The sequence below is a fragment of the Dryas octopetala genome, chromosome 2 (assembly GCF_963921425.1).
Source record: "Dryas octopetala chromosome 2, drDryOcto1.1, whole genome shotgun sequence".
Lineage (NCBI taxonomy): Eukaryota > Viridiplantae > Streptophyta > Magnoliopsida > Rosales > Rosaceae > Dryas > Dryas octopetala.
In genome coordinates this window covers 32,053,525-32,195,487 of record NC_141367.1, presented here as the reverse complement: position 1 = coordinate 32,195,487, position 141,963 = coordinate 32,053,525, and the positions used below count along the sequence as shown (strand labels likewise).

At 35.0% G+C, this 141,963-nt stretch overlaps 12 protein-coding genes and 3 pseudogenes across 28 annotated transcripts; 9 read left to right on the top strand and 6 right to left on the bottom strand.

Annotated features, from left to right (window-relative positions):
- The first annotated feature begins 3,267 nt into the window (after window positions 1-3,267).
- On the top strand, window positions 3,268-11,813 carry HMA4 (heavy metal atpase 4). Of its 2 annotated transcripts, none has more exons than XM_086231333.1 (10): window positions 3,268-3,389; window positions 3,780-4,014; window positions 5,618-5,878; window positions 7,635-7,732; window positions 8,079-8,334; window positions 8,435-8,572; window positions 8,739-9,066; window positions 9,329-9,531; window positions 9,670-9,869; window positions 10,216-11,813. In XM_086231333.1, exons 2-10 carry the CDS (start codon window positions 3,807-3,809, stop codon window positions 11,734-11,736), a joined length of 3,213 nt encoding a protein of 1,070 aa, XP_086087459.1. In that variant the 5' UTR covers window positions 3,268-3,389; window positions 3,780-3,806; the 3' UTR covers window positions 11,737-11,813. The 2 variants fall into 2 exon arrangements, with proteins under 2 accessions (XP_086087459.1, XP_086087460.1); XM_086231334.1 differs by having other exon boundaries at window positions 3,287-3,393.
- A 637-nt stretch (window positions 11,814-12,450) lies between these two features.
- LOC147295810 (uncharacterized) lies at window positions 12,451-19,875 on the bottom strand (annotated as a pseudogene). The gene is made up of 10 exons (XR_015120251.1): window positions 19,162-19,875; window positions 18,455-18,665; window positions 18,078-18,130; window positions 16,687-16,830; window positions 15,980-16,106; window positions 15,699-15,795; window positions 15,232-15,424; window positions 14,367-14,531; window positions 13,279-13,370; window positions 12,451-13,147 (listed from the first exon to the last, which is right to left on the bottom strand). The product of XR_015120251.1 is annotated as an uncharacterized LOC147295810 (transcript).
- A 15,550-nt stretch (window positions 19,876-35,425) lies between these two features.
- Window positions 35,426-44,191, top strand: LOC147295809 (uncharacterized). 6 transcript variants are annotated; one of them, XR_015120625.1, is made up of 16 exons: window positions 35,426-35,646; window positions 36,471-36,598; window positions 37,008-37,079; window positions 37,150-37,263; window positions 38,061-38,129; window positions 38,204-38,260; window positions 39,951-40,004; window positions 40,073-40,135; window positions 40,296-40,358; window positions 41,031-41,195; window positions 41,283-41,438; window positions 42,408-42,476; window positions 42,693-42,754; window positions 42,886-42,977; window positions 43,846-43,920; window positions 44,027-44,191. XR_015120625.1 is itself a non-coding variant. In XM_086233724.1 (15 exons), the coding sequence occupies exons 1-14, from the start codon at window positions 35,502-35,504 to the stop codon at window positions 42,965-42,967; spliced, it is 1,299 nt and encodes a 432-aa protein (XP_086089850.1). In that variant the 5' UTR covers window positions 35,426-35,501; the 3' UTR covers window positions 42,968-42,977; window positions 43,846-44,191. The 6 variants fall into 6 exon arrangements, 4 of the variants coding, with proteins under 4 accessions (XP_086089850.1, XP_086089848.1, XP_086089851.1 ...); XR_015120624.1 differs by having other exon boundaries at window positions 43,741-43,920; XM_086233724.1 differs by having other exon boundaries at window positions 43,846-44,191.
- Window positions 44,192-51,878: 7,687 nt separating this feature from the next.
- On the top strand, window positions 51,879-54,421 carry LOC147295808 (large ribosomal subunit protein uL4). The gene is made up of 2 exons (XM_086234183.1): window positions 51,879-53,100; window positions 53,993-54,421. Exons 1-2 carry the CDS (start codon window positions 51,991-51,993, stop codon window positions 54,104-54,106), a joined length of 1,224 nt encoding a protein of 407 aa, XP_086090309.1. The 5' UTR covers window positions 51,879-51,990; the 3' UTR covers window positions 54,107-54,421.
- Window positions 54,422-64,206: 9,785 nt separating this feature from the next.
- On the top strand, window positions 64,207-70,243 carry LOC147295807 (glycosyltransferase BC10-like). Its single transcript, XM_086232967.1, has 11 exons — window positions 64,207-64,613; window positions 65,434-65,961; window positions 66,363-66,461; window positions 67,084-67,184; window positions 67,281-67,352; window positions 67,601-67,691; window positions 68,074-68,154; window positions 68,736-68,795; window positions 68,888-69,010; window positions 69,577-69,615; window positions 69,705-70,243. Exons 2-11 carry the CDS (start codon window positions 65,578-65,580, stop codon window positions 69,831-69,833), a joined length of 1,179 nt encoding a protein of 392 aa, XP_086089093.1. The 5' UTR covers window positions 64,207-64,613; window positions 65,434-65,577; the 3' UTR covers window positions 69,834-70,243.
- Window positions 70,244-71,594: 1,351 nt separating this feature from the next.
- LOC147295806 (aspartic proteinase CDR1-like) lies at window positions 71,595-72,896 on the top strand (annotated as a pseudogene).
- A 1,400-nt stretch (window positions 72,897-74,296) lies between these two features.
- LOC147295805 (putative splicing factor 3A subunit 1) lies at window positions 74,297-78,889 on the bottom strand. Of its 2 annotated transcripts, XR_015120434.1 has the most exons (5): window positions 78,734-78,889; window positions 76,054-78,250; window positions 75,632-75,928; window positions 74,926-75,010; window positions 74,297-74,828 (listed from the first exon to the last, which is right to left on the bottom strand). XR_015120434.1 is itself a non-coding variant. In XM_086232687.1 (4 exons), exons 2-3 carry the CDS (start codon window positions 78,166-78,168, stop codon window positions 75,659-75,661), a joined length of 2,385 nt encoding a protein of 794 aa, XP_086088813.1. In that variant the 5' UTR covers window positions 78,169-78,250; window positions 78,734-78,889; the 3' UTR covers window positions 75,342-75,454; window positions 75,632-75,658. The 2 variants fall into 2 exon arrangements, 1 of the variants encoding a protein (XP_086088813.1); XM_086232687.1 differs by lacking the exons at window positions 74,297-74,828; window positions 74,926-75,010 and adding an exon at window positions 75,342-75,454.
- A 2,618-nt stretch (window positions 78,890-81,507) lies between these two features.
- LOC147295804 (E3 ubiquitin-protein ligase, putative (DUF177)) lies at window positions 81,508-83,990 on the top strand. 2 transcript variants are annotated; one of them, XM_086232215.1, is made up of 7 exons: window positions 81,508-81,735; window positions 82,333-82,521; window positions 83,034-83,123; window positions 83,255-83,344; window positions 83,425-83,505; window positions 83,583-83,628; window positions 83,706-83,990. In XM_086232215.1, exons 1-7 carry the CDS (start codon window positions 81,595-81,597, stop codon window positions 83,786-83,788), a joined length of 720 nt encoding a protein of 239 aa, XP_086088341.1. In that variant the 5' UTR covers window positions 81,508-81,594; the 3' UTR covers window positions 83,789-83,990. The 2 variants fall into 2 exon arrangements, with proteins under 2 accessions (XP_086088341.1, XP_086088342.1); XM_086232216.1 differs by having other exon boundaries at window positions 81,597-81,735; window positions 81,845-82,521.
- A 432-nt stretch (window positions 83,991-84,422) lies between these two features.
- Window positions 84,423-88,873, top strand: LOC147295803 (oligomeric golgi complex subunit). The gene is made up of 8 exons (XM_086232060.1): window positions 84,423-85,186; window positions 85,284-85,351; window positions 85,807-85,934; window positions 86,015-86,157; window positions 86,245-86,508; window positions 86,616-86,900; window positions 87,388-87,534; window positions 88,158-88,873. Exons 1-8 carry the CDS (start codon window positions 84,665-84,667, stop codon window positions 88,662-88,664), a joined length of 2,064 nt encoding a protein of 687 aa, XP_086088186.1. The 5' UTR covers window positions 84,423-84,664; the 3' UTR covers window positions 88,665-88,873.
- Window positions 88,874-91,014: 2,141 nt separating this feature from the next.
- Window positions 91,015-97,346, top strand: LOC147295802 (Pentatricopeptide repeat (PPR) superfamily protein). 3 transcript variants are annotated; one of them, XM_086232922.1, is made up of 7 exons: window positions 91,015-94,475; window positions 95,354-95,476; window positions 95,552-95,623; window positions 96,573-96,662; window positions 96,793-96,852; window positions 96,960-97,033; window positions 97,132-97,346. In XM_086232922.1, the coding sequence occupies exon 1, from the start codon at window positions 91,103-91,105 to the stop codon at window positions 94,388-94,390; it is 3,288 nt and encodes a 1,095-aa protein (XP_086089048.1). In that variant the 5' UTR covers window positions 91,015-91,102; the 3' UTR covers window positions 94,391-94,475; window positions 95,354-95,476; window positions 95,552-95,623; window positions 96,573-96,662; window positions 96,793-96,852; window positions 96,960-97,033; window positions 97,132-97,346. The 3 variants fall into 3 exon arrangements, with proteins under 3 accessions (XP_086089048.1, XP_086089047.1, XP_086089049.1); XM_086232921.1 differs by having other exon boundaries at window positions 96,960-97,346; XM_086232923.1 differs by lacking the exons at window positions 96,573-96,662; window positions 96,793-96,852; window positions 96,960-97,033; window positions 97,132-97,346 and adding an exon at window positions 96,296-96,311.
- A 5,933-nt stretch (window positions 97,347-103,279) lies between these two features.
- Window positions 103,280-104,164, top strand: LOC147295801 (uncharacterized). The gene has a single exon (XM_086234086.1). The coding sequence runs from the start codon at window positions 103,401-103,403 to the stop codon at window positions 103,992-103,994; it is 594 nt and encodes a 197-aa protein (XP_086090212.1). The 5' UTR covers window positions 103,280-103,400; the 3' UTR covers window positions 103,995-104,164.
- A 907-nt stretch (window positions 104,165-105,071) lies between these two features.
- ORP4C (OSBP(oxysterol binding protein)-related protein 4C) lies at window positions 105,072-110,463 on the bottom strand. The gene is made up of 7 exons (XM_086232455.1): window positions 110,237-110,463; window positions 108,439-108,594; window positions 107,698-107,943; window positions 107,458-107,554; window positions 106,030-106,321; window positions 105,504-105,606; window positions 105,072-105,397 (listed from the first exon to the last, which is right to left on the bottom strand). The coding sequence occupies exons 1-7, from the start codon at window positions 110,237-110,239 to the stop codon at window positions 105,140-105,142; spliced, it is 1,155 nt and encodes a 384-aa protein (XP_086088581.1). The 5' UTR covers window positions 110,240-110,463; the 3' UTR covers window positions 105,072-105,139.
- Window positions 110,464-117,261: 6,798 nt separating this feature from the next.
- LOC147295799 (Thioredoxin superfamily protein) lies at window positions 117,262-122,291 on the bottom strand. The gene is made up of 7 exons (XM_086232562.1): window positions 122,149-122,291; window positions 120,498-120,579; window positions 119,853-119,972; window positions 119,682-119,760; window positions 119,215-119,301; window positions 117,813-117,875; window positions 117,262-117,565 (listed from the first exon to the last, which is right to left on the bottom strand). Exons 2-7 carry the CDS (start codon window positions 120,551-120,553, stop codon window positions 117,488-117,490), a joined length of 483 nt encoding a protein of 160 aa, XP_086088688.1. The 5' UTR covers window positions 120,554-120,579; window positions 122,149-122,291; the 3' UTR covers window positions 117,262-117,487.
- Window positions 122,292-122,698: 407 nt separating this feature from the next.
- Window positions 122,699-131,288, bottom strand: LOC147295798 (PA-domain containing subtilase family protein). 5 transcript variants are annotated; one of them, XM_086233068.1, is made up of 11 exons: window positions 131,069-131,288; window positions 130,112-130,327; window positions 128,595-128,739; window positions 128,094-128,488; window positions 127,373-127,468; window positions 127,207-127,279; window positions 126,410-126,695; window positions 125,252-125,577; window positions 124,328-124,595; window positions 123,683-123,964; window positions 122,699-123,312 (listed from the first exon to the last, which is right to left on the bottom strand). In XM_086233068.1, the coding sequence occupies exons 2-11, from the start codon at window positions 130,294-130,296 to the stop codon at window positions 122,906-122,908; spliced, it is 2,463 nt and encodes an 820-aa protein (XP_086089194.1). In that variant the 5' UTR covers window positions 130,297-130,327; window positions 131,069-131,288; the 3' UTR covers window positions 122,699-122,905. The 5 variants fall into 5 exon arrangements, with proteins under 5 accessions (XP_086089194.1, XP_086089195.1, XP_086089196.1 ...); XM_086233069.1 differs by having other exon boundaries at window positions 131,073-131,288; XM_086233070.1 differs by having other exon boundaries at window positions 131,117-131,288.
- Window positions 131,289-136,840: 5,552 nt separating this feature from the next.
- On the bottom strand, window positions 136,841-138,905 carry LOC147295797 (cinnamoyl-CoA reductase 1-like; annotated as a pseudogene). Its single transcript, XR_015120485.1, has 4 exons — window positions 138,615-138,905; window positions 138,174-138,343; window positions 137,231-137,671; window positions 136,841-137,118 (listed from the first exon to the last, which is right to left on the bottom strand). The product of XR_015120485.1 is annotated as a cinnamoyl-CoA reductase 1-like (transcript).
- Between the last annotated feature and the right edge of the window lie 3,058 nt (window positions 138,906-141,963).

Here is a 141,963-nt window from a genome sequence, read left to right as displayed (position 1 = left end):
TCCACTAAAGGCCAATGATTGGCCTCCTTTAAAGAAAAACCAATATAGCTCTGGTTATTCGCTGTTGAAGAATTCTCATGGCAACAATGGCTCAACTTATGTGCCAATCGCCATGACTGTCGCCGTCATAATAGCAGCATTGTAAAAAGAAGGTGTTCGTGGTTCGATAAGCAAAAAGAAAAAAAGAAAAAAGAAGGTGTTCATGGGCCACCTGATGCATAACTCCATTTATGCATTCGTGTATAGCAGTATAGCACCTCAGTCCTCATGGGCTTTAAATTTTGGCCTCTAGCTAAAAATGGCTCAATAATTATAAAATCTTTGCCCACCGACCCCACCCAAAATAGTTGGGCGTAGAAGGTGGGCCCAACCCAAAAAATGATATGAAGAGCCGAAGACATTGCTTGACACAACAAAACTTTAAAATGTGTATAGAAGGAAAACTACACACACGCACTTTATAGAAAACTATATATAGAAAAACTAATTATTTGTTGAAAAATAAATCATCTTCTTGTTTATCGCTAGGGACACATTCTTTAAGATAGATTGTTGAAAGTTGCACAAACATGAGCGGTCTATGTATGCCAAAACAATCTGTTGATACTCCTTTTCTTCAGATTGGTCGTCCCATGTGAAAGCCAGAGTGTATAAATTTCCAAACTAAGATGTCTTTTCTGTTTACTTGAAGTGGTACTTTCCATTTCTTTTCTATAGGATTCATTTCCACAGGAGTTCTCTTAAGAATTTACTATTTTTACAACCTCATATGACTAACTTTTATCTATGAATTTTTTTTTTATGTAACATTGTGAATGGTGTAAGCCCGCCGATCATACTCAAGTTTGAGATTGACTTTGGCTTGTTTATTATATGAACTAAGCTCGAATAAGTCAAAAAATAAATTGAATTTGATACGAACTCGAGTTGTATCAGACCAATTTATATAGTCTTATCTAATTGTGTACTCATGTTACAAACTTACAATTACAAGCCGGCAAGAAGCATTTTTTGTTGTTATGAATTTGTTGGCGAGTCGTCCATAAAAAAGTGTGTTATGCAAGGGTTGCTTTCACGTCAACAAGCAGTAGAACAAATATGTAAAATATGTAAACAACCAGGTTTGCATCAACTCCTTTTATTTTTCATTTTATTCATTTATTTTAATTTTTTTTTTTGTTTTGTTCTGGGCGCGCAGCTGATCGAGTGATTAACATCGTTTAATTAATTTCTTATGTACACTAATTAATTTACGTAGACTCACAAATTTCAAGGAGATATGGCCATTCCCAATCATGTGATACCTAGAATTTTGAAAGCCCAGCAAAGCTTATGCAGGATAAAAGCTAAATGCTTTCCCTTTTGTGTTTTTTCTCTTCTCATTGCCATTTTGCATAGTAATCTAATGATCGGGCCATTTATTTTTTAGATTACTCCTTAAAAATCATCTATGTAAAATTTAACCAAATCAAAATTCGTTTAGTTTTTTAACGGTTAGACTTAATGATCATACATACTTTCACGTCATCGAAAATGAATTGTTCATGTAATTGTTTGGCTTATATGATGCCACAAGTGAGAGGTATGTTGAGAGTAATATCCCACATGGATCGGGAAGTAAAACCTTGTCTTACACGTACTTTATAAGGTTTGGATAGCTCTAATCATTGCCAATTAATTTTGAATTGGTAACTCTAATTTCTTTATGACATAGAAGCACATGCTATTTACGGGCCAGGCTAAATGGCCATAACTGTGCTCCCACATCACCCAAAAGTTGCCACATGTGTTGAGGTGTGTGAGAGAGTAGTATCTCACATCGAGGAAATACAATGAAGTCATAATTGATTATAAGGTTTTGAGTCTCTCTATCCATTACTAATTGTAGATGCTTCAATTTCTTCATGATATTAGAGCGGACAATACATGATATCCCACATCGGAAAAGTAAAGCCTTATTTTACACTTTATAGGTTTTTAACTTCTCTATTGATGGCTAATTAGTTTTGATAAGGTTTTCCGCTTTCTTCACCCCCAGCAAAGAGTGAATATAACTTTCTATTTTAAATAAATTTGAAGTGGAAAATGAACATAAGAACTAAGGTGAAAAAGTATTGATGTTATTCAAGAAAATCCAACATGGGATTGTGGAGAGAGAGAGAATTAGAGAAGAGATTGGAGGTCGAGAGTAAGCGAGGGAGGGAAAAGCCTGAAAAGGTGGTGAGAAGACGAGGGAGAGAAACCGTGAATTGATCAGCTATTGACAATGATTAAATTGTTACTTCAAGATTTCAAGTAGTGAAAAAACTCAGGCAAAAAAGAAAAAAAGAAATGAAAAATTATTATGAGAGAGGATGAAAATATGTTAGTATTAGGATATGCCATTGTTTTTTCATAGGATGCGTGCATGAGTGATTAAATATAAATCTTTTTCTTAGGCCAAAAAAAAATATAAAGTTTTTTTCACTTTTGGTCCCTAAAATTTGTCTAATTCTTAATTCTGTACATGAACTTTAATTTGTCCTCATTTAATACTTATATTAAATTTTTGTTAGAAATTTCACGCGAGTGTCTTAATTTATATATTTATCATTTACAAATCTGGATTAGTGATTTGTCAACTTTCTATGAATCTATGAGATGAAAATCATGAAATGCATATAACTCAATTGACAACTTCAAAGAGGTGTTTGATTTTTTCCTTATTAGACACAAAAATTAATTTAGATACCAAATTGGAATAGATTAGAATTTAGATATTAGATTGAAACATGAGTCAAAGTCCAAAATAAAAAGAGGAAAAAATTCTTTAAACATACAAGATGGTAAACAAAATCATATATTTACAGTGCCAGAAGAGTTATATAATTCTGTTTGAGCTTAATGAATAATCGTTTCATTTAGAAGAAAAAACAGAGGAAAAAAGGCAAAGTAAGAGTTGGATAGGGCAATGCCAAAAGATGGAGGGGAAATGGAGATAAAAGTAGTAAATGGTAAAATCTCAAGAAACATATAAAATCTCCATCAGCTTGAGCACATATACCCCTGAGGGCAGTGATGCTATAAAACAAGCATTTATTTATGTGGATTCACATGTGGATTCCATTCTTTTCCCTCCAACTGATTCTCCACTATTTGTGTCTCATCCACAAGAGAAAGGTAAACCCAATTATTCCCACAAAGAAAGTTGTTTTGGTTGGAGAAATTCTTCATTAATTTTCTGATATTCTTGCAGATGTCCTCATGATCCTTCCCTACTTATACCCCCCCAATTTCATCTACTTAAACTTCCAACTTCCTCTGCTTAGCTACTACTCACTCTAAAATTAAGCTTCAAGAAAGAAACTCCAGTGCTCCTTCCACTAGCTAGAAGGTGGTTTTTGATCTGTGTAAGTAAGCCTCTTCAAGCCTTCATTTTGATCCTAATTCATTCAAAGATACCAACTTTAGTGGGCAGCTTTCTTGTATAACCTGCTTTTGGGTTTCTTCAACTACCTTCTTAATTCACCACCTGCCTTTCTCAAACTTCTCTCTCTGTTTCTGGTTTGAAATGCCTCTCTCTCTCTCTCTCTCTCTCTCTCTCTCTCTCTCTCTCTCTCTCTCACACACACACACACACAAATTTGAATCTCTGACCCCATCCAATTACTTATCACTACTTCTATTAAATTTAGTGACCAGGTTATCAAACAATTGAATACAACAACAATTTTATTAATTCCATGATCTGCTAGCTGGCCTATGTATATTGACAAAATCTTCTCTCTTCGTATTTGCAGAAGTCTGAGAGATAATTATTAAGGACTATGGCTACCCAGCAAGACAAAAACAAGGCAGTCAAAAAGTTGCAGAAAAGCTACTTTGATGTGTTGGGCTTGTGCTGTTCTTCAGAAGTTCCTCTGATTGAGAATATCCTGAAGCCTCTAGATGGTGTGAAAGAGGTCTCTGTGATTGTCCCTACTAGGACTGTCATTGTCCTTCATGATAGCCTCCTCATTTCCCAGATTCAAATTGGTAAGTACCCAATAATCCATTTGCTCTCAAATTTTAGCTACACCATGTTAATTGTTAATACTGTTTTATTGTTACAAAGACCTAGCTATAGTAACATTACTTTTTTGTTATTTTCATGTGGGCTTTGTCCTAATATATAATAAAGAGGTCACATAACATATGAAATATAGGAAAAAAAAAAATTACTTTTTCATTATTTCATAATCGTATATTGGTTTTTAAGTGGTCGAAGATTGATACATATTCCCAATAATGGTTCATGGATTCTCCATTAGTATTCATTAACAATCATTTTTTAAAAAGAAAAAGTGGTCAATTTCTGATATTGCTTGCACAACCAAAAAGCAAACAATTTCACAAAAAAAAGGTGGATCAAGCTGATGTGAGGTGGTCGTTGGACATGTACTTTTTGGTGCTAGTGATTGATGAATTGGAATAACATAAAAATCAAAAAGACAATGATGTTGTTTTTACCAAACTTTCATATACCCCTGCTTTCATTTGAGTTATTATTTGTATCACCCACTAAACAATATTTCATATAAAATTGATAAAAGAATTCAAACAAATTTTACATTTTTTTAATACTTATTTTCGATGTTTTGATGATGGGTTTGTGGCGAAAACACATGTTTCATTGTTAACCCCCATAAACTTTTGTCCCATGTAACTGTTCCAATGCCTTTCTTGTTTTTACTTTTTTTTTTTGTACGTTACTTGCCTAAAAATGAGCTTTAGTTGGTGCTAATTCTTTGTACGTTTTACCTTGAATTTCTTGTGATCCCTATTTAATATTAATTGTTAACTGGTTCACGTTTAGTGTGAGTCTTGATTCGTAGTTAAAGGGCATTAGGTGACGAGAAAAAAAATCAAATTTAAACTTATTATTTGGGTCTTCTTAAAAAAATAATTTATTAATTTGGAAAAAACAGAGTTGGATTCTCAAAATCAATTAATAATAGAGGGGGCCGTGCGGGATTTATTATCAATTTATGGGTCTCTTTTGTTTTGTTGTGGGATGAGAATTGGACGCAATAAGTCCAGTGTATACAAATTTTCTGTTATTTTTGGATATCATTTGAATAAGTTAAAAGAGAATAGTAGTAGGAGGTCATAAGCCAACAAACCTTTGTCACATTAATGACGTTTGAAACCAGCTGGAGGTTGGAGAATTAATACGACAGCGAGGGCACATATTGTGACATTAATGGATATGGCACATCGAATATTTGATAGAGCAACACTAGCAATTTTATATTTCCTTCACCCAAATGCCCTTTTGTTAAATAAAAAATTCCATTTTTCTCAATGTCTTCTTTCTTAATTGTTTTAGTGCAGATTGAGAATATTCTCTTGTCAGAAATAAAATATGTTTTTAATTATTAAATTTGACCATAAGTTTAAATAAAAATCTATCACTAATCAACATTGACAGTTTATAATGTAATAGTTATATAATAAATGAAATCTTCATAACATAACAAATTTTATAATACAAACATGTATTATAAAATAATTTTCGATTTGACTAATTTTTTCTTAAAAAATTTCTAATCATATAAATTATCATTGTGATTAATTTTTGGGTTGTTATTAAATGCAGTTAAGGCACTAAATCAAGCAAGGTTAGAAGCAAATGTTAGGGTGTATGGGGCAGAGGACAATTACAAGAAAAAGTGGCCAAGTCCATATGCAATTGCTAGTGGTGTATTGCTGTTGCTATCGTTTTTGAAGTATGTTTACAGACCATTGGGGTGGCTGGCCCTTGGAGCAGTTGCAGTTGGCATCTTTCCAATTGCTATGAAGGGTGTAGCGGCAATTCGGAATCTAAGGCTTGATATCAACATTCTTGTCATTGTTGCTGGTATGTCAATTTATACTTAACATTAATTTAATCTTACAAAGGGTACGTTTCGTTTGTGAATGGACTTGGCTTATTAAATTAGTTATAGAAACTTTTAGAAAATTGATGACCGGCCTGTTGTTCCTAGAATGGGACAAGGTGTGTGGCTGTGACCAAACTCTAAGCTAGCTATGTGCAAAGGGTCTATGAGAGGCCATAGTTTTCGAATTAGGGAAACTCTTTAATGGGTAAGAATAGGACACATGGTTACAATCTTGTTGGTGTAACCATGCATTTTCTGTCATTTTGGGTACCGAGCTCTTGTTTTATAAAAGACATTAAAAAATGGTTGCCCACCGCCCACCGCCGAAGAAATCAAACCTTTATCTCGTTTTTTGTCGAAAAAAATTGAAACATGACCTCCCCTTCAGAAAAAAGAAATCTTTATTGTCTTGGGTTCATAATGGCAATCCAAACGTCACGCATACAACCAACCGGTTGCAGTTTGAATGGATATGTATGATTTTGACAAAAGTTTAGAAAATAATATATTATTTTTTAGATGACATGCTAATGTTATATTATTAAATTATTAATTTAAATCATTTAAATGATTAAGAGTTTAAATTAATAATTTACAAACATAACATGTTAGGATCACATATTCAAATAAATTGCTCATAAAATTACTTAGTGTGATAATATATGTGTCAAACTGTCTAGCAGGATGACGTTTCTCTTTAAATCGATATGGGTTTGTTAAAGGTCACACTTTTCTGTCTTTTTTTGAATAGATTTGGGTTTCATTGGCCTACTTTTGGCTCTCCATATTTCTGAATGGCAAAGCTTTTGACACTTGTTTTCGTGGCCCAGATGTCTTGACTAGCTAATTAGTATAGTCCTCTAAACATTTGCTACTCCTAGTTTGATAGGCTTCCATTTCGCGCACCACCTGTTTGATTCTATTCCCAGTTTCGTTTTTGTTTAGTTTTCCTCTCTTTCTCTCTCTAGTCACGTTTTATTGATGTCATGCTGTGGCTAATATTATATAGGAAAAACCAACCAAAATAGCTGCTAATCCACATTGAACGTCATTGTTACAATGTTGCTGAAATTTGGCTCAAAAAGGCAAATAAGAATGATAGATAATTGGAATAGTTATCTTCAGAATTTAGTTTCCAAGATGGAACTTATAGAAAGTTGGAAAGATCATAATACCTTCATTAGGCTAATGACTAAGGCGAGCAATTGTTATGATATCCTATCAAATATAGAAGAACCAATAGAAGATAAAACAAAAATATAATCTTTGGCCAACCTTTATGCTACAATGTCAAGTGTACGCAAACAAAATAAATAAGACGTTCAACCCAAATAAACTATGCCTTGATTGAATTGCTTGAATGGTTCTGGTGTGAAATTAGATTGGCTGCTGAATTGTATCATTATAACATATGTACTAATTATGAGTGAAGTTCTAGTACGCTAAGCAACTGCAAACCATGGGACTGTATGCCAGGAGTGATTTCATGTGTTAATGAAATGGCTTAAATGAGCTTAATTAAATTCAGATCTTTAAGTAAACAATGCATATGTACCTAGAATTTATAGGAAAGACATTCGATTCCTGGATTAATGTACACATGGTAATATTGTTTATGTATTTTTGTAGGATTGTACATCTATATAGACCTTTTTCTTTTTAGTTGTGGTCTATAGGTGCTAGTTCATTATGTACTGTTGTTGGTTGCTCATACATGCTGTTTACTTTTGGCAGTGATTGGGACAATTGCTATGAATGATTATTTGGAAGCTGGCACTATAGTCTTTCTGTTCACCATTGCAGAGTGGCTTGAGTCAAGGGCAGGTTACAAGGTTAGCAGAAAAAACTCATCCTAACCTTATAATCTTGCATTGTGCTTTATGATTTTTCAACATTCTTCATTATCCTTCTTGGCTAGTGTATTACTCCATCTTTTATGAAAATCTTGAACAACTTATCTCATTGCATATTCATCTTAGTTTCATTTTGATGAACCCAGTTTTGTGCATTATGTGATAAACCAAGTTATAATAAATGAAAATGTTATTAAAGGCCTGAATGTTCTAATTATGTATCATAGACAGTCAAACATCTAGAATGACATGCCCTACGATCAACATGTTAGAAAGGCCAATAATTAAAACTTGTAAATTTTGATCATGTTATATATGTACTCAGGCAAAGGCAGTGATGTCATCGTTGATGAGCATGGCCCCTCAAAAAGCAGTCTTAGCAGAAACTGGAGACGTTGTGGATGTTGATGAGGTCAAGTTGAACACAATTCTTGCTGTCAAGGCTGGTGAACTTGTACCGATCGATGGAATAGTTGTTGAAGGCAAAGGTGAAGTGGATGAGAAAACACTAACTGGAGAGTCATATCCAGTTGCCAAAGAAAAGGACTCCACCGTTTGGGCTGGCACTATCAATTTGAATGGTAACATAAATTTTCACTCCGTTTATTTGTAGATGAATAGAAAATTTATTTTTATGTTATTTTTCCTTTTTTTTTTTCTGACAAATTATGGTTCATTTAGGTTATATTAGTGTGAAAACTACAGCCTTAGCTGAAGATTGTGTGGTTGCTAAAATGGCTAAACTTGTGGAAGAGGCTCAAAACAGTAAATCCAGAACTCAGAGATTCATTGACAAATGTGCAAAGTTCTATACACCAGGTCAGTCTACTTTCCATAGTTCATACATCTCCTGGTATTAACAGTTATGTTATTACTAACTTCCATATGCTCTTTAATTTCTACTAATTAACAACTTTTCCCCTATCTTTTTAGTACTGAAGAGAGTGCAAATGGTTCAATTCATTCATTTGGTATTGTTTTGCAGCGGTTCTAGTCATATCCGTTTCTGTTGCGGTGATTCCTGCTTCATTACATGTTCATAACTGGAACAAATGGTTTCACTTAGCCTTGGTTGTTTTGGTAAGCGCATGTCCATGTGCTCTCATCCTCTCTACACCAGTTGTGACTTTCTGCACACTTACAAAGGCAGCAACATCTGGTCTTCTAATCAAAGGGGGTGACTACATTGAGACTCTTGCTAAAGTGAAGATCATGGCTTTTGACAAAACTGGTACAATAACAAGCGGTGAATTTGTGGTGATGGATTTTCAATCTCTTCGTGATGACATTAGCTTGAACACATTGCTTTACTGGTAAAGAATAGAACTCACACACAACTCTGTTTCACCTTCTTGAAACTTTTGATAGAATGAAAGAAGTTACTTTATGAAATTCCAAATGAAAAATTATTAGTTCAAAGATGAAAGCCTTTTCAAATGCTGCTTAAAAAAGGGATGGTTTTATGGATTTCAGTGGACCTCTGTATTCTTCATTGGAAGAATTTTTCTTTTGTTTTGCAAATTTCACCGTCCATTGGTTATTTTATAAATATTAGTCTCAAAATTTCTTTTGAAGGGTTGCAAGCATTGAGAGGAAGTCTAGTCATCCAATGGCAGCTGCACTGGTTGACTACGGAAGGTCGCTTTCAATTGAGCCAAAGCCTGAAAATGTGGAGGAGTTTCAAAATTTTCCAGGGGAAGGCATTCATGGAAAAATTGATGGGCAAGATGTCTACATTGGGAACAGAAAAATAGCTTTAAGAGCTGCTTGTGAAACAGGTAAGAACCAATTTCGCACTAGTGTAAGTGGCAACTCCTAGGATTTTGATTCTTTTCTTTTTCTTCAACCAAGTTGGATAAGCTATGTGTTTTCACCATTCTCAGAATGTCTGATTATTAATGGTGTTGAAATTTCAGTTCCAACCATTGGAGGCTCTAAGGGTGGGAAGACCATTGGATACATATACTCTGGAGGAGCCCCTGCCGGAATCTTTACAATATCTGATGCTTGTCGAACTGGGGCTGCAGAGGCTGTCAGGGAGCTAAAGAAATTAGGCATTAAAACAGTTATGCTCACAGGGGATAGTCATGCTGCAGCTATGCATGCAAATGAGCAGGTGCATATTTTATAGTTTTCTATTCTTCAAGTACACACAAAGAAACACAGTCTGTTCATTATAGAAACTTGGGCTCAAATATTTTAGGGTGGTGGCTCTATCTTTATTGATCGTTTAGATTCAGATGATTCAGGAATTGATTCCATAATCGAGATACAGGAAACAATGACTGAACCCAACTGGACTTGTTTTCTGTTTCCTCTATTCGCATATTTTGTCCTCTTTGGTTTAATACCTTTCTAGCAATTCAGAAAGTCTGTTGTGTTTGCCTAATCTGGTATAACATCTTGTTAATAGAATCATGGAATTTTTAGTAATAAGATAAGAAAATTTATCTGATGTGCAGCTTCAGCAAGCTATAGAGGTAGTCCATGCAGAACTTCTCCCTGAAAACAAGGCAAGAATCATTAAAGAATTCAAAGTGGAAGGAAATACAGCCATGGTTGGAGATGGTGTCAATGATGCCCCTGCTTTAGCTACAGCAGATATCGGTATCTCAATGGGCATTTCAGGGTCAGCCCTTGCAAATGAAACTGGGAATGTGATCTTAGTATCAAATGACATTAGGAAACTACCAAAAGCAATCAAGCTTGCTAGAAGAGCTAAAAGAAAAGTGGTTGAGAATGTGACTTTGTCAATCACTACTAAGGTTGCAATCCTTGCACTGGGCTTTGCAGGTCATCCACTTGTTTGGGCTGCAGTTCTTGCTGATGTCGGGACATGCTTACTTGTGATCTTCAACAGCATGCTACTTTTGCAAGGAACACACAAGCATGGAGGGAAATGTGGAAAAACTTCTTCTGCACCACATGCCCATAAACATGGAAGCAGTAAGCATAGCCACTCTCACAAAAACCAGCATTGTTGCTCAGAAAGCAAAGATGTAAAAGTGTGCAAACCTCAAAAGTGTTCTTCTCAGAGTTGTGGATCAGAATGCCAGCCTAGTCCTTTGAATTCAAACTTGCCTGATAATTTTAAGTGCAAGGACTCAGATGAAATTCATCGTTGCCTAGGCAACGATGACTTACACAAGGCAAAGCACTGTGATCACGGGAGCAGCAAGAAGGCCCATAAACATGGAAGCAATAGGCATAACCACTTGTCTCACAGCAACCAGCATTTTTGCTTAGACAGCAAAGCTGTAACAGTGTGTAAGCCTCAAAAGTGTTCTTCTAAGAGGTGTGGATCAGAATGCCAGCCTAGTCCTTTGAATTCAAACTTTCCTGGTAATCATAATTGCATAGACTCAGATGAAATTCATCATTGTCCAAGCAGTGATGACTTACATAAGGCAAATCATTGTGATCACGGAAGCTGCACGAATGCCAGTCATGATCTGGAGTCACACATTGTACACAACCATGGTTGTTTGGGCCCTCACAGTTTGAGCTCAAGTACAAAAGATTGTTGCACAGACTTAATGGGAAGGCATGGTAATTGTGTAGAAGGTGATGGACACCATGATGCAAAACATTTGGAGGAAAGCCAAAGTTTGACAAATATTGGTCATTGCCACTCAACCCATTATGGCAAAGAGCATAGTAGCAATGAAGAATTTGGAAAAATGGTCGGCAAAAGCTCTGATCAACAGCATCACAATCTAGATCAGAAAACACCTCCTCATACCACTATTGATATTCGTGTACCGGGTGGTGACAATGCAGACTCCCCGTCTTCACATTCTTGCATCAGTTCACGGACAAGAGAAGAGCAGGAGTGCTGTTTATCGGATGCAATTCATGCTTGTGTGTTAGAGAACAGAGAAATTGGTGGGTGCTGCAAAAGCTACATGAAGGAATGTTGTGGTGGTCATGGACATATTGGGTCTGGCTTTAAAGGTTGTTTATCAGAAATCACTATTGAATAGATGTAACTGACTGCAAATAAGGATAAGATGTTGGTATGCTTTTTTTTATTGATGAAATTAAGCATTAGGAAATTTTTGATTAAGTGGCAATGGCATGAAAAGAAAACATAAACATTCAATGAGTTTTATAGACAAGCAACCTAGACAATCACTTAAACTACCCATGAAGCACAATTTCCAATAAATACTTGATGAAATAAGAAACCATATGTGCAATCAATTTGATCTGGTTTACCAAAGAAGTGCAAGCCCGGAAGATTTTTCTTTCTTAAAACCAGGTTTTTTTAAAAAAATCAGTGACATGATTTTAGTGAATACATCAATGGAGGACCAAGTACCTTTAACACAAAAGTGTGAGAAGAAAAATGGGGTAGCAGTAGCACTCAGTAAACAGTTCAATTTAACCTATCAAATACCTTTTAAAATTATCAAAAGGGCCATGAATCAAGCAGCTAATAATCACAATATGTTGTAGAAATCTGGAGACCATGAGAGAGAGAGAGAGAGAGAGAGAGAGAGAGAGAGAGAGAGAGAGAGAGAGAGAGAGAGAGAGATGTATATGACTAAACTGGGGTTACAGAAGCATTGCAACATTAAAAAAAGGAGAATAATTAAAACAAATACAGGAACACAAGATTTGTAAATTACTGAATTATAGATTAAACGTAGAACACAAGTGAAAGGATGGATCTTATATAGCTAGGACAGCACATATTACTTACCAGGACCCATAATGTTTTGGTTATCTATCTCCACAATATCTGCAGAGAGAAAGTTGACATACAATGTAGGTCCTTCGAACTTCCAAGGGATGCTTGTAGTTGACTTGTGTCGTGAAAAAATGAACCCGGAACAAACTCATGAAACAGATGTTGGATGAGCCGTAGATCATGTAGATTACAGTATATCCAAGGAAATAAACTGAATTTTAATATATTCGTATTACTCCCTCTGAACGTAACAGGTCTATCATCAAAAGTGCTTCCATTCTTACAGGTTCCACTAACAAAGTTCACATGTCTTTTATTAGCATGACTCCTTGTAGTAAGATTGAACTGAAATCCAACAGCAGCAGCAGGACTGTCAGGAAGATCAATAAACTGCCAGGAAATGTATAAATTGTCTTGAATTGGTTGACAATTGTTGCACCTAAGAGTTATAGTTGGTCCTCTACTCGTATTTTGACACGAGTAGTTCCCAAATTTTTGACAGAGGAGCCACTCTGTAGTCAATGAAGCCAGGATTTCCAGTAACTAAAGTACCAAGATCACGTAAGTTTGAACAGCTCATACTAGAAATAGCGGTTATGTTAAATTCCATGTCATTGTTGAAGGAGGCCAAGTCATGTGCATTTATTGCTCTGACATTATGTACCTCAATAGTTCTCTTTGTTATGATTTGGTAGAGCAACCTGTAAAAAAACTGAAAAGCCAAGTAAATATAAACTAATATGACAAATAGTAACCAACAAAAGACCCATACAGCTAAATAAAATAACATGAAAGAAGTGACGGTTCGAAAAGAATTTTATCAAATACTCACGCAGCAAACAAACCAATGAAGAGAATCCAACTTGCTATTGAGAAAGTTCCACCAAGTTCTGTTTTCCGTTTCCTAACTACCTTTTGATCATCCTGTGCCACAAACAAAGCTAGTTAAACCTTTGTCATAATTTGTTATCAGGATGGATAAGAAAGCTATAAAGGTGTCAAAAGGAAAATCTAATAAAATTGAATGTTGAAAAGTGGCTTCAATAAGTAGCCATAGACAAAATTCACAACAGATCAATTCTCTACAACAAAAATGTACAAGAGTGGTACGCCTGACAGAAAATACAAACTGTAGCAATACTTAAACAGAAACTAGGGAGCATAATCAGTCTATCTCAGGATTTAAATCTTCAGGGTTTATCACACAGAAGTAAGTAAACTGATGAAATACTCCATATGAGGAACATCTTATCATTTCAACAAATGATAATTCCATTCACATGGTAACCTTACTATTCATACCCTGATCACAACAAAGCTCATATATGATGCACCAATCTTTTTGGCTATCAAGGAAGTTGGACATATACACAGTATAACAAAGATAGCACCACTACAACTGGTAAGTTAAGAGTCACAGAGTGGAAGCAAAACCCAAGTAGGGAAAAGCCTAAAATCTCATACTGCCTTTTAAGTTCCAAGCAACAACATTTTGAGTACATGTTAACTGACTAATGAATTTAATCACAATCTTTTTTCTTTTTCATGATTATTGGTTTCTAGGGTTTAGGGTATGAGATTTCAAAGGAATATATTGCCCCAACCCCACAATTATTAGAATAATTAGTGACAAGTGGCCCCTTGTGATGGTAGTGATTCAATTACACCAATTACTAAATATGAAGATAGTACAAATAAGCTCACAAATTATTCATCAAAGTCATTAATTAGCACAAGAAAAAAAGTGGGTAAGTGAGTAATTAAAGCTAACTAACCAGCCAATGCCTAGTGGCACCAGATGAATAAGAATGAGATGCTATATCCAGAACTGATAGTAGCACCAGATGAATCAACTTTATACATCCTATCCTCCGAACCAAAAGAATGGGCAAACAAAAATCATGTGCTTTAGAAAAGCACCTGTTCACCAAAAATGCATGCATGTTCAGACGTAGGCATCCACGCACGACCTCGTGATTGTATAAAGCTAGAAACAGTTTCTGGAAGATCAAATCGTATCACAAGGCAGCAAGTCTGAACATCTAGTCCTTCTTCACCTACTTTAGTTGCAACCAATAGATTCAGCTGCCAAAGCAACAAACCAAAGGAATTAGCATCCTGCCTCAGTCTGCAGAGGATCGTATTATGTTTATACATATATCATCATTATCACACTATGAAGAAGATTCTTGGGACCCTTTCCCAATACCATTTATACCAAGTACATAGACAAAAGCATATGCGAGTGAGGTGCTATGCTATTCTATGTTAGAAGCGTATGTCCTCCATGGTGCCTCTCCCATAACAAAACCAAATTGGGCAGCATAAGACACCATGTAATAAACTTAACTAAACTCAACTAAACCTTTATGCAAACCAAAAATGGATGTATGCTTTAGTTATCTTTATTACAAGCGCAGCTTATCTCACTTGTGATAATAATGGATCCTTGCACCTAGATAAAGATCACATTAGAGTATGATAACAAAAGAAAAACAAAATTATTGTTTCTCCTTAGAAAAAATTTTCAGCTTATATAAGTTTCTTACATCCAACATGGGTGCCTCACAAAATCTACTACTCTCCATGTACTATAGCCAAAATTTCCACTTCTTATGGAAGATATACTTTTACCACATAGTTCTTAGTAGTAATTCCTTATCCTTTCTGGCCCATATTATTGGATATCAAGCTGACAGAAGAAAGATGAACTAAAATTTGATAGCATTTAACGTCTTGCCACAAAACAATCCACTTTTAAAAACTGAAAAAGATTAATCATTACCTTTCCAGACAGGAACTTATCAAGAATGATGTTCATCTTCTTCCTTGACATACTCTTCAGTCCAGAGTGGACTCCTACCAGAAAATCGCACTTCCAAGATGCTAGAAATTTAAGGTTTTGTAGTATGTATGACAAGGAACTCGCAGTAACAATCCTATTTACAAAAATTATGCATTTCATATTTTCCTGCAACCTGAAAATGGAAAATAAATACTTCTAAGCATAACCACTATACATATAGGGTCACATGAAGAACAGAGTACAAGAATAAAATTAAATGTCTAAGTGAACATTAAACCAATGACAAATAGGATGAAATGTAGGGTCACATGAAGAGTGATGAATGTCTTCAGACTTTCCACAATGCCCATGCTTAAGTTTTTTGTGTTTTCAAAACCTTGGTATCAACAGATGGTCAAAACGACATAATGATCATAGAAGACAGAAATGAACCCATAAATACCAACCTGAAGGATGAAAGAATTTCAACAAGACGTAAGACCATTCTTGAGAAAGATGGCTCCTTTAAACTTTCTACACAAGATTCATCAGAAGCACTGGCATCTATAGGAACAGAGAATAAAACTCGATCATTAGTAGTACTAGAAATGATGTTGCTTCACAAAGCAAACTTTGTTTCATTAATGATTATAGTTCAAAATACTAAAATGCTGTAAAAGTGAAAGTAGTGATCCACAGATAATTAGAACCACATAGCATGGTTGGATACAGTAACACGCTAGAATACCTTTAGCAAGGATGTCATCAACCTGGGCCAGATATCTAACACACAGAGTATCATCACCATTATTTCCTTCTGCCTCTATTAACTCATTCCGCTCAAAGTGATCCCCACTCAAAAGAACAAGACTAGCCTTCGAAAAGGGAAACAAAACAAAAGTAAAGAAAAAAAGAAGTAACCTAGGGACCCCGTATGTATCTTAAAAAGTCATTTAAGTAATCTTTTAAGTGCAGAAGAGAGAGAGAGAGAGAGAGAGAGAGAGAGAGAGAGAGAGAGAGAGAGAGAGAGATTAAGACTTACACAAATGGGATGCAGAAGATATTGAATATAGTATAGATAACAAATACTCTCTCTCTCTCTCTCTCTCTCTCTCTCTCTCTCTCTCTCTCTCTCTCTCTCTCTTGTGAATAAAACTGACTACTTATCAAGGGGATAAAAAAGATAACAAATAATTAGAGAAACCAATAAAAGTGATTAGAGTTAAAGTTGCTTACTTTTAATGCTCCCCAAAGGCCAAGATTTTCCAAATGATATATTATACTCTCATGCATTCTATTTAACATTTCTACTCCTTAAACTTTGGGGGTCACTCTCCCGCCTACTAAGTTCTGCTATACACTGTCAATGATATAGCAAGAATCGGAATAATTACAAAAGATTTGTGAACAAGTCAAAGCCTGTCTAGAACCAAAATAAATGTCAAAACAATATACCTGGCGTTTCATCTGCTCAAGTTTACTAGAATAAGTCATATAGGGGCTGGATGTGCCACTTATAACAGGATCATAATGATACACTCTAATAACAGGAGATGCGACAAAACGATCCAATTCTTCCTTGTCTTCAACTGAATAAACCTACAAAATAAGGGCAAAATTATAACTGAGACATGGAAACTACGAGCACCTAGATCAGTACAACAACATGAGTGCATGTCCAGCCCCTGAAGAAAGCCAACCCAATGAGAATTTGGCTTCAAACTAACAAGCCAGTCCTAGCCTCCTAGGGCATGGATAATCTTAAAATGCCGATCACTCATTTATGTTATCCAACACACTCAATTATGAAATCATTAGAATATGGTTCTGACAAAATATAACACAAAATTAATGCCAAAAGGATTCACAAACCACATTTTTGGATATTTTATACCCAAAATAACACTTTATCTTAACCCCAGAACTACTAGCTTGAAATGCATTGTTGACCTACTCTCTAATAACTTAAAACTTTTGAGGTACAATGATAATCTAAGATGGTATCAGAGCTGTGGTTCTAGAGGTCTTGGATTCAAAAACCTTTCGTTCCCATTGCCCAATTTTTTGTTAACATCCTGTAATGCAAGATGAGGCTTCACATATATTTGTTGGCTCATTTCTTATGGTTTAAGTTTTCGGAGTGCTAACAAGGACAAACATGAGAGGTGGGGAAGATAATTTTTTACTTTAACAAGCAGGAAACATAATTAAACAAAGTTTAGTATACTAGAAAAACTGTAAGTTATAATTTAGCTAATTAAAGGAAGACTCATATCCTAAATGCAATTTCCTATATAACACTCTATCGTAGCATATTACCTTATACAAATATGAAAATAGCATACTGCTGACAAAATACATAGACATGGTGCGCGTGTAGAAAAATAAATATAATCTTACAATATATTATTGTAAGCTTATCATATAATACATACATATATGTCATATCTATGCATAATGGGGAACAATATAATTATGCACATATGAGGTCAACTACATCCTTCCCCTAGTTCTACATATACATTTACAGTTCAGAAAGGCTTGGCTATATTCTAAATTTTACCGTTGGGCACCATCACTAAAAGCTATCAAGCTAATCATTGTTAACAAACTACAGCCCAAATCCTGAATAGAAAGCCTTTGCATGTCAAGGATCATGTGGAAGACCTTGTAAATATGTTAAACAAGGATACTTCCATATGTCCGACAGGACTTCGTAAACTAGATGGGTATTCATGAGGCCCAATCTTTAGTGAAAGCTAGAATGGATGATCGATTACTCTAAAGAAATAAAAACAAGGATTTGTAACCCATATATATCTCAAATTTAAAAATCCAGAACCCACCTTAGCATCAAGTAATTTTTCAAGACTATTGATGCTTTTCGATAAATTTGCACCTGAAAGAGTAAAACATACATGTAAAACTAGGAAATGAAAAAGGAGCAAGTCATTAACCTTCTAGACATGAACAGCAATGACTAGAAAGCAAGCAGTTACACAAACAATATAAGGGATAACCATTAACCAGCAAGACAGGGATCCAAGAAATATGCCCTAGAACAAGAAAATGATTATTATAAAATACTTTCTCACTATAGCTGTCTGGATGAAGCTTTTATTAGATCTTTCAACAAACTTTACTTCATGTATGTGGGTCTCTACGTGTGTGTGTCTGTGTGCGTATCTATATATAGTGGAACCCAAAAACCAAATGCTCCTACCATCATTGCCAAGCTTCATAAACCTTAGAAAGAAGCAGAAGGCAAGCCAAGAAAGCAGCAAGACAAGCGTGGCTTGCAAGAAGACGGCTTGGGATTGCGTGAACTTCTTGATGGAGTCAAAGGAGAAGATGGTCTCCGGGAAGCTAGCATAGGTGTCGATGCTAGAGTCAATGGATATGGTGGAATTGGCTGCAAAGAGAAATTTAGTGACCTTCAGTAGAAACAAGAAAGTAAGATAAATGGAAATCATGTTATATCAATAGAACGAAAATGACATTGGTTCAGTGGTTCGGCATCCTCTCTCAATCCAACAGTCCAAGGTTCGACAGAAGGCAAAGATGTTTTGCAAAATTTAAATGGCCAAAAAGACACTTGTGCCACGTGGCCCGTGGGCTTCCAACCGTGGGCTGCCACGTGGCCCAAGCGGGCCTGCGGGCTTATATCCGTGGGCTGACACGTGACTCATGGGCCCGCGAGATGCCACGTGGCGTAAGCGGGCCCGCGGGCTTTCATCCGTTGACTGACACGTGGCACAAGCGGGCCCGCGGGCTTCCAACCGTGGGCTGCCACATGGCCCAAGCGGGCTTCCAACCGTGGGTTGCCACGTGGCCCAAGCGGGCCCGTGGGCTGCCACGTGGCCCAAGCGGGCCCGCGGGCTTCCATCCGTTGACTGACACGTGGCACAAGCGGGCCCGCGGGCTTCCAACCGTGGGCTGCCACGTGGCGTAAGCAGGCCCGCAGGCTTCCAACTGTGGGCTGCCACGTGGCCCAAGCGGGCCCGCGGGCTGACACGTGGCCCAAGCGGGCCTGCGGGCTTCCAACCGTGGGCTGCCACGTGGCGTAAGCCCACGGGCTTCCATCCGTTGGCTGACACGTGGCACAAGCGGGCCCGTGGGCTTCCATCCGTGGTTGACACGTGGCGTAAGGGTTCCGCGGGCTGACACGTGGCCCATGGGCCCGCGGGCTTCCAACCTTGGCTGCCACGTGGTGTAAGCAGCCATCCGTGGGCTGCCACGTGGCACAAGCGGGCCCGCGGGCTTCCATCCGTGGGCTTCCATCGTTGGCTGACACGTGGCGCAAGCAGGCCCGCGGGCTTCCAACCATGGGCTGCCACGTTGCCCAAGCGGGCCCGCGGGCTGACACGTAGCGTAAGGGTCCCGCGGGCTTCCAACCGGAAACTGTGGGCTGCCACTTGGCGTAAGCGGGCCCGCAGGTTTGCAACCGTGGGCTGCCACGTGGCACAAGCAGGCCCGCGGGCTTCCATCCATGGCTGACACGTGGCATAAGGGTCCCGCGGGCTTCCAATCGTGGGCTACCACGTGGCGTAAGCAGGCCCGCGGGCTTCCATCCATGGCTGCCACGTGGCCCAAGCGGGCTTCCATCTGTGGGCTGCCACGTGGCCCAAGTTTCTTTTTGGCCATTTAAATTTTGCAAAATGTGTTTGCCTTGTGTCGAACCCTGCACCTGTTGGTTTAGGAGAGGATGCCGAACCACTGAAGCAATGTCATTTTTGTTCAAGTGATATAACATGTTTTCTATTTATCTTACTTCCTTGTTTCTACCGAAGGTCACTAAATTTCTCTTAGCAGCAAATTCCACCATATCAGACTCTAGCATCGAGACCTACGCCGACTTTTTGGGTTCGGTTCGGGTCAGTGGGTTGAGCAATGAACATTATGAACTTAACTCCTTTGGGGTGACACACACAAATGGAGGTTGCAGGGGTATTTGGTTGACTTACAGGTCAGTCAGCCGATGTTTAATTAATTTGCAAGGAATATTAACTGCATTAATCCTTGCTTCCAACCAATGCCAGCATTTGTCCATAAAAAATTAGTATAAATTAATAATTTTTCGACAGAAATACACACATGAAAGCTAGCAGTAAAATCTCCTTAGTAAAGATGAAAACACTCTGATCAGCAACCGACTCTCTTCTGCTTCATGAAAACACTCTGAGACCACAATAATTTACATATATAATGCTCCAAATTTTGATATCTCTGTTTTAATGCCTTTTTGCTGTCCCTTTTATAGGCAGAGATGGGTGATGATAGGCTTGATAGCAGGGGGAGCTAAGGAATTAACAACCGGGTCAATCATAAATCAGGTTGCAATGCTGACAAATTAAGCCTAGCTCATCTGAATAAACTACATGTTGCCTTGAAGCCGTACACGTATACATGTTTACAGAAACTCAAAGAAGAGAAAATATTGGAACATATTAATTGATTGAGAGTGATGGATTTTTAATAGGAAAATGTTGAAGTTACAAAGAGTTACGTACAAGCTTTGTTGAAGAACGTTGGCCCTAGCTACTCTGTTTCATTTTGATCTTTAGCTTTGTATCTATATTTAAATGTTTTTGATGTATCACCTTTAGGATAGCAAATATGGTGTGTCATCATCCTCACCCTCAAACCTCTGCGCGCTGTCTTTAATTAAGGTCCATGGCCACCATATAAAAGTTCATCTTTTACTGCCAATCTAAAGTTAACAATTAGGAATTAAGTTAACGTCTAATTAGTATCGGATTTTTGAAATTTAGTAATTATCTAATATGATATTCAAGTTATATTTTAATAGGTCCAAGTTCAAAATTAAAGTCTAAATCTCCATTTCTAGCTAGTTGTTTGCTACGGAGCTACACCTATTAATTCTATCTAGGTGAGGAAGGATGTTAATTAGCTTAATATAAATTGTTGAGTTAATGGCAAAAAAAAAAATGAATATATATATATATATATAAATTGTTGAGTTCATCTAAATGTGTGAAGAAACAGAGTTTGTATATTCTATTGAATTGAATTACAATTAATGACACCAATACAAGAAAGCTAAATACAGAGAGATAGAGGAAGACAACACTTCTAGATCCTATAGTTTAGCTATTAACTAAAACTAGCATCCTAACTAGCTTCTAGTAGTCAACTATACAGATTAAGAAGGAAATATTTACAATAACTTCATATCTTAACAAAATGGGCTTAATTTTTTGGAGTTTAATAATTGTATGGCAATGATTTATATATATATCCGCATTCTAATCTATACTTTCTGCAATTAAACCTTCCAAATCTGATGATTACTCATTAGGAGAAAAAACTCAGGTCCATAACAAGATCTTTGGGCCCACTTCACATCCACTGCATGCATGCATGGAATAAAGAGAATTCTAATTAATGGGGACCGGATGGATGAGTTGAATTGTTCTGATAGATGATTGCTGTACGTTCTGATAAGAATAGATTCTTAATTTCAAGGGAATGGATGCATGGATGCGTTCCACTATGCGAGTTTGGGCTGTGATTTGGTGATAACAGCAGTTGGGGATTGATTTGTCTTCAAAATTAATAAAGATCTTTATATTCTAGCTAGCTTGTTTAATTAACAAATAACAATTGTTATAAATAAAAAATTTGTTAAGGTTGTTTCAAGCGTATACTAAATGAAAAATTCATGACAGCCAAGTTTTAACATGAAGAGAAATAGTAAAGAGGAGTCCAAAAACCAGAATTAGTAAAAAAGGGGAAAATTATTATAAAAGAAAAAAGAGATATATGAAGATAACAATTAAGATCGAGAAGATAGATAAATTAAAAATTTTAGAGCTAGCTAGAGATATATAGATTCTCCTTCCTTTCTGATCAAATTTGAAGATTTTATCCATACAATTTACATCTACTTGATGAAGCTTTATATTATTAATTAATTTCATCGATCATATGGGTCCACTGTAGTCACAAGTTTGAATGGAATCATGGTACGTGAAAGCACCTAGCTAGCTTGCTTGCAACCAACCTTTAATAATTTGTAGATGGAGTTTGTGACCAATCTCTGCCTATAAATAGGATAACAAGGCTGGTTGATTGTAGACAAACTGAAAATATTATTTATGTCCAAGAGTCTTGCATGAAGAGATAGAAGAGTATGTGTGAGCCGGGGATGACTTGCCAGAGTTAATGTGCTGCCATGGGAAGCTATATGCATGCATGCATGCCCTAATGGGCTAATTCCCACTTGGTATTTACATATCTTCTGGGAAGCCATCCTCGGTTCACCTTTGCTCTCTTTTCTCTCATGTTAGATTCTCAAGGACCAAACTCAAGGACCATATATGCATGCTAGGAGCTCATGGGTTCAACATATATGGGTTTTAATTGAGAGAAGAAATCAGAGGAATAGGTTAATCTTTTGGTTAGCGCAAATCTTTTGTCTTAGTACCATATATTGTCTGCCTATATTTTCATAAGTATAATGGTTGCATGCAGTTGCAGGTTTGGGACTTTTCCCTTTATACCATGTATATATACAGTTAAACTTTATTATTCTGGTTTTAGCTAGGATCTGTATATTTTTTGCAATAGATAACTGTTGCAGACCAATTCGATCCTTACCTTAATTTCAAGCTTAAATTAATTGCAGAAAAAACTAATAAAAAAGGACTACAGGTTTAATATCTGCAAAAGTATATTATATGTGTTAATTTGTTTAATTTGATATATGAGGAGTTGCGTTTATCAATAATATTCAGAAATAGGCTCAAAATTTTTTATGGACCAAATTGGCCGGGTCATGAGAGGCCCATCATCACACATGATTGCAAAGTTTTTTCTTTATTTTCTTTTGATTACTGCAAAGTTGGTTAGACTGATCGAGAATATATATAATACGAATTAACTAGCTAGGCATCTCATACTATCAATCCATCATCACCAATCTCTGCCCATAAAAGGGGCCAACGCATTGCAAACCGAAATATCGAATCTTAGACCGATATCCATGTATATATATATATATATATGAATGTCAAGAAGAAAAATAAATATATTCCAAGCAATAATTAACTAATACAGCTCCGCGCATCGATATATAGGTTCCAACTTAATTATTTAGGTCCATTATTGTCTTTTTTTTTTTTTTTTTGTAGGATCGATATATCATACTGAAGCACTATATATGTTGAGGAAGGATCTATTGCAGTTTTCTTGTCAGCGGTAGGCTAGAACTGAGAGAGAGCCTAGGACAGTTTTTCAGACCAAAAAAAAGATATAGGCCGGACAGTTTTTTTTTTTTACTTTTATATATTGGGTGCAAGTATGAAGAGGTCACGAGTGGTGAGGACGCAAGTATTGTTCATAAAAAGCAACACTACAAAGAAATGTGAGCAAAGTCCACTATTTAATTTCTTTAATTTTTCTCAAGGCTATTGATATCCAACTATTGTAAGTTATATACACAGATATAGACCAGTAATAAAAACAGTAACTGCTCTGTAACCCAAAATATACAGCGATCGATGTACTAATTACCTGACAGAAGTCTGGTATAGATGAAGCACCCACACCAAATTAACTAGTAAACTACCACTATATATAGAGACTTGTTTGTTCCAAAAACTTATATTTCATAAAATAATGCCATTATACATTTAATTGAGCATCTGATGACAAAACTGCAAATGCATGCAACCATTAATATATATACTTTTGACAATTGATACAAGCACTACTTGTAAGATAATAGAGCTGATTTATTAATGCTAACTTAACGAATTAACAAACTAAAATAGCATAGAAAAAAGTACACAACTGCCTTGGGCTCAAAATGTGAAGGTCCTCTAAATTTTATATATCCCTTAATTATATACTATGCTTGGCTCAAATAATGTATATATGAATGTTCAAGGGCTCCATCTATATGATTAATTGGTCTCGAATGCCCAAAATCTCAAGACCGACCCTATACTCTTTCCCTTAAAACCCATGTTCAAGCCATGAGCCCTGCACGCATAGCTGTTGTGTTGGTCCTTGAGAATCTGGCATGAGAGAAAAGAGAACAAAGGAGAGACAAGCATGACTTGCCTGAAGATCACCAAGTGGTTTCAGTACTGCATGCACTAATTAAGTGCTGCAGATCGATTAAGGCAAGTCATCCTTGGCTCGTATCTACTCTCTCTATCTCTTCATGCAAGACCACTCTTAGGTAAACAGATGATCAATTACGATCACCATATAGTCCACCTCATATTGCAATGTATCAAATGCTGCCTTGCTATCCTATTTATAGGCATTGAGCGATTGCTCTCACACCTCATCATATAATATCGAATCGATCGAACAAGATATATAGAAGGGCGTTGACTTGTTCAGATAGTTGATCGATCAGATCTTATAGTGGGAATTAATGATCAACCATATATGCATGCTTTTTGATCACAATGGGAATTTGTGATAAGTCAATGGGAATTTGTTCGATCTCCATGAAAATTAGAAAACGGATGATCAGAGACATAATTTTTTGACACATATATATGCTGGTTAAGGAATCTGCCATGTTTCAGCAGAGTACTGGGTCGACTTTTTCCATCTACTTCTTTGTGTGGTTTTTTCTACAAGGACTACACTTATGCTACACTAGTACTCCGCCCGAATCATATTCTATTTAGATCTCTATAAAAAGTGTACGTTCGAAAATTAAAGATTATATTTTTCTTTTTTTATTTCTTTTGTAAGGTCCTGATCGGGACTTTGACCACTATGATCATTTTTCTTTTTTTGGTCTGATCGAACACGTACTATATATGACCATATCACATTTTCAATTTTGCATGACCATCCTCTCTTCCTAGTCATCATGAGCTGCGCCTAGACGACATTAATTCATGAATCATGATCTCATCGAAGAACTTGAACTGAATACATCACATAGCTGCTAACAAAATTTGCAATTCTAAAAAATTATTATGTACTACTATAATAATTAAATGTTTAATGTACTTTTTCTTTGTTGGACTACATATAAAATTGATATTGAATATATTCGAGGAGTGCTCTAAAACTAACCAGTTAGCAAGTTAATACGAAACTAACCATGCTTTTGGGCCCATCACATAACTAATTTCATAATCCGAATCATCAATAATTTAGGCCCTACTTCAAAGATCATCATTGCAAAAAATTAACTAAATCGAAATTCATGTAGTTATTTAATTAAGATCAAATAAATAGACGACCAGTATTTTCGATAAAAGCATATAAATAGTTGTTATTATAATCAAATGACTAAATGTCTTCTGATTTTAGAGATTTTTTATAGGGATAATCTTTGAAGTAGGGCTTAAAAAATAGACGGTTCAGATTTTGATATTACATTATGCAGTAGGCCCAACATGATGGTTAGCTTTATATTAATTTACTAACTAGTTAATTTTAGAGCATTCTTGTATATACTAATATGCCGAGGTAGTGACAACGATTCTCAAAATATCGCAAAACGGAAAGTGATACGATGAGATAGAATGCAATAAAAACAACGACACAAGTAAGGAACGGAGTACATTGAAATTTGAACCCAAGATCGACCTCCTCCCCCACCAAGGAGAAATTGGGTAGCACTAAATCAAATGGTCATTGACAAGAATAACCAAATTTAGAAAAGCTCACCTATACAGCTATACATTAAACACACAGCCCGGCCAACTACTTAAATACCCAATTAATTTAACTAAATACAAAAATCACGTGAATATATATACTCGATTCTTCATTTATAATTCACCTGGAGGCTCGGGATCTCAGGGACAGTCTTGATTAAGGGATATATCACTAATTTATGCCACCGGTGGCAAGTAGTCATCCTATGTTTAGAAGACTACCATTCTAAGAATCTTAACATCTTCAACCTAAATGGAGAATTCACATACAAGGTATGCACAATTAAGTCATGTAAGTAATTAAGTTATGAAATAAACGAACTACTTAAAGAAAATTTTGCAGTTGTAAAATTTTTTGGATATTAATGCATAACGTACAAAATGCAAAACAATCGTCCTCATCTTATTAGGACCAAAATTTGGATATAAATTTGAATAAAATTAAGTAGAAATGCATGCGCACATATATATTCTCTATTTCGAACCTACAATGGGACAATGGGACATGAGCATGCATGTGCATACTGACTGCCATGGAGCCCATGCTATCCAAATTGCACTTTAAACATTGAATGCCTTTATAACAATAAAGACTGTGATATGTATGATCCAGATCGAACTTTATCTCACTTTGGTCAGCGCACTTTCTGAAAATGTGATATGAAAATCAGATTTGGGAATGGTTGACATGCTGCAGGCTCATAATTGTAGAATATAGCATCTGATATCATCGATGATGAGATCAAGAGAGTCAAAAAGAAATTAGAACATTTAACTAAAAATTAATCGGTTATGTGTGAATAATCTCAACTCTTTATAAGCTATTATATATAGTTATAACACTTGCAAGCATTTTTGGTGTGTATGGAAAAATTTTTGTTTATATATACTAGTTTTTTTTTATGGGAAGTGGATCACTGTCCTAGTTTGGAAAAGCGTAAAAAAGAGAGTAATATAGACAGGCACTAGATTGCTAGGGTTACATAGCAGGACCATACTCTCTCTCAGTACCCTCTAATTAATCGGATTCTATACTCTGCAACTATCTTTCTCGATCTTACCCCCATATGCAGCATGTCAACTATATATATTCCAAATCTGATTTTGGAAACAAAAAGATTTGGAGATCGATGATATATGTATCTGACTAGACTAGCTGATCAGATAAACGAGAGGCATTCACACTCGATCTTTAACTTTTAGGGAAAACTCTCTAAACGTTTAAAAGGTTCTAATGTACTCCGGTCCTACTATTAATTTTGTCAAAATTGATCTGTTATTTTCAGCATATTTTCCACACTAATTAAAATTTACTTGTTAAGGGCTTTTTAATTTATTTATATATCCGCGCACATGATTCACTTTTTAGAGATATTTTGATGGTGGTATGTACATATATTGCGTGTTTTTTTAACTAAATAATTTAACGGATTTAATAATATGATGGGGGTACATTAATTATAACTTTTTCAAAACTTAGGAACGTGAAAGTCAAATTATTTTCTTAAAAAGTAAAGTGAAATACAATGAATAAAATTTCGGGTTTCGAGAAAATTTCGATGGAAATTTCGATGGAAATTTCGACCAAAGATTTTTAAATTTCGACAGAAATTAGACGGAAACGATAGAAATTATTATCAAAATACGGAAATTTTGAATGAAACTTTAGTATATGTTTATTTAACATATTATCTACTACATTGATAAAAAAACATTGAATAAACCAAATTATATAGTAAGTTTCATGTGATATAAGATAAATATAATGTGCGCTGAAGGTAAATATTGTGAAATAAAATTAGTATAATGAATAAATAAAATTAATATATTCTTTATACTCTATAATATATACACTAAATCCTATATACTTTATAATCTATACTCTATATTGTTTAAGATATCGTATAAGATAATAGAGTTTAGGCCCTTTACGATATTTTTAATTATTTTTTATATAAAGTGTATTAGAGTTTAAAAACAATTAAACGAAACCCCAAAACGGCCAAACGAAACCCCAAATCATTTTTTTTTTTTCAATTGCCCAAAAACCTTAAACTAGGATATGGTATATGATATTAGGGTTTAGGCCCTTTAGAGTATTTTAAATTATTTTTTATATAGAAATATATTAGAGTTTACTAATTTAGGGTTTAAAGACAATTAAGCGAAACTCCAAAACGGCCAAACGAAAATCCAAACCATTTTTTTTCTTTACTGCCCAAAGGTCCCAAACCCCAATCAACCCTAAACCTTTTAATTTTTTTCTTTTTTTCTTCTTCTTTTTCTTTCCTTCTTTTTTTTTTTTTTTCTTCTTTTTCTTTCCTTCCTTCCCTTTCCTTTCTTTTCCCCCGAGTCTCCAATCTCCACTGTTTTTCTTCTTCATCCTCTCTCTCTCTCTCTCTCTCTCTCTCTCTCTCCAATCCATCACCAACCCACCCTCACCCTCACCACTTTCTCTCTCATCTCCCCCCGCCGTCGCCACCCCTATCACCCCCCTGCCGGCCTCTTTCTCCCCCCTGCCACCGCTCTATTTTTCTCCCAAAACCCAGCCTCCTCTCCAAAAATCCAAAAGTCCAAAACCAGATCACTAGCGAAAATTTCGCTGAAATTATCTAAAAAATTTAACAAATATAGGTTTCAATTTCGACAACCCCACAAAATCGAAATTTAACACCTTGGTGAAATATAGTACTATAATTAGTCTTTTACAATAGCATGCAATGCATGGCAGTAGTCACATGTTGATGTCTGAAAGTGGGGCCGGCCAACATGCATAATGTACAGAATATGTGCCATTTCTATCGAGCTCCTCAACTCAATCTTCTTAAATCTACTTTCACTGGCTATATATATGTTTACATCCCCATTCAATTGGAATGCAAGAAAGAAACAATGGAAACTACTAAGAATATATATTGATATGCAATGATATATTTGTCTAACGCATTGCATGGAAAAGAAGAGAGTATAGTGAAGCCAAGGATGAATTGCCGGCATATTATAGTAAATGAGTTTGATCGAAAATACATATTTGTTGGCCGGCAATCCGTTCTTGGCTACATTGGGCTCTCTTCGTTTCATGTCATGCCATGATATACAAGGATTTCAAATTCACATAAGAATTCATGGGCTATCTATCTGATCAGTGTTGCTTACGCTTGATGATGTATCCAGAGCTAGCTAACATTAACAGGTATGCACATGGCCGGTAAGCGTAAGACTAATATTATGAAATGACCAGCAATATATATATATATATATATATATATAACATCTAAAAATTGAATTAATTGAAATTCTTTCACTGAATCTTTCATACTTTTAATTGGTGAAATCAAAACCATGCAGTCTGTCTGTCTGTGTCCCGATCCCAAGTAAAATATTGTATCTTAATCCGAACCCACAATGGCCCACTGGTTGTGGCAAGATGTCATCCTCAAGCGCCTCCTGGAAAATGAAAAGGGGAATTACTATTTTGATTCATGTAGTTTGTTAGTTGTTTCAATTTTGTCTTTATTGTTTTTTGTTAGAACGAAATTGAAACATCAAATTAACTACAGGGAGCAAAATAATCATTTCCCTTTTTTTCTTTTTCTTTTTTTTTTAAAAAACAAGTTTGGTGGTTGTTTCAATTTTGTTTTTATTTTTTTAATTTTTTCAATCAAGTGTTTATAGTTTACATTTTATTATAATTGAGTCCAAAATTATGATTTCGTCCAAGTTAGATTGTGAAATCCTTTGCCATAAGTATACAAATTTTATGACTATTTTGTTCTTAAACTCACAAAGGCTAAATTTTGCATATGGTTTTTACCTAAAATTTAAATTTTGGACATAATTAAAACAAAATTTAAACTACAAGAACTTGATTGAAAAATTGAAACAACCACCAAACTACGGGACTAAAATGGTCATTTGCCCAAAAGAAAATATTGCTAACAGAAAAAATAACAAATTAATGAAGGGAGAGAATTGACGAGGGATAAAAGAGTAATTCCCATTACAAATAAAGAAAATTAGAAAATTTTGATTTATATATATAGATTCACTTGTTCATTAATATGAATATATATCCTAGCTAGTACATATACTTTGAATATCTCAAAAGATGAAAATTGAATAGCTTTCCTTATATATTGTAATTCTCCACTCTATAAATAACTGCAAAACTAGCTAGCTACTGCAATATATATAGATCATCTAGCTAGAGATTTAAAAGCACTGCAATACTATCAAAGAATCGAAGATGGGGATGTTCAAGAAGTTTTGTTTTCTCCTTGTCCTCCTTATATGTGTGACAGGTACGTACATGAATTTTTCCACATTTTGTTATGAAATATTTAAAAGCTAGAATATAAAACAAAATGTTTCTGTTATATATTGATGCGCGCAGTTGAAACAAAGGGTGTGATTGTGGAGGACCAAATATGCTCGGAAGGATTGGGTGCATGTGGCAGTGATTGTAACGCACGGTGTGGTTCAAAGCATGGTGCAAAAGCCAGCGGAACGTGTAATTATACTATAAAGCCTCCATTATGCACGTGTTCCTTCAATTGCGGTCCACCGGCACCGGCGCCGTCACCTCGGCCGCCACAAAGAAAATGCTCTGCAGGACTAGGCCCTTGCTCCGCCTTGTGCGACGACAAGTGTTGCAATGCAAAATGTGGTGCCAAATATAATCAGGGTATAGGTTTTTGTACAAGTCTAGGAAGCACCCGATTGTGCACATGTCAATACGTTTGCCCATTATACTAGTCACCCATATATGCAGATCATATCATGCATTTTCGAATGGCTGCATGGTAATCAATAAAAATGGCGCCAAACTGCAATTTGTAATCATACATTTATGCCTCATTAATAACAAAAGTGTCGTCTTTCGATCATTTTTATCCCAAAATCTAATGGGAAATTCTATTTATACGTACTCTACAAATTGCTCTTTATATATATATATATACTACATTTAAATATTTGAACTTATATCATATTATATTCGGATTCTACTCCTCTGCCTTTAGAAATCTTGCTGTTTTGTTGTGCCTTTACAAAAATCTTAGCCACCCAATTAATCTAAGGGCTTTAAATGTTCCATTTCAGCTTGTAAGCCAAAAAATAAAAAAATATCTATCATCGTTATCCCTTCCAAGCATCTCCTCTCCTCCCATCTCCCCAGCTTCCTTTTCAAGAATAGAACTAGATCAATATATATTCTCATGTCCAATATTTATGAATCTTCATAGCAACCAAAAATATGGTGATAATATTAGAGAATTAAGGGGATTAGAGTGTCGAACAAATTATTGGCGCGCTACAACAGTAAAGAGATTGAAAATAAATTTTTCAAATTTGTGGCTGGATACTATTCATATATTTAACCATGATTTAGTAATCAGAATTGATAATTAACCATGATTCGATAACAAGGGTAAAACCGTACAATCCCATCAGTGATTATTCTTTTCTTTCGTTAAACCCATCTATGAAATTATAAAACAAAATGAAAAATAGGGTAATAGTCTGGTAGATTAGGCTATAGGAACAGTTTTGTCATGAAGAAGTTTGGTTTGGGAGGTGGGATGAAATGACAAAGGAGAGAAATTCATATCTTGTTCGTGATTTTGGCCGGGAAGGGATGAGATGAGATCAAGGGTTTAAATAATTTCGCCGAAAATTTCGATTTTTAAGGGTTCCGAAATTTTAACACTAATTCGACCAAATTTCGGAAAATTTCGCCGAAATATTCGAAATTTCGCTAAATACCCAGCTGAAGCCAATGAGGGATTGAGGAAGGAAGAGGAGACCAGAGGAAGAGAGGGGAGAAAGAGGCGAGCTGGCCTCGTCGCCGACCGTCGCCGAAGGCAGTAGATCGAAGAGAGAGAAGAGATCGGCGTGGGTCTGGTGGCTGGGCAGTGGGAAAAAAGGAGAAAAGAGGAAGAGAAGGAGGGAGGAGAAAAGAGGAAGAGAAGGAGGGAGGAGAAAGAGGGAGAAGAGAAAAGGCGTGGGTCTAGTGGCTGGGCATGCAGTGGGAAAGAAGAAAGATAATGGGTTTGGTGGCTGGGTAGTGGCAAAGAAGAAAGAGAAGGAAAAAAGGTAAGTCACGGGAAAAAAGAAGAAAAGAAGGAAAGGAAGTAAAGAAAAGAAAAAGAAAATAAAAGAAAGAAAAGAAAAGAAAGAAAAAGGAAAAGAAAAAAAAAGAAAAAAAAAAGAAAAGAAAAGAAAAGAAAAAAAGAAAAGAGAAAGGAAAAAAAAAGTTTAGAATTGGTTGAGGACTTGAGGTTTGGGGTCTTTGTGTAATTAGAAAGAAAAAAAAATTTGGGATTTCGTTTAATTGTTTTTAAATTTTAAATCCTATTACATTTTTATATAAAAATAATTAAAAATATCTTAAAGAGCCTAAACTTTAATATTTTATACCATATCTTAAAGAATATAGAATACACATTAAAAAATGAATAATGCTATACTTATCACATTCTTATACCACATATTTATACCATCTGATGTGTCATTACTTTATTGGACAATGTTTTTCTTTTTCTTTTTGGGTTTTTCTTTTTATTTTTTAGTATCCAATGTATGAATGCCATGTAAGTTGCCACATAAGGTGGTATGAAATTATGGTATAAAAATGTGGTATATGTCGCACTACTGTTATAAAATATATAAAATTTAGTGTATATATTATAGAGTATATAAGATTTAGTATATAGAGTATATATGACTTAGTGTATAAATTATAGAGTATAAAGAATATAATAATTTTATTTATTCATTATATTAATTTTATTTAATAGTACTTGACTCCAGCGCGCATTATATTCATTACATATCACATGAAACCTACCATATAATTTGGTTTTTTCAATGTTTTTTATCAATGTAGTAGATAATATGTTAAATAAACATATAGTAAAGTTTCATTCAAAATTTCCGTATTTTGATAACAATTTCCGTCGTTTCCGTCGAATTTTTGTCGAAATTTAAAAATCTTCGAAATTTCCGTCGAAATTTCCATCGAAATTTCCGTCAAAATTTCCATCGAAATTTCCTCGAAACCCGAAATTTTATTCCTTGGATGAGATGAAGTTTTTTTATTCTTAGTTTTGTTACAAGCTGAAATGTAACATTTAGAGCCGTTACATTAATTGGATGACCAAGATTTTTGCAAAGGCACTAAGCAACAGGATTTCTAAAGGCAGAGGAGTAAAATCCCACATAATCTTGTGACAGATTAAGCTCACTTATGGATAATCAAATTTTAAACCAAAAAAAAATTCATTTTGCCACTTACAATTTTACACCATATAGTTTTATTTTTTTGGCCATATGCCAGGACACCATATAGTAACTATATGGCTAAATCTTAAATATCAATTTCAAAAACATATTACAGAAATTATGTTTTGCAAATCGTAACACCAAATGAACCCAAGGACTCGGCGACCTTTTTGCTCTCTCTTTAGGTCCGAACGAGTAGGAAAGAGAGAGAGAGGAGGGGGAAACCATCAATATGGGTGGGTGGGTTGCTTTGGAGTTTTAAGTTTTAACTTTTAACATACTTTTTTTTTACTAATTCTTTATTTTTGTGTTTTTTAAATTTTTTTTAAAAAGGTAAAGTGGACATTTTATGGTGTCGGGGTCTAGTGGGTAAACAAAGGTGGTTCATTTAAACTTATAATTGAAAGGATGAAACAATCATAACTCATGTTGCCTCCATAAATAATCCAGCAATCATGCACCTTGTAATACATAAAACGAGATTTATCAAACTATTGCGTCCAATATTGAATATACTATTTTAATAAAAAAAATTCAAACTTTCCAAAACCAACAATATATATGCAGATATATCTAGCTAGTACATAAATTTTCCATATCTCAAAAGATGAAAATTGAATAACTTTCCTTATAAATTGTACATCTATTCTATAAATATATATCACAAAACGAGCCAGTAGCTACTACATCAATCATTTAAACAATTTAGAAGCCAAGGAATTAAGATGACCAATCTCGGAAACTCTTCCATTCTTCTTGCCCTCTTTATATGTATAGCAGGTACATACATTTTCACACGCACATTAATTTTGTGAATTATGAACAAATTTAAAATAATGTTTCCCTTATTAATATTGCAAATATTAATTGTTGCAGTTGGAAGAAATATGGTGATTGTGGAGGGCCAAACATGCTCTGAAGGATTGGGTGCATGCGGCGGCGGCGATTGTAACGGGAGGTGTCGTTCTAAGCATGGCGGGGGAGCAAACGGAGAGTGTAATTACAGTATAAGTCCCCCGTTATGTACGTGTTTCTACAGTTGCGGTCCACCGGAACCTCGACCTCCTCCGGTGAGAAAATGCACGGCGGGACTAGGTCTTTGCTCTAGTAAGTACTGCGGCGATCAGTGTTGCAATGCCAACTGTGCTGCCAAATATAATCAGGGTGTAGGTTTTTGTGATATCCTTGGAACCACCTCAACGTGCACATGCAAATACGTTTGCTAGCTAGTATATATCTCATCTACATTTTGTAATGGCTGATTAATTAATAAAAGTGTGGTGGTGCATTTTGATAATTATATTGCTAGCTAATCTTAAATATTCTTTCATCTAAAATCTAGAACTGAGTGAAATTAAAATCAACAATTTGTTATTGGTCTAATGGTATTTATATGTTTATGTTTTTTCAATACAACATATATATACAAAGTAGCGTTCGAATGCTAACCGGCCGATTAGTAAGATAATAAGAAACTAACTACTCTTTTAAGTCCATTTCATTATGTAATATATATATATATAATAATTTGAACCATATCTATCCATTTTGTAGATCCTACTTCAAATATCATTTTTGCAAAAAAAATCAATCAAATTATAAATTGTTTAACCGATTATCATTTGATTGTTCATCTATTTAATTATTAGATTACAATTAGATAATTAAATAGTTTCCAATTTGGTTTATTAAATTATGAGAAAAATTTACATATCCCCTCATGTGATACTACATGGTATTCCTACCATCTCTCATTGACTCTCTCTCTCTCTCTCTCTCTCTCTCATTTCTTGTTTCTATCTCTTTCTTTAAAAAATGCTACATCACTATAACATGAAGATAAATAAGTTTTTTTCTTGAATTATATTATGTGGTCGGGCAAAAAACGTAATTAACTTGCACACCAAAATGAAAAGGTTCTTTTATATTATACTTACAAAAAAAAGTTCTTGTAGTAATTAATAATTATTGTAATATCACAAAATCATTGTCTTCCATAAAAAGCCAAGAAATTCCTAAATTAGTTATGAACCCGAAGGCCTCAAATAATTGCTGAGATATCAATATATCATTACATAAATAGCTACGTCTACATATTAGTTACCTTTTTTCCCCCGATATTATACGATAATTGTGATTTGTGAATAATATAAAATAATATTACTTTTCTCTTAAAATAGTAGTAAAATGGTTGACTACTTGACTCCTTGGTATAAGATTTTCAGCGTCTCTCAGACTCTCACTTTGAAGTTTGAATAGCGTCTGCTCTGTTTCTTTCATCAGAGATCACTCAACGTACTCTTGGGTTGGGTCGTCCCCATTCCCTAATCAATGGCAGCCTCTAAGCTTTCAGTCTTCTCCATATTCTTAGCCCTATTGTTCACCAGCATTACAGCAGCCCCACCTGCTCCAGAGGTTGCAGATTCGTCTCCAAGACTCCAACTTGAGCAACTTAAGTCCAAGGTTTCACTTCTAGGTGATCATTTTCACACCCCCATTCACTCATTCTTGAGCAACCCATTATATTGTTTTCTTTTATTTTTTGGGATACTGAATGGGAATCACAGTCTCTCAACTTTCAAGTCTTGAACTTGAAGAACTGAATGTTAGAAAGTGAATAAATATACAATCCCATATATCAGAACTTTAAGTGGCTTTTCAGAGGTTTTCCTTTTCTTTCTTTTTCTTCTTTAAAAAAAGATAAAATAAAACATTCATATGTGCTGTACTGTACATTTGGTTACTTGGAGGTTTTAGGAAAATAAAATTTGACTAATGAGCCTTTCTTTTTGCATTAGGATCTTAAAATGTGAAAATCCAATCAATTGAGCATATGGGATCGAAGTATATTCAAGTTTTATAGTATGGTGGAGCTAAGTTTTTCGTTTTCTGGACCCCAATTATAACACACAAAATGAACAGTTAGTTTCGTTCGGTTTCTCAGAGTCCAAAAGAAGGTTGAGGGGGAAAATGCTATTGAAACACAAGTGTTTCAGTTTGTAGGATGAATTAGTCCTACAATGCCTCTTCTGCAATAGAACTTAGTCCTGTATGTCGCATTACATTTCTAGTGTCAACATCCTGATAAATAGGCTAGTCCACTGGGACACTCCCAGAATTCAATGATTTCTAGTGTCACCTGATAGTATGTATTATAAAAAATAAGAATGATTAGGGAACTAGACTGATTTGGAATGTAGTTACTGCAGTAATTTGATACTTAGTTATATGTGATTTACTGCTATACCAGTTCACTATGTTTTCTATTTGATTGACATTCTTATTCTTGTGTTGTTGAAGAATCAAGCATTGATGAGAAAAACCTTGAATTGAGAAAAAAGGATGAAACTATTAGACAGATGGAGAAGATTATTCAAGAGAAATCAAACAGCATTGCATTATTACAAAGTGACATACAGTCTGTCCAGGTGAGGCTTCAGTATTTTTAAAATGTTTTTCAGTTTCAATGCTAAAACAATTAGCTGACTCTGATACGCTATAGTTCACTTCACAAAGCTGTCAAATCATAAAGCCACTAGTTGGTTACAATAAATTATTTGAAAGTGGTTAACAAGCGTTTCTTATTAGAAGCAAAGTGGTTAAGAAGTGTTTCCTTGTTAACAATATTGAGTCTTTATTGGATGAAGGATCCATTTCTGTTTTTACACATCCGTTCTAGTCAACAACTGGAGGGTAGATAATGTCTTAGGCTTAATGAAGTTCAGTTATGTCTCTATGTAAACAATCTCAATGCCTCTCTTGCTGAAAAAAATGGGCTTGCTACATCCCATTTGACAAGATTCCACTTTATCCTTTTTCTTTTTTTCTTTTGGTTAGGGACGAGAATCTTTAGATGCTACGCAACCCACAGATGAGTCACATTTGCAGGCTGGTGAGCTTGAGAAGCAGGTTAGTTTTTCATAAACTCGCTCTAACATTGTGTCTTCTTGCATGCCTTATGTTTTAGCCTTTGTGGTAGGTTAAAAGACTTAGAGAGGACATCAAAATGCAAAATAAGAAAAAAGATGAACTGGAAGCCCGAGCAAGTGTTGCTGAGCAGAAAATCCGGGAACTGAATTTAAAACTAGAAAATGTAAGAACTGTGCTTATTTCTTGTTTCTTGGAAGGTCTGCATTACTGTTTCTGTTTTAGTATTTATATCATTGGTAATCTGTAAATGTGTTTTTCCTTTTCTCTTTCCACATTAATGACTTTCAACTAGGGGTTTCAAACAATAATTTGTTATTCGCAGAAAACGTAGCTTTGTCCGACATATACCATAGAGTTTAAGAAAATTTTATCTCAAAAAGAGATGGTATGGTGCTTAGATATCCACCCTTCTAATAGCTTCAAATTACTGAGATATTGAACAGTTAATTCATGAAATTATATGTCATGTTAATGTGCTACATTAACTTGCTGACCATTTTATGTTGAAACTATTAGTCCATATTAGTCCTTTGCTTTATAACTAAAAAGTTGGCGCTCCGCTATGGGCCAAAGAAAAACTGTTTAACAGACAGAGTTTCTCATCCCCATAATCTACTAAACTAAGGAAAAAGTCACAGCTATCATATTTGAAATTATGCTAGTTTGTGATCAAGGCCCTACATACAACTAGGCATAATCTTTATCCCCAACAAATATGGGATTGACACTGCAAGTCTGCAATCCTCCTATTTCAGCTTAGACCGACTCCATTAGTCCATTCAAATTAAGGCAAACACATATGAAACTATCATAATATATTGTGAGAATACTATCACATATGGTTCCAACTCCAGCTGCATTCAAGTTCAGATTTCTATGGATACAACAGTTTTAATGGAAGGGGAGTTTGGTGTAAGAAATTTGGCTGTTCTAATCTCTCTGCCTTTTCTTCTTTCTAAGCTTCGAAAAGTTAATGGCGAACAGAAGATCAGAATTCGCAAAACTGAACATGCTCTTCAAGTGGAAGAGGTTTGCTATCAGTTTATTTGCTACCTGAAATTTTGCTATTTCTAGATGATGGTATTAATTTCGTAATATCTTAGGAAGAAATGATGAAGGAAAAATTTGGGGCTTCTTCAATATCTAAAGATTTGACTGAGGTAAGAAAGTGGCAATAATTTTCCGATGCCCAGCGTTCTTGGCAACACTGTTATTGTTATCACTCTACATCTTTTTGGTTAAGAACTTGTGGTCTTTCGCCCCTATCAATTAGACTAGTTAAATAATAAAATTATATGTTTACCTAAAACATGGATGTTGTGCTTTTTGGAACGGAGACAGGAACGTAGTATTCCACCTTGCTCGAAACATTGAAGGATTGGGATAGACTCAAATCAGCTTTCATGGAATCTTTAATGAGAAGTTTGAATATGATAAGACAATCTTAGGTCACCTAATTTCTTGAAAGTAATCAGATGAAAAAGATCTTTAAGGTCACTTAATTGCTGCAGATTACTGCATTGAATTAATTTTTGTTAGAGCCTTTTGTCTTATGGAGACAGAATAACTTCTTGCTTTATTTATATGGCAGACTAATTATCCACTGCTGGACTTTATCTTGTACTTATTTTCTTTTTAAATCAAGTCTCTGTTTCTTATTGAAAAAAAGATTTTGGTCTTATGGGATGCTTTATCATCACGGTTGAGGTCTGTTTAAAATCTGGAGCACAATGAAGTTAGTTTTCATTAAGTAATACCAGAAGGTCTTAGGAAAAGGCAGAGTTCAGAATCTTTAAAGAATTTAAAAAGTTGATAAAGCAGTCTGGACTTTTTGAAATATGTTTTCTTGGCGTAGAGAAGTTATCCTGCAATTAGCTATTCCTGTAATTTTGGCATGTAGTGTGTTGTTATATTGTTTTACTGGATTTTTGATTGGTGGTTTCGAATTAGAATCTGAAATAGTCTTTCATTGTTCTCTTGAGTTTCACTTCCAAAATAAACTGTCCACGTATTACTCGTTTTGCCTGAAGAATGTCATCTCTTATTTTTTAATTTTTTGTCAAAACTATTTCTATCAGTCCAGTTGCATGATAATCGTTAGTTGAGCAAAAATGAGCATGGAGACGTAAGATTGAGTTGCAAACTTGGATTAAAGTTTCACTTGTATAAATTTCTCTATCATTATGCATTAGTATTCCAGGATAAGAAAAGAAGTGTAGTTTGAGCTCTTCCTTTAAAATATGTTTATTCTGTTTTCTGTTACTTGCAAACTATAGGCTTTATCTTATTTAGGCCCTCCTAACCTGGAGTTTTGGGTTTTGTAAGTGACACTCTTTACCTGCATGACAGATTTGAAAATGATGCTCCTAGGACTGATGCTTCTGTTCTGAAAGGGATAGCATAACTGCCTCTACTTGAATTATTTAGTTTCTTGTATTTCCCTGTGTGATCCTAGTTCCTACAGTTCCATTAGTGGTGTAGATTTATGTATTTCTAGGTAATATTGGTAGGGGGAAGACTATGAGAATCTGTTCACTGTTGATGTCTTGCACTTTCAAAAGTAGCATTACTATAATGATTTATCTTGCAAATATAGTGCACAGGAAGAAAACAGCACCACTTGCTTACATACCACCGGTCGTCAGTGTGGAAATTTTTGATGGTTTCATATATATGATGGATTGATATTTAGTTTGACATCTATCTCTCTTATTATTGACATGCAAAATTTTGAACTTCAATAAAATTGAAGCAAGCCATACTTATTTTTTTTATTCATCAAAATCGTTTTCTTAATCAAGTTTACCATATGATCAATAAAGTTACATATTTGTTGTGAACCATAATCAGGTTCATGGAGGATGGCTTCCAAGTTCACTTGCAGTTCATAAAGACTATTTTCAGGTAAACTTATGCAGTTTAGTGGAATAATAATTTCTGGCCTAATTTATGACTTTGAATTTTATGTGCAGTCATACATAGTGACTTACTGGAATGAGCATGGGAGACCAACCTTGGATGTGGCAATTGAAAAGGTGTGTTTCTGGTTCCATAAACTTTATTTGTTGAACTTCTGTCAATAGAGATGTTGGGTTGCGGCGGTTGCCAGATAAATCCTTTATTAAAGAAAGCTAGTGTCTTGTAAACTGGAATAGCTAATTAGTTATTTATTATTTATTTATTTGCTCTTCTCAGGCATTAGAAATGAAAGCTCAAGTTGGGGGTTGGCTTGAATACAACACTGAAACAATCAAATCAGTAAGTTATCCCCCAGCATTTCTTATAAATTCTCAACAAATGATTTGACATTGTCTTCGCTTCATAAATCCATATTTACAGTTTGATGCTCATTCTCAAGCTTTTTTTTTTTTTTGGGGGGGGGAACTAATGCATTACATCTGTCTTGATTCTAATAAAATTGTAATTTAAAGTCAACTGTTGTTGTAGCTGGTAGAGGAACATTTTAAAAATATCATGTGGAGCTTTGTGTTCTAGTTTTAAGGATGTTTCTAAATGTAACTGTCATGAATTATGAATCAAAACTTTGCAGATACCATATTCTAGGACATCAACTATGGTATTAGATAATGGATTTGATGTTTTTGCACAAGTTCTCTAAACCTATAATGATGTCCCCTGGTGCATATTATTTGCAGATCAAGATTAACTTGGTGCACCTGTGAGGGTGGTTAAAAGATGAGATTCTTTGTTATTGATATTGGATTGTAAGTCTTGTAATTGGAAACATGGGAAAACCTTTGTATTGGGTACTATATCAAAGACACCTTAAAATCTAAAACGGAACTTAAAGAGGCCAATGCTTTAACAGATGTTTGGTATCTTCCTCTTTTCTGCATAATGGGTGTACTGTTTACTTTCTATTTGAACCAAGTAGGTATCCTTTCTGATTCTCTCTGTGTTTATTTGAAGAAATGGATTCCAAGTTTGAAGAAACACTCTTTGGCATTTATAGCCTATCTTGAACCAAAAATTCAATCACTCACTGCAAAAACTGTTGATGTCTACCATTCATCAAAGAGTTCTATAGCACCACTTGTTTTCAGGGCACAACAAATGGCAGATCCTTACTTTCAGGTGAGCCCATGTTGAAGTTTTAACCTATTAAATTTATAAGATTAGCTGGTTGGAATCCCTTCTTATGGCATTTCTATGTTTTGACAGGAAGCTAAGAAATTTACCGAGCCATACATAGAGCAGGTTACAATGGTGACAAGACCCCATATAGATAAAGCACATGTTGCCTTGAAGCCCTATACCAAACAAGTACTCCATGCATATAGAAAATTCATCAAATCTGCAACTTTTTACCATCTTGAGGTACCACTTTCATACTTTTGGTTTTTTTTTTTTTTCTTTCTTTATAACATCATTATCTACAATTACACTAATTAAAGTTTGACACACTTGTTGGGACATGCTGCATGATTCATGGTGCCTCTTGGATTTTTGAAACATGATGCAGTTGGACAATAATTGGGTCTTTATTTACAGAAACGAAAAGAAAAAAATGTTTGGGAGGCGAGAACTTTAGTGAACACAATTTTTGAAAGGAATGAAAAGGAACTGGTTTTTCTTTTGCGGATCTTGATCATTGTTTATCTGTTCATGTCAGATAAAGGATAGGGATTGAAGATGGATGCATAATGTACAATATTCTTTCCTTAGTCAATTACATGTTTTTAGTTCGAACTTGTTGATCTGGTTTATATCATGTCAACTCTATTAACAAAGTAATTGGGTGTGCCTGGGGAAATGAGCAAGGAAGTCTCTCAACCGGCACTTCTTTCTATGTTTGCTTTCTTTGTCCTTGTTGCGTGCTAAAACCCACTGAGCCTGCTGATCGCCAAATATGTGGTATAAACTTATCATGGCCTTTCCATTTGTTTGAACATATGGTTAAGCAGGGTTAAGTGAGACATCATAATTTATAGGAAAAATTAAAGGGCAATCATAATTTTGTCTGAAAAAGGTATCAGCACTTACAAGTATCCCATATGAGCTTTTTCTATTTTTTATTTTTTTGCTATTTTGATTTCACATTTATCAGAAAATATCTTTTGAAGAAGCTACAATCAATGATTTTGTTTCAAGGAATTTCAAAATATTTGAATTAGTAATGTGTAGTAAAAATCCTTTTTTAAAAAAAGATATGCTATTGCTGACTAAACATCTCAAGCAAAGATCATAACTTAAAAAGCTAACAATCTGGCTTACTCTCCATACGAGTGTGTAGCTAGATGTATGGTTATCTCGTACTAGTTTCTAAAATTCATTCCATGATGACAGGTGCAAGAAATGCTCAAGAATAATGAGTTGACAAAACCGTTTGCAACTATAGAACTGGCATGGTTTGCGGTATGTATTTAACTATTGTGGTGTAAGTGCTAGGTCAACTATATTATATGTTCTCTTCTAGAGTTAGGTCATCAAGCAATTTGTTTTCGTAACTTTTCTCTATTGTCGTGGAGGGTTGGGGGGTGGGGGGGTTATGAAGCCTGCTATTTTCTATCTAAAATTTATCTAATAGTTTCTCTTGTTTTCTTCTTTTCTTCCCCCTCCCAATTGATATAGGCCACTGCTTTACTAGCCCTTCCTGCAGTTTTTCTGTTTAAGTTGTATTCGGCTATTTTCAGGTTAGTTTTATTCAGTGCATTAATCTTGTTTTTAGTAATACTAAAATTTATACATTCTTTAGAAAGATGATTAAAGTTTTGGTGAAGAAATTTATCCTTTTTAACTCTAAAACCAAGCTTGAATCATGCAGAAAAAAGTCAAAGAAGCGTATTCGTAGTTCTGATACAAACCACGCACGTCGCAGGCTCAAGCGTGCTCATGCTGAAAAATGAAGTACATGAGGTAATTGGGTGCTTTTTAAATATTGTTTTAGGAATGTTGCTTAGGAATATTTATCTGAGATTAACTTTGAATTCTTTTTGGAAATTCTTTGATGTCATATGTACCTTGCTTGCATAGCTATTTTTGCATGCATGTGTCAATGTGTGCTGGCTTTTCAATCTTTTTACCTTCTCACTTTATGGTCTAAAGCTTCGAGCCATGGACATCCAATCAAAGAGTATTTCTTTTGTTCTTTTGGCAAAGCCATGTTTATGCCTGTCCTTTTAAATGTCAAAATTTGACATGTTTATTGTGATTTTTACAATTCAATAAAATGCCTGAATATAATTAGCTAATGTTTATGTAAAATTTGCAACTGTCTGATACTTTGGGGTGAAATCAGGATTAAGGTCAAGGGAGGCTACCTGTGATGGATGGTTTAGGTTTCATTTTGACAACAGTACATCTAAAATAACATAATTATTTACAATAATAATATGCCAAAAGATTTGGTCAAGATTTTTACTGTTGCATACTTTAGGGAAACTGTATTCTGTTTCTTTTTGTCCCTCGTTATGAATAACAAAATATAAATATAGAAATTCAGTTTCAGTCAAAGATGATGTTGATTATATTAGTAGCTTATATCATCAGGTTGCTGCTAAATGTGAAATTCTGCCATTGTAGTGATCATTTTGCATAATGTTACTTCTTTGATGCCTAGGTTTAGGCTTGGGGTACATGATCACAACATATTCTTACAACCACTTTCCATTTTTTGCAGATGCAAAATTTTCCATTTATCTCAAAATTAGTGCTTTATTGGAGTGGACACTCTTTCATCATTAGAATCAGATGCTACATTGAAATCATACACTATATTTTGCAGATAATGAAAAAGGCTTTAAATTCCTCGCTTAGGAATCAGTACACCGAAGAGGTTTAGAAGTCCGGAAGTATACATGTAGGTGGTTTTTTCTTTTCTTATTTTGCCCCCTTTTGAATTTACTGATGAAATGGCATTGGCCCACCTCCTATGTTTGAACCAATATTTACCAAAAATTTTGCAGATTTAGAAGCATTTTCTTGAGAGTTTGGGGAGTCTAGGATATGATTCTTGATATTCTGTTCTTGACACTCTAATTTTGATTAGTCTATATGTAGCTACAGTTTTTCATAATATTGACATACAAATACAAAAAGCAAATTATAATTGCATCACGCAGTTATGGCAACTATCATATCCTATTACAATGTTAAATTACATGGTTTTCAAACCGCAACTTATTCACGATTTTATTCTGAGCATGGTGATTTGTGTTTTGGCTATTGACTCTAGAGAAATAGAGTGAATTCAATTTGACACTCTCAACTCCAAAGAAAGAGAATGCAAGTTGAAAACCATAACACATTAACACTAGTATGATAGTATGATTAGTATCCACTATTTATAATGACTCGACACAACATTCTTAGAATCTAAGAACATTCTGTTCACCTTGAAAGAAATTTGAGAATAACTGACCTATCCCCGTGTTAGGAGATAGGTGGTATCAGAGAGAGAGAGAGAGAGAGAGAGAAGGGGGGGAGGGGATAACACTTGGTAAAACCAGATTGCAGGTAAGTTCTTCTCAAGAAATTTAGTTGGTATATGTGGGATCAGATCACTTCACTTAGTTTTCTGATCGACTACCCAAATTAATCTCTTCATAAAGAATAATATTATTTAGACCACAATAAAGGCCTTAACCAAACTACTAATAGAGGTAGAATCCGCTCCTATAAATCGATCACATTTTTACTAGTGTGTGATTTATAAATATGATTCATGTAGCATTACTCGTTCACATATTCATTATGTACAACCTTTACTTTTGACATTTAATTTTAGGCATGTATTTATTATCCAAAGATAGAGAGTAAAAGATGAAATGAATTCGTAACATTTTTTATACTTAAGTAGAATTACATAAACCCTTAAATTTGTATTACACGATTAGTATTAAAATAAGCAAAAACAAAGAAAGTAGAAAATCCAAATCCATTTAAACTAGGAGAAAATGCAATATCTATTAATTATATTTAATATTGGACCTATCCTAATCCATTTTTCCACCAACTAATCCTCACAACGTGGGCTAACTGCAAAGACTTCTTTTTCTTTTAAATTGACATATGTGCTTAAAATGGAGTTTTCATAAATGAGAATCATATCCTCTAAAATCTAGATATCTCAAAATTCTTAACTAAAGCACTTACCTTTTCCTATATAATAATTATTGAGTCTATAAATACTCCATAACCCATATAGTAAAATTTGCAACAACCCACAAGTCTCTCCTACAAGACAATGGCCAAGCTTCTGTCTGCCTCTAAAGTCTGCACCTATTTCCTTCCCCTTGTTGTCGTTTTGGTAGCGATAACAGTGGGGACGATGGTGTCGACTGTAGAGGCAAATGCATGCTCTGAAAGTTTGGGTGCATGCGGGCATGACTGTGACGAACGGTGTCGTTTTCGGCATGGTGCAGATGAAGAGCCTCAAGGGTCTTGTAGTACCGAAATACTGCCTCCATTGTGTACATGTTACTACAAGTGTGGTCCTTTGCCGAGCCCAGTAGGACCCAAAAGGGAGTGCACTGCAGGATTGGGTCGGTGCACCCTTGAGTGCAACGATGACTGTTGTAATTCAAATTGTGCTACCCAATACAACCAGGGTGTTGGTTTTTGTACCACATTTGGGGGCACCTCGTTGTGTAATTGTCATTATGTTTGTAATTGACATGGCTGCTCAATGCTAGCTCATCATCAACTTTTAAGAATACAAATAAAATTCTAAGAGGGATTTCAAAGATTACTTATAACATTATGTTATATTTGCTAGATATCATTGTGTTTTTCAAATTGATAATTTTTATATAAAAATGTTGTGCACATAAGCTTTTAAGATAGGTCAATGAGGCCGCCATCTCGAGCCTCCAAATTTTTACCCTTGGAAACAGCCTTATCTCTAATTCAACTATGTATGGTCTGACAATATCCAAGAGATTACCATCTCCTCCTCCCTAGCCATTTTGGTTTATTATCTCCCAAAATTCTACTCTAACAACTAGCTATTAGGTTAGTGTTGAATAAAAATGTGATAAATAAATATCTAATTAGTTTACTATCCATTCAAGATGAAGTGAATCTCTTAATTACAATCTCTTTGTACAAGGGAAGACCCTTTGATTCCAAGATGAGATGTGTTAGTATGTTTGAATTTTTGGTTGCACTTAGGATGATTCCCAAGTTGTCTATGTACCCTTTTGAGGGGATCAACTATCAAGCCAACTTGTAGTTCAAGATTTGGGATTTCCAATGAATAAATGACCCATTGGAAAAGTGGGATTTTATTTGGGTAAGGTGTTTGAATGAATTTGGTTGAACTGAATCAAGAATTCAATTTGCGATGCGGTTGTATCTCGACTTGATTCTAAATTGCTTGATTCATATCTCTAGAGATTTTAAATGTTTATACCCTTGATGCATTACAAATTATATCTAGTGACATTCCAAGTCATGTTTTGACTTTTCCCAAATCACACCCTAGAGTTTCTCAAGTCCTTCCTTAGGGCATCTCAAGTCCTTCCTTAGGGCAGCTCAAGTCGTTTCTTAGGGCATTCCAAGTCGTTCTTTCAGCATTTGAGTTCGTAACTCGATAAATTTTAAATATTTATACCCTTCGTGCATTTCAAATTGTACATAATGATATTCCAAGTCCTGTTTTGGCGCTTCCCAAGTCATACCCTAGAGTTTTTCAAGTCGTTCCTTAAAAATTTTCGTTCGTAACTCGAGGGATTTTAAATGTTTATACCCTTGGTGCATTTCAAATTTTACATAGTGACATTGTAAGTGATCTTTTGATGCTTCTTAAGTCATACCCTAGAGTTTCTCAAGTCGTTCCTTACAGCATTTAAAGTCAGTCCTTAGGGCATCCCAAGTCGTTCCTTAAGAATTTCAGTTAGTAACTCGAGGGATTTTAAATATTTATACCCTTGGTTTATTTGAAATTGTACCTAGTGACAATCCAAGTCATACCCTAGAGTTTCTCAAGTCGTTCCTTTGAGCATCTCAAGTCATTCCTTAGGGCATCCTAAATCGTTCCTTAAGAATTTCAGTTTCTAATTCGAGTGATTTTAAATGTTTATACCTTTGGTGCATTTCAAATTGTACCTAATGACATTCAAAGTCATGTTTTAATGTTTCCCAAGTTATACCCTAGAGTTTCTTAAGTTGTTCCTTAAGACATCTTAAGTCGTTCCATAGGGCATCTTAAATCGTTCCTTGAGAATTTTAGTTCGTATCTCCAGAGATTTTAAATGTTTATATCTTTGGTGCATTTCAAATTGTACCTAATGACATTCCAAGTCATGTTTTGACGCTTCCCAAGTCACACCCTATAGTTTCTCAAGTCGTTCATTAGGGCATTTCAAGTCGTTCCTTAAAAACTTCAGTTCATAACTCGAGAGATTTTAAATGTTTATACCCTGTGTGCATTTCAAATTGTACATACTAACATTCCAAGTTATGTTTTGACGTTTCTCAAGTCATACCCTAGAGTTTCTAAAGTCGTTCATTCGGACATCTTAAGTCGTTACTTAGGGTATCTTAAGTCGTTCCCTAAGAATTTCAGTTTGTAACTAGAGAGATTTTAAATTTTTATACCCTTGGTGCATTTCAAATTGTACCTAATGACATTCAAAGTCATGGTTTGACGCTTTCCAAGTCATACCCTAGAGTTTCTCAAGTCGTGCCTTAGGGCATCTTAAGTTGTTCCTTAAGGCATTTCAAGTTGTTCCTTAATAATTTCAGCTCGTAACTCGATAAATTTTAAATGTTTATACTCTTGATGCATTTCAAATTGTTTCTAGTGATATTTCAAGTCATGTTTTGACGCTTTCTAAGTCATATCATAAAGTTTCTCAAGTTGTTCCTTAGGGCATCTCAAGTCGTTCCTTAAGAATTTCAATTCGTAACTTGAGGGATTTTAAATGTTTATACCTTTGGTGCATTTCAAATTGTACCTAGTGACATTGTAAGTCATGTTTTGATGCTTCCCAAGTCATACCCTAGAGTTTCTAAAGTCGTTCCTTACGACATCTAAAGTCAGTCCTTAGGGCATCTCAAGTCGTTCCTTAAGAATTTCAGTTCGTAACTCGAGGGATTTTAAATATTTATACCCTTGGTGCATTTGAAATTGTACCTAGTGACATTTCAAGTCATGTTTTGACGTTTCCCAAGTCATACCCTAGAGTTTTTCAAGTCGTTACTTAGGGCATCTCAAGTCGTTCCTTAAAGGCATCCTAATTCGTTCCTTAAAGGCATCCTAATTCGTTCCTTAAGAATTTGAGTTTCTAACTTGAGGGATTTTAAATGTTTATACCCTTGGTGCATTTCAAATTGTATCTAGTGACATTCGAAGTCATGTTTTGATGCTTCCTAAATCATATCCTAGAGTTTCTCAAGTCGTTCCTTAGGGCATCTCAAGTCGTTCCTTAGAGAATCTCTAGTCGATCCTTAAGAATTTCAATTCGTAACTCGAGTGATTTTAAATATTTATACCATTAGTGCATTTCAAATTATACCTAATGACATTCAAAGTCATATTTTGACGCTTCTCAAGTTATACCCTAGAATTTCTCAAGTCGTTCCTTAAGGCATCTTAAGTCGTTCTTTAGGGCATTCCAAATCGTTCATTGAGAATTTTAGTTTATATCTCCAGAGATTTTAAATGTTTATACCCTTGGTACATTACAAATTGTATCTAGTGACATTCAAAGTCATGTTTTGACACTTCCCAAATCACAGCCTAGAGTTTTTCAAGTCGTTCCTTAGGGCATCTCAAGTCGTTTCTTAGGGCATTCCAAGTCGTTCCTTCAACATTTCAGTTCGTAACTCGATAAATTTTAAATGTTTATATCCATCATGCATTTCAAATTGTACCTAGTGATATTCCAAATCATGTTTTGACGCTTCTCAAGTCATAGTCTAAAGTTTCTCAAGTTGTTCATTAGGGCATCTCAAGTCGTTCTTTAAGAATTTTCGTTCGTAACTCGAGGGATTTAAAATGTTTATACCCTTTGTGCATTTCAAATTTTACATAGTGACATTGTAAGTGATGTTGTGATGTTTTCCGAGCTATACTCTAGAGTTTCTCAAGTCGTTCCTTACAACATCTAAAGTCAGTCCTTAGGGTATCTCAATTCGTTCCTTAAGAATTTCAGTTGATAACTCGAGGGATTTTAAATATTTATACCTTTGGTTTATTTGAAATTGTACCTAGTGACATTCCAAGTCATATCTTAAAGTTTCTCAAGTCGTTTCTTAGAGCATCTCAAATCGTTCTTTAAGAATTTCAGTTTTTAATTCGAGTGATTTTAAATGTTTATACCTTTAGTGCATTTCAAATTTTACCTAATGACATTCAACGTCATGTTTTGATGTTTCCCAAGTTATACCCTAGAGTTTCTTAAGTTGTTCCTTAAGACATTTTAAGTCGTTACATAGGACATCCCAAATCGTTCTTTGAAAATTTTAGTTCGTATCTCCAGGGATTTTAAATGTTTATATCCTTGGTGCATTTCAAATTGTACCTAATGACATTCCAAGTCATGTTTTGACGCTTCCCAAGTCACACCCTATAGTTTCTTAAGTTGTTCCTTAGGGCATCTCAAGTCGTTCCTTAATAACTTCAGTTCATAACTCGAGAGATTTTAAATCTTTATACTCTATGTGCATTTCAAATTGTACATACTAACATTATAAGTTATGTTTTGACGTTTCTCAAGTCATACCCTAGAGTTTCTAAAGTCGTTCATTCAGACATCTCAAGTCGTTCATTAGGGTATCTCAAGTCGTTCCCTAAGAATTTCAGTTTGTAACTAGAGAGATTTTAAATTTTTATACCCTTGGTGCATTTCAAATTGTACCTAGTGACATTCAAAGTCATGGTTTGACGCTTCCCAAGTCATACCCTAGAGTTTCTCAAGTCGTGCTTTAGGGCACTCAAGTCGTTCCTTAGGGTATTTCAAGTTGTTCCTTCAGAATTTCAGCTCGTAACTCGATAAATTTTAAATGTTTATAACCTTGATGCATTTCAAATTGTTCCTAGTGATATTTCAAGTCATGTTTTGACGCTTCCTAAATCATATCCTAGAGTTTCTCAAGTCGTTCCTTAGGGCATCTCAAGTCGTTCCTTAAGAATTTCAGTTCGTAACTTGAGGGATTTTAAATGTTTATACCTTTGGTGCATTTCAAATTGTACCTAGTGACATTGTAAGTCATGTTTTGATGCTTCCCAAGTCATACCTTAGAGTTTCTAAAGTCGTTCCTTAGGGCATTTAAAGTCAGTACTTAGGGCATCCCAAGTCGTTCTTTAAGAATTTCAGTTTGTAACTCGAGGGATTTTAAATATTTATACCCTTGGTGCATTTGAAATTGTACCTAGTGACATTTCAAGTCATGTTTTGACGTTTCCTAAGTCATACCCTAAAGTTTTTTAAGTCGTTCCTTAGGGCATCTCAAGTCGTTCCTTAAGGCATCCTAAGTCGTTCCTTAAGAATTTGAGTTCCTAATTCGAGGAATTTTAAATGTTTATACCCTTGGTGCATTTCAAATTGTATCTAGTGACATTCGAAGTCATGTTTTGACGCTTCCCAAGTCATACTCTAGAGTTTCTCAAGTCGTTCCTTAAGGCATCTCAAGTCGTTCCTTAGAGAATCTCTAGTCGATCCTTAAGAATTTCAATTCGTAACTCGAATGATTTTAAATATTTATACCATTAGTGCATTTCAAATTGTACCTAATGACATTTAAAGTCATGTTTTGACGCTTCCCAAGTTATACCCTAGAATTTCTCAAGTCGTTCCTTAAGGCATCTTAAGTCGTTCCTTAGGGCATCCCAAATCGTTCATTGAGAATTTTAGTTTATATCTCCAGGGATTTTGAATGTTTATACCCTTGAGGCATTACAAATTGTATCTAGTGACATTCAAAGTCATGTTTTGACGCTTCCCAAATCACAGCCTAGAGTTTCTCAAGTCGTTCCTTATGGCATCTAAAGTCGTTTCTTAGGGCATTCCAAGTTGTTTCTTCAACATTTCAATTCGTAACTCGATAAATTTTAAATGTTTATACCCTTCTTGCATTTCAAATTGTACCTAGTGATATTCCAAGTTCTGTTTTGACGCTTCCCAAGTCATACCCTAGAATTTCTCAAGTCGTTCCTTAAGACATCCCAAATCGTTTCTTAAGAATTTTCATTCGTAACTCGAGAAATTTTAAATGTTTATACCCTTGGTGCATTTTAAATTTTACATAGTGACATTGTAATTCATGTTTTGATGCTTCCCAAGTTATATCCTAGAGTTTCTCAAGTCGTTTCTTACAGCATCTAAAGTTAGTCCTTAGGGCATCTCAAGTCGTTCCTTAATAATTTCAGTTAGTAACTTGAGAGATTTTAAATATTTATACATTATATTCTTAAGTTATGAAATGAAAGGTCCATTCATAAAAAAAGAAAAAAAGTGAAATAGCAATGAACAAGTCGGTTATTACTACAACTTTGAATTTTTACCGGTGTTTTTTTTTCTTTTTAAAATTAGATCTTGCTAAACCAAATAACACTATTTCTAGATTTTATCTTTTTTATTTTATTTTTTGGTCTACTTGATGTTTTCTAGATTTTTTCTTTTTGATCTGCACTCTTGCTCGATACTTGTAGGTTTGGGCCGTACACATTATTCTTAAAAGTCCAAATCCCATATCATAAGCCCAATACCTGGTTAGCTCATGTTGGGTTGGGCACCGCAGCCCAATATAGGCATCAACTCTCCCTCTTGCATTTAAAAAAAAAAAAAAAATACACTGAAACCCTAACATTACACGTTTACACTATAAAACGAATACAAAACCCTAACTCCTACTCTCAGCACCAAAACCGCACCCTCTCTCTCTGTCTCCCTTACAGTCTCTCTACCACTCCCCACTCCCTGAAATGGCCGCCGCCGCCGCCGCGCGTCCTCTGGTCACGGTCCAATCCCTGGACGGCGACATGGCCACCGACCAGTCCCACACCCTCCCTCTGCCTGACGTTATGAAAGCCTCGATCCGACCCGACATCGTGACCTTCGTCCACTCCAACATCTCCAAGAACAGCCGACAGCCCTACGCCGTCTCGAAGAAAGCCGGTCATCAAACCTCCGCCGAATCCTGGGGTACCGGACGCGCCGTGTCCCGTATTCCACGTGTCCCCGGCGGCGGGACCCACCGTGCCGGCCAGGGAGCGTTTGGAAACATGTGTCGTGGCGGCCGCATGTTTGCACCCACCAAGATCTGGCGCCGCTGGCACCGCAAGATCAACGTCAACCAGAAGCGTTACGCCGTCGTTTCGGCCATTGCGGCTTCGGCGGTTCCGTCTCTGGTTCTTGCTCGTGGGCACAAAATCGAGACTGTTCCCGAATTGCCCCTGGTTATCTCTGACTCGGCTGAGAGTGTTGAGAAGACCTCGGCGGCTATCAAGGTGCTGAAGCAGATCGGGGCTTATGCGGACGCCGAGAAGGCCAAGGACAGCCACGCGATTCGACCCGGAAAGGGGAAGATGAGGAACCGGCGATATATCAATCGCAAGGGTCCGCTGATTGTGTACGGAAGTGAGGGAGCGAAGCTCGTGAAGGCGTTCCGCAACATTCCCGGAGTTGATATTGTCAATGTGGAGAGGCTTAACCTGCTGAAGCTTGCTCCTGGTGGGCATTTGGGTCGGTTCGTGATCTGGACCAAATCGGCATTTGAGAAGCTGGACTCGATTTACGGGTCGTTCGAGAAAGCCTCGGAGAAGAAGAAGGGGTACGTGCTGCCGAGGTCCAAGATGGTCAATGCTGACCTGGCGAGGATCATCAACTCGGATGAGGTTCAGTCGGTTGTGAGGCCGATCAAGAAGGACGTGAAGAGGGCGCCACTGAAGAAGAACCCGCTCAAGAACCTCAACACCTTGCTCAAGTTGAACCCGTATGCTAAGACTGCGAGGAGAATGGCCCTGTTGGCTGAGGCAGAGCGTGTCAAGGCTAAGAAGGAGAAGCTCGACAAAAAGAGGAAGCCCATTTCTAAGGTAGTCAATCAGTCCCAACTTGTTCATTTCTATGTTATTGTTTGTGTTTAATTGGTTTTGATGCTAAATTAGATGATGGGTATGATTGTTTAATTGGAATTAGATGATGGGTATGATTGTTTAGCTGGAATTTGATGATGCTTATGATTGTTCAATTGGTAGTCTGTCTTTAGTTTTAGGAAATCTTGGTTCTTTTTTCATTTTTGATGGATGCTGGATTTTTGTGAAGTGAAGCTTCATTGCATTTCTAGTATTGTGTGGTGCAATTATGTGTCATTTCTTGATTTAGATTACTTTATATTATGTTTGGGAAGTTTATAATTTTATATTATATGATTTTCTTGATGATGCCTTTGTTTATATGTTTAATTGTTTTGATTCCTTCATACTAAGGTTAGGCAATGTGTTTTATTTTAAAACCTGTCCAAACTTGTTTTTATGTTTTTTTATTCTTATGTTTAATTGGTTTTGATTGTATGGTAGATGTTGGGCATGATTGTATAGTTGGTAGGCTGTTTTTGGATTTAGAACATTTTGGTCTTTTCATTTTTAATTGGTGCTTACTTTCTGTGAAGCTTTTTTTCTTTTGGCCAGGTACTTTCTGTGAAGCTTGATTGTATTTCTAGTGCTCATCTTTATTACAATTTGTTTTACTTCTTGATTTAGATTCATCCGTAATATAGTTGGAAAATGATTTAATCAAAAATTTTGTGATTTCTGGTTTCATATGTCAATCCCATTTCATAATTGTTGTGGTTCCTTCTTTTGGTTCTGCTTTTCATCATTTATGCATCCATGCTCAGTTTCTGTTGATTTTCTTTAAATTGTTGTGTACTCCCTGTTATATGGGCATGTGTGATAATGTACTTAATGTTAATTTGTTCTGATTCAGGAGGAAGCTTGTAAAATCAAGGCAGCTGGTAAGGCATGGTACCAAACGATGATCTCAGACAGCGATTACACTGAGTTCGAGAACTTCACAAAGTGGCTCGGTGTGTCACAGTGATCTACTGCTTTAAAATCCTAAGACTTTTTGTTAGTCCATTTTATTTTGGTGTTTACCTGTTGTCTTTTGTTAGACTCATGGATGAGACTAGGGAGGAAAATGAGTGCAATAAGAGAGAAGATTCTGATGTGTTTCCTTCTATGTTTTGTCTGGTGGAAGATTTTTGTTGATCGGCGTTGGAATTATATTGGTAGTTTTATCAGTTTTGTTTTGTGACATTGTTAGCAACCTTTTGTTTGCAATATAGGCGTATTCATGTTTGAACTTCTTAAATTTTATATGTTCATCTATGGTGCATTGGTTATTTTTTGATGATGTTTTGAGGATGATGATGTGTGCTTCTGTACTTGAAAAAAATCAGGATTGTTCTTTTATGCTTTATACAACTGATTGTTACATTTCCTTGTTGGTCTTTTGGTTACTTGTTATTCGAATACCCGGATTTGAAAAGAATTTTGTCACAATATTTTTTTCTTATGTAATTTCATATTCATTAGGGTTGGTTTTGTTTTAAGGTGTTGTAGAATGATTTCTAGAAGTCTATTAGAAAAACAATTTACAAAAACAATTAAAATGATTGAAACTTTTTTGGATTTGTGAGAAATTATTGTGTGTAACGTTACACTACGTGGCATAATAATATAATGTTATTAATTTACTTAAATTGCAACACGAGTGTTATCATTAATTTTTAAAACCCTAATCTCTAAAAACTACGGTTAAAATCGTACACGTGTTATAATCTAATTGAATTGGTATCCTGTCATTATGTGATATAGTGTTACGATTATATATATTAATTTTTTTGCTATTAGGATTTAAGTGTAATTAATATATGTGTTATAATATGGATTAATATTATTAATATTATACCTTATAATGATAAATATGACGTCCAATAATATTTTTACATGTTGGATTGGTTATACCATATATACATTGGATTGATTATACCACATAACGGTATATCGGTTACATAGAAAAAATTTTAGGTTCTAGGTGTATTTGGTTTTAGAATTTTATTAGTAATCTCAAATAGTGATCATGAGCTAGCAGCAGCCATGTCAATCACAAACATACTGGCAAGTACACAAGGGGGTGCCACTGCCACTAAGGGTGTTACAAGAACCAACAGCCTGGTCATGTTGGCTAGCACATTTTGAATTACAACAGTCATCGTTGCACTTGAGGGTGCACTGACCTAATACCCCTGTGCACTCTCTTTTGGGACACAAGGGGGTGCCACTGCCACGAAGGGTGTTACAAGAACCAACAGCCTGGTCCCATTGGCTAGCACATTTTGAATTACAACAGTCATCGTTGCACTCGAGGGTGCACTGACCTAATACCCCTGTGCACTCTCTTTTGGGCCCTTCTGGGCTCGGCGGAGGACCACACTTGTAGTAACATGTACACAATGGAGGCAGTATTTCGGTACTACAAGACCCTTGAGCTTCTTCTTCCGCACCATGCTGAGAACGACACCGTGCGTCACAGTCATTCCCGCAAGCACCCAAACCTTCGGAGCATGAGCCGTCTCCCTCTACCGGTGACACAAATGTTCCAACTGCAATCATCACTAATATGAGGACGAGGGGAAGGAAATAAAGCTTGGTCATTATCTTGTAGGCTTGTAGGTAGCTTGTTCAAAACTTAGTAAGTGCATGTCACTATGGACATATGAAGTATTTATAGTCTCAATAATTTACAATATAGCAAAGGCTAAGTGCTTTAGTTTAAGATTTCTAAGATATCTAGATTCTAGAAGATCTCCACATAAGAAAAAAAAAAAAAAAAAGCAAAAAAAAGACTAGAGGATGAGATTCTCAATTAGGGAAACTAGACTTTAAACACAAGTATCACATATGTAAAATTTATAAATAAAAAGGAGTTTAAAGAAATGTGTTAAGATTATGGTATGTCAAAGGCAATCTCTTTTAAGATAATAATCACCTTTTTAAGATATCAAATAAAGAAAACATGCAATTTGTTACTTGAGACAGACGGTGATTATCCATTTGATGTGCATGTTCAATTTTTCTGTGAAATGGGGCCCAAATCCAAAACAAACTAGCAACCGACCAACTTGGGCCAAATTGTTAAAAAAGGTTCATTTGACAAACCACAAATCTAGAGAAAATTATTGAGGCCCAATTGGTCTCTCTATGCCTTGTCTAACACAAGTACAAGCATGTACAGAGACTAGAGACTGAGGGTAAGCCACCGCAAGAGCCCTGCCCACCAGGATGTTTGGCTCTGCACTGCAATTTTCATCACACACACCCAAACCGATATCATTGCATATCCTGATTGGTGGCTAAGGCTGACCACAATTGTAGTAGCAGTAACACAGCTTGAGACTAGACTCCACAAGCTTGCAAGATCCTTCACCACCAGGATGCTTCATGGTGCAAGCTGAGTTGCAACCATCATCATTCTCACATGCACCCAAACCATCAAACCATCAGTGCATAGCTTGCACATTGTGAGCTGCATCAATATTCCTGCCAAATTGTTAAGAAAAAAAGAAAAAAGGTACTTGGATTAGTTATGCCCAAAAGTTTACGAATACACAAACAAAACTAAAAAATGCTAGAGTGTTACAGCGTTCAGAGTTAGCTCATATAATGTTTTAGATCGTTCAGAGTTAGATCATATAATGTTTTCTAAAAGCCTATTAGAAAAACAATTTACAAAAAAAAAAAATTAAAATGTTTAAACTTTTTGGATTTGTGAGAAATTATTGTGTATTTACACCACGTTACATAATGACGTGGTGTTAACAATTCACTTAAATTATAACACGTATATTATCATTAATTTTTGAAACCCTAAATTCTAAAAAATATCTTTAAAATCATACGAGAAAATTATCATATGTGAAGGATATCTTTAAAATATATCCTTCACATACGATAATTTTCTCGTTATTAGGACCAAGTTGGGGGTCTAGAGTATATTTGGTTTTTTTATTATGTAAAAATATTTGATTTATGTGAAGGATATATTTGGAAATAGAAATGATAAAAAACATTAGAAAATAAGTGCAAAAATGGCCTCCCTCTATATAACATGATATTATTAGTGCTCTCTGAAATCCCTTTAGAAGTTTTATTAGTAATCTCAAATAGTGATCATGAGCTAGCAGCAGCCATGTCAATTACAAACATACTGGCAACTACACAAGGAGGTGGCACCAAGGGTGTTACAAGAACCAACACCCTGGTTATATTGGCTAGCACATTTTGAATTACAACAGTCATCGTTGCACTCAAGGGTGCACAGACCTAATCCCCCTGTGCACTCTCTTTTGGGCCCTACTGGGCTCGGCGGAGGACCACACTTGTAGTAACATGTACACAATGGAGGCTCTATTTCGTAACTACAAGATCCTTGAGCTTCTTCTTCCGCACCATGCTTAGAACGACACCGTGCGTCACAGTCATTCCCGCAAGCACCCAAACCTTCGGTGCATGAGCCGTCTCCCTCTACCAGCGACACAAATGTTCCGACTGCGATCACCACTAATATGACGACGAGGGGAAGGAAATAAAGCTTGCTCATTATCTTCTAGGATGGCTTGTAGGTAGCTTGTTCAAAATTTTGTAAGTGCATGTCACTATGGACATATGGAGTATTTATAGTCTCAATAATTTAGAATATAGCAAAGGCTAAGTGCTTTAGTTTAAGATTTCTAAGATATCTAGATTCTAGAAGATCTCCACATAAGGAAAAAAAACAAAAAAATACTTTAGAGGATGAGATTCTCAATTAAGAAAACTAGACTTTAAACACAAGTGTCACATGTGTAAAAAGTTAAAAATAAAAAGGAGGTTAAAGAAATGTGTTAAGATTTCGGAGAGGATCTGAATCCAAGATTATGATAGCCTGATAGGTCAAGGGCGATTTCTTTTAAGATAATAATTGCCCTTTTAAGATAATAAATAAAGAAACATACAATTTGTTATTTGAGACAGACACAATAATTGTTTATTTGATGTGTATATTCAATTTTTCTGCAAAATATAGCCCAAATCCAAAATAAACTAGCTACAGACCAACTTGGGCCATATTCTTAAAAGAGGATCATTTGACAAAACCCAAATCTAGAGAAAATTATTGAGGCCCAATTGATCTCTCCCTGCCTTGTCTAACACAAGTACAAGCATGTACAGGGACTGAAGGGTAAGCCACCGCAAGAGCCCTGCCCACCAGGATGTTTGGCTCTGCACTTTGCACTGCAATTTTCATCACACACACCCAAACCGATATCATTGCATATCTTGATTGGTGGCTGAGGCTGACCACAATTATAGTAGCAGTAACACAACTTCAGAGTAGACTCCACAAGCTGGCAAGATCCTTCACCACCAGGATGCTTCAGGGTGCAAGCTGAGTTGCAACCATCATCATTCTCACATGCACCCAAACCATCAGTGCATAGCTTGCACATTGTGAGCTGCATCAATATTCCTGCCAAATTGTTAAGAAAGAAAAGAAAAAAAGTACTTGGATTAGTTATACCCAAAAGTTTATGAATACACAAACTTAAAAATGCTAGCTAGAGTTTTAGAGCATTCAAAGTTAGATCATATAATGTTTTAGAGTGTTTAGAGTGAAATCATGACATAAATAAGGCATGATGGGAGGAGTTTGGAATTTTAATGAGTGTAACATTACTTCACAAAAAAATTAATACTAATCTTATGAACATACATAAATATGGTACTGGTTATGCATATACACTACATATTTGGTTTCAATGGATCAAATGGAATACATTAGAAATGTACATGCCATGATATATAAGCTTGTTACAGACCAAAGTAATGAAGCAAGACATTCACCAGAGTCCAAGATGAGAACAACAAGGAGGAAACGCAGGGCTGCAGACAGATTAGCCATATTCATTTAGAATTATATATATGTAATACAAGGAGAACAACAAGATGATATATATATATATATATATGTATTGCAAGGTCCAATGTGTTGGGTTCATTTAGAGTTTAATAACAAGGCTTAAATCTTGGTTCATTAATCTTTAGATAAATGTATGGATCAGTACATTGATAAAAGAAAATGTATGGGTTAAATGAAAGTGTTTTCAATAGGTACATATGAATGCATTAAAACTGAACAGTCACAAAGCCTGCGTTTTTACAATTTCTTTGTATTTATAGAAATTTAACATCGATCTTTGGTCATACATCTACGAAACTCTCATGTACCTCCGAACATACATGTATTATTGAGTTTATATGATGGTTGACTGTTCAAGTTGCAACATCTAATGTAAGGGTATGGCTGTGGAGACTTATAACTAGAATTTAACTAGATTTATTCCACATTTCTAACAAGAATTTAACTCTCACTCTTCTCGTCCCGTAAATTAGAAAAAACTAAAAAATAAGATAATGATATGATCGTGTTGTTTGTCTTAAGCAATTTGATAACAAATTTTAGAATTTTATAAAGGTATTTGAGAATTCTGAATTTTAGAATCAGAATTGGAATGTCTTTTAAAATTTTGAAAATATGCAAATCCTTTTGAAGACTTCTATTTCGTTAACCATCCTAGAAAGAACTCTACGATCATTAGAGCAAACAACCATCAAAATTTCAAGCTTATATTTGAATGAATCCCAAGTCAAGGTCTAGACGTAAGACCCGATTATTGATGATTAAGCAATTAATTGACGAAATTATGTTAACATTTAAGCTTGTAGGGTTAGCGCAAATGATAAGGAAGGGTTGAAAAATAAGTAAAACTTATGATAAGAGTTTGATCCCTTTTGATTTAACACAAACTTGAATGGGTCATGTCATCAGTCTATCTGCATTTTTCAAAATTAATGTTTGCAAGCATGATGGTCCTTCCCTTGACCTTGAGTGAACCCATTTGACCTGTTAATTAATCGCCAACATTGAACGTCTAGATATAAGAATTTCTCCAATTTAATTTCCATATTCAAGTGTCCAATGTGAGGTAGACCAATGGCCTATTGTTTATTATAATTGGGCTGAGTTAGCACATGGGTTGGCATGTAAACCCACGTTGTGTTGAATTAATAATTCCATTTTGATGGCATGAGAAACCCAGCCAACTCCTTAGTTATCTCAAACCACATGGTACGATATATAATTGTATGTTTGACATGTTCTTCGTTGACATTATCACTTTGTCAATGGTTGTTCTTATAATTGTGGTGCAATCTTAGCCACCGAACCTCCATTATAGATCATGTAAATCGCTACGACGTGGTTTGAGGTAGGAAGTTATGGATGTGGACTCTGGCTACAGCTCAAAAAAATTGAACAAAAAGAACCAAAACAAATTTAATATAGGGGGCTCCATATAGTTTTTGTCATTTTTCATTTTGATTCCATAATTTCAGTTTTTGCAACCAGATCCTTATAATTAATTAACATTGCAAATGAGGAAAAAACAAATGATCTGGTCTGTGTATTTTGGATTTTTTATGGGTATACTACACTTTTGGTTCCTGTGTTTTATGTTGTTTAAAATTTTATGACAATTTTAACCAAACTCAAATCTTCAATTTGAGGATAAATTATCTACTTGTTTTTAAGAAAAAATTTGTTGGGGAATTGAAGAAAGACCTCTAAAATTAATTTCAATTTTTTTTTTTTGTGTTTATTTGCTAAAGAAATTGAGGCTCCCAACATTTTTAGAGTTGAACTTTAAATTTGTGATTTATTTAAATTTTTGTTTAAAAATAAAAAATTTAAGATTATATATATGATTTTCAGTCATTCTTAAGTAAACAAAATGACTAATACTATCTCTTTGGCATTGTCTTTTCAAAACACAAATACGAGTGTCCTCTCATAAGTTATCATTAATAAGAGCAACAAAAAACTTCTCCATCACCTATTAAAGTTGTATACATTTTATGTGCACGTCCAATGTTGATCCAACATCTTAACTTTTTGGGTCCAATTAACACATAGAACATTAACCCTAATACACAGCCACATATATGGTATTCATTGTCTATCTCTTTAATAACGAGATGTAACTGTAAATGATGAATTTGGTTACATAATAAGATAAATAAACACACATATAGCTTAAAATTTTTTATCTCTATTAACATGATAATACGTAATAAGTTAAATCGCGTGATAAAAGAAATAGACACAATAATTATTGTTCGTGGTTGATGCCCGAGTGGTTAATAGGGACGGACTGTAAATTCCTCTAGTAAGCAACAATTGGGCTGCCTATGCTTCAAGGAAGAGAGAGAGACCATTACATGAATAGCACATCAGCCGGCAGCCATGCCCCTAGCTCATAAGTCATAAATCCCAAAATGATATTATGTTGTGGGTAGGTTCACCTGGTCAACAGCTCACCCTTCACGTGAAGCAACGTGGCTTATAATTATAGGATCCAATCAAAACCCAATTATCCACACATTTCCAAATAACAATTACTAATATTCAATTACCCCATTTTAATTGCAACCCTTGACTTTTCGAAAAATGAAATTTCTTCCTGCCTTGTATGAAACTGAAAACACCTTTTAAAATCATCCAAGGGTCTTTCTCTACCCACATTAATTATTACCATAAAATAAAATGATTAAACAAGTTATATAAAATAAGAGGAATATTATTTACATTCTTTAATTTATTTAATTTATTATTATTTTTATTATGTAATATAAATTTATAATCCAAATCGTTTATTTTTTAGATTTAATTATAAAAATTATTTATATAAAAAATTAATCAAATTAAAAATTATTTAATTATATAACTATAATAAAATAAATAAATAACTTTAATAATAATTTGATTGATCGTTAATTTATTTAATAACAATTAAGTAACAAAAAAAAAAATTCTACCATTTAACATAAGAAATAAATTATAGAATCTTTTTCTTATTGACATTTGTAATTCGTGAGCTGATGGGACAAGAGAAAAACTAAATGGGCGTTTTCGTAATTTCAACGACCTGCCAATTGTCTTTTGCAATTTGGCATTTCATCCTCTCTGTCTCTCTCTCCCTTTGATTTTTCTTCTTCCTACTCTCCGTTTCTTCGTTTCCTGCCCGCACACCTAATGACAAGTTGACCACTGCTTGACCTGTGCCTCCACTCAGCCCGCAAAAGGGTATTATGGTAAATGCGGTTATATTGAACAGCCAATGATACGCAACGACCGTATTATACAGCACAAGCAGGCCTGACACTCATAGCGCTTGTACCACGCGCCTACCCCTCACGTGTGGCTCGCGCATTTCCTTTGGTTAATTTAATTTTCAGGGCCACAACGAAAATTACCAAATCCTGCTGGCCCCTCGGTGATGACTGATGATTTAGATGATCTGCCCTTTCATAGGCTTTGAATGATGTTTTGACCCCCATCTTATTCTTTTTGTTTTTTCTTTAATTTTCTTACGTGCTGAGTTTTAGTAGTAGAACTTTTTCATGTAGAGGTTAATTTTACCAATTTTTAATTACATATTTATAATATTCAATATCGTCTTCACTTTATCCTCAAGGAGGTTGATGTTTCTAATTGCTTTTGCAAGATGAATTTTGTTATTGATGTCGTGACTAATGTTGGTTATACCTTAGTCAATGGTCATAAAGGGACCCATTCTTGTTGTTCAGAAAGGCATGAGAAAAAACTTCTATTACACAAAATTAAAATGACAATGAACTGATCATAAAGAGGAAAATTAATTTTTACAGATATTTTACTTTTATCTTACTCTAAGGTTAGCACTATTAACACTCCTCTATTAGCACTATTTTGGTTAATTTATATGTCACACTTAGTTTGTACTGTTCAAGTCTAAATGATAACTGGTAATTGTATTATTCTAACTTGAAAAAATATAGAAAATAACTACCGGAAGAAGGATCAATTCAACTTTTAGATTACTTTATTGCATATTTGGTTCGCATAATATATAAAGTTCATAAGAAAAATAAGTTTTTATGCATTTTTTCAAGGATAAAAGAATGCAAGATTCTCATTTTCATGTTAGGCAATACTAAGAAAGTAAACATAAAATATCTTTTTTTTTATTTTCATTCCCATGTTTGATTTGTACATAAATAGAAAACAAAAATTGTTTAGATTTCTACTTATACTATTATTTATTAAATATAATTTATTCATATTTCTAGACATAATTGGTATTTTCAATTGTAATAGTAAAAATTTGGTTTTCAAAATTCAAAATTAATGTTTCCCATTGGAAAGGAAAAACAAACCCAAGTTGGTTTGAGGGTTTCAATTTTATCTTTAAAAAAATGGTCGTTTTGGTCTTTGTAATTTGATTGTTGTTTAATTCTATTATTGTTATTTCAATTTTTCAATCAAATTCTTGTAATTTACACTTTTTTACAAGGAAGTCCAAAGTTTAGTTTTTTTTTTTCCAAATTTAGGTAGTAAAATCCTTATTTTTTCAACACGTAAGTGTAACTATATGAATTATATGACCGTTTTACTTCTAAACTCATAAAGGCTAACATAACATGTGATTTTCACATAAAAATTATGTCAAAAATTTGGACGAAATTTTTAATTTTAGACTCGATTACAACAAAATATAAACTACGAGATTTTGTTTTAAAAAATTACAATAACATGGAGGAAATTGAAATAAGAGTCAAATTACATAGACCAAGACGATCATTTTCCCTTATCTTTGTGGGTATTATTTTTTCACAAGAACATGGATTAACTCTCCAAAATTGCGCTTACCAAACATAAAAATGAAATTATTTTCTCATTCTTAAATCTTAAATCTTAAATTTGCAAACTGAACTGGACCTAAGTGGGCATATTGTATTAGAGGGTTGATGCATATTGTAGTAGGCACATGTTTATAATAATTAAGAGGATAAGTCACATAATATTAGTGGAAGAAAATAGTGACATGGTAAGAGTGATATAATATTAGTGGAAGAAAAGTTGATCTTCTAACACAATTTGGTCTGAAAGGAATGATGAGACACGCGCCAAGAGTGCGCAGAGTGGTGGCAGCACTCGAAATAAGAAAATATATAAAAAGGAAAATAAAAAAGGAGAATAAATCGCCGGCTGCGTTTGTGTTTGGAAAGAAGGCAAACGACTGCTTCGACTGCGTCTGCGACTGGGAGGAGGAAAGGAGGGAATTTTGGAACGAGAGAGACACACACAAAAGAATCGTCTTCTTAAGCAATCAAAAAAAAATAATAATAATAATAAGAATAATAAATCAAACACATCCCAATCAATATTCATTGTCAATTTTCAATATTGAAATCCAACTCTCTCTCTCTCTCTCTCTCTCTAGCTGTGAGGAGAGACCCTCATTCGTCTTCTTGGTTCTTGCTGTGCCCTAGATCTTAAACAGTCAAAGAGAATTCACTACGCAACGAGCTTCAGATTCCAGATCTTTGGCTCTTCTCGATTTGAAGCTTAATGTGATTTGGAGAGATCCTCCTATCAACTCGTTTCAGCTTACTCACTCCCTCAGGTATCTCTTTCATGTTGTTTTTGTTGGTTGTTGTTGTGGTTGTTTTGCTTTTTTGCATACTTTCTTGGTAACCAAACAAGGTAGAGGAAGGAGATGGTGGAAAATTTTGGGAGTGGGGGTTGAGTTGACTAAAGGGGGAGCACTAGAGCTTGCGTCTTGGAGTTGGGTTTTCATTTTTAGCGATTACATTGGAATCTATGGGTTGGTTTGACTTTTATTTACTACGATCGTTGGTTTTTATACCTACATATTTGGGGGTGATTTAGTTGTTGGCCTGCTTCTGAGCTTGGAATTTCGGAATACAGGGGTTGCTTATCAAAGTTCTTTTTTTTTTTCCTGTACTTTCTGGGTTGGGTTTCATAGAAATGAAATGATTTATTGCTTTTGTTTTCGTGTGGAAGCTCCTTTTTGATTTTCGAATATACCCCTTTACCGCTCCGTTTGGTTGCCGAGTAAAGGTAAGGAAAATAAAGGGAAACGAAAGAAAGAATATTTTTGAAGTCTAGTATTAGGGCTTTCACCCTTCTGGGCATGATATGGGTTTTTATTTCCCTTTTTCCTTTCAAAATGCAATTTTCGGCAAACAATTCTAAGCAATAAATATTGCTCTTGGACTTAATTGCTTGAGTATAATGAACTTAATTTGATTTCTGATGATGTTGCGTGCTTATTGAGTGGTAGTAACATTGCTTTTCTGTCCGAGACCAATTACATGCTTAGGATACTCTCTTTGTGTTGCAGAATGATTATTAAGAATTTGTTGTGTTTATTATTTCACATATGACCTACTAAGTGCCAATCGGTTGTTTTATACTTTCAGATTGCAGAGTTTTTCACACCAACCAATTGAAGGCTCTCTTCTACAATTGATACTAAAATCCTTATCAAATAGTACGATGGTGGATGGGGACAATAGACAGGAATGACGTCATTGGGCGATGAAGTTGTGATGCATTTATTTTAGATGAAGACAGGTCAGGTGTGGCGACTAAGCATGGGTGACATGCAGATCTTGCCTGGGGTTCGCCATCGCCCACCTCTGAAGAGGCCATTGTGGATTATTGTCTTGGTTTCTTTGGTTAGCATTTTTGTGATTTGTGCTTTTCTCTATCCGCCCCAAAGCAGCGCCGCTTGCTACATGTTTTCTTCGAGAGGTTGTAAGGCTATTTCCGATTGGCTTCCACCTGCTCCTGCAAGGGAATATACTGATGAAGAGATTGCATCTCGTGCTGTGATTAAAGAGATTTTGAGTGCACCTCCAACTCAGTCTAAAAATCCAAAGATTGCATTCATGTTCCTTACACCCAGTGCATTGCCTTTCGAGAGGCTGTGGGATAAGTTTTTCCATGTAAGGTTTCATCTCGTTTATAGCCAGAGAAAGAAAATCTGCCCTTTTTTGTTCCTTTCCTATGAAATGTTAAGTTAGATATACTGATCCTTGTTTCTTGTGATGTTTTTGGTTTGTTTTTAATGTAAGCCGTGTATATGGCTTGTGATGCCCCCTTCATGTTATTTTCAGTGTTTGCTTGTAAAAAAAATAATAGTGATAACTGTTAGGCTTCTGTGATTTATAGTAGTAAATGTTAAATTACGGCTTTGCCCATGGTAATGTGTGGCAATAAATGTTCAACCTGTTACAGGATATAATTTCTGATCTCACTCAACTCAGCATTTCAGTGGTGATAAAACCTGTTCAAGTAATTATTTACTCATATGCTTGGGTTGAGCTTTTCCAATTTCTGTTGGCAGGGTCATGAAGGAAGGTTCTCTGTTTACTTGCATGCATCTAAAGAAAAAGCAGTTCATTTGAGCCGTTACTTTGCTAATCGGGAGATACGCAGTGACCAGGTAAACCTGATTTTTTGTCAAAGTCATCACTGGTTGCATTCCTTTGCCAAATTACTGTTTCATACTTTCCATTGTTGTTTGAAATGGAAATTAGAATGAACAGATTTCATGTCTATTTCTATACATATATTTTTTAATCTATTTCTGTTTTTAAAGAATTTACAGGGTCTCGTAATATCTTAGTTAATGGATATATTAGTCAGCATAATATCTTCTTTAGTTTTGTGAAGTATTTCTGTATAGGTGCCAGTGAAGATTTGCCTTTGTTTTAATAGAGTAAAACATGTCAGTTGAGGATTAATTGTTAATTTCAGTTAGTAAGTGGGTGGGGAGACATGTTTGGTGGTTTTTTTTTTTTTTGGGGGGGGGGGGGGAGAGAGATATTGATTCAAACATATTTAACCATCCAGATAATTATGAGCTATGAAATTCGATTATGAATATGGGATTTGGATGCAATATGATTCTGATATGTTGATATAACAATATGAATCTGATGAGAACACGTTGCTGTCTGTAGCTGTTGATGACCAAGATGGAGGGTGTTACCTGTATTTAATGGGTTTAAGTCTATTTTGTGGGCAGGTATATTAATCAGATTGATGGTTCAATCATGTTGCAGGTGATTTGGGGGAAAATTTCCATGATAGATGCAGAGAGAAGATTACTGGCAAATGCTCTTCAAGATCCTGATAACCAGCATTTTGTCCTACTTTCTGACAGGTGATCAATTCTAGGTACCTTTGGTTTTCCTTTTTCTGTTGAATTCTGATTAATTCTGCTATTATTAATATCCTATTAATGGTTTCTGTTATGCAGTTGTGTACCATTGTATACGTTTGACTATATCTATGACTATCTGATGAATACAAATATAAGCTACGTTGACTGGTAAGTGAAATCTTCTTGTATGAGCTTCGGTTTTTAGTTTAGCTGTGGGTAGCTCTTCATAGGAATTTTTTTTTTTTTTCGAATATAAATTATTTGATGAATAAGTACAGTTATGACAGTTGCTGCCTGTCACAGTAGGTTTATTATTATTATTTTTTAATATCCTCTGAAATTAATTTGGAGCCAACTTGTTGCTCCTAATTGATAAACATCTTATTCTTACCCATATATTTTTGTTCTCTTTTCAGCTTTGAGGATCCTGGTCCACATGGAAATGGCAGGTATTCAGAACACATGTTACCTGAAATTGAGAAGAAAGACTTTAGGAAGGGTGCCCAGGTATGTTCATTATGTTGAGGCTACATATGTAGTTTTCTGATCAGTAGAAAGTTTCTGTGCACTTAATGGAGATGTCCATCTCTTGATGGCCGATTTTATTGGTTTTTTGAACATGCATTGCCGAGTTTATATGTTTAGGAGGGTTGTTGTTATTGGCTGTTTAAAAGATTCTTGCCTGTGAGGTTGTATGTAGGTCAGAGGTGGTTGAATTTCACTATCCTGATTTAAAAATTTTGCTCTCTTTCATCCCCACTTTCTTGGCCATGGTTGTTGGTGACAGGGATCAGTATTTTAGATATATTAATAATTCGAATCTTTGAAATTCAAAGTATCTTCTGTTTTTTTAGTTGTATTAAGTTATAGTATTCTGAATTATATGCAGTGGTTCTCTGTGAAGCGTCAGCATGCTGTGATTACAATGGCTGATAGTCTTTACTACTCAAAGTTCCGGGACTACTGCAAGGTGAGTTCTTTTCTTGACCATTTTTACATCTGCCTTGTTTGTAGCTTTTGATTTTGTCATATGTTATATATTTTTGCCTACCTTATGAGACCCTGCCTTTTTGACTTGTTTTGCTCCCCTTTGTCTATGGTCCATGTATATTGTTGTCAAGGCCCTTGCTGTTCCCTCCTGAGCTTGCATTGTTTAATCTCTTGTGGACATTTAGGGATCACAGAATCACATTTTTATGCTTTTGAGTTGGGCAATGGTTAATAGAGATCCATGGTATTGTAACACTTGGAATTTTTATTTTTTACAGCTTTCAAAATTGAACATAAAGATTGAGATTAGGTTTAACTGTGTTTGTGCTGGTTTGGTTGGATTATTTTACCCTTTCTGATGATCTAAGCTCTTGTAAGGTTCAGAATTTTATTGTTTATAAACATGTGCTCAGTTTCAACATATGGATTTCTTCTCTCTTCTCATGCTTGAGCTACTTTACAGCTGACAAGTATTTTATAGGCTTGGGTGACCCTTAAAACTATACAATTCTATGGTCACAGGCCCCAATGTATTGATGTGTATGTTCTTGGTTATGACAGCCAGGTTTAGAGGGGCGCAATTGCATTGCTGATGAACATTACTTGCCAACCTTTTTCAATGTGAGAATTTTCTCTCTAAGAATTTCATCTTCAGTGTTGCCTTGTATTTTTAGCATCTCTGTCTGAATGAAGTTTCTCCTGTGCATTTTTAGATTATTGATCCTGCTGGAATTGCAAACTGGTCTGTAACACATGTTGATTGGTCTGAAAGAAAGTGGCATCCAAAGTTATACAAGTCTCAGGATATTACTTATGAGCTTCTGAAGAATATTACGGTACAATTCTGTTATACACATATATAAACAGGCCCCTTCCATTGAGGGATCCCTCAATGGAAGGGGCCTGTATATTTATATATGTATATTTTTGTTTAAAAATAATAGCCCCATCGTGTGTGCATGTATGTCTAGTTTGGATATGTGTTGCTAAGCCACATCCAGTGACTGTCGATTCCTGGTAGTTCATCCCTGGTTCCTCCTGTCACCTATTAGGTTTATCATGCTACATGTCATAGCAGCAGTGCAGCCAATACTGTCATTTGTTCAATCCCATTCACCCCGTCCCCCTAGGAAAAATCATGACTAGTCTAGTGGTGCATGTTTCTTGCTTTTAAATTTAGTATTACTACTTGCCCTTTTAATGAAGATGTGGCCGTCAATTGAATGGTGGCTTGAGAAGACTTGGTGGATATATCAATTGGACACTTTATAGTTGTTTTAGATGCAGCATCCCAATCTTTGATACATCATTGGTTCCAACGATATAATATAAAAAGAGTGCCAAATCAAATGTAAATTTTCCATGTTTTCTGATTGATACTTTGGTTGTCTTGTCTCTGCAGTCAGTTGATGTGAGTGTGCATGTGACCAGTGATGAGAAGGTATGCATCTGATAGATATTCCTAATTCATGCTTCTGAAAGTTGATAGGTAGGTAATGACTCTGATTGTAATTTAATCCCTTTCTGCAGAGGGTAGTGCAAAGATGGCCTTGCTTGTGGAATGGTATACAACGGCCGTGTTACTTGTTTGCAAGGAAGTTCCATCCGGAGACCCTGGATAACTTGTTGCACCTTTTTGCCAATTATACATCAATTTGAGCCAGATATTTTTGACTCCATATTCTTTGGTTGGATCGTTTTCGACCCCTTTCACTCCATCGTGCTTCCAGTATAGGTGACAAAGTTGTAAATTGCCAAAATTATTGAGGCTGATTGTTCCCCGACCATAATTCTTGAGTGCAAGGGCAACTGGCAGAGCAGTTAGGGTGACTGGAGTCTGCAGGCAGGAGGCTAACAAGCTAGTGTTGCTTCCGTGGGGATGATACGAGGATATATTATCTCTATGAACCCTTCATTTTGCACCATCAGTGTCATATTTCTAGAACAGAATTTTTTTTTTTTGGGGAACTCTTTCACTGCATTTTGTGGTTGGTCTTTGTAAAAGATGGAGTCTGAATTCTGAAGTGGGAAATACAACACACAATGGTGCGGTGAAATTCAGGCTTTAAGAGATATTTTGTGCATGTGTGTAAGTTCAGAGAAGAAAAGTTAGAAATACCGATTGAAAAAATCTAATTAGTACTTATCTTAGCATTTTAAAAAGAATACTCAAGTATGGATAGCACTGCAGACAGCAATTCCGCCTGATTAGATTGAGAATTTGCTTGTGAAGTCTGTCCAAAACTTAAGTGCCAAGTCTTAAATGACAATTTTACACTGTAAAATGATGAACTATGTCAGAATTGAAATAAAAATGTAAAAAGCCACCAAAGAATAACATAAAAACCAAACAAATTAAGTATTTCTCAATCCGCTCCAGCTGAAAAGTTCTCTTAGCAAGGACGCCCTGCTTAAACCCAAGCATCAATTGGTGGCGAGAGAAACATGTTTACGAGCATCGATTCATATAAGCGATACAAGGACAAGGGATCTTTGAGTGGTTTGATTGATGAATTAATCAAGAATGGCATCACACCTTATGTGACCCTATTGCACTTTGACCCACCAAAAGCTTTGGAAGACAAGTATGGAGGCTTCTTAAATCGTAGCTTCATCCACGATTCAAGGATTACAGTGAAATTTGAAAGAGAGACTAGATGCCCCTAGACTAAATGGTCATTCGCCAATTGCTCAAATATTTGAGTACAAGTGAGATACTATTATGTCGTTATCAAGAAAAACTTACCTATCATGATAATATTACATGCAAGTGTTATTCATCATTTAATTGTCACATCATTTAATCCCTTAAATTTTTGGAAAAAATATCTGATAAATTCATAAATCTAGTATATTATTTTTCGAGGTAATAAGGCCAAAACCAAACATGTGAGATGAAGAAATCACCCTTTTTATCCCCAAATTGCGTCAACAAATGGAGATAACCAACAACAGATCAGAATACAACTTAGCAATAAGATTTGAAAAATATTTAGTGGATTTGTTTTTCCTTTTTTCAGAAGAAATAACCAAAATTAGTTTAATTTTCTATTGGTTTAAGATTTGTTTCCATTTTGCTTTCTATATATAGGATTTGGTAATTTATTAGTCATTACTTCGGCCCCCTTGGTTTATTAATTGGCATAGAAATTCACTCAAAATATTTCCAATTAGCTTTGCATGTTTTTGGACAATAAAATAGCAATTATGAAACTACCTTATAAGGAATTTGGCAATTCACTAGGTCATGTGACAACTACCTATATATATAATATATAGTTACAACTTACAAAGGAATCTGCCTTGAAAGAATTCTGTGCTCAAAGGCAGCAGCCATGGCAGCCCTATTTCCACACCCTGTTAGGCTCTCTCTTATAATTACTTTTCTTATTATCACATATTTATTATTAATCTTAACCGTCACTGCCGTCTGCCTCAGCCTCCGCCACAACCAGCACGAAACCAAGCCGTATTGTCACAAAATTCATTCACCGTGATTCAGCTTTGTGCCCTTACTACAATCCTAATACAAGCATTAAAGAGCGTGCTAAGCGCGTCATGAAAGCCTTCGTGACGCGCTTAGCATTCTTAGAAGCAAAGACTGTATTTGTCCCCAGCGACACGTGTGCCAGTGTTTGTTGCCGAGGACAATGGATCACAATTTATGGCAAATTTCTCCTTTGGCGAGCCACCAATTCCACAGCTCTTAACAATAGATACAGGCAGCAACCTATTGTGGATTCAATGCCTTCCTTGCACCAAGTGTTTTGAACAAACAAGCCCAATTTTTGACCCTTCCAAGTCTTGCACTTACTCCACCTTACCATGCACATCTCCCAATTGTACTCTTATTTCATCATCCCCTAGTGATAAGTGTGATCCATCAAACAATTGCAAATTCTCCCAAACATACCTTGACAGCATGGCGGTGGCGGGAGTTCTTGGGACCGAAAAGCTCATCTTCAAGAGACATCCGACGAGGGCATTAGCCCTGTCTCGAATGTCATTTTTGGTTGTGGTCATGACAATGATGGTTACAATGGCCAACCTAGTGGAATACTTGGTCTTGGCCCTTCAAACATATCTTTGGCAACCCAATTGGGATCTAAATTCTCTTATTGCCTTGGCAGCATAAAGGACCCCAAATACCCTCATAACCAATTGGTTCTAGGTGATGAGGCAAACATAGAAGGACCCTCAACCCCACTTGAAGTCTACAATGACCTTTACTACCTAACCTTAGAGGGCATCAGCCTCGGCGAAAGCCGGCTTCAAATCAATCCGGAGATCTTCAAAAGAACCCCATCAGGCATTGGAGGAATAGTCATTGACTCTGGAACAACGACAACCTTTTTGTCCAAAGGTGCATATGATGTGCTTAGTGCTGAAGTGCAAAGGTTGATTGATGGGAAATTAGAACGCATACAAGAACATGATACTAATGCTTTGTGCTACAAGGGGATTATAAGCCGTGACCTTGTTGGGTTTCCAGATGCTACATTTCACTTTGCAGGAGGGGCTGATTTGGGGTTAGACATAGAGAGCCTGTTTCAAGAGTATGGTGAGAATGAGTTTTGCATGGCTGTGCCAGAGTCTGCGCTGACCAAATACTTGACTGTTATTGGAGTTATGGCTCAGCAGGCTTACAATGTTGCCTACGACCTAGATGAAATGAAGGTTTATTTCCAAGGTAATGACTGTCTTCTTCTTCATGATGACTAATTGTAGTCTTATATTCTATGCATAATTGTTAGTTCGAGGAATTCGGTACGTGACTCTCACAACATATACACGGGTCTCACTATGTAAAATGTGATTCTCATTACATGTTTGAAAGGAATGTCACAAAGACTACATACAATAAAGAGGTATTTAGACTTAGATTTTTTAAAAAAACAGTTTTTAAATAGAGACCGAGAGTGTTTTACAATTTATAAGAAAATCTTTTTGATTCATAATAATTTATAAAAAAAAAAAATTTTTTTAATTCATAATAAAGTGCTTCATTGATTTGAATGGTATATCTCATACTATTTCCTCTCATAGGGTGTAGAATAGGCTTTGTAGAGGCTGCATGTTAGGTTTTAACTCCGAGAAGCCCAAAATCTTGGAGTTAAAACCTAACATAAAATTGTCAAAAAATAAAAATAAAAAAACTTGATTAAAAACCTTAAATCACTACCGGTCTTAGTCTAAGAAAAACTCATAAAATAAACTTGACTCTAAATCTTTCTACAATAAATTGAAGTAAAAACTACTTTGATATTAAAAATTATTTTTTCTTAATTTATTTTTCCGTTTTCTTTTACTTTTATATTTTTTTTTTTCAATTGGGTTTGATGGACCAATTATGATTGAGTGGGTACATATGTGTATTTTAAACTGGGCAGCTTTCTAGATTCTTAATTTCAAAACTAAATAAGATAAGACTATATAAATAGTTACCTTAGATAAACAACACGTCATGGGTTCAGTTGAAACTGCATAGTCTATGTTATGATCATGTCCACCCAGGTAACCCAACCGATATGAATTTCCTAGGACCGAAACCCATATACCACTCCTATATATTATAGTGCTCATCCATAAAAAAGATCTCACTTGCAGAGATTTTGGGGTCAATAGGAAGTCACAATTTGTTAGTTGTTTCTTGTTCAGCAGTCTGGTTTCACTTACATATCTACAAAAGATGAGGTACCATCCTTGTGTATAATGAGCACAAGATATCCAACTAAATCCTTAACTAATACTGGAAGAACCAAATAAATCCCAAATCTTCAATACCAACTGATGTGATGATTTATTTGGGCATATTTGATCTCACTTATTTTTCTATGTGAACCCTATTTACTTCAGCAAATAACCGTATTTTCATCTGCCAGTCACTTGGTTTACAAAGTTTGGGAAATTATTTTGGTGTCAGAAACTCATCCTTCGACTATAACAAGGGAGATATCACTTATCAAGACCAAAAAGAAGGTACAAAATGAAGAATAAAGATGCTAATGGAATGCCAGAATTATACATGTCAAGGTTTAAACTTTAAACATCCAGCAAGCACAAACAGCAACCAAAACAAGCGATCAGCAGACAGTAACAAGAAGAGATATCATATAAGAGTTCATGTGCCTATTGATATGGTAGACAAAGACCCCCAACTCCATCTTGCTGATAAGATGGGAGCCAGATTCTGTCTTTTTATAAAGAAGCTAATACAGAACAATGATATTGTCACCCCAAAGTGAAGGGAAGTGTTCAACAAGAAGATTAAACTATACATGTGCAAAAAATGAGGAATGCACCAACTACAGGATTATATCTTTCTCCCAATTCCAAAAAATTGTAAGATGAAGGGTAAAAAGGATCTAAAATGAGGTTTGAAATGCAAAAGATTCCAAATCAACTGCTAGCTTAACAGAAATTGTGCTGCCAGCACCAAATTAGTGCGACTGAACAGTTACTGACATCTCTTGTAAACAAATCAGGACATTTCTATTTTAGCTGTAAGCTTTTATCATCAAATTCAATCCCAGGTATAACATAGGAAAGCTACATAACCTTGCTTTAACAATCCTAGAGAAAATACAAAGATATAAGATCTTGCTTGTTCCTCTAACATGGTACTGCAATCATACCCGGTGGTCCCAGTCCATGCTGCAAAAAGAAATGGCATGCATAAGGATTGCCATCAGAGTTGGAAGTAGTACAAGGAAGTCTACATGAAAACAGCAAAGATGAAAAAACATCTTACCTGGCGTAGATGCTTAGAGAAAACACATCTAACTGGTTGCACAGACCATATTATGAGTCCCAACATGTAGCTCTAAGCCTCTATCCTGTAGTTAACAATAATCATCAGAAAACACCAACACTACCAGCCACTGCTTGCTATTGGCTGGTTCAAGGATAACATGAGTGCAAAATAATACAAGCTTCTGTGGCATAAACCCTTTTCTAAAGGCAATGTGCAACATAACCCAACAAAATGAAACTGGGGGGGGAACCATAATACTAACATTCACCAAGAGCAAATCTTTCAGCAACAAAATTGGAAATGAACATTGAAATAACTCAAAATAAACAAAGGTCTTCTGACACCAAGAACACTTCTAGGGATATCAAAACCATAATACGACTCGCACATACTTTCCACAGAAAAAAACTGCATTGCAAAAAGGAGCAATAATTAGATATATAAGCAAATGACTTGCTCTGGCTAAGCAAAAGGAACTGATCTACTTCCCATTGTCCTTAAGAGACACTCGCCCGAGGCACCAGATCTGTAGTAGATACGATACTTACCATCAGTTAAAGACAACAATAATATTTTCAGAAGATCATTCTATTAATACATGACCAACATATAATCTCCAAAATAACACTAAAGAAGGTAGAATAACATAGTCCCACATGATATATTGCAAATTCTCATGGTAAAGTAAAAATACAGCAAAAACCTTAATTGGCCTGGTCAAAGAATCTGTTCATTTCTTTCTACCACCACGCTCTCTTAATGAAAGAGAAAGTGTTTCTCCTGCTCCAACATTGTAATATGCAAGTGACATATTGTCCTTGAGAAAGCCAGGTTTTCCACTCAATTTCTGTTTGTTTGCAGGAAGCTGGATCTCGCCAGAAATTTTCTCTTTTAGACTCCCAACAGTTTCTGATAAAGACTGCACCGTAATCTCCAAAAGTTGTCCTTTGAGATTGGCTTCATCAACATTGGGAACAGATACAGTGATTCGAACAGGTCCCTGCAACCAAAAAGTTAATAAATAAAAGGAATAGTCTGTCAGGCTACCAGCAATAAACAATAAGATTTCAATTAATGGAGAATCTACAGTGGTCAAAAGACAAAGGATATGCAGGGAATCCATACCGGATGCTGTGCCAGAAACTGATCTTCTGGAATAAGCATTGAATCATCAAGCTTCTGCCGCTTTGGCTCAGGTTCTTCTGGAGGTGGTGGAGGAGCCTCCTCAGGTGGTGGCGGTGGAGGCATTCCATGAGGCATAGGTGGTGGAGGCATCATTTGCATTGTAGGCATATATGGCCGAGGTTGCATAGGTGTAAACTGAGATCCAGGTGGAGGTGGTACAGGAATGTTAGGTGCACTCATAGACATTGGAGGCATAGGAGGTGGCCGATACTGCTGTCCAGAACCCATGGGCATTGGAGGTCCAGGTGGTCCAGGTGGTCGAACTGATGGATATTGAACTGGTCCCCTTGGTGGAGGTCCAGGGAGGCCACCACTAGTTGGAGCAGAATACTGGACTGAGTTTAGAGGAACACGAGGAAGATTCAATGCCAGACCAGGTGGTGGTAGGGGAAGAGGACGAACTGGAGGCATACCAGGTCTTTGAGGAGGAGCTGCAGGACCAGGAAGGTTCCTTGCCTCATTGTTAAGAACATCGTTCTGATCCTCTCCACTGATATTCTGTGACATGGCTTGATTTGCAGTGCGGCCAATGCTTCCAGTGTGACCATCCCATATGACCTGCTTTGGTTGCTCATCTTTCTTTTTTTCAATCTCAGCCTTAACAGCATTAGAAACTTCTTCCTCTGTGGTACCGAAAATATCAGGACGGGTTCGCGCAAGGCCCACAATGTTTCTTGAGATTTCATCATCCTGAGCAAGAGTAGTTTCCCGAATCTTAGCAAACATCCTTTCTTTTTGCTCCTTGTATTTTGGATCAATGAGGGAAATCCTCATGTGTTCAGACATCTCATTGATAGGGATAAGCTCCCCAGTGATTGGGGAAATGACATACTTTGTTGGGTCTCTTTCAGCAGGGATCCTCTCCTCAGGTCTCTTCCAGTTCTTCACAATTCTCATTGGTGGTTCTGGATCCTCTGTTACCTTATTCTCATTCTTCTTTTCATCATCATTCTCTTCAAGTCTGGCTGTCCTCATGCCCTCTTCAACAAGCTGCATCTCTTCTTCATCCATTTCCATCTCCACCTCCTTTACAGGCTCAACAATGTCTTCTTCCATATCAGTAATCTTGCTTCTCCTTATAACCTCCTCAAGGGTCATTGGAGGAGGTAAATCTTCATCCTCATCATCTGCAAAGTCTATTGATTCAACCACAACAAAATCATGCCAATCAATCATAGCCATTTGTATCCTTTCCTGCTCAATCTCATCTTCAGCCTTCTGCCTTGCCTGCTCCTGTGAACGCTCCCACTCCAGCCGATGCACACACCGCTCAAGAACAGTTGTCATGTCTGCAACACTCTTCTTAAGCTTCTCTGTCAAACCCTTCGGAGGCATCAACACCTTCGAATAAGCATCAGCCAGGGAAGTAAAAAACATGAACATACTATGGGTAGGCTTCAGAAAATGGAACTGGGGGTTATTGATTTCCCTGTTTGTCAAACCTGACAAAAACGATTTCCCATTTCGAGCTACAAACTGGGCTGTGAGCTTAATAATATCCAATTCTTCCCCAGTAATCCCTTCAGGAAGCCGGACAGTATACTGCTCAGCTTCTGGTGGTTCAAGCACTTTGCGTACGGGTTTAAACATGGCAGAGGGATCGGGTTTTGGTGCTCCTGTTTCACCATCTTCAGCTGGAGCTGGTGGGGCTGACTCAGGCGCATCAGAATCTTCAGTTTTCAAAGAAGGTTGCTGTGCAGAAGACTGATTCTGGGCACGAAATTCAGACAACCGATGCTGATAATATGCATGGTAGGGATCTGAGGAAATCAAAAAGTTGAACTTTGCATTTCCGGTATTATTGGCTATGATTCTTTTCTCAAACTCCGGTCCATTCTTTGCCACGAATTGGGCTGTTTTGTCAACAATGTTTCTGATGTCCGGGGGCGGATGAATTATACCAATAGTCCTAGTATGCGTCGCAACTGAAGTAGGAACCGAGTTGGCTGTGTTCAGCTCCTCATCCTCGTTCACTTCGGTCACTTGGGATGGTGGAAGAGGCCCCAGGTTTCCATCAGAAGGAGGAGCCGGCAAGGGCAAGATAGTGCCTATCATCTTCCTTTCAGACAGAAACAGAACACTCACGTATGAACTGGCAAATTAAAGGGCATCAAAACAGCTCTGTGCTCATCACAACCTGCAAATAAACAATTTGAGTCAAACCCAGATTATATAAAGCAAAGTTAATACATATAGATGAGTTCTAGGGCAAAAAGGCCCAAGAGAAACTCTAAAATCTGAAATCTTTGAAAAGGCTCAAGTTTAGGTAGCAAAACATAAACATAAAGTAAAATCCCAATTGACTAAGGAAACATAATTATTAAAAATCCTAAAGAAATCAGGAAACAAAAATTACAAATTACAAAAAAAGAAAAAAAGTGATGGAAAAAGATGAGAACAGTTTTGCAGCATTCTCCACTTTTAAAATATTAGGTTTCACCAGAGGCTCTGCGTCAAAATATAATCGAATCTTCGATTTTGAATGTAAACAAACGGAAAAGTCAGAAAATATTTTTTGAATCTCAAAAAATTTAGTAGACCCAACTGAAAGAGAGCCTCAAACCCAGATAAAATTCAAACACAAAAAAAAAATTCGAGAGAAAGTTCGAGAGGGAGGGACCTGAGTGCCTGCGATTGGGTCGCAGTCGCGATGGCGCTGGCGGCGGTGAGCGGCGAAAAAGAGGGAGACCGACTGGAATCTGCGGCGGAATGAGAAAAAGGGGGGTGGAAACCAAAATTACGCAATAAGGAGTGGAGTAGGGCACGGGATTATAAAGACAGAGTGATCGGGTGTGCAAGGGTTTTGGTTCGGTTTTTAGAACACTAATCTTAGGAAGACACGTGGGAAAAATATAATATCACAAGAGAGCGGTCTGTTTCGGTTTTCACGTAAATTGACTTCGATTGGTTCGGTTTGGTTTGCTTGGACCGATCGACTATTTTTGTTCGGTAATTGAACCAAATTGCCCGGATTAATTTGGATCGGCTGGTTTAATTTGTATGACCTTTTTTTTTTTTTTTTGGTTTTCTGCCCGCATTAACTTTTCTGATTAACTTTTCTTTTTGTAAACGAGAAATAAAAATAAGGTACATTGAATTTAATTAGTAAATTTTAATAATTTTTTAATTTAAATATCAAAATTAAATAACATTTTAGATTAGCTACTAGCTAAAAAGTTAAACAAAATAATAAAGTAAAAGGTATTAGAATTTACAAATATTACATAACATGTCTCTACAATAAAAATAATATTACATCACAAATATTATATTACTTTATACTATATTGTATTAAAAAAAAAAAAATCAATCCAGTCACAACTTAATTGTGACTGTCTTGGTAAATTGAAATAGACAACTCACACTACTATACTATGTATTATTTTGAGTAAAAGTATTATTTTAATCTCTATTTATACTATATTGTAGTATAATTTTTCTAAAAAAATTTCAATTAAGTCACAACTTAATTGTGGCTGTCTCACAACTTAGATGTGACTGTCATTCAGTCACAACTAAATTTGAAATTGTGAGTGTCGTACAATTACAACTAAATGTGAAGTTGAGACTACATTAGCAAATTTTCAAGATAATATAAAAATTTCAAGGACAATTTTATCAAAACCTTATAAATTTTAACTAACACTCATCATATGTGGGCCAAAAGACAAAATGTCAAATGGAAAATGTTCAAATCAAAGAGGATAACATATTTGTGACCAAATCTAAAAAACTACATTTAAATTTGGTGGTTTAATTGAAATATTATATAGTTTTCATGCTATACCAAAAAATTATTAAAATTTGATATTTAATCTTAATTTTCTAATAAAAATATCGATACTTTTTCAGTTTTCCTAGAAAAGCATTAAAATACGGTATTATCTTAAAAGTTAAAATACAAACTAGCTATTTTTTTATTCTTTTCATTTCTTAATTAAATAGTTTATATTTATAGAAGTATATGAGTGATGCAAAGGTGTACTCCTCTTAGTTTTGAGCATGTGGTTTACAAGACATTTGTACCAGTCGCAATATCATGTATACAATCAACACAAGCCATTGCACATGGCGAGACTAAATGTGATTGAATTATAGAGCACATTTAGTCATCGAGTATAACACATTTTAATACAATGTTAAAGTTTAAAGAAATAATTAAGCTTAGGTTCTTTAGAAAAATAGTTTTTAGATGGAGACCGGATGCATTTTAAAATTTATAAGAACATTTTTTTAATTCATAATAATTTATAAAAAAAATTAATTCATAATAAAGTCATTTTAATTTATAAGAAAATCATTTTAATTCATAATAAAGTTCTTCCCCGATTTGAAGGGTATTTTCCCTTATAGGGTGTAGAGTGGATTTTGTAAAGGCTGCATGTCCGCCCAAAATCTTGGAGTTAAAACCTAACATAAAGCCGTCAAAGAAGAAAAATAAAAGGACTTAATTAAAAACTCTAAATCACTACTGATTTTAGTCTAAAAAAGATTCATAAAATGGACTGAATTCTAAGTTTCCCAAGTTTAAATTGTCAACTTAAAAAGAATTGGTAATGTATTCTTAAAAACAAAAATTGGTTATGGATAAAACGATTCATGGTTTTATATATTCTCATGCAAAATTTAGAATAGGCAATGTCAAATTTTTACTTTTTACTCACAATAAAAGATGAGGTGCATACAATGACGGAGCTAACCCAAAATTTAAGATAATTTTCTTTGTTTTAGCTTTGCTAGAGTATGAGATATCATTATGTTCTAAGTCATACCTAATATCACTCTTGATCTCTTCAAGTATCCCTGAAATCAAAGTGAATAAACTCATATCAAGGGTATCATATTGCCAACAATGACCCTTCGGTGATTAAGTACAAAATCTCCCAAAAAATAAATATAAAGAGAATTTGGTAATGATTGGGTACAAAAACGAGTAAATGAGTACTTTCAGCCTTAGGTAGGTGGGGTATCTCTGGATAAATTATTCTGTATAACTGATACACTGACACGTGGTATAATCAGTCTATGTGTTATAATAAGAGTGTATGTTATCAATATTATACTCTACTAATATAAACATTTCGTTTAATAACACTCTTACACATTGGATTGGTTATACCTCATGACGGTATATCGGTTATATTTTATAATTTTTCGTATCTCCGTTGTCTGGCTTTTGTTGTCCAATTATGAATTTATGGTGGTCAAAATTTTCTCTTAATCCATGTTGGGAGTATTTTTAGAAGTTTCAAAAACGCTTTAAAAAAAAAAAAACACTTTGAATAAGGTTTGATAAAAAATAAAAAATCTCCATCCTAAGTCTTTACCGCTAAAAAAAAAATCATCAAGTCTCTTTGTTGGCCAGACTATCATAATCTAAAGTCTAAGTGCCCGGTGCCAACCCCTCCATGATGATAAGGTTATAAAGAAAACATGCCCCACATTTCCTTCCCTGTATTGTTCTGAGAGAGTAAGAGGGAGATGGCAGAAGTTGGTCATTTGGTATCAGCAAGAAATATCCAGCTACCCTGTGTAAACCCAGCAAAGCCCAAACCCTCAAAATTGGTGTCTCAGACTTTCAAAATCCAAGCTTCTTCAAAAAGAAACGCCAGCTTCTCTCTGGTAACTTCAACAACAGTACTGTGTCTGAAACTCTATATTTTTTTGTTTTCCTTTTACTGTGATATCTTTTCTGTCTTGAGCTAATTGGTTTTCTTGCTTATATATATAGTCTGCAACTTCAGCTGCAGATAACCATATCTAGCTTTATTGTCAATAACTACTACATAGCAACTAGAGTAAATTATAGTTTTAGTTCTTGTAATTTAGACCTGATTTCATTTTGGTCCCTATAGTTTCAACTTTAGTAATCACATTCTTGTTATTTTTGAGGATAGCAATTGAGTCCAAAATTACATTTCCCTTAAACTAATCAATGTAAATACCATGTGTTGGTCAATTGGAAGGTTATCAATATCATTGGAAATCTCCAAATCTCTAATAAAATGACTATGATAACTTTTCAGATGATCAACGCGCGGAATTTTCGTTAATTTAATTTGATGTAAAATGTTCTCAATTGCGATCGTTAAAAAACTATTTGACCAAAGTGGAATTGGGTCCAAACTACAAACTATAAATATAATTTAGCCTGGAAAACTAATAGTTATAGTACACAAAGTTATGTATGGTATTTTCTATTTGGACTCACTACTACAGATTAACAAAAAGAACAGCAGGAGTAGTAGTCCACGCAGCCTGATCAGAATATCAACAGCAGATGGGAGATGGCATGGGAATTGGAGCTGTGATTACCTTCTCTCCCTCCAAGACCTGCGTTTGCAAGATTTAATTGAAGATGAAAACAAAAAGGATGCACAAGTTTCAGTTAACCTCTGCGTCGAGAAGGTCACTCCCATTACTACTAGCTATAGACTATAGTTACAACTTCCTGTAGATTATTATTTTTCAAATATCATTATAATATTCTTGTTCTTGACCTTTTACTATAATGTTGTCTTGCCATACAGTTAACGACATAAGCATCATTGTCAGACTGTAAATCTAGACCATTGATTTATTATGTTGATCGACTGTTACACTAAATGTGTGGTCCAGACTGTCTAGTAAGAAAACATTACACATGTGTCTATGCATTCCCTCCATATGCTATCAATGAGAAAAACTTTCATATCCTGTTATAGTGACGTGAAATCAAACATGTGAGAGAGAAGGATTAGTTACAAATTTCAATGTCCCAAACCCCCATCTTACATGTGTGATGCCACGCCACTATAACAGGATACAGAAGTTTTTCTCGCTATTAATATATGATCCAAAGCCATGCCTTCTCAGCATGTTTTTGTCAAGAGAAAGTTGAAGCAGAACTTATATATCTAATTCTCCCTTCTGTTTACCAGCATGCTAGCTTTGGCTTTTCTGTTGATGGAAGGATCATAACATCATTCACCAGAAAATGTAGCAACTGCTCTTCTCCATACTGCAGAGAGGTACTTTTTGTCTTTGCAAAAGTGTGAAAACATTGATGTTTTATGCAATCATAAACTCCAGACAGGATAACAATTGCAGAAAGTGTAAAAATTTGCATATCACTCATAAATCTTTTGTGGTACTGTAACAGATTGACACACAATTTAATGTATGGGTTCTGTCATCAAGCAGAGATGAACACATGATTCAACTACCTGAAATTGGTGGCGATGATCCATCATTAAGTCTCTAAACTCTCTTTCTTGCTCTCTCTCACTACCCAAGATAGTGTTTTAAGTTTTAACACAGCTGCTTAAACAGGTGATCTATGTGAAGCCTGGAAATGAAGCTGAACTTGATTCACTAATAACAGATACAATTCGGCTTGCCACCTCCATAAAAGTATGAACTACTGATGCAATGCCTTTGAATGTATGCTAAATGATTGATGAACTACTGAGGGATATTGTACTTTGCAGGATACATGCTCAGAGGTGTGTGAGAAATCTTATCCCACTGTGCATTGTAAGTGTTCTGTGACAACTTTACAACTATCATTTGATTTAAGCAAGAAAGTTTCCAAATAAAATTCTGATCTGCAGATATTGGTGGACAAAGCACTGCTTCTGAGCCTTCTATTGATAAGAGGTGGTCTAGACTCTTGGAGCTAAGGAATCTGCAATAATATGATATTAAGTTCAGGCACTTTGAACAAGTGTTAGATCAAAGCCTTAATAAAATTGGAGGAATGTCCACAGCTATGTGTGTTTATGTCAGTGTAAATAGTATTTTGTAAGATAATACAGGTTCTTTTTGTGCGCCAAATACTGTACTGTACTAGACAAACTTTTTGCTAATCAAATTACATACGTTGATTTATGTAATAATTGATTTAATTGGTTTTTCTAAATCTTAGAGTTAGCTCTAGTGATGAGAATGAGTGGAATAATAAGTTATCCGATTCCTGCCGGATATAAAAAAAAAAAAAACTTTTCTGAAACCCTTAGACGTTATATAATATGCAATTGGAGCATGCAGATGCCATAAGGGCAGAGTTAAAATGAGATCCTATGTTTTGTACCTGAAAAAAAAAATGACATGTCTTCTCAGGACAAAAAGCTGATCTACACTACACATTAATCTTAACTGCTGTAACTATATTTTACAATATTGTCATTATTTTGTATATTCTCAATAAAAAATACTATCTTTAAATCTTAAATAAAAAATATCCACAAACATACTTAAAACACATTATAAATTTTTTTAATCAACCCTAAAAATATTAGAATTCAAGTATAAAAAAAAAAAAAAAAATTAATGCAAGTGTAGCTGCACATAAATTCTCCTTCTTGTTATGAAATCCAGCTAAGCTATAAGACTAAAAATATAATTTGTCGAAAGAAAAGGGGCCAGTTTGAAAATTTCCCGTTAAACTAGAGTTTTTCTTTCAGCATTTTCCATCTTTCACCAGCTTCCTTCCACCCTTCTTCAGTCCCCAACCTCCACCCACCATCTCCCGCCATCTCCGGCTACTCATTGCCGGCGACGGCACTCAAAAATGGCGACTCTGGCGCCGGGGCTGTCCCGGAAGCTGAAGAAGGTCTTGGAGTGCCGCACCGACTCCCCCGATCTTCTCGCCTCCCTCAACACCCTCTCTTCCTTCTATGCCGAAAATACCCCTCAGTCCCGCCGCAATCTCAGATCAACCATCGAGAAGCGCGGCCTCTCCATCAACTTTGACTTCCTCGCCGCCTCGGAGGCCGCGCAAGAAGCCCTCGACCGCGTGGAGGACGAGGTGGTCGCGCTGGCCAATTGCTGCGACAAGATCGCCAAGGCGCTTAGCAGCTGCACCGCCACCACCGGCGACATCGTCGCCACCACCGAGAGGCTGAAGCAGGAGCTCGAAGTCACCACGCAGCGGCAGCAGATCGTGTCTTGCTTCCTCCGCGATTACCAGCTCTCCAGCGAGGAGATCAGCGCTCTCAGGGACGAGGATTTGAGCGAGAACTTCTTCAAGGCGCTTAATCACGTTCAGGAGATTCATAGCAACTGTAAATTGCTGTTGAGGACGCATCACCAGGTAGTCTACTAGTCTCTACTCTCTTGATCCCTCTTTCACGCGCATCTGAAATTTTGAATGGAAGAAACATAACCCAATTAGCATTGTTCACTTGCAGCGTGCGGGTTTGGAGCTCATGGATATGATGGCTGTGTACCAAGAAGGAGCTTATGAGCGCCTCTGCAGGTTCTTATCTCTCCTAATCCTATCATCTTCCTTGATATGTATGCTAGATGATCTCCCGTTGTGTGTGCAAATATGATAGAGGTTTTTGGTTTGGAAGATGAATGAGATAGAGGTTAGAAAGCACTTGGGGTTAGCCCAAGTGGGGCGGAATGGTCGGGAAATGGATTAGGATTAGGATAGGTTAAAGGGTTTGTTTCCTTGCATTGCAACCAAAAAAAGAGATAGGGTAGAAATAAAATGGGTTATATTGGACGAGAGTGAATTGGTCCAAATTACAGTTTGAAGTAGTAAGGGATGTACTTGAGACTTGCTTTATGATTTTTGACGAAGAGGGTTCTCTTAATAGTAGTATAGATGTGGATGTGCGTAATGGTTGTTTTGAATTTTTAATACTATTATGCTACTTGGATAGATGAGATTTGATATATGGGTCTTTAATTACTTCTCTCTTCTAGGTGGGTTCAGGCGGGATGTAGAAAACTTGGTGACTCTGACAATCCTCAAGTTAGTGAACTTTTGAAAACAGCAGTTCGTTGCCTCAAGGAAAGGCCTGCCCTTTTCAAGTATTGTGCAGAAGAGGTAGGTGATTCTCTATGCTAACTCTTTGTCATCATGATTTGCTACTACCCTGATCACTTATTTGCTGACTAATCTTCCAGGTAGCAAATATGAGGCATAATGCATTGTTCAGACGGTTTATCAGCGCTCTTACACGTGGAGGACCTGGTGGAATGCCTCGACCCATTGAAGTTCATGCTCATGATCCCTTACGATATGTTGGGGACATGCTAGGTTGGTTACATCAGGTGTGAAAACAGAGGCCTATCAGTTGCGTTCTATATGTGAATTATAATTCTTCATCTGTTAATTGTAATTTCTTGCTCGCTTTGCAGGCCTTGGCATCTGAACGTGAACTTGTCCTACTGTTACTGGATCCAGATGCTGCGGAAAATACTGGCCCAACCAAAAACGAATTCTACAAGAGCCCTGAAAGTGATTCTCGAAAGACAGAATCTGATTTGACATTTGTTCTAGATAGAATTTTTGAAGGGGTTTGCCGACCATTTAAATTGAGAGTTGAACAAGTTTTGCAGTCTCAATCCAGTCTCATAATTTCGTATAAACTAAGTAACACCCTGGAGTTTTACAGCTACACAGTGAGTGATGCCTTTCCCTATTCATCAAGCAATGGAATAAATTGTCTCACATTTTATTTGTCTTTCTTTTCCTTTCCATTGATCTATGACTCTTCGTTTACCTGCAGATAACAGATTTGCTTGGGAGAGAAACAGCTTTATCTGATACACTGTGGACATTGAAAGATGCTGCTCAGAAAACTTTTTTTGATATTCTGAAAAACCGAGGGGAAAAACTTTTGAGGTATCCTCCCCTTGTTTCTGTTGATCTTTCCCCCCCACCAGCCGTAAGGGAAGGAGTCTCTGTGCTGCTTGAAATAGTTGAGACACAAAACAGCATGATGCTTCCTACATCAGGAAAAAAGCCTAATTTCGATCAAGTCATATCTGCTTTACTCGATCCCATTATTCAGGTGTGTTTGTGCTGGACATTTGGTGTGTCAGAACTTGTTTCTGGTTTCATGATACTCAAAACAACATTGACATGGTTTTTAAGTATACTTGAAGTTTCAAAAGCGTCATACATTCCAATTAATTAAGGACAAACTACGGAGAACTTCACTTTGTGTGCTGTTGTGCCTATTTTTGTGGGTCATATAATCCCACAAACAGATGCTCTCAATATTACCACTCTATTAAGTAATCCAAGTCAGCACGCCTGCCCTTGTAAGCAAAACTTGTTGCTGAGTCAGACTGTGAAATCATATCTTGAAACGTCGTACTGAGAAAATTATTTCATTGTACCTCTTCCAGATGAACTCATGCTACAGACTTGGGATTTAAACCATGCTGATGGACTCCATGTGAAAATTAAATTTTAACTTTGCAGTCAGAACTTGAGAACTGTGTCAATTTATTTAATATTTAGTTGAATGAAATCCATTACTTCAACCATTGCAGATATGTGAGCAAGCAGCAGAGGCACACAAGTCCAAGGGAGCGGGCCACTCTTCAAGAAGAAGTAGAATGAGTTCTGACTCAGGTCAATTTAGTAAATCACCAGTTGATGCACTATTGTCCAACAGCAGTTCTGCCCCGTCACCTCAGGTTTCTACTTGCCTGTTTTCTTTTCTCATTAGTCATTACTTCCCCAGCTGTCTGATTTCAAATTATATTCAGCCAAACCTAGGATATCTTGGCTTACTGTTATGGTTTGTTGTAATTCTCATCAACTCTAGTGCTCAATTATTTCTGGTACCAAATTATGACAAATGTCAAATCTAATGCACTACCAATATTTGGGTTAGCAAAAATACAAGGATGTCCCTCATATTGTTAGAAATTTCCATAGCCTTTCCTTTTCAAGCTCTTTTAAAGATTTTGTCACTTGCTCCTATATTCTGTCCAATTCCTTTATACCATATTTAAGACTTACCTATAAAAAAAAAAAAAAAAAAAACTAAAATTTCTGAGCTCATCATGCTGCCATCACTATGATACCAAAGATATTATTATTACTTCCCTGAGGATTTATAAATATAAAAGATTCCTCGGTATATGTCTTGAAATATAAGCTTTATCAAAACCCTGCTATGACGAGGGAAATTGGTGTAGTTTCTGAAAATAAAAGGTCCCTGTATTTAATAATGTCTAGCTTTGATCTTGTGATTATTGTGTATAATCTTCATTGCTTCTTTCTTCCTAATGCCTATTTTCATGGATTGGTGCAGTTTAATGAAACAAGCTCTAAGATTTTCCTCATCAATTGCTTGTGTGCCATCCAACAACCATTGTCTGGGTACGAGATTGCAGCAGAATATGTGAAGAACCTTGGGATGATGATAAATAAACACATACAAGCCCTTGTAGAAAAAGAAGTTGATGCAATCCTTATTAGATGTGGCTTGTCACAGAAAATGCATTACTTCCGTAAGTCACTCAACAAGGAGAGTAACACCCCATTGGCAGAGATAGAGGACACTTCTCCAGCCTCTCTTTCCGAGTGTTTGAAGGCTTTCTTTGGGCTTGTTTTGGGAAATGATGGTTCCCTGCCCGAATTTGAGCAGATGCAGGTTCCAAAGTTGCGTTCCGAAGCTTGTATCCAAGTGGCTAGATCATTAGCCGAGGCATACGACCTTACATACCAGGCAATTATGGATCCCAAGAATGGCTACTCAGATCCTAAGTCATTGGCAAGGCATCCTCCAGACCAGATAAGGACCATTTTAGGAATTTGAAGCACTATTTCTTCTTCTTCCCTTACCTCTTGCCTCCCAATTTTTCGTGTAGTTTTATAGGTTTGCTTTTTCCTTATTAAACATATTGTCAAACTCTTATTTCCAACGAACAAGTTTTTTTGGCTATTGGATTGTTAATAGTTAATCTTCTTTAGCAAAATTTATAGGTAAATTGTTCTCCTTCATTGAATAAACAAGGTGTTAATTTATGTTCCTTCTTTGGTGAACGTTAGATATGTTGGTGGAATATATTAAATTATGTGGGATATACTGGAGAAACATATTATATTTTGTGGAGAAGATTATTAGACATGATCATACTTTTTATTTACTTGATTTAATTTAACAAGGAGGGTTGACTACTGTGGACTTGGAGCCTTTTCCAAACAGTAGGGGGTGTCCTGGTCATGCGGGGTTTGGTGGAATTTTTTCGGATGTGAAAAGCTTTCATTTATTTAATTATAGGCTGTATTTGTACCTCATTTATTTATTCGGGATTAGATTGCGTTTTCTTTTTTATTTAATTATGTTATTTGAGATTTCAAGATGGGATTACATGTGCTTTTTTATTTAAGTATGTTATTTCCTTATTGTTTTCTGCAATATAAGGAAGATATGAAATCTCAATTTGCTGCCATTTTTGTTTGACGTGGCACATTGGTCCTACTGAACAAGTTGAAATCGAATCCAGTTTACAACAGAAGTGGTTTGGTTCCTCATCGTTTCCATTTTCTATTTTCTGCGGCCAAATGACGCCATCTATCTCATCATCCCTTTAGTCGGGGTCGAGTCTCCGCCGAAAAAAGATGGTAGGGACTAATAAATTAATAAGGAAAAAATTTATAAACAGGACACATACTTTGATGACTGTTTCATTTTAGGACATTAATTTTGATTCGTGTTAATGAAGAACATATGCTTTTATTTTGTGTCAATTAAGGACCCTGTTTTATCTCAACTTTGATTCGACATTGGACTCATCAAAACTCTACCAAATTTAGCAAACTTATACTTGGTTTAAAGCTATGCATCTCTTCTTTACAACCATATAAACATCACTTAAATCGGACATTTACAACTCCAGATAATTGGCCCAAAAGTAGGGTACTCTAAACTATCCAATCGGATCTCTGGAAAAAAAATTTGAAAAATCAAACAATTTCGGGTACCCTACTTTAGGGCCGATTTTTTAGAGTTGTAAAGATCCGATTTGGGTAATCTTTATATGGTTGTAAAGAAGAGATGTATATCTTTAAACCCAGTATAATGTTTTTGAATTTGGTGGAGTTTTGATGGTTCAAACGTCGAATCAAAGTTGAGATAAAAACTGAAGAAAAAAAAAAAATAATCCTTAATTAACACAAAATGAAAGTATGTGTCCTTCATTAACACAAAGCAAAATTAATGTCCTAAAATGAAACAACCATCAAAGTTTGTGTCATATTTGTAAATTTTTCCCAAATAATGATGGGGAGGTTCTTGCCGATCTGATGGGTTTTCTCACTTTTTTGTTTTATTTGATTAAATAAAATAAGAGAAAATATGTTGCATAATTTGCATTATAGAAAATATGAGAAAATATGTTGCATTAAATGGCCATAAAGAATTATAGACAACGTAGAAAATGTGAGGCTTGGTATGAAATTAGTTAGTATGTCTTTATTGTTTATATTATGCTAGAGTTTGAAATTACATTCTTATTAAAGTATTAAAGTTATTAATAAATTAGTTGAAACTAAATAACGACACTATAGGAGAATCTAAAGTTATTTATATTATATACGATTAAATATTTAAAAGGAAAAAATTTAGAGTTCAGTCTATTTTATAAGCATTTCTTAGACTAAGACCAGTAGTGATTTAGAGTTTTTAATTAAGTCTTTTTATTTTTCTTCTTTAACGGCTTTATGTTAGGTTTTAATTTCAAAATTTTGGACAGGGCTTTATGTTAAGTTTTAACTGCCTCTGCAAAGCCCACTCTATACCGTAGAAGGGGAAATATCCTTCAAATATGGGGAAGTACTCTTCAAATCGAGGAATAACTTTATTATGAATTAAAAATTTTTTATTATAAATTAAAAGAACTTTATTATGAATTAAAAAAAAAATTCTTATAAATTTTAAAATACTCCCAATCCTTATTTAAAAATTACTTTTCTAAATAATCTAAGCCTAATTATCTTTATTCAAAATTGGTTAAGAAAATGGCCAGATTTCAGTGTGTTACTGAGTAACTCGGTTTAGGTTGTATTTATTTTTTTTCTTCCAACAAAAAAAAAAAAAAACAAAACCCAAGTCCCAACATTTCAAACTTCTATTTTGGGACATCTTCACCTGAATTTGCCTGGAATTATAGGAATGCCTGCATATCCTCCACTAAACAGACGAGTGCAGAGCAGCAGCAACAACGTCCGCCAAATTCAAAAAATCCACAAACAATGACCATGTTTTTCTCTACTTTCTTCCACACTAAACTCAGCCGACCTTTCTCTTCTTATTCTTCTTGTCGTAACAATCTTCCAGAACTCCCACCTCTCCAAACTTTACTCAAAAGCGGCTTCACCCCCACTCTTAATTCCATCATCCAATTCCTTCTCTTCCTTTCCCAAACCCGCAGATTCAACACACTCATCCACTTCTTCTCTCAAATGGACTCGAACCAAATCAAAGGCAACACCCAAACTCACTCAATTCTCACATGGGCTCTCCTAAAATTGCACAAATATGAAGAAGCAGAGCATTTCATGAGGACCCAGATGGCCGAAACTTCAAACTTTCCGAGGAATGGCATGTGGGACTCTCTAATTCAAGGCTTGTGTAACAACCGGAAAGACCCGGTGAATGCTTTATTAGTATTACGGGATTGTTTGAGAAAAGATGGTATTTTTCCTTCTTCGTTCACTTTTTTCTCGTTAATTCATAGATTTAGCTCTCAGGGAGATATGAGTAAGGCAATTGAGGTCCTGGAGTTGATGACAGATCAGAAAGTCAAATACCCATTTGACAATTTTGTTTGTAGTTCAGTAATTTCCGGGTTTTGTAAGATAGGGAAACCAGAGATTGCCGTTGATTTTTTCGAGAATGCCATAAATTCGGGAGCTTTACAGCCTAATATTGTGACTTATACAGCACTTGTGGGGGCTCTTTGTAAATTGGGAAGATTTAATGAGGTTTATGATTTGGTTTGTAGGATGGAGAAGGAACGATTGGCATTTGATGTTGTTTTCTATAGTAGCTGGATTTGTGGTTATATTTCAGAAGGGGTTCTAATGGAGGTATTTCAGAAGACGAGACAGATGGTGGATAAAGGCATAAGACCAGATACAATTAGCTATACCATAATCATAGACGGGTTTTCCAAGCTAGGAGATGTGGAAAAGGCAATTGGTTTTTTGGAAAAGATGAGGAAAGGTGGATTAGAACCCAATTTGGTTACATATACTGCCATCATGTTGGGATTTTGCAAGAAAGGAAAATTGGAAGAGGCACTTGCTATTTTCAAGATGGTTGAGGATTTGGGAATTGAAGCTGATGAATTTATGTATGCAACTTTAATTCACGGGTCCTGCATTAGAGGGGATCTTGATCACGTCTTTCATCTGCTACACAAAATGGAAAAGAGAGGGATTAATCCAAGCATTGTTACATATAATACTGTAATTAATGGACTCTGCAAATTTGGGAGGACATCTGAGGCTGATACGATCTCAAAGGGCATACTTGCAGATACTATCACATATAGTACATTGCTACATGGTTATATTGAGGAAGAAAATATCACTGGGATTTTGGAAACAAAGAAGAGATTGGAGGAAGCTGGAGTCTGTATGGATGTAATTATGTGTAACATACTTATTAAAGCACTATTCATGGTGGGGGCATTTGAGAATGCTTATACACTGTATAAGGGAATGCCAGAAAAGGATTTGGTTGCAGATTCCATTACATATTGTACAATGATTGATGGGTACTGTAAAGTTGGTAGAATTGATGAGGCGCTTGAGATATTTGATGAGTTCCGAAGGACATCAGTTTCTTCAGTTGCATGTTATAATTGTATTATCAGTTGGCTCTGCAAGCAGGGTATGGTAGATATGGCCACAGAAGTGTTTATTGAATTCAATGGGAAAGGTTTGGCTCTGGATGTAGGTATCTACAAAAAAATTTTGAAGGCAATTTTGGGAGAAAAAAATCCAGCTGGAGTTTTAAATTTGGTTCACAGAATGGAGAAATTGAGGCCAGAAGTGTATGATATCATCAGCAATGGTGCTATCAGTTTCTTGTGCAAGAGAGGTTTTCATGAGTCTGCATGTGAAGTGTATGTGGTGACAAGGAGGAAAGGGTCAATAGCGACAAGCAAATCTTACTATTCAATTTTAAAAGGGCTAATTAGTGATAGAAAAGAGGGGCTAACTCGGTCATTTTTGAACATATTTCTGAAAGATTATGGCCTAGTTGAACCTAAGGTATGCAAGATTCTAGCTTACTACATGTGTCTGAAGGATCTCAATGATGTTCTCTGGTTTCTAGACAAAATGAAGGACAAACCTGCAACTGTCACGTTGCCTGTTTCTCTTTTTAAGACACTTATAAAGAATGGTAGAGTTTTGGATGTATATAAACTTGTCATGGTGGCTGAAGATAGGCTACCTGTTCTGGATGTGTTTGATTATTCTCTTATGGTTGATGGCCTTTGCAAGGGAGGATATATCAGTGAGGCATTAGATCTCTGCGGTTTTGCTAAAAATAAGGGGATTACACTAAATATCATCTCCTACAATTCAGTTATAAATGGATTGTGCCGCCAAGGTCATCTTGTTGAAGCATTTCGGCTTTTTGATTCATTAGAGAGAATTAATTTGGTACCCTCAGAAATCACATATGCTACGTTGATTGATGCCTTGCGTAGAGAGGGGTTTCTTCCGGATGCCAAGCAGTTATTTGAGAAGATGGTCCTCAAGGGCTTTAAACCAAATACACATGTATATAACTCGATTATTGATGGTTATTGCAAAATTGGACTTATGGAGGATGCCTTGAAGCTTCTTTGTGAATTGGACATAAAATCCCTAAGGCCTGATGAATTCACTGTAAGTATTATTATAAATGGATTTTGCCAAAAGGGTGATATGGAAGGAGCTCTTGAATTTTTTATTGAGTTCAAGGAGAAAGGTACATCACCTGATTTTTTGGGTTTCTTATATTTGATAAGAGGTCTATGTGCCAAGGGAAGGATGGAAGAAGCCAGAAGCATCTTGAGAGAAATGCTTCAGTCCCAGTCTGTTGTTGAGCTAATAAATAGAGTTGATGTTGAAGTTGAAACAGAGTCATTGGAAAGGTTGCTCGTTTCTTTATGTGAGCAAGGAAGTATCCAAGAAGCAATTACTGTCCTTAATGAAATTGGCGCCATGTTTTTTCCTGTTCGGAGTTCATCTAATTCTTACCATCAATCTCATAAACTACACAAGCCTGATGACATGGAGGCTTCTGGTACAGTTGCTTCAAGGTCTGTGACCACCACCTATGCTGATTTGGATATTCAATTTTCTGGTATGAAGAAAGTAGGGGAGGTGGCAGAAAATTATGATGGTATAAGGAGAAGGTCTCAGTTTCATGACTTTGACTGCTACTATACCCAAATTGCTTCACTCTGTTCAAGAGGGGAGCTACAAAAGGCTAGTCAATTAGCAAAGGAAATAGTTTCTAATTTTGGCAGGGCCAGTTAGTATAAATGAAACCTCTGGCTACCTAACCAATGTAGGTGCTTCCTTCCCCTTAATGAGGGACCAGATATCATGCATGCACGTGCAGGTATATATCTTTTCATTCTATGAAAATTTCCCTAACCTTCAGGTTTATTTATATCTTTGTTGCATGTAAATTGATTTGCTAGTTGGAAAGGCAGATATGTATTGTTTATCAGCAATCTTTCTGAGAATTTATCTAATCGATCGTATGAATGACATAATATTAGTCAAACAGCCATTTATGATGGTAAATTGGTAATTAAAGAGTTTTTAACTTACTCTTTAGGTTTCTGTATCAGTCTCCAAGATACGCAAACTTTTATCGATGCTGCATTTTCTTCAAATTTGTGGGATTTGATGATTTATTAGTTCTGACCAATTTCTACATGGAATAATTGATAGATTAAAGGGAGCATGTAATTGTCTCTGTCAAGAATTTGGGCGCTTTCTTTGCCTTAAAATGATTGGTTTTCTTGAACTTTTGTTCTCTTACGCACTTTATTCAATTCACCTGATTGTTCATGTAGCATTTCAACAGTGCATGTATTTGAAGCCATCTTAAATTTAATATAACAATTTAAAAAGAACGTTAAAGGTCTTGATGATTATGATGATTCAGCCATCTGGTCGGTTTAGCACCTATAAATATGTTAGGTGTGTCTACCTAGTGTTTTCCGGTAACTATGCTTTCTTTTAGGCTATGGTGAAAATTTATCCCTGAAGCTGCAAAGCTTTCTTCAGAAGAAAAAAAAAGCCAAAAAATAAAACGAGGAAAGTTCTTAAGGAGTTATAAATACAAAACAATGAAATGTAGGACAAACTAAGTTCCTTACTCTATATCGTAAAATTAATTAGATTATCAGTTGGTTGACGAGCAGAAAATTTTCATGAATTTATTTTACAGATCTGGATAATGAAGTATTAACTTTTGGTTTGCAACAGAATACTGTCAAACTAAAGGGTTCCAGCTGGTGGAACTTAAAGCATGAAAATTGCAAACAGTGTTAATGATGGTTTTGTGCCAGTTGAACTTTTACATTGCTCTGGCATCATGAAGATGAAAAGGTAATCCTCTATATTGTTTCAAATCTTTATTTATTTATTTTGCCCTTTGCTTGACCACAAACACCTGGTGCACAGTGTGTCATTGAACCATGATAATGCTGCTGGTGAAAGATATATGGCAAAACTGACAGGATATTTGTGATTCAGGTAATTTACCAGCTTATGATACATCTGAATTTATGTTCAACTCTCATCTGTTTTGAACTCTTGACAAGAAAGTGCATGTTCCTTATTTTTCTCCCTGATATATGGCCTAACTAGTCTATGATTTTCACTTGCTTGACATTAGGCATTCAAAGTCAGTTTCAAATTTTCTTTTACATTTTCCTGTTCACTTTATTCCTTAGAATGTTAGTTTGTATTATTGTGTGGGAATTGTGTGAATTAAATATGAATATTCCTATTTTCAATTTTATGGCCTTGCTAATGAGATTTGGGAGAATCAGCTTGTAAGTATAGTCTATATTTTGTAGGATACTTCTTCCCTAAAAACTGTGTTAGACACCTTGTAACAGTACACTCATGTCCACCCTTGTTGGACACTCCTTTGGATGATTAAAAAATTGACCATCATTCTCTTATAAAGAATGCAGAATTGTCAAAAGTGTCTAGAATTCTTGTCAAGAAACTTAGATAAGTTTTTTACTTTCATCCTTACTATGGTTATTTATAGATGAATTTCATTTCTTGCCCTAAATTAATTGTAAGATAGAGTATTCAGCTATTATACTAAGCTACTTTGGTTTTCCTATCACCTTTGTTTTGCTTTTGCAACAGAATGCCATCATCCACTAACGGTGAAATTTTATGTATTAACAGCTCTGGTAGTCATGCTCCTTCACCAGGTTGATTTGTACTGCTTGAGATTGCATGTGTTACACATCTGATGATGTTAAAATGGATATTTTCTTTTCTGTCTTTTCTTCTTTTTTTGCTCAGTTTGAGTTTGTTAGTTTGTTTCTTATATTACAAGAATTTTCAGAATAGCATGGGATTTAATGAATGTTATCTTGGTAAACTATGGCGGTATTTGTGTTCAGGTACCAGCTCAAGTTGAATACAGATTTTCATTGTTTTATCTTTGAACCTCTTGCAGAAAAGTGCACCTTGTTTTGCTTCGATTCCTCTGCAATGAGTGCAAAATGATAATGGATTATCCACACATGCTTGGTGCCACATCTTCACGGTCAGACTCTGAAATTTCTTTTTCTTTCTTACTTTTTCATTTACTGATCTTTATGCCTTAGCTTTGCTAGAATAGTTTATAGTTGCATGCAGTGGATATAGAGTTTGAAACTTTGGAGTGTGTTTGGCAGTTGGCACACACACACAGGACCAAGTATATGTGGACTGGACTCAAGTTGCTGAACAAGCTGGTAATTAGTAAATTCTTTTACCATGTAATTAGAATCATGCCCATTGTCAGTCAGATTTTTATATATTGATTCTTTCATGACCTTCAAATTGCTTTGCTACTGATCAGGATGTTTTGGGCCGGATTGATCTACCACATTGGTTAAAAAGAAATCAGATACCCTGCAGTAAATACAGAACTAAGTAAGAAATTTACCATGCTTATTAGAAACCTTCATCTTTGGCATGTCCCATTCAAGAATTAGTCTGGTCTGGTTTGTCCCATTTTTATTTGTTTGCAGGGTTTTTCAGTCCTGGAACCGTGATGTGCTGGGCTTTAAGCCCAATTCAGTGATATTTAATTGAGAGCTGACTTTACAATTTGCGTGATCCTTTCTTTGTCTGAAGGGTCAGCTTCATTTATATAACATTGCCAAGTCCTTTGTGAGAGACGAATTCAAATGAGCTCTATCGATTTGTTATTCAGATCGTTTTGACTTTATTTTGAGCCTTCAAACTTTAAGTGATCAACTCAATATTATTAAGCTAATTATGTTTGCCTGCTTTGCTTTAATTTAAAAGCACAATATAGTATTGGCCTCCCACTGATGTGAATTTGCAATCCAAGTAATGAGATTACAACATGTCCTTGTGTCTTATCTAGTACTTCTATTTTTTAATTTGAAAAATACTAAAAAAAACTCTTATCATTTTTAAATTTCAATAATATTAAATTGAGGTCCTTCCACTTCTTTTGTCACCATTACCATTACTAAATTTCTTAATACTTTCGATTAACTTATCCAATTTCACCCATAAGACAGAGCAGGATTTAAAAAAGAGAGAAAAAAATAAATTAAAATGATACTAAATACTTTTTGGAACCGAAACCAACTTCTTATGTAAATTTCAAAGTCACCACATACAAAAAATTTCATACTATCAATTTAAACTTGTCTAACTTTTATCCTGTCCATCAGACTATAAGAGTCTAATTTCTCATTTGTAAACAAAAGAAAAATGAGTCGGCAACAAAACTATCGTTATAATTTGGAGACTTATAGGTCTCATTTGATGCATAGAATATGATTGGATAAGATAAATAGCTAAATTCATGTGTATTTAATGAAGAACATGGAGGATATCTTCTAATTTGAAGGAAGAAGATGAATTATTTACAAGGAGAAACTTATTCCCACTAATCCCACCATTTTTGGGGGGAATTGAAAGGGATAAGTTTCCCCTTATGATTAGTTCATCTTATTCTTTAAGTTAGAAACTTCTTACTTGAATACACATGAATTTAGACATTTATCATATCCATTTCTATCATATGCATCAAACGAAGCTAAGTCTCTATGATTTGATAGAAACATGCAGGCTTAATCCCCAAGTTGCAAAATATCTATCCTACTTGACAACAGATGATAATGGAAATATGGATACGCATGTTGTCTAAGGCTCTTGTGGCTTCTTGTAAAGCCTCTCCACCGAGAATGCCTATCAAGTTTTAATCATTCAAATCTAAATGGCTTTCTAAAAATGCACCGGCCACGTCCAGGTACTAGAACTCCCACCTCCAAGTTAATTTCCACCTCCAGTTTGCTAGTGCTCAATGAGCACTATATAATCCTCTAGCTGATCTTTTACGCGAGGGTTACTTATGCATTACCCTATAAGGTGTAATGCATGTAGACAACATGTGATATACAAGTATTTATGTTAGACAATATAGTGCCTCAAAAACACATACATCAAACTAACACCATACCGACATAATTGGGAGATGGAAGATTCGAACCTAGGATCTTCGACAAACAAGACTCTGATACTATGTTAGACAACTACTTTGCCCTAAAATTATATCAAGCTAACAATATATTTACGTAGCTTAATTTTTGTCATAAAATTATATCAATCTACTTTGCCCTAAAATTATACTTTAAAGCTTAAGCTGTTCATTTCCAACAATATATATCAAGGTAACAATATATTTACGTAGCTTAATTTTTGTCGAGATATATTGAAGTATTATAAGTTGATATACAACTTACAAGGAAATGAATAAAATATATAATAGTATAAGTTACTAATTATGCTTATAGAGAATTAGATATTCCACAATCTTCCTTATAAAAAAAAAAAAAAATCTATCATTTCCAAATTTCTTAATACTTTCAATTATCTTATCCAAATCTACCCATAAGAGTAATATATATATATAACATAAATTAGTTACATTATGATCAAAACACAAAGAGGGATGCAAAAATGGATTAGAACTTAGAAGGGCATTCATGTGTTATAGCATGGTTTGCCATGGTTTGATCAATATCTGTATTAGCTTAATATAATGTTGGTCTATTTTTAAGAGCTAAAATTGTGTAGACTAGTGATTGGTAACACATGCATGATCTCAAAGCTTTAGTTTGCCGGAAATCTTGGGTTTGAAAACCTCCGATCCTTATTCCCAACATTTTATTAGTTTGTAGGAGTATAGGTGAGACTATATATACCTATATGATTTTTTTCTCTTTCTCTCTCTCTACGCTAGGGATATATGATGTTAAGTAATTAATATACGATCAATTCTCTAATAGCTTTAGTTTTTATCGGCTCCATGTAAGCAAAAGAAGAACTCAAGCAAGCTAGCTAGATGAATGAATCAATGTAGTCTTCAAGAAGAACCTGAATTAAGATGTGAAATTAATAGAAAACCATACAAAACAGTCACTTTCAATAAATTCATTGATCATGTCATCATTGCTGTGTGGTATCCTTAATTTGCTTTTAAATCACAATATGGGTAGTGGCTACCGACTTCTGTAAACTTTTCTTTCTTTCCTTCTTTGTTTCTTACTTTATGGTAATGAAATTCATCAAGCTTAAGAGTCAAGACTACTTTCTGAGTCATCACACACTCAATTCTCACCAACATTTTGCCCATAACACGTCAATAAATTTTCCATGTTTTCCCAACTACTTCAGATAGCTACTAGCTAAGAATGGTCCCACTGATCTCACACTCATAATCAACCACAAAGCTAAAATCGAACTTTTGACTATTTCGATCAGACAATTACTTGTATAGTACTCTCTACTCCAAATTAACCCACGAAAAAGTTGATGGAATGTTTAAAATTATTAATCTGATAATTGATGAGGATGAAGGTAACCTAAATGATAATAAAGATTCTGTTAGATTAATCCCTATTGGAGGTTGAATTAACATTGAATTAAATAATTAATAGAAGTTATCATTAATCATCATTTTAATATCTCATTAAGTTGTGTCACTACAGATGGAAAGTACAGTAACTCATTCAATAATAGAGCCGAAGTATTTAAGCTATTAAGATGTATTCTATTTTATATTATGAAGATCTCTTATTATATAATGGAAAGCATAATATGTGATTAATATCTAATTAATATATAATTAATATCTCTTATACCAATATTTCCAAACATTTAAACTAGAGGAAATTACAAATTTGGTTTATTTATTTTATACTTAGTTCAATTTTGATTCACGATCTTTTTTAAGTTTAATTTTGGTCCACTTATTTTATACCTAGTTTAATTTTGATCTACGATCTTTTTTAAGTTATGATTTTAAATTCTTTTAGTTGTGTTTTCTTCAATTATAATTGAAATGTAAGTTATATTTCATCATTTTTTAGTCATAAGAACTAATTTGGAGTATTATAATCAAAGAGAATTGAAATATGATGAAGTTTGAAAAATCTGAAAATTTTCTAGGAAAAATTGGTAGTTTCGAGTACCATATTTTGAGACCAATTAACTTGGTTTTAGAACTATGATTTGAATAATCTTTATATGGTTGTAAAAGGAAATGTATAAATTTAAAACAAGTATATATTTGCAGAATGTTACTGAGCTTTAATAGGGTAAAAGGCGGGACAAATTTAAGAAAACAAATTTAGACCTTTATTGAACAAGTAGAATAATTAATTAACCAAAACAGAACTTAAAAAAGATCATGAACCAAAATTGAACTAAGTATAAAATAAGTTGACTAAATTTGAAATTATCTTTTAAACTATAAAGATGCAAGTCAAACAATTATTTTATATTATAAAAAGAAAGAAACATATAGAAAATACAAAAACATATATGGTTGTACACTTGTACTAGGTGGTGAATACCATCCTAATAATTTAATTTGCTTTATTGCAGCAATATTGGTAAGCAACTCATCTCAAATCTACTCACAGTACTCGACTTTTGGGTGAGCTCAATGAAAAGTTTAAGACTTTTTTTTTGTTGGGTACTCAAAAGTTTAGACTATTTAGAGTTAGGTTATATATGGTCCAAATTCGAACAAAACATCATCTTTAGGCCCCGTTTGGGGTTGCGGTAGAAGACTCAAAAGCTGATGTGGATGACAATTCTCAATCACCTACAGCAGTTTTGGTGTTTGGTAAAAAAATAAAAAACCGTTTTTTCTCACAATTTTCAACTCCTCGCAGCAAAAATAGAAAGCATGTTTCTAGGTGCTTTTGAAAGCTGCAGTGACTCACAGCAACAATGAATATATTATTTTACCCATAATACCCTCATTGATTTCTATAATTTTTATTTGTTTATTTTAAATTAAAAAATATGTTCATTATTAGTTATATTTTATATTGTGATAATTAATTATGATATTTTATTTATACGATTAAAATTATAATATACCTAAAAAAATAATAGGCATACTTATTTAATAATGTTGTTCTTAGAAAAATTAATGCTAATAAAAATTTGTAGTCAAAAATTTCAAAAACAAGTAAAAAAAAAAACATTTTATTTTTACCAAACAAATAAGTGAAATGCACTTTCAGCATTATGTCCATTTTAGTAATTATACACAGTCACAGCATTTTTATATTAACATTTACCAAACACTTTGATACTGTTTTTTGCACTCACAGCACTTTTGAAAACATAGTTTACCAAACACTCAACTGCTTTACGTTACAGCTGACTTTACTTCACAGCTGTTTTTTCGCACAGCAATACCAAACTGGCCCTTAATCAATAAAAAACATTGTTGTTAATGGGGGTTAGGGACCTTTGGGTGTTGTGGATACCCAATAATCTCTTTAAGAATAAATGGTGGAGAGTATCATGAGCTTAGGGAATGGATACCCAATAATCTCTTACATAGTACTCGTTTTGTGCTAAAATATATAGTTCATCAAATAAACTAATAGTTTGAAATGTCCCATATCGAATATTATATATATATATATATAAATGTAAAAGGGTTCATTCATCAATACGTTTTTGATACATATATACATATGATCATGATCATCATTCTCCAATTTGACATGACAGGTCTACCAACTTTTGAAGTAAACGATGCTTGTTTGGTTCGTGATCTGGCATTTATGGTTTTGATATAGTAACGATGCTTGTTTGATTAGTACTGAAGAAACTAGATGATGATATATATATAATTATTTTAATTTATTTGGGAGAGAAGATTAAAATTTAATACCTCTCCAACATTAGGGAAGAGAAATACTACTAATCAAAAATTGGTAATGTTGATTGTCTTTTATGTGACATCAAATGAGAGTCTGCATCGCATTCTCACATTATGCAAATATAGAAGTAAATTATGGGGTCGTAATTCTAATATATGGAGGTCAAAGCTAGAAGGTGGTCATGCCTCGTGGTCTACTAGTCTCCATCAACATTATTGTACACAATTTTTGTCTCACTCAATGGGGTCTTGCTAATACCCAAGCCCCACGGCTACGACGATATAGAAGTAAATTATGGGGTCTTGCTAATGTCGCATGAGTCATCAGAAAACTACAAATGCATCAATGACCCTTTTCAGGACCCCAACCAAAAGTTCTTGGAATATTGTGTCAGTGATTTCCATATGGTTGACTGGTTCAACCCCTCAGTCAATGGATCTACCAATTACAATCATGAATTGTAAAAGTTAAAACTGAAATTTATAATTCCAAAACCATAAAACTTGTAAATTTATTAATCAAATCGAAACTCCTTTAATTAGGTTTGAAGGGGTAAATTGTAAAATTGATACTCATCTGATTGATTCAGAAATGTTATAGTAACCCGAAATATTTTGAGTAGGTGCTCAAGGAGTCAAGGGGGGTTCTAGTGCTATTCTGGAATTCAAACACCACTCGAGTAATCCAAAACCTTAGGTCCTTAACATGCATGCTTTTGTAACAGTCAAGTCTTAAGATAAAGGTGGTCAATAACTCAGTGGTAGGGACTGATTACCCCTTTCTCACGGTTTGGTTAAATTATCTGGATCACTTAAAATAATAGTTTGCCCCCATTGAATTGAAATCTTCTACTGTGCCAAGAATATTATAATACACAATTTGCACTGCCCCACTTTATTTTTCTATAAAATCCAATTATATAGTTGGGCAGCTAAAGGTTGTAAATTTAAGCCAAAAAACTACACAAAGTCTACCTTCTTGAATTCTTATTATGAATTAGTCACATATCCACTTATATATCCCTCTCGAGGTGCTTGCCTTCCTTCTTTGTACGTATCTGACATTGAAAGATGGGTGCTTGCTTTTCTAATTGCAGAACAAAACCTGCATTCCAAAATGTGAGATTGGTTCATCTGAATGGCTATGTAGAGGACTTTGAGAACCCTATTCTTGTTAGCCAAGTCACTGGGAAGCCCCCAAAGCACTTTGTTTGTACTCCTACTCAGCTTCTGTCAACTGGGTCCAAGCCATTGAAGCATGACACCCTGCTTCAGCCAGGCCAAGTCTATTTCTTGCTTCCGTACTCAGCATTACAGGGTGATGTGTCTCCTCTGGACTTGGCCTCCATAGCAAGAAAGCTCACTGCAGCAGCAGCAAAGAGTAGGAGGTGTGAGGCTGGAGCTGGTGCTAGTGCTCAGTCTCCAAGGGCTAGTCCTTTGTTGAACCAATATTGCTCAAGCCCTGTATGGAGTAATTCCTCATCATCACCAGGAAGAAGTCCCAGCAGGTTTATGGAGCCGGACATGGGTCTGATGGAGTATGGGTCACAAAGGTCTTCTAGAGCAAGGTCATGGAAGCCTCTTTTGGACACCATTACAGAGAGGTCATTTAACAGGAGGACTGAGTCAGATTTGCAAGAGAAGCATGTGGAGGCAGTGAAATAGATATTTAATTTCATCAGGTACAGTACATAATTAAGTAAAGAAAGAAAAAAAAAAGAGAGGAACAATCTATGCTTGGTTTTTTTGTATTAGATATCGCTATGAGGCATTGGGATATGGGTGTAATGGGGGTTAATTTTCTTATGGGAAAATGGAAAAGAAAACTTTGTTGATCTTAGCTTTTGCTGGTTTGGAAATATCAGCACATCATGGCAACTGAAAGATCCTCAAACTTCTGGTTCATGTTCCTACTTTGGATCTTTCACCTCAGTTCTTACATTTTGAGTTATTTTTATAACTTTGAAATGATACAAATTGCAGGATTCTCTCTCTCTCTCTCTCTCTCTCTCTCTCTCTCTCTCTCTCTCGTCTGAATTTCAAGTTTTTCTTTGTTTGTTGGAGAAGAGTAGAAGATGGTTTTACAAGTCCCAATAATCTTAGTTTGTTGGATTCAAAAGGAAAATCCTGAATTAAATCCAATTATGTATGTAGCATATTTGGTTGAGTCTTTTGCAGATCATACTTAATTTGTGGTCATACATGATCAGTTTAGAGGTTTGAGGCAAACTTGTTCACATAAAAGCTCAAGTCAATACGTCTATGAGCTTTGTCACTATAGAGTTGTAATTTAAAGGTAACTATTGAACTTGGTACATGTACAAAACCTTGGTTGTCATGTTTCTCAATGAAAAACAGAACATGAAAGGCATAGTAATGAATGCACTAGGTCCGCTTCCAATTAATCTTTTCTTTTTGGTTAGACACTCCAATTAATTGATATTTAAATATTGGGAAGTTGAAAGGGACAACTTTGAGAAAGGACTACATTTTCTTTACCACCCCACCAATATTTGGAAAATCATTTAATTCCATCAGGGAGGAGGAGACACAGAATAAATGTGTTTATTCTGCAATTTCAACTCAGTTACATCATAACTGCAGCCACATGTTTTTAGGCATTTTCTCAACCAAAATAGTTTGGTGTACTTCTTCATCGACCTGTATTTGGAAACTCTGAATTCTAAAACCAAGAAGCGAAAACATTTAATTGATACCGGTAGGTTGTCTAGCTACTAACAATTGCATCAGCAACATAATAATCCAAAAATATCTATAAGTTAGGAGACATTTGAAGTTTCGGATGCAAATTATAATAAGGGTACAGATATAGGAGCTGGTGGGACCCACTTTTGAATAGGTGAGCAGTCCCACCCACCTTCTTTGCTATGATTCACAATAAAATGTTTAGGAGCCCAAGTTTCCCGTCTTGATTCTCTTTCTCTCAAGAGCTCCCTTTGTTTTTCCTCAACAGCTTTCTTTGCTTCTCTTGCTTTTTCCCAGTCTTTGCCAAGAATAGCTTGGCTCAGCACACCCCAAATCACAGCTGATTCACTTGGCCACACTCCCTAATCCAAATGAAATAAATATAATTCAAAATTATGAAATATATGAAGGCCTACATCATCAATGCAAGCTAAAAGGTTCAGAGATAGATAAGCAAACAGTAGTTACATTCGGATTGGTGACAATAGGAGCTTTCAGTCCTGAAATGGCTTCTTTTGCATTGTATATAACTGTTTCTTTCCCAGTGCTAACATCCTTCATTTTGACAGTTCTGCATTGAAATCAAAGAAAAACATCAAAACTAGATAGATTTGGATGTGAAGATTTCCAGAGACACATCACAGAATTCCACCCGAAAAAAGAAATGAAACAAATGTCACAAACATTTTTCAAGGCTAAAAATAACTGTTACTAGAAAAGCTGCTAGAGGTGTTTTCAGAGTGTAAGCATTCTATCAAATCAAAATCAAATGTTTCAGTTTAGAAATCTGCCATAAGCAATATGAGAACCATTTTACTTGTTATTGTTAAAGATTGTATGAGAAACTTGTGCCTATTAGCATCAAGGTGTAAGTAATCAATGTAAGTTCTGTTTTGTTTTCTTTCTTTTAAATATATCACTGTTCTTGATCTTTATGCACATAGCAGCAGTTTGAAAAAGAAAAATTGAATTCTTTGATGGAACCTTGAATTACCTATCCCACTGACCATCTATCACATAAAGAAGCTCCAATGATGATGAGTCGAAGATCTTTCCCTTAATTGATCTAGGATTTCCCCTAAGTCCCATAAAGGAACTGCTTCCATAATATAATTCAGCTTCAAGGCCGGTCTCATGACACCGGATTCTGTTTTCACCAACCCAAGCAACCCAAGGTAATGGGAGAAATTTGATGAAGAGTTTTGGGGAGTTCATTTCGTAAGTTTCTCCATGATTCAGGAGCTTCAGCTGCCTCTTTCCATGCACCTCAGTTTCCACTGAAGTACCTGCAGCATTGTTGTTGATCAGGAATAGGACATTTGAAAACCCAATAGAAGATTTAACGAAAATAAATTCATAGTCAATTAGCACAAAGAGTGTAATGTTATGACAGGAATGAAATCTTTGTAATTGTTGCTGAGCTGGAAGTTCTTAACTATATGAATATTATTAACAATTTTTAATTTGTTTCCAATAAGTACTATAGTAAAAGATTTGGTTGACTTGAAAACATACACACAAGTCACAACTAGATAATAGTAATGTATAAGGAGTTTAAAACATGTTTTAGGAACATATATAACATAAGAATTAAACACTGATAACATGGCAAGGGGCACTAAATAAAAGAACCCTATCAGACTGATATTGGGTTTAGCCTTACTGTTAAAAACTAAAATCACATCCTCTAGTCTGTTTCTCACGCTGATATTTTTTCTGTTTTGAGGTATTGTAACTAAGAACAGTTTTCAAATGAAATCAATTAGCACTTTCATCTAAAATGTACCACCAAGACTCTAGGGAGGCAGATTTTCAAACTGTATCAGAATGGGGAGTATTTTTTCTTTTCCTCTTTTTAAGAATTCAGTAACAAGTACAGGTTCTTTGTAAAAGGTCTCCTACATTGAAATATTTGAATTCTTTTTATCTCTCTCTGGAAGATAACTGCTATGTTGATAAATAGTCAGGATTGCAGACACGCATCACTAAAAAAAAGGGAATCAAATGTTTCTGTAGATTGGGATGGAGGACTAGAGCAAAAAGGTTAAAAGTTCATAGAGATGAAAAATACTTTGAGGTGCATAAAGGATCTTTTTTTACTTGCATATCGATAACAAGACTAGAAGCATTGGATAGAAAAAGACTTGATGCATTTGATTGGTGACTGTGCTCTTTTTTTCTTTTTTCTTTTTTTGGCCATGTTGTACTTAATTGTTTCTTAAATAGAAATAAACAATTGTGAGAATTGTGAGTGTTGTATATTTTTGCAGTTCAAACCAATAACACATGTTCAAGCTTGAAAATATTTTTGGTAATAACATTGTAAACTTGGTTTGTTAAATATGCGATGGCTACAATAACCAGAAAAGTTTCGCTTCTAATTATTATTCATCATTAATATGAAAATAAGAAATAGAGGTACCATAGAATTTCGGAGTGGGATGTTGACACCATATCATTTCAAGGTTTGCTTTCTCATCAGTTGCATGGAGAGCAGTAACTGGTGGGTGATGTGAAATCTGCAAGCATGAAATGGCAGGTAAGCAGGCAGTGGTGATATGCGTTCAAGCTTGGCCAGCATGGCAGCATCAATTTGAGATTAAGCTAATCCGGATGCAACGAATTTTGAGCAAGGATCAGCAGGAAATGGAAATACAAGTACCTGCTCAAGTAGAACATTGAGGCTGCCCCTCGAAACATGATGTGTTTCTCCAAGAATGGGGTTGTAAGGAGCTATTCCAAAGATCATAGGACGCAAAGTAGAAATGCTCCATGATACAACTGCGGTGAACCTTTCATGGGGGGTCTCCCCATTGTTGCACTTCCCCAACATATCATTACCAACGCAGTACACTGATTCGCCGAAGCACTGGAGGTGTGACTTTGGTATGTTGAAAAGAGGCGACAGCTGAATGTGCAAAAGGAGTACTATAAGGATCCTTCACCATTGAACATGTAGAATCAAAGAATCCACTAAACGTGTGAAATTTAGTTATTCATGACAGAATTGTATGAAAATTCACAGATGCAATATGTTAATTCTTTGTTGCTGGAAAATCTAATGTTCCTTAAGGATTGAAGATCATTGTGAACAATATTTGGTTTCAAATTACACATATGCAGGATGCTGGACTCAAACATGTCTAGAACATTGCTCACTAAAACATTTGGATGTTAAGTTTTCTAGCTTCATTGTGCACAAGATTTCTAACAATTTGGCTATTAGTTGTTGATCTTTGTTATAACAATAGAGTTGGCCTTAGCAACTAACTATTGGTCTGGTCGTATTTCTCTTCACAATCATAGAGGGATCTACATTCGAATCCCCCCTCCCTAAATTAAAAAATTGCTCGGGAGTTACAGATCGGAAAAAGAAAAAATGCTGGGGAGTCAATTAACTTGCCTGGAAGCGAGTGAGATCTGATCCTGGCCGTACATTTTTAAATAGACTTAGGACGCGCTTAAGTAGATTTGGAGCTCTGTAATCAACATCTGAATCCCCTTCTAATGACAATGGCTTTGTCAAAAAAATAACTCTTTCCTTCTCCTCCTCCGAGACCTGCACCACACCAAATCATTTCCCAATATTTTAAGTATTATTATTCTCATGAACTGATGAACCCAACTTCTCTTTTTGATAGCCTCATGAACCAAACTTCAAAGTTCAAACTTTGATAAAGATCTATAAAAAAAAAAAACTTCAAAGTTCAAACACACACAACATGACCAATATATAAGCAACCATTTATGTCCAATTAGTGGAGCATGTACATCGTATGTCATTGGCCAAAAGAAAAAAAAAAAAAAAAAAAATCTAATAACATGTTAGATTTTGTGTTACAGATATTTTTCAGATTGACGGTACGATTACATATCATATTGTCTAGTAAAAAAGTACTTTTGAACAAAAACAATGATAATTAATTTTCATCCCACATGAAATTTAGTTGCTCTCAGTGCTAGAAGCCAAGCCTAGGCTGCAGTCAATGCATGCATGGAATCATTTTCAACCCAATGCCACATTTTGGCTCTGCAGCCCAGAGATTCCCAGCCATTTGAACAGACAAAGTGACTAGGGTCCCACTTCCGGCCCATCAAATGACACAAAATAATGAAAATTCAAAAAAATATTTGAAATATTTTTTTTTACCAAAAAAGAAGAGGTCAAAATCCCTCCTTCACGAAAAGAACTCGGCAAATCCGCTGTGAGGATTTCGGACTCAAAAAAATTTGTGGGTCCCACATCGTTAGGTCCATTGCGTCCGTTCATACAAGTTTTACTGTTTTACAGCGTGATGGTTACTGAGGGATGAAAAATGTTAATTTCTATCCTACAAGAAAACAAAAGGCGAACGTAATATGTATCAACAGTTGCGTGACGATGAAAGGACGTTTCACTGAAAAATAAAAAAACAAACAAACAAAGCATGGGTTGGATGTGTTTTACCATGTCCGCACGTATATAACAACTAGCTTTGTTTTTTTTTTTTTTGTCATAACAACTAGCTTAAAGTTGCGTAGGAAATAAGTTTTTTTTTTTAAAGAGAATATATTAATTTGTACTATAATTTACCCGAAACTTTTATATAGAAAGCTTGCTTGAAAAATAAAATGGAAAGAAATGGAAGAATTGAATTGAAAGTTAGAAAAGGGTGTATTAGAGACAGTGCATGTGACATATTTGATCCTATCTTTTAGCGTTAAAGGAGTGCGCATTAAAACAAAGAAAAAGATGCCACCATCTCTCAATCCCAAAGCCATTTCCAATTTGAATTCCTTGCGCACAAAACAAAAACCCAAAATTTAATAAAAATGCTGGTTAATTGGCTGAGGTTCCAATGACCAATCAAACAGTTTATATAATATAATAATTGAATCGCAGCAAATTGCACAAAGTGGGTTTCTGGGTTTGAGTCTTGAGTCCTGTAAAAATGGAGTTGAGCCCATGATGAACATATATGATCAAGTAGCTAGCTAGATGTTATCATAGAAGAAGAGGAAGACAAACTTATTAATGGTGGGTTTGATCTCTCCAACTAATTCTCTGATCAACTGGACACAAATTAAGATATATATGAAATCCAAGAAACACATGCATACATATGTACCCATCAAGCAATTAATTAATCATTCAAAAAATACCATTTGAGCCAGAGAGAGAGAGAGAGAGAGAGAGAGAGAGAGAGAGAGGTAATACATACCATTTGAAGAGAGTACTGAAGACAAGCTAGAACTGAGCAGATGGTAGAGAGAGAAGGAGAGTACGTAGTAGCTGGAGGCTGGAGGTATTCGTTGAGATGGATGTGGGTGTTTTAAATTGTAAAATGGATGAATTAGTAGGAGGAATAGAAACTGAGGGAGGGAAAGATGAAGTAATTAAAGTGCTTAACGAAAAAATAAATATCTGGCGGAAACTAAGAGGGGGAGGTGTGTTTGGGTTGGTATTGTTCTAGTAACGGGCAAAAAGCGTTTTTATAAAGCCAAGCTTCGGAGAGCGAGAGGGAGTTGTTGGACATTGGTGCTAAACTACTAGTAGCTAGGGATATTAATTTATGGGACCCCTCATTAATAACTTTGAGGGCTGCTATTTGCACACCCTTTTTTTTCTTTTTGAACACCCTTTTTCTCTTTTTTTCTCCTACACACCCCACACACTTACTTCAAATTCAAAATCTCTCAACACACACCCAACCCATTACTAAAATACCCTCATTTCATTACACACCCTTCTTTCTTTTCCTCTATTTTTTCTCATGTTCACACCCCCCTTCCCCTGTTTTTTTTTTTTTCTTCTTCTTCTCCAACCCTCCCCCAGCCAGCCCCTCCACCCAACCCACCTAGCCCCTCAACCCCCTCACCCGACCCACCCCTCCCTCCCTCCCTCCCTCCCTCCCTCCCCCCTCCACCCAACTCACCTAGCCCCTGCATCGACCCCCCCAGTCTCTCTCTCTCTCTCTCTCTCTCTCTCTCTCTCTCTCTCTCTCGCCCAAGCAAATAGCAAAAAAAAAAAAGGGTGGCAGGTGATTCGGCAGACCAGTGCCGAACCTGTCGGTTTCGTTCGACAGGTAACCGCCGAACGAACTTTTTTTTTTTTTTTTGTCTGCTTGGGCGAGAGGCGAGACCACCACCGGTCACCTCCTCATTTTCTCTCATCTCTCCATTTCTCTGTCTTGTCTCTAACGGGGAGGTGGTGCTGCCGGGGAAGAGAGGAAGGTGGTTTGGGTTGGGTGTTGGGAAGAGAGGAAGGTGGTGCTGCCGGGAAATGAGTTTGGACTGTTTGTTTGACAATGGACTCTGCTTTGGGACATGTACGCGAATAGAACCCAACACGGGTCACTGCTCTGCCTTGCACCGAGGTTAAGGTGGTAGCCAAGCCAAGCAGCATACACAGTAATAGAATGGCGGAGGTGGAGGACTTTTGGTTCATTTTTGTGTTTGCTATTCAATTTCAAGAAGAGCTAGACAAAATGCTGTGTTCTCAATTTTGTAAATACTAGCTCGAGTTGTTTGTGATGGAAGTGGTTTGGGTTGTGAAGTGTCGAGTATGTATGGGCTGGGTGGAAGGTGTTGTGAAGTGTCGAGTTGTTTGTGCAGGGAGGGTGCGGGAGGGAAGGTGGTGTAGGGAGGGTGCGGGAGGGAAGGTGGTGGTCGGGTGAGGGGGAGATGGGCTGGGTGGGTCGGGTGAAACGGGGGGAGGGAGTGAGGTGGTGCAGCTGCATGCGGAGAGGAGAGAGAGGGATTGAGGAGGGTGGCCGGTGCTGCATGCGGGGAGGTTGGTCGGAGAGGGAAGGGGTTGAGGGGCTGGGTGGGCGGGGCTGGGGTGGTCGGCAGAGATGGTAGAGAGAGGGAGAATGGTGGTGGGCGTGGCTGTGCAAGCTTGAGAAAGATGGAGGGGTGTGTACGGGGGGGGGGGGGGGGATGGGAATGGGGTGTGTGGGTGTGTGGGTGAGGGGAGGGTTAAAGTGGTATTTTTCTTGAGGCTTTTTTTTTTTTTCAAAAGGGGTGTGCAAAAAGAAAAAAGAGGGTGTGCAAATAGCAGCCCTCATAACTTTTTATGGAATTTTAGGAAAATTTTAATGATTCCTTACCAAATTAAGATAAAGATAAATTTCGGATAAGTACAATTATTTTATATTACATGTTAAACCGATTGACATAGTGAGATCACATAACGTATTGTTATAATCTAAGAACAACAAAAAAGTTTAATTACCTTCTTCTAGTGGCAAACAATTAATAATTTTAATCACAAGTACGGTCAATAATGATATTAAGCTAAAAGACAATTTGTGCCCGTCCATCAGTGTACTCAGACAGCCTAGCACTCGGGCAACTGCATTTGCATCTATTTTTTCTTGATTTTCTGCATAAATCTTAATACTTGTAGGGTTTACTATGATTTTTTTTATAGTTAAAAAATTATTGGTTAAAAAATTAATAATTAGTGATTTTTATTTAGAATATATAATGTGGCTGTAATATTGTAACTCCATATGAGTAAAATTTTGTAGATGTCGAGAGATTATCTATATGAGTAATGAAATTATATGTTTTTTATCCTTATAATTAAACCAACAAAAAAAGGAATCCACCGAAATGATAAAAGTCTCAAAGTTATATTATATAACATAATATGAATAATAATTGTGAACCAAAAAGCTAACAACAAGAGATTATACTTTATATGGTAAACGCGCCAAACTTTTTCCTAAATGGAAAGAAAAAGCAATAATAATCCTAATTGGAAATAAAACAAAACATTAAAAAAAATTTAGAACACTTTAAATGCTGTTTTGTTTAGTAAACAACCTTATTTGGCTAAAATCACTCATGTTTGACAGCATATCGATCATTTGATGAATGAAATTTAGTGAGCAGTTGTGATGACTCGATATCCTAACAATGTAAATTATGATTGGATTTTTGTGATAAGAATAATAATAACCAATTAGATATTGGTCTGATAATATATTTTTTTTTTGTGCTCAATCTCCTTTTTTGCCGGATTCGTGGCCGGAGGTGGCCAGCTCATCTCTTCCTCTCTCTTTCTCTGTTTCGCAACCTTCTTGCCGCTTCTGAATTCATATTTCATAAACAATGATTCTTAATACTAAAAAGATATTGGAAAATATCTCCTTGACCCTTCTGAGTGGTATTCATTCTGGTACGTTCGGCTCTTGGAATCACATCCAGAATCTATTCTTACAAATAAAAAATAGAATAATTAATATTTATATGAAACTAAAAATAAAACAATTATAATATATTTATTTATCTATAAACTGTTGGCTGATTGCTTGCCAAATGGAAATGGAAGCGTGGCGTGTTGGGCTTTATTTTCTCCATTTGACTAACCTTCCATATTAAGGCACTGCTCTTCTCGTTCCAAACAGTATCATAAAATTGGCCACTCATCTCAGACACGCTTTTGTAAACAAAACGGAAAGTACAGACTACACAATGATATAAAATTTAAAAATTGTGTTAGAGAGATATTATGCCTCACAATGAATATATTATATCCACCATCAGTCCATCACCTACTTCTATTTTTTTTTTTTACTATCATTATTGGCTATTATTGCCTATATTAAAAAAAAAAAAATTATTGGGTATACGCTACTAATGATATAATCAATTCAACATATAAAAATATTATTAAATAATATTTATTAAAAATATTATTAATAATTATTATCAAATAAATAGATAATAAATCTAATTATTTTAAAATTATTTTTTATGATAGTTAGATAAATAAACGATTTTCAATTCACTTAATTTTTTAGAGAAATGATCTTCTAAAGTATAATCTATAAAATAAACGGTACTGATTATAAAATTATATTGCAAAATAAAGAGTAGAAGAAAAAAGATAGAGAGAGAAAGTAGCTAGCATTTTTTTTTTTGTATAATTAATAGTAACACAACTACGTGGTATAATTAATTCACGTATTATAATATGAGTAAAAAGCAGATTCATACTTGTAAGATATTTATTAATAACATTCACCCATATTACAATATATGAATTGACTATATTATGTGGCCGGGTTATAGTTATACATAATAATTTCTCATTAATTACACCATTAATTTGGATGGAGGAAGATGAAGCTGGCAATTGAAAATTTGCAACCATTAATGACTCTAGACCCCATTGTAAGATATCTAACTGTATACTACTATATTGACAACATCATTTTATAAACAAATTTAAAGATGGTAACGGTATAACATTAATATTTCGGTCAAAGATCGTATAAAATCGATCATAAAGTATTATTCAAATTAAAAAGAGGCAATCATTTTTGTTTTTTGAAGGGAAACTCTGGAGTATTATTCAAATTAAAAAGAGGCAATCATAAAGTAGCAAAAGGGAGAACATTGAAAGGAGATATACAAAAGAGAGAACATTGTAGCCGAACCCAGACTTCTTGATTGACAGTGTGTGAACTTAGTGAGGAGATATACAAAAGAGAGAACATTGAGTCCTAAAGATGATCATAAAGTAGCAAATAAATTGGTCAAATATAGAGGTGCCGTCACTGCTTTGTGCAAACACATCCTTGGCAGCTTGCAGCTTAATTAGTCTTAATTACATTATTTATTAGGCAATGCTAGCTATACTTTTTTGACTGTTTAGCTAGCATTTCCTAATAAAATTTATGGAATGGGTAACTAAAGTATGAAATTGATACGAAATAAAAATAGGTCCATTGATTTTAACTACTAAATTTCAATAACATTTTAGTTAAGGTACCAAAATTAAATAGCATTTTAAGTTAGATACTAGTTGAAAAGTCAAACAAAATAATAAAGTAAAAAGTATTATAATTTACAAATATTACATCACATGCCACTACAATAAAAAAAATAAAAATAATATTACATCACAAATATTACATTAATTTATATTATATTGTATTAAAAAAAAATCAATCTAGTCACAACTTAATTGGTAAATAAAAAAAAAACAACTCACACCACTATACTATGTATTATTTTGAGTAAAAATATTGTTTTGACCTCTATTTATACTATATTAGTATATTGTAGTATAATTTATCTAAAAAAAATTCAATTAAGTCACAACTTAAATGTGACTGTTTCACAACTTAGATGTGACTGTTGTTTGATAACACTAAATTTGAAGTTGTGAATGTCGTACAGTCACAACTACATGTGAAGTTGAGACTACATTAGCAAATTTTCAAGATAATATAAAAGCCTCAAGGGCAATTTTGTCAAAACCTTATAGATTTTAACTAACACCCTTTATATGTGGGCCAAAGGACAAAAATGTCAAATGGAAAAAGCTCAAATCAAAGAGGCCAACATATTTGTGACCTAATCTAAAAAACTACATTTAAATTTAGTAGTTCAATTGAAATATTATATGGTCTTCATGCTATATCAAAAAAATATTGAAATTTGGTATTTAATCATAATTTAAAAGTTGTGATATCAAATTGAAAAATAAAATATAAATGAGGTATTAAATGTAATTTGCTCTTTTTAAATTTAAAAGTTAAACTAGAATTTTACGATACAAAGGGTATATCGTCAATCACCTATATGGCTATATATGCTGGAAGCTACAGTACTTGTTCAAACTAAAGCAAGGAACAGCCAAATAAGTAAGCCAGTAGCCAAAGTCAGAGATGAGAGTCCTGCTCATCTCCAACCACAATGGACCGGCCGGCGCCTGTTATTCTTTGGACACATTGCCTGAGATTTTTTGGACAAGAGACGAACTATTAAAACAGAGCCATGCAACGTTAGAAAAAAAGAAATTTATATTAGGATTACTTAGGATTTGAAGGTAACATTTTCTTGTGTTCAAGCGTGTTAATGTAGTAGCACACTGTATGTGAGGTCTAGGTTTATTAGGGTTTATTTTTTAAGAAATTATTCTATATAACGCTACTATCATGTGACATACTAACATAGTGTTACGAATCATATGATAAAAGTGGTTGAGCACTGGAGTTTTCTATCCTTTTGTCATATAGGCATGCATGGCATTATATATACCAGGCCAGGCCAAGGACTAAATACAGCAAAATGCCAATTCTAATATTGCATCGATCATATAAGATCTAGGGTGATGTCATTGTTTTATTCTATTCCCTGTCCTTTTGCAAATCAAGATCTCAACTAAACCACTTTCAATTCTATTTTATAGGCCCCTTTTCATTCTGAAGTTCTGCAATTATTTGTAGAAACCTCTAGATTTTCAATCCCATCAAATACCACTAAATTCCTAAAAAGAATTCTTTTTAAACGTTGCCTAAAATGCTAATCTCAACCACCTAAAAAGTGAAGAGAATTACCATTCTACTACTTTTGTTGTTTTTCTTTAACTCTGAAAACTACAAAAAACAATAGGGCTTGTAACTCTACACTGAGTGCCAATTCCCCTTTCCCATGGTACAAAAAGAATATATTACCAAATTGGACCCTCTAAAGTTGTTTCTTTAATGTTATGAGCATGTTCTTTTCTCTAACACTGAAACTAAGAGGAAATTACAGATTTGGTCCATTTATTTTATACCTAGTTCAATTTTGGTCCACGATCTTTTTTAAGTTCTGTTTTGATCCACTAATTGTTTCATTTGTTCAATAAAGGTCCAGATTTGTGACTTTAAATCCTTTGGGTTGTGTTTTCTTCAATTATAATTGAAGTATAAGTTATATTTCATCATTCCTTAGTCATAAAAACAAATTTGGAGAATTATAATCTAAGAGAATTGAGATTAGGTGAAATTTGAAAAATTGGCAGTTTCGGATACCCTACTTTGGGGTCAATTATCTTGAGTTTTAGAACTTCAATTTGAATGATCTTTATATGTTTGTAAAGAAGAAATGCATAGCTTTAAAATAAGTATATATTTGCTGAATTTGTGTGAGATTTGATAGGATAAAAGACAGACCAAATTTGAGAAAACAAATCTGGACCTTTATTGAACAAGTGAAATAATTAGTAGATCAAAACAGAACTTAAAAAAGATTGTGGACCAAAATTGAACTAGGTATAAAATAACTTGACTAAATCTGCAATTTCCTCCTGAAACTAATTATATTAAGGGAGGAGGGGATTCGAACTTAGGTTCTCTCAATACCACTAAACTAACAGCTAGTTGGATTACACATAGTCACAGGTGATATAAATATTCATTTTCACGCTGTTAAAATCAAAATGGAATTGCAAAGAAAGAAAATGTGCAAGGAATCTTTATACGAGAAGATCAAACTGACATAAATATATTTGTTTAACAATTGAACAATACTACAAGGTTCAGGTCAAAACAAAACCACATCAGTAAACTTAAGCCTTTGTTTAAAGATATCAAACCGTAACATATAGGCCATGGCCTTTCTACATTACATAGAAGTTTAATCTGATCAACCAATAAATCACAAAGTTGCACTCATTCTTCACCAGATTTTCACTGGGGATTTGATGACTGTATTCTATTACGCTTGAAAAATTCTCTAAATCCATAAGTGCTGGGGTCATTATTGAACTGGAAACATGCAGACAGAACGACAAATCAGACAACATGTTAGGTTGTGGAAGTTATACTTCACAGGTAATAAATCTCTACTTTCCATGAAGGAGGGGGAACAAAAAAGATACTGAATCTCTGTATGTATGCATATGATAAAATGGCTATTCATGGATCTCCATAGATTATGAGGTCACAAAAATCTCGGTGGAGTATGATAGAGAAAGTACACCTCTTAAGATCATAAACAAGCTTGGAAACTTACAGGTAGAACTTTCACGGAGTACTTTGTAATATTTTGATCAGCAACCCTTCCCTCGGCAGGTGCCTGCATCAGAAGATAAAAATCACTAAATTTCAACAAGCTAAAGAGGCGTAGTGCCGAAGAGGCGTCTCTGTCAAAATTTCAGGGAGTTATAAAAGACAAAAACTAACCTTCAGCACACATCCACAAATCATGTCATGGACAGAGAATCACTACTTTTTTTTAATTCCCACCAGGCACAAATTTAGCATCAAAAATAGAAACATTACCATGTAGAGTGGCCATTACAAACTAAAGAAAATGAAATGTCATCATGGAACCTCAATTATTTAATTTATATTACATGCCTCCAGACTTGTTTGAAATGCTAAAGGAAACAAAATGGACTGACATCAAGGTTATGCAAACTCAATAATGTAAGCTTTGTTTGGTAGCACATGACGTGAAACTAAAAGAGTAACTGGAATCTCACTTTTTCCCATTATTCACAGAGATGATAAAAAATGAAAAAATAAAAGAAAAAACTTAGCAAAATAATTCTTCATTAGATCTCATAATTTTAATAGGTATATAGATGAAGATGGAACTGGCCCTATCAAAACCACTACCATCTCTAGCAAACCCCCATCAGTATCACTAATAGCACCACCCTATCATCTTTCAAACCACTTAACCAATAGCACAACTACCCTGGCCCAACCATCACTGTTCAGTGGGCACTCCAACAGCCACCTGTTGAGGACGTTCTGCATTTTATGCTCCCATGAAATCACACAAATTGTTCCCATGCTCACCTTAGGACTTCAAATCAACTACTGACTTCATAAATACCATTTAAAGTGATTTAGCAGGCTCTCACTTTAATAATTTGCATACCCCATTGAGGATGTTAGGCACTTTATGCTATCTTTTGTTTTACCAGTTTAAAGACAAAAACAAGAAAATAAATTATTGCTTCCAATAATCAAAACAAGGAGAAAATTAAATGTCTGTTTTTTTTTCACAATATCTTTCTTCTTCTTTTCTTCCTTTTATAACAGTTTCCCATAAACCATATAGACCATGATATTCCAGCTGCCAAGCAGACACTGGCCACCTGGTATTAGGAATCTTTAAAGCTTCAACTGGTGTTCAAGAGTTACAGAATCCAAGCCCCCACTATTACTGATTCTATGTACCACCATCCTATGGGCATCATAGTTTAGCATTCATTACCAAAAAATAGAGAGAATATTTTCCTAACCCAAAGCAAATTAGGTAGTAGGTTATTTAAGTGTAAGATATTTGCATAGTGCAAAAAAATTCAATCTACTTCAACTATGATGATAAAAGCTTCATAGGTTACAGTTAAAACATGACTACAATAAGCAAAAACAGGTCTATGAAAAAATTCCACTCTTACTTGTTGTGGACTATGATATATTTCTATAAATGGATATTCCTTCTTCTGCCGTGTAATACAGAAACCAGGATATTTTGGACATTCAACCTGAAAAATACCAGCGCCAGAACCAAACATATAAAATAACAATATCAGGGTTGCGATAGGGAAGATAAAGAGCGTAAAATTACATGAAGGTGGTTTCAGAATTTGTGCATTCATCAAAGACATGTCCCCATTTTTTGGAGGAGGGGGTAGCTCCCCACTTTAAACGCAAGACCTCCCCCTTCAGGGAGAATGCCAAGAATTCCATTGGGAAGACCAACGGTAAAGACATGGCCTTTAATGCACACATATGTCACTCAAAGATGTGTTTGCAGGATTGAACAAGTGTACTACATGATATTTTGATATTCATAATTCCAAATAAAAAAGGATATGCACTAAGAAAATTGCCGTAGTATTAGACATCATTAAACATAACTTACACGCATAAATTTCACATGTGGATAAAACTCAGCTGCAGCCTCCTCCAATATTTTATCAAGATGTTTTGTAAGATTACACCTACATTATCCGAAGTGAATATTTAGACCTACAATTGGTAAAGGGTTGAAACTGTAAAAAACAAAAGATGATGGGGACTAGCTTTAGATGACCTGATGGTGAATGCAACAACCACAGGATAACCTTCATGAAGGAGCTGGACAAACTCACGTTCTGATGTAAAATGGATGACCCTTGATGGCCCTAGATCCTTTGGATAACCAGTATAATACCTTATATCACAGACAAGAAACATAAGGAGGCTGGAGCAGTACAAACATAATGAAGTTAAGTTGATTAGATAAGAGCGCCATAACAGGTTGTGCGGGGAAAGCCATAATTAGGAATTGTTAACATCCTACTGCAACAATCCAACTTTCATGTACATTTGGTATTTAATTCAGCTCAGAAAAACTTATGAAAGATAGTTTGTTTTATTTCAGCTAAGGTTTCAATATATCTCCACATACTTAAATTTATACTCAACACAAAGAAGAAAAACATGTGGAGTTTTGGAGAAAATTCATCAATAATACATGGAAGTAATTTAAGATAGAAAGAAGGTAATAAATTCGAACATTAGTATAAAAGAAATTTATTATTTCAAGGCTGAAAATTTTATAAAAAGAGAAATGACGGCAACAATTGTTATATTCACTGTTTAGAAGTTATTAGGACAATGTTTTCTACTCACTCTGACAACAATATATATATAGACAGAGATTCAAGGTTGATAAGTGGAATAACAATGCTCATACTTGGATGTTGAACGAAGATGACTGATCATTTTATCGAAAAATGATGGCTCCCCCATTTCTTAGAGCAATGCACCAAACTATCCTGCATGTTAATTTGATAGTATTTCTGTCACTGATTGCCACAATAATATGTATGAACTACTAATGCATGAGAAAGCAACCCAGACTCCCATGACATAATGTTGCTGATCATGAGTTCTCAGTTTCTTAAGTTGATATTCATCAAAAAACACACAAACATTCAAAGATTCAGCTGCTGCTTAAGAAGTCAGTCCACCTGAGCAATGAGTATAAAAACATCCAAAAAGAGAGAAGAACAAAAACCCAGCTACGTTTTGGGTGGATTGGTTGGAAAGGAAGGTTAGGACTTTTGAAGGTATGAGGCGGAGGTGGATTTTTAGTGGGATAGTGTGCTTTTGGGCTTTATTGTGGGCATCTGTATCTAATGAATGTAGAGATTCCATACTTCGTTCTTCAAGCAGAATGAGTAACTGCTTTTTGTGCTAGATGGTAGAGATTTTCCAGTATGGGTGGTGATTGCTTGTTTACTGCTGGAAAGGTGCTGATGCTGTTGTATTTCCTTAATTTAGTTTAACATATTTTTTGTTCCTTACAAAAAAGGACTGAAAAAAGAATTACAGGACACATGCTATGAAACGTTAGAGCGATACACAGTGATGCCGAAAACAATAAGATATGAACTATTGAAAATATCTTGGGAATCATATAGGCAAAGAAAAAGAGGTAGACCTGAATCATTTGTATTTAACTACTCTATTGATTCCAATAAAAGAATAAAAAATAATCATGGTCAATCAAATTAACTTCACGAAAATGAAAGGAAAACTTTCATGCTTATGTGAAACTTTAGGAAATCAACGTCTCTCCAAGCAGTTAAACTTACATACACCACAAAGAAACAACCTTTCATGTGCCCGAGAGAAAAAAAGGTCAACAAAACCCAGGCACACTCTAAAAATCAATTTTTGATGCAGAAAAGGCATAAATGGTAGAACTGTAACTATAGAAGATGAAACAAGCATGGTCAGGACCACCAAATTGTCTCCTTAATTAAGTCAACATTTTGCATTGGTGTTACTTGAACGGAACTTACTCAATCTTGAACCTCAATCCAATTTTCACTTGCTAGTAAACAAGCCAACCTAAAAATCTACTCCAATGTAAGCATAAATCTCCCAGTCAAGAGCAACTACTAGCAACTTCAAATGCAAATGGATTTGCTTTCAATTGCTTACAACTTATTACCACATTGCTTTGAAGCAGTGCATGTACCCCAAAAAGAAAAAGAAAAAAAGGAGCACCCCACCATGTATTGATGATAGAAACGCATCAAAGCACATATTTCTCTCAGACATTTTATCAAACACATTCAGTGCTTCAAAAAATAATATTTCCCATGAAGCATGCAAAATGATCACATAGAACGACACTGCATTACGGATTTGTTTCTATCAAAACCCATTTTCCCAGTTCGTTTTTTTCTACAGATACCATCACAGGAGAACTCAAACAACAGTTGGGCTCATAAAATACAATTACACACTCTGTTCGCTTGATGAGAGAACATATGGGGTTGCAATAAAGAAAACAGATAAATATGGAATAGAAGATGAGGGAAATCCGAAAGAACCTGTTAGCTGTCGTTGATTCTTAAGCAAAGTTGACTTGTGCAACACCAACACTCTCAGTCTGAGACGGAAATTTCTTACTCCCGTACCAGTGGTTTTAGTGAGTTTTTGCGGGAATTATGTTCATACCCCCCGATTTTCTCACTGTACCCCCCACATATTTATTCCGAAAACATCTTCAAGGTTAAACCGTTAAACCCACCACTCGAGAATTTTTTCTTGTGGGTTTTGACCAAAAAATAATAATCACGATTGTGGGCTGGTGTTTTCTACAGGTGCAGTCCACGGTTGTGGGCTGGTGTTTGTAAATTTCACTTGATATCCTTTCCAAACACTATTTTTTATTTTCACTTTTTCATATTTTCAGGTAAAATAAGGAAGAAAATTTTTGAAAACTACTTTTAAGGTGTATTCACTTTAAACCTTGTGTATTTTACGAGTTAATTTCTCATTTTAGTTTTTTGTCATTTAGAGTTTTTTATGCTGATGCCAGCACCCTATCTCGATGCAAAGTTAACACTCTAAAAAGAAATCTAAGGAAGAAAAACTTCGTGCGAAATCAAATTACGAAAACTTATATAAGTGGAAGAAACTCAGGGTCACCCCTCATACCAGTTATCTTTACAGCTACTCCACATACATACATATATATATATATATATATTTCTGACAAATACATCTAGCCTCACACCTTATTCCCAAAGATTACAAAGAATATTACAACCATAATTGTTAAAATTCTTAATTAACCAATCCAAATCACCGTTGGTAACCCATAGCTACCACCGGGATCCTCACCTTGTGCCCCCGGCTACCTTTCATTAGTACCTCTCCAAAACTGTAGGTTCCAGTCAGAGATCGAACAGTGAGAGTCACCGAGAATTTTCGTGATGCACCAGGTTTCAGAGTCATTGCAGGAGGGCTGGCTTCAATGGCAATGGCTGGAGCCATTCTGGTTGTGATCACATAGGTTTCTTGTTCAGCAACATTTGTGACCGTGCGCGTGACTGTTCGACTTTTCACGAGATGAGATACGGTGATTGATGGAGAGTTGAAATTTGATGGGTGGCCCATGGAGTAATTGCAGGGGGAGTTAGTGTAGTTCCTTATCTCATGAGCATCAATACCAGGTGTTGTACACAAGAAACCCAAGTAATCCTCATAACCTGACATTAAGAAAAAGGAAATATGGATTGAGATTTCATCAGATAACGTTTTAATATCGTTTAACAGAATCTTCTGTTTCATCTCAACAGGCAAAATAGCTGCAGTGCTCTGGAAGGCAAACTACCAACTTTTCTTTAACATTTATGGGAACGTATAACAATATAGTTGTCCTCATGGTTCGTATTCCCTGGTAAATATTATTAATTCTTTGTAACCAGCTATAGACTATAAACTTTTACATGTGAATATTTTGTACCTCAAGCAATCGACAAGAAGACATTACCAAAATCCATATTTCCAAATTACTTGGGGATTTATTTTGAGTCAAATAGCATATAATCATTTATAAGTAGGTAGAAGAATACGCACCCACGTCAAAGATTAGTCCAGGATCCAGGGCAGCTCTTGGATCAACATGGCCACTCCCATAATCAAAAGGGGTAGCACTGACCAGCTTCAAGGCTTGTGTATCGGAAGTTTGTTGTGCTTGAAGAGGTTTTCCAGCCCTGTCCATAGTTGTTGATGTCGTCATCAAGGCTGATTTGATGGCAGCAGGGCTCCAATGAGGGTGCTTCTGCTTTACAAGAGCAGCTATTCCTGCTATATGTGGTGCAGCCATACTTGTTCCAGAAATCATGGCGAATCCCTCCCCTGGTCAAATTAAATAATCCCGTAATATGTCAACAATTGCATTTTTAGAGGTATAATTGTTATTGCTTTAGGTTTAATTTGAAGATGAGAAGACAAGGAAAAAGAAATTTCTAACAAAAAATTCTGAACATATTCCCCTTATCTTCTCAGCAAAATAACCATGCCTTTCCAAAATTTCCACAATCATTTTAAATGTTAACACCCTATGTTTGACATTTTTGTTCTGAATGGCATATAATTCCACAGATTAACTGCACTTTGGGACTCAAATTTGATAGACAGCTATGTACTAAAACATCTGGAGAAAGTTTGAAACGTCCAAATTTGGGGGAGAGCATATAAATGCTTTGATTAAATCCTTACCAACATAATCAGGTTCATCGGTTCCATTTGGAGACCAAGCAGCCCAAATCAGAGAACCAGGAGCTAGAATATCTGGTTTGAGAAGATCTGCGTCTTGGAAGCTGAAATCTTTAATATTGGGTCCTCGAGCAGAGAATAGTGCCACCTGTGGTGCTGATTTGTGGAGTATAGGCATCAAACCATCCCCAATGCTACCTATAGCTTTGAAGCTCTTCACACGACCAGTCCAATCTCTTGACGTAGAGGTATTGTAATAATCTATAAGATCCTGAATTGCATGAAAGGGGAAAAGTGAGAACAAACATAAAGAAGAAAAGATGGAAAACAAGCCAGGACTTAAAAGTAGTTCACATATTTTGTAACATGTATTACAATAGAAATTATTAGACAGGATGAAGCTCATAAGCCAACTAAGATATGACAAAAGTGAATTTGCATGACTCTTATCTTATATATTTTTCTTTCTCCTTATTGGAATTCACTTCTGACATATCATGAGCTTATGATAAAATTTGGCTATAGAAACTGTAATAAATCAAATTCCATGAAACACTTGGAGAATGTTCCAGAATATAACTTGATTACAACTCTAAACTTTGGCAAAAAAAACCATATCATTAAGGAGAAAAGTTGAAACTTTTACAACATGTATTACAATAGAAATTATTAGACAGGATGAAGCTCATAAGCCAACTAAGATATGACAAAAGTGAATTTGCATGACTCTATCTTATATATTTTTCTTTCTCCTTATTGGAATTCACTTCTGACATATCATGAGCTTATGATAAAATTTGGCTATAGAAACTGTAATAAATCAAATTCCATGAAACACTTGGAGAATGTTCCAGAATATAACTTGATTACAACTCTAAACTTTGGCAAAAAAACTATATCATTAAGGAGAAAAGTTGAAACTTTTACCATTGACTTGCTAACATCAGTGATTAAAATCCCAGGAATGCCAACAGCAACAGGATCAAATTTTGTTCCAGGGGAAACATTTTCCACAGCAAGAACAAAGCCAATTGCACCAAGACTTTTGGCTGTTTGTGAGACTTTCTTGATTGATGCAGTACCGACAACAAAATTGAATGAATAGCCACAAAGAAGAATATTCCCCTCAACCAAGTTCTTGTTTAAAACTTCTGGTCTCTGGCAGTCTGAGGGGCTATACTTCACTACTGAAGAATCCAGAAGCACATCATTTGCAGCAACCAGTGTGTACGTTCGATTTGGATGTGTAGATGCTGCAAAAGGGAGAATGCGGGGGGGAGTACTTCAGCTTTAGAAAGGCAGAAATGTAGATAAGAGAACCAGTGAATCACAGGAGAATGTAAAAGATATTTTAAGTACGCATCGACGAAAATACACTAGAACTGCTGTAAATTGATGTGGTCTCAAGAGAACACAACCATGGAATGCTCCAGGAGGCATTACATAACTCCACCTGAACTGAAAGCCTTTCCTACTATGAGGCCGGTTGTTGATATAGGCTGATTATTAGGCATTCAGCAGAAAATAAGGCTGTTACTGTATTAAGTCTGATTTATAAAGCTGATTACCTGAGCAATTTATGTCCTGATCCTATATAAGTCGGTGTACTCCTTTCTTTGAATATGCAATACCATGATCTTCTTCTCCCTTTCTAAAGTTTCTTAGAGTTCTTATAGCAGTTGAATATATGCCTTTTTAAACCCCCAATGAGTATAGGCAAGATGCATACACCATATATGGTTGGTAGGTCAACCAAAATTATCATGTTATCAAACAATCATGTTTTGCAAGTAATCTTTCATCTCAAAGAACAAAATTTAGAATAGAGGACAAGATAAAACTTGGGTGTGTTTGGTCTGTTTTTGGAAATGGCAAAAGCATTTTGTGTTTAGTTAAAGTAGACAAAAGTGTTTTTTGAGAGCAAAGAAGCAATTGGAGTGCTTTCCTGAAGAAATTATATACTTTCCACGAAGTGCTTCTAGGTGAATATGTGGAATGCATTTAGGTTTTTAATGAATGTTCTACTAACAAAAGCCTACTGAAAAAAGTGTTACTGAATACAAACAATCCCAAACTGAAACTTACGTGACAACCCAAGTCCAGCTAATATTTTTCCATTTCCAAGCATCAGATGATTTTTGTATCTGCGATCATCGATGGCGGCAGCAACAGATGCTATCCAAGGGCTATAAGAAACCAAAGTTTTTGGAAAAGGTCCTCCATTTCCAGCTGCCTGTGCAACAAATACACCTGCTTTCACAGCTGAAAGAAGTGTGGCATCAAAAGGGTTCAAATAAGTGGTCTTGGTGGTAGCTGGAGGACTGTTAGGTCCCACAGAAAGGCTCAGTATATCCACTCCATCGTATACAGCCTGTTCAAGAAATTTCTTCAAATAAGAATCAACCATCCAGGACATAGAAACCAAAAGTAATAACCTAAAAGAATGTAAAACACTAAAAATAGTGGGAAAAAATAAAAACTCTGGTCATTTTATCTTCAATAAATATGCAGCAGTCATATACAACTAACTAAAACCTTTTTACCCTCTTTTAACTGTTAGATGATGGAGACAGATGTGGCAAAGAGGAGAAATCCCAAAATACTTTTCTTTTTCTTTTCATTTTTTTTCTTAGCTTCAAATAATCTAAAACAAAACAAAAACAAAGATGTTATAATTGTGTAAAAAAAAAAAAATCAGATCAAATACTGAACAGATTTCTATAAGTTTCAAAGTGAGCGGGAAAATAATATCAGGGAATATGGATGAACAGCATTCAAATGAGGACAACAGCTTACATTGTCCCACTCACAATTATACAAAAAAGCAACACTAAAAGCATTCACCCAAATTTTTTTGTTCTGTTAATGGAATGATTGCACACCTGATCAATTGCGGCTACTACATCTGCAACAAACCCTCCAAAAAGCCTGTAGAGGGCTTTATATACAGCAATTCTGAACACAGCAATTTATTGGTCTCAATTAGAAGAAAGAATAATATTTATCCTTTGAATCAGGTCATCACCAGAGGAAATTTTTATTCCTCACCTAGCACGGGGAGCCATCCCACTTGCTTTCCCAAATTCATGACCATGCATTCTCACAGGGATTCCATTATTTCCAGCTGCAATAGCTGCAGTGTGACTGGTAGACAAAGACACAAAAGAAAGTAGGAAAAAAGCTTCAGACAGAATAAATCTCAATCAACATCAGGAGAAAGGGGAAAGGGAAGAGATCAAAAGATTTGTGTTAAAAACAAATGTTGATTTAAACAGGAGCAATAAATTCTATCAATTGCAAGTAGTAGGCATGAGGAACTTTGGTGGTTTCCATAGCCTATTACTCACTGAAACGGTGGAAACCCAAAAGTTTCACCTTCTGCAATTCTATCAAAGATATAAATGCATTATATTTTTCTCAAGATGTTACCATAACACTATCCATATGCTCATAACCATTAATTTTGAATACATGAGTATGCATTTTAACAAATGTCCTTCTCTCTTTGTTCACACATTAAGGGTCATGGCAACTTTGCAATTTGTTGAAGTGTTTCTAAGCTTACTAATTGGATTCACCAACATTGTTGCCATTCATGGTATTTTTTTATGCAGTGTTAAAGTTACTTTTACTTCTTTGAAACTAATATATTTCTGTATATGTATGGAACATTTATATAAATTAAATTTCCAGTCAGAATGATATAGAACAAATAAACAGTAGCATACATTCCGAGTGAAGAATGTATAACAGAAGTATGGGACCTAACCTCCCATGTCCATCACCATCCATAGGAGAGGCAAAATCAATAGAAGGGTTAAATACCCCAGCTGCTATTGCAGCTTTGGCAAAATGGTGGGCTCCAATAATCTTCCCATTACAGAAGTTCCTCTTGGTGTCTGGATCAACTTCACATTTACCTCTGTACTTTGGAACAGGTCCATAAGGATCAGAATTGTAGGTTGCAAAGCTTGGATGGTGCGGATAAATCCCCGAGTCCACAAACCCTATCACAATATCTTCTCCGGCCCTATCAAAGCCACCTCCTGTTGGCCATACACCGGTTGGAAGCCCTAAAAACTGTGGGGTGTGGGTTGTAAGCCTTCTCACCTTCCAATCTCTCTCCACGGATTTCACACCAGGGGCACGCCTCAGTGTTTCTGCCTACTAATATAAGGACCAGTGTAAGAAAATGAGAATGCAAGAGAAGACATCAATATTGTACTATTCAAAAAAAAAAGTTCTAAAGAGGAAGTGTCCAAGGTTTCACCTGTTCAAGAGAAATGTGAGCTGCAAAGCCATTTATAAGATGTTGATAACTGTAGAGTTTCTGGTAGGTCCCTTGCTCAAACAGCATACCAAGAAGCATATCATGTTTATTCTCAAGGTGTCGGGCATAGGACGTGACTGATTCACTGAAAGAATCCAAAAGAAGGGGAAAAGGTAAAATAGCAAAATGTTAATTATCACAGTCCATTTCTTGAATCAAAATCCAAGAGATAACCACCCTGCTGGTAAAGGAGAATATCTCACCAAATCTATGATAATTTAGGATGACAGAAGTGCATTATATAGACCATGAGATGATATTGAAATGCAATCTTTTCCCAAGAAAGTAACTAGTTGCATTTAAGCTGTCACATAATGATACCATATGACGCTTATGTCAGAATATGTTAGCATAAGAATAGCAGAAACTAATTATTATATGCCAACAAATATTTAGGATGGGAGACATGTTGTAAGATTTCCATAAGGATCTTAAAAGAGTCGGTTAAAAAAAAACCATTGATGGTAAAAAGAAGCAATAAAAGAGTAAGATTATAATTATAAAGATAAACATAACAAATGAGAATATTGAATAGAACTGTATCAAACCAGTACGGTCTAAAAATTAAAATTGATATGTTCTATTTTTGGATGAATTTGTCTATATATATTTTATCTTGAGTAAAATCATCAACTAATGACAAAAGTTAGCACAATATTTCACATGATTTCATAAATGGTCCAACACAACTAGTTCTAGCTATGGTTCTATTTCTTTCCAATGGCTCACCATCCATGTCATTATATTCTTACATTTAAATCCTGCATGGATTTGGACAGATTCTCAATTTCATGAAACAACCATCAGGCCGGAAGTATTTGCTTTCGTTTCTTTTTCTACTTCCACAGCAAGTAATAATTAAGAACAGTGTAACTCTGTTTGTTCTGAGTTGTTATGATTTTAAAAAAATTATTATTATTATAGCAAGCAATTAATAAAAATGTACAAGAAAAACAATTTCACCCAAACTTGCTTTAATGGATTGGGGTTGGAGTCATTCCTCACTAGATCTACAATCCCAACATCAATAATTTTACATGCCTGAACATATCCACGAACTTGCTTATACATGATTTGACATTACATATGCCTATGCAAAGTCAACCAAAGAATTAGGGTTCATATGGCTCAACAACATACAAGTTATTAGAAAAGTCCTTGGTCCAACAAAGATAACTCAGAAGTCTAAGACCCCACTTGGACTATGTGCGACACTAATTACATAGAAATCTAATTTCAAAGCTTGTTTGAATGGTCAAAGCATCCCAGGCTGTCTACCACTGGTTGACAATAGGATAATATTCTTATCCAAGATATGAAACTTTGTCATTTCATATACATAATATAGCTAGACATACATACATAAATACATGCATATATATATAAGTACATGATATGCATGTGCGTTATAAATGTAAAGAAATACCAAAAAAATCCAAGGTAAAATTTGCATATACCTAGTGGTGTCAATCTTTTCATCAGATTCCACAGCAGTGGCTTCAAAACCATCAACACCACCTTTGTAACTTATAATAGGCTCTCCTTCGATAGTCACAATATAAATTTCAGCTTTCCCAATAACTAAAAGGGAACATAAAACTGAAATCGCATACCCAAACTCCACAGCCCTCATTTTGGCCATTCGAGTATCCAACTTCAGTACCCCGCTAGATCTGAAACATCACAAACACCAAGAGTCAAAAATATGAAGTTGATCCTAAATATCTATAGAAGGCACAATATTACAATAATTATTACGATGATGACTGTGATAATGACGACTTGCACTTAAAAACAAAGTAAACATTTTTATTGGTTTCTGGGATATATGGTAGGAAAATAATATGATTAAAAAAATTTAATTTAATCTTCCTTACATTTGGGTATTCCCTGTGCTTTCTGAGTTGAAAACAACACTGAACTAATAGAAAATCAAAATCTGAATAGAAAAAAAATACCCAGATAAAGAAATAGAATGTTCATATTTCTCGAAGCCTAAACCCACATACCCAAATATATACAAAAAATTAAATATGTACCCACTTGTGCTAAGATCAGACTGCTGAAGTAGTTAAACAAACACACAGGTTTTAGAGTCTAAGAAATCAAAGTTTGATGAATGAGTGAAGTGAGTGAGAGAGTGGAAGAGATAGTGCAAGGTAGCTTCAAGATCACAAAGAAGCATTCAAAAGCATTCACCGAAAAAAGTTGTTCCCATTACTAAAACGCCAAAAGAAGTAAAAATGAATCTCACTAATTCCATAATATCCAAAAATAAGAAAAAGCAATCACTTTTATTAGCGATCCAAGCAACGAATAATCGGCGACTAAAGAAGATCATGTTCCGATATTCGTATCGAAGAAAATCAAAAATATTATTATAAAAAAAAAAAAAAAATCAAGTCATTGGTTACTTGCAGAGAGATCCAGGAGACGAATCGTTGAAGATGAGCTAGATTTACATGTAGGAGCTTGAATGTGAAACGGAGGGCTGAGATTTGATCAGAATGCGGATCGCATTGAGAGCTCGGGGAGAGAGCTCAAGCTGTGAGGGTGAAGCTGATCGACTTCAGTGAGTGAGTGTGAGAGTGACTGAGTGAGAGAGCGAGAGAGAGTCTGGTAGTTAGGGTTTTTATTTTTCAATTTTAGGAGGTGAGGGACAGACATAAAACCGAAGATGATGGAGGGACTTGTACATAAAATAAAAAATGATTAATTAATTAATTTATTATCATTTTCTTTGTTTATGATTTTAAGGAAATTTTGCATCGAATTCATTTGATTTACTAATTATTAGTTGTAAATTTGTTGATTAGTTTTATTTTATTTTATTTTTGTATGATTTATTTGTTTTAATTTTTTTGGTAAGAAAGAGGTCAAAGATTTCAGTTTATGTGGTGAGAGAAACATTCGCGCGCAAGCTGTCGGACGGTTTATTGGAAATGACGAAAATGCCCTCAGAGTTTTGTTGAAAGGGGGGGCGGGAGCGGCTACGGTTCCTGGGTTCCCTGCCCTGTCTTCTTTCAGTTTTTTGGTCTTTCTATCTTATTTCAGGTGGAGATTCCTTTTTTGTACTGCATTTTTTATTCTTATATTAGGCCTTTTTATTTTTATTTTTATTTTTATTTTTATTAAGGCTATAGATACATCAAGGATTCATAACTCAAATCAATTCTCTCCAAACCACCCTAAGTCTAAATATAAAGTCTTAAATCTTTATAAATCTTAAAATTCTATAAATTTTATGCAGTGCTTGTGAGAACAAGCACACCAATATACACAAAATAATATTGGGTGCAAATGATTAGTAGACTAGCCAAGTGATTCGTAGATTAACCGAACAATCCATAGACCAGTTGATTGATCCCAAACTAATTATATCTCATTTGTTTAGTATCTAAATTAAAAAGAAGTGTTACTTGTTGTTTTGGTCAAAAAGTGTTTCATTTAGTATTTAATCCAATTTTCGATTATGTATATAAGAATGCACGTGGATTCAATCCTCAATGTAATTTAATGATTTGAACCGTTCATTTGTTATGTATCTATTTAAGATCATGTTTTTAAAAAGTTAACCTAATTGAAAAGTATTTAATTATTTATTTATGAACAAGTAAATAGATGAACATAATAATTTCAATAAATACTGAAATGATTAGGATGATAATCAACTGAGCAAATGAGTTATAATTATAATAATATATATTATGTTATGACACTGTCTATTTGAACAGTACAGTTAATAAGTCTCATGAATGTTTGATATTTTATGTTTTAATGTAATTATTTAGAAATAATGGGAGAAAGTGAAGGAAATTATCACCTAGGTCCCTAGAGGTCTATTTTATGATGGGAACTACTATGGTGCTGGTTTTTTATGCACATATGCTGATTGTTCTTTACGTTTAATAAGAAAAAGAAACAAAAGAATTTTTATTTCTTACTTTTTGGTGCTGAGAGCCTGAGAAAATGGGATCCATTTGACATTTGTGTCACACAAAACATATAATAGATGAAATCTAAACATTCAACATCGTGTAAACTTTAAAGCTCATACCATATAATACTAATTATATTTGTTTTGGTATCATTGTCAGGCTTGTCAGCATAAAATCTTATTAATATTGATTAACTTTCTCTTTTTGGGAACTCTTTCGGCCTTCTCTTCGGGTCTACATCTCAAATTTATATGAATTTAACTTTTCATGGTAAAAAAGCTGTGTTCATTCTCATACCTCAAAACTAAAGCTGAGTCGAACACAACATCATCCCTAAATTAATTTGTTAATTTGAGTTGGAAGAGAAAACAGTTGTTAATTTGTTGATATTGTTCTAATAGTACCTTATACGAACTTCTGTTAGGATGACCCCTCATACTATAATTGTTATTTTTTAATCCTTGCCCCTTGTGTTGATTACTCGAAATTGCCACTAAAATATATTTACCAGTTTACCACACTACATGATTTGGAAAAGGACTGCAGTACTCTAAAGTCATCTCCAAACAGTCCTTTTCCAAAATATCAACATTAGATAAAACATAATTCAAATGGACCCATTTTATAATGTGCTATCAAATCCATGCTATATAGTAGTATAGTTTAGTTTAGAAATAGAAACCAACAAATAATATATCAAAGAAAAATTAAAATAACAAAGAAGGTAAGATTAGAATATTCTGGTACTCTATTTGTTGATTGAACAAATAAAAAATCAACACTGAAATATCTCAAAGGATTGGATTAATTTAATATTTTGCATTGATAGTTGTTGCATGAAGGATTAAGAAATAAAAGATTTGAATCAAACTATAGTACGAAATGAACGCGTGATGAAAGTTTCTTCTAAAAACAAAAAACTAATTCTTATAAAAAACAGAATAGAAAGCCAACAAATAAGCAAAGAAAAATTGAAAAGAGGTATAAGATAAGAAAATTCTGGTAATCTAAGTGTGGATTGGACAAGTGGAGTTTTGAAAGGGTTACTATCTGAGAACATGTGAAGGTTGCCCCCACCAATCCACCATAGTTGTCGTCGAGCTTGTACACCACATGTGACTCGGCTAAGGCCATTTCAGTGGCCTAAATCCAAAAATGACAAATTGTTCAGTTCAGTTACATATTTTAATAACTTAATGCAACAGCATTATTATTATTTTTTTCAGATAAAGAAAAAAATGTATTATTATTTTATTATCAACCCATCCAAACAGTCCTTTACACGAATTCGGTGCACGTGCTCATGGGTACATTGTAGGCTTCACAGCTACTACTTGTTTGTCAACTTTCCTTTCTTTTTTTTTTTCTTTTTTTTGTTCTTTTTTGTAGTTTTAAGTTTTTGCCATATTACAATTCACGTGAAGTTCTAAACATTTTCATGTGACTTCAGGGGAATGGTTAGAATGTGTATTATGACAGTTTACCTCACACTAATGACAAGGATTTGAGTCTTACACCCTTTTGTTCTTTTGAATTAAAAAAGTTAAAAATTATGTATTTGGGAATTTATGGCTTTAAATATAGTAATAGGTGAAGGTGATTTGTTTTTTCTTACACAAAGATTTGAACCTAGCATCTCTGTACGTCCCTATCTCACTAATCTAAAACCAATATTAAACTGAGCTTCATAAGCAGGTCAAGAGGGACCTAGCTTAATTGTTATTATAACAAGGAGAAAATGACATTAATTATATCTAGTGGATGATATATATGGAGAATGGACCCTCTCATTTTTCTTAACAATATGTATTTAATTATTGGTACGAAGTAATGAAAGTAGTTAAAATGTTAATTTGTTATCAATGATAATTATTTAAAGTTGTGAAAACCATGAGCTTTATCACTTTCATCCAACATGACAATTATCGATCACCTAAGTTATCAAGCTAGGTATCTGTCATATGAAATTTACTTTCCAATAAATATGACACAACTGTACGTACGTAGTATTTGAGAATATAATCTTTGCATGCATGTAATGGATGTAAACAACACTTCTTTCATATTAAACTCCTCACATACAAATTATATATGTAATTATTTATTGTGAGAGAAATATTACATGCGTCTATTATATATATAAGAATTTGTAAGAGTTACATCAGATAGTGACGCTTTGCTAGTTTGCTTTTAACAAAATCTAAACAAAAGTAAAAGGAGAAGAAGTAGAGAAATTAAAATAAAATTAAGAAAGAGAAAGAAAACGCGTCCAATAGCTTTAGAGTTATCATGTTGGTGGTGCCGGTTGTCTGGTAAAGAAAATAAAGTAGTATTATGAAAGATAAGAATTCAAAGCACTATAATTATTAAATTGCTTACAAATTGGAAAGTGCCATCACATTAACTAATTAATGTTTGTGACTTATTTGTTCTCTCACTCCCCCAACAATCCCACAATGCATGCATGAGTAATAGGGGAAAGTTAGACGTGGATGAATGAGTGAAAATGACTCACTCATTTTTCAGCATATAAGGAGACAAAGGTTATTGTCAATCAATGTGACAAAACTCAAAAGGTTATGGACTTTTGGTGCTTCATCTATACCACCAAATTCACCCTCATAATCTTAACTTTTTGTTGCTTTTTAGCCCTTTTTGGATTTGATGAATCAGGACCATGATCACATCATTGAATTTGTTTGCTTTTCCCCTTTAAAAAAAAAATCATTGAATTTGTTTCGTTAATATTTCTAATTATCTGATCATTCGATCATTGAACCACCATTTATTCATCTATGCACAGAAACAGAGCTAGGATTATAGGCTAGAGAGCGTTGGACTTCGGGGAAGAAGGGGGAGGGGAGGGGAGGAGAGGAGGGTTTGGGACAAATTATATTATACATTTTTCTCGATTGGGACTATTTGAACCCATTTAATTACTCTCTATATCCGGCAATGAATTTTTTTTATTAAAGTTTACACTTTACCTCAATTTAATTTGTTTTTCAACATTTGATTTTACATGAGTAGTGTTAAGAATTTCAAATTTGTATCTTAAAATTGGATCCCAAATAATAAGGTAGTGTTTCATAGTTTTATATTTTGGTTCACTTTGAAGCTCATTTATTTATAAGTAGAATGCTTAAACATATACTGTCACATCATTTAAAATTCAAATTCTCATTATTTATTTTATGATCACTAATAAAATACTTTCTCCAAACACCCACATTTCAACCACCAGTGACTTCACTACTCCGCTTGCATCTCTCTCTTCCGCCACAACTAAACCAAAGGAGGCCGCCTATATTGGGTCGCGTGCTAAGGAAGATAGAGTATTTATAATTGTATAATTAATTTAACCATGGTTCATCAATGCAGAGAAAAGAAAAGTTTCCATGAAACAATCTTATACGTGACAAGTCATATGATAAGAGAGATAAATACAAAAACATATAAGACTGTTCTAAATAAAATTTTCTTATGCAAAGAGTAAGAGCCAGAATTTTAGGTTAGGAAGAGTGGGCATTGTGGTGGAGGCTGGAGGGGAGGGGTTGGTGGCCGGACCAAAGATTTTACTTGAATTTTTTTTTTATGGGCTCAGCCAGTCGAGCCCACCTTATTGTTTTAGTAATAATGATTTGGTGTCACTAGGCACGGGAATTCAGCCACTTGAAATGAATATATTCTCCTCCTCCCAGCCTGGCCCTTGTATTTATAATCATTGAATTGGGTCAAAAGGTCAATTTATTAATGGGTTTCTAGGCTGGTAATTTGATCATTAGGCCCATGATTTTGGTCTGTCATAACCAACGTTCCAAAGCCAGTCGAAATTGATATTTTATTGGCCCATGATTTTAGGGATCATTGGTTTTATTAGATGACATATCTAATATACTTGTGAAACAAAATATATATCAAGTTTTAAATTAGAATGCTTCTACTTTCTAGTGCTTTTGTATAGAGGATTGTCCCTATTAACTAAGTGGAATTGTTTCATTTAATTTTGGTCAAAGTAATTTGATTGAGCATCATTAGTGTTTTTATCAGAATCAATAGAGTAGTTAAATCCAAATGATTCAGAAGGTCTACCTTCTTTCTTTGCCTATATGATTCCCTTCAATTCTTTCACTAAACATACAAATAATAATATTTTCCTTTGATGCCCTTTGGCAATGATATGGGTATTTGGTTATGCACCTTTTCCCTAAAGGTATTTATGTGTTCATTGCTAATGCTGGAGCGTCATTCACTTCATGTATATCACAGTCACTTACCAGTTTAGACTACATGTCTACAATAATGGATACAATATATGAAAATTCATTAACATGGATAACAGATCACATGCTTATTATCTATGCTGCCATACTTATTTGAGAAACATTTTATTCTTTCTCAGGATGCCACTTTCTTCATAGTTCTTAACAGCATCAGCAATAGTCTCTTCTAATGGCCTATACTTCCAACCAAGTTTCTGCAATTTCTCTGAACTCATCTTCACATCTTCAACTACTTGAGTGAAACTGTCATATATATGCACATAAATATGAAAACCCAACAGAGAAGCAATGAGAGGATTGACAAAGTGAAAATTCTATACATAATTACATACTCGATCTGCTTACAAGAGCTTACCTTTTAGGGTAGTTGTAGTTAGGATACATGCTCTTCAACATGTCCACCAAAGGCTGCATTCTTATCACGTATGATGTACAAATGTATCTGCCCTCCGCTTCTGGCTTTTTATATGCAAGCAATAGTGCTTCGGCAACATCACGTACATCAACCACAGGACGAGCAGCATTCTCCACAGATTCAAGTTCCTCTAATTCCATAATGTTAACTTCACATAGAAAAATTTCTAATTCAAAGCACTGTTATTATGATTACCTTAACTTGCTTGCAATACTCTCTGTCAGACCGACATTCTTCATCCATGGTCTTTTCCTTTGGCCAATCGGGGTTCAACCATAGAGCACCAACAGACGATACAACCACAACCCTCTTTACTTTTGCCTTGCTACAAGCATTTAGTACATTCCGTGTGCCAGTTACAGCAGGTTCAATCAATTCTTGCTGCATAATTTTTGTTTTGGCCTTTAAATCAACTAAAGAAGAACAAACAAATCCTAGTTACAAAGAAAAAGATTAATAATAAACTGCATTTCAGTCGGTTTGGTGTGCCTTTAGAAGGCTTAAAAACTCTTTCAGAAGTGCTTTTTTTAGGAAGTATAGCACTATTTATTTCACCTTTACTAGAAAAGGGAAGTGATTAAAGAGGAAGGGGAACTTCTCAAAAAATACTTTAGTTAATTGGCAAAGGACAAGTTACAGCCATGGCAGCTCTCAAGGAGCTTCGGATTTCTCAGTTATTGAATCCCTTTTTAGTGCTTTATTTGGAAGCACTTTCAAGTATATTTACAAGAAACATTTTTATTTGTAAACAAAAAATTGTGTGTTCCTAACCATGCTTCTTACAAAAGCACTCAAAACATTAAACATGTCCTTAGAGAAGCCAGTCAAAACAAATTGGTCAAAGTTTACAAAAATAATTTGAAAGAGTGACTGAAAATCTTGCCTCAGGGTTAGGAACCAGTACTGAAGGAACAGGGCAGGCAACGTGGAAAACACCAGTACAACCAGCAATGGCAGCACAAAGACCTTCAAAGTCCAGCAAGTCTGCCTCAAATATCTGTAAGTTCTCAGCTGCGTTTTCCAATTTTTTCAAATGGCCATTCTTCTCATCACCTGAAATATGTTTAGAATGGAATTAAGTACATTAACAGTGAAAGAAATTAGAGCATAACTAAATGTCAACGGGTGGTGGAGAGACTCATGACATTATATATATATTGTAACGCAAGACTTTAAATATTTTATATGGTATAATCTTAACAAATAGAACATGAGAAATGGATAATTTGTAGATCCAATTCATATTTTTATGGCAAAAAAATAATAATAATCATAAAGAAAGGTGGGTAAGGTATGCAAAGAAAAAGATAGAAGAAAAGATTACATGGGTTTCTAATAGTGCCATGAACCATGTATCCCTCAGAGAGGAGGAACTTGACGACCCAAGATGCCACAAAACCTCCAGCACCTGTCACACACACTCTTTCTTTCTCTCCACTTTCTTCCATCTCTTCTGTTCTTTCTGTCCCTCAATTCTCAAACGCCAACTTCTTAATCAGGTGCTGATTTGCTTCTTGTCTGCTTAAGGTACGATTAGTCAAAGCACAACCATTGAAAGTCAAATCAACAAAGATTTTTTTAGTGTAATTGTCTATGTATGGATTGAGACAAATGAAGGTAGAGAGCCTTCCCGATAAAGTAAAAGAGGAAGTAGAGGAGGGAACACTTTGAAGTTTTAACTTTGAGCTGGTGTAGAGGTGTACAATATAGTGTGATGGGTTTATGGTCTATTTTGGTTTAGGGGTTATGAAGCCCACATTTAACCCACATTTAGTCTGAAAAATAAAAGCCCACATTTTCTTTTGGTTAAATGGGCCCAAAGATCAAAAGAAAAAAAAAAACAATTATAATAAAGAAGTAAACATAGTAAAGACAAGTTCAGAAGCAAAAAACTTTTCCTACTTAGGCAGAGTGGTTCCCTCAATCATTATTGAATATGGCCAGTGGGAATCTTATAGGAAACTTTTCTTGTTCGGGTATTGATTGCAAAATGGAAATCGAGTAATAGACCAATTCTTTCTTTTTGTCTCATCATTTCTTTTCCACTTATTTGGTGGAGAGTTTTCCTAGTAAAAATGAAAGCATCAACAAGATTGGTATAGTCTTGGATAATAGAACAAAAAATTTGGTTTTCAGTTGAATAATCTAATTTTTATGTGATATCAAAATGCATACAATCCACTTGCTAAACCAAATCACCACAATATATTACTTTCACATTGTGCATATAAATTTTGCATAATAGAATATAAGGTTTTAAACCTCTTTAGCTGTTACAACTGATTATATTTTTAAATTGGTACAATCACAATTATAACTATAAAAAATTTAAAAAAAATCGACGTACCTTAAAGCAAATTGGAAAAATGCCAAGATTTTGTTTTTAAAATTATGAAACCAACTTTTGCGTATTTTAGAAAATTGTCGGTCTTATGGGTAGTTAATTCATATATAATTATATAATATATTCTATATAGGAAGCAAAGTAGCAAACACAAAAAGGTTAAGCATATGAATATAAAAACAGAGTTTAATACATTAAGTATATAAATAAGAAATTTGACATGATAGATCTAAGATTTAAATATTTTGATAACCAAGAACCTAAATAATCGATTTCATTATATGTCATGTCCAATCTTATTATATAATATTTGAGCCTTATCCTTGGAGGCTTCGACAAAAGTTTCACTCTAACCTACTCCTTCTCAAAATAATAAATAAAAGTTTACACTAATATTATATTATAAAATAAACCATAAAAACATTCAAGTGAGATGGAAAATGTATAAAAGATCTGAGATAGTGAACACAAAAAGTAAATAAAAAGAGAAAACATGTTGGACAGTACGTGTCACGGGCTTATCCTACTGTTATTGTAGAGTGTAGACCTTTTTTTTTTTTGGTCAAAAAGTGTAGACCTTTGGCTTGAAGCTAGTCTTCAAGATGCATACAAAAGTAACAAAACCCCAATAATGCAGTGCCATTGGCCCATTGCAATATTATTAGAGGCACCATAAATATCTTATTTTTTTGAGTAAGGGAGTGGGTTGAGTATTTTAATTAATCTATGGAGTATGTGCTGAGTGGTTTAACTACGTAGAAGTTTTATTTATTACATCATTACAAGGAATAAGTGCATTTGGTGTGTACAATCGACCAAATCCCACACCCAATGATACAATGGAAAACAATAATAATGCACAAAATAATTAATTAATTAATTAAGAAAAAGTCATGGCCCAAAAAAAATATTGTGATGCCAAACAAACATGAATAGTTGTACAAAAAGAAAGCATGTTCATGGATCGAAGAGATGGTCTCTACAATATATAGAGACATGTAGAGAAACAAAATAATGTGTCGGTAATTTTACGTGGGATGTTGATAGAGCCATAGAGGTAATATTATTAATTCACTTAAATTTTAATAACATATTAAGTTTAAAATTTATTATTTAAAGAATTCTTCGTATTGTTAGAAACTTCGAACTTAGAAGATTGAGGTGAACATTTTCTGGCCGCCTCTTGAGGCAGATAAGATTAATCATTTTGTCTTTTTGTCTATTTTTTGTTTTTTTATGGCACATGCAGTAAACAAGTCTTTCACTCTTCCTTATATATCCACAATTTTCTTGTGGCTGAATTCGTTTTAAAATAAACTAAGTTGATTAGTTGAGGACCTGAGGTACAGAAAAGTAGCATTTACGACCTTCCTGTTTGCCAATATGACGATATTTGTGGGGGCACAAAGGGGTTTTGACATCGCTGACTTCTTGGCCGCTTCTAAAGGATTTTACCGAGTGCAAAGGGAGAGAGAGAGAGAGAGAGAAACAATAACCCAAAAAAAATTACTATTATTATGGAGACACAATTTGGGAATAGAAGTTTCGGACTCACATTTACTAATCATAAAGAATATTTTAGATTGATCTACAAATATCCAAATTTTAAATTCATAAATTAATTAATGTATGTCGAAATTTTTGTCCAAAAAATCGTTAAATATCACTTGAACATAGCTGATGCGATTTTTTTTTAATAATATGGACACAAAATTAATGCTACGTAGACACAAAATAATTGAAAATGAATGAATATGTTTTTGGTTTTTGTGTTTTGACTCAAAAATAAATTTGGTCCTCATATTTTGTAAATTACCAATTTAATCCTTATGTTTTAATCAATTAGCAATCGACGTTAAAATTTGTTATTAACATAGTCAAAGATTGCACATACAACATCTGTGCAGAGGCAAATGTGACTTCTTTGTCTATAAAAGTTTTATGATCAATTATATAGCTTTTTATTTGAAACACTGTATCTCAAAATCTGATAATCCTTCCATCCTTTCAATTTTCCAGTATTGTAAAAGGTTAACTAAAATTCTAGAATAAATAGTATAGTTTGTATTAGGCAACTGTTTGTTCTTGTTGATAAACGGGCGTATCATATTGACTTGATCAGGTCAGAAAAGCTTTCAATTTTTTTCATCTTCATACTTTTTCATTAATACCATTTTATCTCCTCCTTCCCTACCCGTGAAATACAAGCAAAAAACCTCCATTGTTACCCTCTCCTCTCATCTCTATCTCATAATCATTGTTTTTTTCGAGTTGTATTTTCCTATCATGCCAAATATTGCTACCCCAAATTGTGAGTTGTGATCTCGTT

Bases quoted from the DNA above. Each gene is read 5' to 3' on its own strand.
- HMA4 (XM_086231333.1), top strand. From the start codon at position 3,807: ATGGCTACCCAGCAAGACAAAAACAAGGCAGTCAAAAAGTTGCAGAAA. The intron at 5,879-7,634 runs GTATGTCAATTT...TACTTTTGGCAG, and splicing joins CATTCTTGTCATTGTTGCTG to TGATTGGGACAATTGCTATG. The intron at 8,573-8,738 runs GTCAGTCTACTT...ATTGTTTTGCAG, and splicing joins TGCAAAGTTCTATACACCAG to CGGTTCTAGTCATATCCGTT.
- LOC147295809 (XM_086233724.1), top strand. From the start codon at position 35,502: ATGGCAGCCTCTAAGCTTTCAGTCTTCTCCATATTCTTAGCCCTATTG. The intron at 40,005-40,072 runs GTAAACTTATGC...TTTTATGTGCAG, and splicing joins TTCATAAAGACTATTTTCAG to TCATACATAGTGACTTACTG. The intron at 40,136-40,295 runs GTGTGTTTCTGG...TGCTCTTCTCAG, and splicing joins TGGATGTGGCAATTGAAAAG to GCATTAGAAATGAAAGCTCA.
- LOC147295808 (XM_086234183.1), top strand. From the start codon at position 51,991: ATGGCCGCCGCCGCCGCCGCGCGTCCTCTGGTCACGGTCCAATCCCTG. The intron at 53,101-53,992 runs GTAGTCAATCAG...GTTCTGATTCAG, and splicing joins AGAGGAAGCCCATTTCTAAG to GAGGAAGCTTGTAAAATCAA.
- LOC147295807 (XM_086232967.1), top strand. From the start codon at position 65,578: ATGAAGACAGGTCAGGTGTGGCGACTAAGCATGGGTGACATGCAGATC. The intron at 66,462-67,083 runs GTAAACCTGATT...ATCATGTTGCAG, and splicing joins GGGAGATACGCAGTGACCAG to GTGATTTGGGGGAAAATTTC. The intron at 69,011-69,576 runs GTACAATTCTGT...TTGTCTCTGCAG, and splicing joins AGCTTCTGAAGAATATTACG to TCAGTTGATGTGAGTGTGCA.
- LOC147295805 (XM_086232687.1), bottom strand. From the start codon at position 78,168: ATGATAGGCACTATCTTGCCCTTGCCGGCTCCTCCTTCTGATGGAAAC. The intron at 75,929-76,053 runs GTATGGATTCCC...TTTTGGTTGCAG, and splicing joins AGTTTCTGGCACAGCATCCG to GGACCTGTTCGAATCACTGT.
- LOC147295804 (XM_086232215.1), top strand. From the start codon at position 81,595: ATGGCAGAAGTTGGTCATTTGGTATCAGCAAGAAATATCCAGCTACCC. The intron at 82,522-83,033 runs GTCACTCCCATT...TCTGTTTACCAG, and splicing joins TTAACCTCTGCGTCGAGAAG to CATGCTAGCTTTGGCTTTTC. The intron at 83,506-83,582 runs GTATGAACTACT...TGTACTTTGCAG, and splicing joins GGCTTGCCACCTCCATAAAA to GATACATGCTCAGAGGTGTG.
- LOC147295803 (XM_086232060.1), top strand. From the start codon at position 84,665: ATGGCGACTCTGGCGCCGGGGCTGTCCCGGAAGCTGAAGAAGGTCTTG. The intron at 86,509-86,615 runs GTGAGTGATGCC...GTTTACCTGCAG, and splicing joins TGGAGTTTTACAGCTACACA to ATAACAGATTTGCTTGGGAG. The intron at 87,535-88,157 runs GTTTCTACTTGC...GGATTGGTGCAG, and splicing joins GTTCTGCCCCGTCACCTCAG to TTTAATGAAACAAGCTCTAA.
- LOC147295802 (XM_086232922.1), top strand. From the start codon at position 91,103: ATGACCATGTTTTTCTCTACTTTCTTCCACACTAAACTCAGCCGACCT.
- LOC147295801 (XM_086234086.1), top strand. From the start codon at position 103,401: ATGGGTGCTTGCTTTTCTAATTGCAGAACAAAACCTGCATTCCAAAAT.
- ORP4C (XM_086232455.1), bottom strand. The intron at 107,944-108,438 runs GCAAGTTAATTG...TTGCACATTCAG, and splicing joins CAGATCTCACTCGCTTCCAG to CTGTCGCCTCTTTTCAACAT. The intron at 105,398-105,503 runs GTAACTACTGTT...CATTTGGATTAG, and splicing joins CTATTGTCACCAATCCGAAT to GGAGTGTGGCCAAGTGAATC.
- LOC147295799 (XM_086232562.1), bottom strand. From the start codon at position 120,553: ATGGGGGAGCCATCATTTTTCGATAAAATGATCAGTCATCTTCGTTCA. The intron at 119,302-119,681 runs GTAAGTTATGTT...GGTATTTTTCAG, and splicing joins CACATGTGAAATTTATGCGT to GTTGAATGTCCAAAATATCC. The intron at 117,876-119,214 runs GTAAGAGTGGAA...CTTCTGATGCAG, and splicing joins TATATCATAGTCCACAACAA to GCACCTGCCGAGGGAAGGGT.
- LOC147295798 (XM_086233068.1), bottom strand. From the start codon at position 130,296: ATGGCCAAAATGAGGGCTGTGGAGTTTGGGTATGCGATTTCAGTTTTA. The intron at 126,696-127,206 runs GTGTGCAATCAT...TTTCTTGAACAG, and splicing joins TAGTAGCCGCAATTGATCAG to GCTGTATACGATGGAGTGGA. The intron at 123,313-123,682 runs GTGCGTATTCTT...TCTTAATGTCAG, and splicing joins TGGACTAATCTTTGACGTGG to GTTATGAGGATTACTTGGGT.